The 111,606-nt window shown below is 38.7% G+C and overlaps 6 protein-coding genes and 2 long non-coding RNA genes across 8 annotated transcripts; 2 read left to right on the forward strand and 6 right to left on the reverse strand.

Annotated features, from left to right (window-relative positions):
- Positions 1-17,378: 17,378 nt before the first annotated feature.
- Positions 17,379-33,081, forward strand: LOC141773525 (uncharacterized). The gene is made up of 5 exons (XR_012595148.1): positions 17,379-17,547; positions 18,462-18,502; positions 31,658-31,904; positions 32,249-32,323; positions 32,428-33,081. It is a non-coding gene; the product is annotated as an uncharacterized LOC141773525 (long non-coding RNA).
- A 1,278-nt stretch (positions 33,082-34,359) lies between these two features.
- Positions 34,360-43,789, forward strand: LOC141774413 (uncharacterized). Its single transcript, XR_012595340.1, has 5 exons — positions 34,360-34,613; positions 37,040-37,115; positions 39,520-39,649; positions 42,861-43,170; positions 43,771-43,789. It is a non-coding gene; the product is annotated as an uncharacterized LOC141774413 (long non-coding RNA).
- Positions 42,295-65,901, reverse strand: LOC141774412 (TBC1 domain family member 12-like). The gene is made up of 14 exons (XM_074647075.1): positions 64,468-65,901; positions 63,891-64,090; positions 54,375-54,510; positions 49,585-49,721; positions 48,796-48,878; positions 47,955-48,072; positions 47,751-47,857; positions 46,598-46,681; positions 45,744-45,838; positions 44,993-45,064; positions 44,017-44,145; positions 43,807-43,916; positions 42,887-43,145; positions 42,295-42,761 (listed from the first exon to the last, which is right to left on the reverse strand). The coding sequence occupies exons 1-14, from the start codon at positions 65,566-65,568 to the stop codon at positions 42,690-42,692; spliced, it is 2,703 nt and encodes a 900-aa protein (XP_074503176.1). The 5' UTR covers positions 65,569-65,901; the 3' UTR covers positions 42,295-42,689.
- A 2,290-nt stretch (positions 65,902-68,191) lies between these two features.
- Positions 68,192-79,336, reverse strand: slc22a15 (solute carrier family 22 member 15). Its single transcript, XM_074647076.1, has 14 exons — positions 79,178-79,336; positions 77,809-77,961; positions 77,562-77,694; positions 77,285-77,449; positions 76,869-76,998; positions 76,513-76,573; positions 76,110-76,267; positions 75,257-75,397; positions 74,130-74,215; positions 73,425-73,533; positions 73,245-73,317; positions 71,392-71,550; positions 69,869-70,008; positions 68,192-69,302 (listed from the first exon to the last, which is right to left on the reverse strand). The coding sequence occupies exons 1-13, from the start codon at positions 79,259-79,261 to the stop codon at positions 69,964-69,966; spliced, it is 1,497 nt and encodes a 498-aa protein (XP_074503177.1). The 5' UTR covers positions 79,262-79,336; the 3' UTR covers positions 68,192-69,302; positions 69,869-69,963.
- Positions 79,337-82,976: 3,640 nt separating this feature from the next.
- On the reverse strand, positions 82,977-84,142 carry LOC141774416 (SLAM family member 9-like). The gene has a single exon (XM_074647077.1). It carries the CDS (start codon positions 83,995-83,997, stop codon positions 83,104-83,106), a length of 894 nt encoding a protein of 297 aa, XP_074503178.1. The 5' UTR covers positions 83,998-84,142; the 3' UTR covers positions 82,977-83,103.
- A 2,303-nt stretch (positions 84,143-86,445) lies between these two features.
- Positions 86,446-87,997, reverse strand: LOC141774417 (CD48 antigen-like). The gene has a single exon (XM_074647078.1). It carries the CDS (start codon positions 87,856-87,858, stop codon positions 87,139-87,141), a length of 720 nt encoding a protein of 239 aa, XP_074503179.1. The 5' UTR covers positions 87,859-87,997; the 3' UTR covers positions 86,446-87,138.
- Positions 87,998-92,242: 4,245 nt separating this feature from the next.
- Positions 92,243-94,289, reverse strand: LOC141774418 (uncharacterized). Its single transcript, XM_074647080.1, has one exon. It carries the CDS (start codon positions 93,921-93,923, stop codon positions 93,069-93,071), a length of 855 nt encoding a protein of 284 aa, XP_074503181.1. The 5' UTR covers positions 93,924-94,289; the 3' UTR covers positions 92,243-93,068.
- A 2,077-nt stretch (positions 94,290-96,366) lies between these two features.
- On the reverse strand, positions 96,367-110,755 carry kif11 (kinesin family member 11). Its single transcript, XM_074647082.1, has 27 exons — positions 110,549-110,755; positions 108,809-108,896; positions 108,110-108,239; positions 107,797-107,894; positions 106,889-106,967; positions 106,582-106,767; positions 106,074-106,198; positions 105,873-105,963; positions 105,614-105,759; positions 105,009-105,105; positions 104,780-104,875; positions 104,559-104,647; positions 103,722-103,809; positions 103,315-103,388; positions 103,092-103,206; positions 102,607-102,678; positions 101,304-101,439; positions 100,671-100,843; positions 100,402-100,527; positions 100,009-100,164; positions 99,083-99,222; positions 98,805-98,965; positions 98,598-98,716; positions 97,635-97,857; positions 97,367-97,527; positions 97,087-97,197; positions 96,367-96,655 (listed from the first exon to the last, which is right to left on the reverse strand). The coding sequence occupies exons 2-27, from the start codon at positions 108,883-108,885 to the stop codon at positions 96,545-96,547; spliced, it is 3,180 nt and encodes a 1,059-aa protein (XP_074503183.1). The 5' UTR covers positions 108,886-108,896; positions 110,549-110,755; the 3' UTR covers positions 96,367-96,544.
- Between the last annotated feature and the right edge of the window lie 851 nt (positions 110,756-111,606).

A 111,606-nucleotide genomic window follows, 5' to 3' on the forward strand; every position in this document is an offset into this window, starting at 1 on the left:
TGTGCTGCTGCCCTCCGGCTCCGTTTAAAGCGTGTTGACTCGGAGGAAGGTACGTTGACCTGAGCTGAAGGTACAGCTGAAGGCCTCACACTGAGTCTGTGTACTTTGTGGCTTAAAGGACCGTACCGCTGTTTTGTGTTGTTCATAAACATGATGAAAACAGCCTTTGGCTTCAGTTAAATTTATTTGTTTATAATTAAATTAAATTAAAATCAGCTTACAGACACATCATACTTTGTTGATGCGTTCAAGGATGCTGCGACATCTGATATTTAAGAAATAGCTGCTGAAAAGTAACATTTCATGCAAGGAACAACAAAATTCACATTATTCTTACAACGTCCACCCATCCAAAATATAGAAAATAAATAAATAAAATATATAGATAACATTTGACAGATAAAATTATATTAAAATACTTTGAATTTCATGTTTAAATATGGAAGAAATTTTGAACTTATGGAAAGTGAGGGCATTTATCAGGGTAAACCCTAGGGCTAATAAAACAAAGAATATGAACTATGTGCTTAAAATGTGCAACATAAAATATATTAAATTCAATGTAAAAGTTAGTTTTTAAATTTTGAAAACATTTGGTAGTATGCCTTTTTAATTTAGCTTTTCTAATTTCAATTTCAATATTTACAAACAATATGACTACATGGATCAGCACTTCCACGCCTGATAGATTAATGAACGGTTGGCTGATTTATGTTTGGGGAGTTTTAATATCTGAACCAACATCTGAATAATGTGACGTGTTCACAGAGTTCACAGTGGGACACACATTACAGAAGCATAATTACAGTGTGTGAGGTGTGAGTGGCAGCTTTAACCCCAGCAGCCATCTAAAGACTTTAAACGTATCTTATCTGTCTCAACAAGCTCAGATCCATTTCAGTCCAGTATGCAAATCCCCCTGGTGTGACTCTGCTACTGTAAATGTTTGACTGAGTCATTGTGGGGGAGCTGAAACCCAGACCTGACACAAACATCTGTGGCAAGAAGATAATCTGGGTGTGAGACTCAAATAATTACATTTACTCCAGTTACTGAGAATGACACTGTTGGGGGTTTTTTTTCTTCTGAAGGCTGTGTTTGTCTTTGTTGGCAGCCGATTAGACTGTTGTCAGGCTATTAAACAGGCATTATCAGTCGCTATAAGCCCCATAGATGTGGGTCAGTAGGGGCCTACTACACTCGCTAGTCGGTTTTATCATCTATTCACATGGTAGATCACCGAATGAAGGTAAAAAACAACACAACAGCAAACTCTGGCGACCGTAGTAATAATGACAGGAGCACCCAGGAGACCAGAGTTCACATCCCGTGCAAAACCGATAATGTGTAGTTGTCTTTGTGTTCGTAGTTATTTTAACTTGAAACACAGCGTTTTTCCCGAAATTTTACTGCACCTAAACCTAAAGAAGTTGTATTTTGTTGCCTAAATCTAAAGAAGTTGTAGTTTTATTGCCTAAATCTAAAGAAGTTGTAGTCTTGTTGCCTAAACCTAAAGAAGTAAAGTTGTAATTTTGTTAGCGACCGTAGTAATGACAGGAACACCCAGGAGACCGGCGTTTGCAACCTGTGTGAAACCAACAATGTTTAGTTGTCTTTGTGTTCATAGTTAATGTTTTTCCCTAAACTTGAGTTGTAGTTTTGTTGCCTAAACCTAAAGAAGTTGTAGTTTTGTTGCTGAAACCTAAAGAACTTGTAGTTGTTTTGCCTAAACCTAAAGAAGTTGTAGTTTTGTTGCCTAAACCTGAAGAAGCCTTTGTGTTTGTGTTCAAAAGGTGACATTTCATTCAGTTTTACAACATGTTATAACGTGTTGCTTTTGAGTTTCACTTTAACTTTTACAGCGTAGTAGGCGTAGTAGGCCCCTAATGAGCCACATCTATGGTGCTTATAGCGACTGATAACACCTATTTAATGGCCTGATAACAGTCTAATCGGGTGTTGTTGGGTGGTTCACAGTAACCATGCATGTACATGAAACTGTTTTAGACTTATTTTTGTGTAGTAAAAGTTTGAATCACGAGCATCAGTACTGAATCAGTGCATCCCGGTTCCTATGGTTCCCTTATAAAAATGATAATTTAAATATCTGTTAATTAAGTGTCTCTCACACTCTAAATAAACCACCAACAGATTAACAGAAGTCACCAAAAATCCTCTTCTGTAATGATTGTGTTTAGGTTATCATGTGTGTGTTTGTTGTGTTATCAGCGGCAGAGCAGTTAGCGAGCTGATAGCGCTGATGATCGCCTGCTGTCTGTGTTTACTCTCCATCCTCCTCCAGATAACAGCAGATCAAGTTATCTGCTGGTAAACTTCAATATAAAGGTTAAGCTGCTCAGATATTTTTGCTCCGTTTGCATCTGCATCCGACTATTTGGAAACTGTACTGTCTGTGCCAGCCAAAATTGAAACTCTGATATATTTGCTGTCCTCACTGAAACACCACACTTTGGCAAACAACAAGCGCCACCATCTGGTAAAGAATCTGTCTGGATGGTTAGAGCTTTTGGACAAACTTGGCCGGTTCCTCTCTTCTGTCTCTCCCGACTCTTTGTGAAATCTTTAGAGTTGCAGCACATCTAGCTGTTGCCAACCAAGTCTGTAAAACGAAGCTAACAGTAAGGAAGGAAGGAAGGAGAGGGGAGGTGGGAAGGTAGGAGAAGAACGAGCGGGGGAAGGAAGAATGGAGATATTGGCTAAATTAGGCCGGTTGTGCTGAAGTGTTTACACAACAAACCTTTCAATTAGCAACAGGCGACAGCAGGCTAACTGGGCTGATTAGCTGTGTGTAAGTGTGTGTGTGTGTGTGTGTGTGTGTGTGTGTGTGTGTGTGTGTGTGTGTGTGTTTGCTGTTGGAAGGGGGGAGGGGGTTACCTGCGTCCGTCCTGATAAAATCATGAATGAAATGAGTACCAATTACAACACATCAGGCCGCTGTACATATATACAGAGCCACAGTGTAGGTAAATTCATTGATAAAATGTTCCAATGTCTTGGACATCTTGTCCGACTAACTGTCTGAAACCCAAAGATATTTAATTTACAATACTTTATTTACAGAGAAATGCACTAAATCCTCACATTCCTGCTTTCGTGATTAATCGATTATCAGAATTGCTGTTGACTCATTTTCTTGTGTTCTACTACCTCTTACTGTGCAAGTAAATGGCAGTATTTAATTGATGAACCCGAGCCACAACTGCAACTCTGTCTGTTGGCTTGAGAAGTGGCTTTTCTTATATAGTTTCCACTTGGAGAAACTGCAAAATAGCACTGATGATCGCCTGCTGTCTGTGTCTACTCTCCATCCTGAGGCTCCAGATAACAGCCGACCAGATTATCTGCTGGTAAACTTCAATCTAAAGGTTAAACTGCTCAGATATATTTTGCTCCACGTGCATCTGCAATCATCTACATAGACTATTTGTAAATTTTACTATCTGTGCAAGCCGTGTGTTACGTTTCACTTACATGTTACAATCAGCTGTTCGTTTGTGTTCACTACATTGAGTTAAATTTTTACTTTGCAAACATAGTTTTAAGCCCAACCATGTTGTTTTTATCCTAAACCTAACTAAGTGGTTTTGGTGCTTAAACCTAAAGTGACACCAAGGGGCGTGACAAAGCGTCCGTATGTGACGAGTTGGGTGGGTTTTAGGACACAACTAAAAATATATATTTTTTATTTCCTTAATGATTCCTCTACTGCTTAATAGGAGGAGGAAGAAGAAGAAAGTGATTACAGACCAAAAGCAAAGTATTGGGATGAGATTTGTTCAATCGGAGGATGATTGTCCGCATCAAATATGGGGAGAGTTTGTTCCGTATGTTTTATTTTGTAAATTGACATGACGTTTTTGCTACAACAAATGAATTACTCCAAAGTTCAAACAGCTCCCGAGGCTCCTTCGTTCATCTCATGTCTGGTATTTAACGGATGGGAGCGTGACATCTGGCTCACTCAACGCACAACAAATTAAAATGAATAAAACTATTATGCTCTTATCTAAAGTTCTTCTGTAATATTTGTGGCCAAACAAAAGCCGAAGCTCGTTCCAGCAGCATCTGCGGAGACATGAAGGTGATTTAAAGCGTGTTTCTGTGTCTCAGTCACAACAAAGGAAAGAATGTGAAGGATTCCTCGGCAGAGGCAGCGCATCTCCTCTGAACGCTGCAGATTTGTTCTTACCTGTTTGCCGTTGCAGAAGACGCATACCTGCTCTGTGAGGCGTGTTTTGCAAACAGCGGTTTGCAGGATGCTACACACCAACATGACACACACACACACACACACATTGAGACTCCTGCACAGGACATCATACACAAACACAGAGCTTTGACATACTTGCAGCATACTGTCATACAATTATGTTAAACACACACACTTAGATACATGCACACATGACCTTCACCTTCACATACAAACACACAAATGCACGTTCACACATGTACACCGACATGTGAGGTTGGTCCAAGTCTTTTTGGGAGTTTAATCCTGTTTTGACCTCCACAGTTTAACAGTTACAGTTTGATTTCCTCACTAAAATCTCTCTATACAGTGCAGTGTTCCTGCACAATCCAGAGAAGACAGGAGATGAGGTTTCAACCTTTCAGACTACATACAGGTTGTCCTAATCAACTGATCACTACTCAAGATAAAAAAGAAATACTGTGACCTTCTCAGCACATTCTCCTTTTAATTTGTTTGTTTTGATTTACAGTTAATTTTCCATCGATCAAAGATAAAGCAGTAAAGGCAACCCGGTCTCAGAGGAAGGTGTACAAAATGGCACAACATTACGAGGACAGCACGTATGTCATTTGTACGCCACACAACAAAACTACGGTAACGTCCGCAGTTAGGTTTAGGCAACAAAACCACTTAGTTAGGTTTAGGAAAAACATCATGGTTGGGCTTAAAATAAGTATGTAGACTAAGTAAAATACGTACGGAAACAACGTAACATCAGTACAGCAAACACGTCACAAATGAATTTACAAAACAAAACACCGGTCTCGAACATCCTGGTTAAAAGTCCTGTGTTTGTTGGACCCATCTACCTCCCCTCCTGCCCACCACAAGCAGTCTTTCTCACTTTTTATTCTACATCACTAACTCTGATGACATGACACGGCAAACTTAAGAAAGGCGTTCATATTGCACGCTAAATGTTTTGCACATTATCGTATCACTCACACAGCTTTTCGTGCGAACGGGCCGGTAGAGGACAATGCTGTTCTTTATAGTAAGGATGCAGTTCTCTATTAGTGAAACTTAAAGTGATCTTAAGTATGGTTATTATTAATGATACAGCAATTCATTTTTGTTAGACTACTATCCAATATGGAAACCACAATATCCAGTTTTATTATAATTCCTTATTTGCTAGATTAGCCGAATAGAAATGCAAAAATTATCATTCACATAGTTTAGTAAAACAATCCCAACTCATGGTCCGCTTACTAGCTTTTTCCAGCACTTTCAACAGTATCACACTGTCTTCATCAGCGGAAGGAAGTTTGCTCATTTGTCATGGAGATGAGGCTTGTTGAAATACGAACAGCTCGGTACCTGTTCGTAAGAATGAAATTTAATTCTCGACATTGGAAATAGTACAAAACAATCCCAACTTTAGGTTCATTTATTAGCTTTTTCAGGAGCTTTCAATCATATCACAAAGTCTTAATCAGTGGAATTTGCAGTTTTCAAGGTTGGTGGTTTTTTTGTTTTTAAAGATAATTAGGTTAAAAGTGCAAATTGTACAATATTCTTAAATCTACTGCCACTATTTGCATCAAGATATCACTGTAGTTGGAGTAGAAATGAGGTGACTGCACAATTTAAAAGTCAAATGTTCTTATACATAATGTCAAAATGCCTGTGGGGTCAAATTGATGAATTCATTCCTGGGCAGGGTGGATTCTCGCCCACACAGGGGCTCAATCATAATTTTTGAAAATGACTGCATGATGAAATGCTGGTTTGAGTCAACAAACACTTTAATAATGACTCACAGATTCAACAGGTGAAGACGTAAAAGCGTGGTTGTATTGCGGTGAGGTCATGACCTTTATTGCAGGTCGTCCCGCCCGTCTTTTCCTCTGCGATTCACGCCGTCTGTCATCACGGAGAATTTTTGGCTTACAGCTTCCCCTTCATCCACCCTCACCTTCAATCTGTCCTTCATCTCAGGTTTATCTCCTCCTCGTTATTTCCCAACAGTCGTCCTTTCTCTTGCAGGCTGTCTGTGTTGATTTTGGACCACAAGTTTCATTCCCTCAGTGCTAATGTAATCTGAAAGCTTTTATCACTGTGAAAACACAGACACCTACAGCTGGGATTGTTTCCTAATGAGCTATTGTTAAAACTTGTTAGTGTGTTACGGCCTTCAGGGGCTCGAATTCTAGACATATGTGTGATTACAACTCAGTTTATGTATTTGAGTTGAATTAATCTCAAAGACAGAAAAATATTCAACAGTGCATAAAACCGCCATATAAATAAACATAAAAAGAGAAGACAATTAATTAAAAACACTATTAAACTAAAACATAAAGTACCTTAAAGTGTCATTCAAGAGATTGATGCTCATATTTAAAACAAAGGGGCCTATTGTTATGTTTCCATTTAAAATGTTGCACAAGCTTTCTGTGAATTTCTGCAAATCAAATTGTGCATGAACGCAAGCTTCAGTCAACTATCGCTATGGGCATAGTGTATATTAAAGAGGATGTGGTATATGATATCATTAATGGAGTGTCAGTAGCACTCATAAATCATGTTTTCTTTTGCTTGTCTTTTTTTTTCAATGAATGAATTTGTGTTTTCTGATCCTCGTGGACTCTGTGGTGTTTTTGTCAGTTGCCATTGTGGGAAGACAACCAATAAAAAAACATGTGGAAACTGGTGATTGCAGCTTTTTCACGTTTTTGGTCTTCCTGGTGGAGTGGAGGCCTGTGACAGTGAGTGGCAGCTGGTCAAGACAAGACACATCAGGTCTTGTAGTAAAAGAAGAAGCAGGTACCTCCACAAAAAACTTGAAAAATCTGTTTCCATCAGCCTTTTTTTCCCCAAAACTTTTCCATCTACGTCAGGCCTAAAAACTTCCATCTAATTTCTTGCGTCTCAGGTTATAACACAAATTGAAAGTGTGCATAAAAACAGTTGGAAACACACCTAATATCTCCTTCCATAGGGGCTTTTTCGTTATTTTTGTGGGGTGAGAATCATCTCTAACAATACTCAGAGCCTTTTTTCTATTCAAGCCAAACTTTTAGTAATCTTTGCTCATAGTTCCAGTTACTAAAAATTCTTCCCAGAAAAGGTCAGAACCTCATCATGTACAAATGTCATCCTATAACCTACCCCTACGTCTATCAAATAAAATCAACAAAACACATTTCCATATTATTTCAACAATATTTATTGTCAATTTTCAAAGTAGGATACTGTTAACATGCACACTGAACTTGTGTGGAAAACAACATCTATCTTTACCATAAATACAAGTAGTCCTAGCACAATGAATTTAGGTCTACATTTCAAGTAAAAGAAACCAAGACAGAATCCTCTGGATCAAATAAATAAAATGTGCAAACAGAGTTTATGTGGCAGCTTTGTGTGTCTTGACATGAGTGTCAGCATGGTATATTTATTTATTAAAACCTTAAGTCAGCATCACCTTTGTATGAATCTCTACTTGCATGTGGATTTGATCTAACTGGGTGAAGTTTTTTGCATGAAGGTATTTTCTAATTGAGGCCCCAGAATCTCACCACGACCCCCCTGATCCTGAACAATCATGACCCGCTTTCCGTAACGCCACCTTATTACTGACATCATATTATTTGTCTGTGGGATTATAGCAGAACAAAGGTCATGTTAATGCTTTGGGAAACGCCTCCGTCCCTCCAGTGATCCCCCAGTTCTCCTCACAGTCGTGGGTCTCAGGCCGGGCTTAAAGGTTCAAGGCGTCTTCGGCTCCGCAGCTTCCGTGTCTTTTGTAGACAACCTTGGGAGGCTTTCTATTCATCCCGGGGTGTATTATAGCCGTCAGCACTCGGGCTATATGTAATTAGTGCTGGGGTCAAAGGTCAAGGCGGGATTTAAGCTTGAGACCTACTGGTCAGTCAACAAACCTGGGGACCAAATCCCCTTGGACTCGGGGACGGAAACCCCGCTGCTGACAGATCTGATCCACACAAACACACACATAAGCTTGTTAGATCTAATACACACACACACAAAGTAAGGCAAGCACAAACACAAACATGCAGGTTTAACATTGATTCAACAACAAATACAAGAACTGGGTACCTGCCTCTTACTAACTGTGTTTATAGAGATAAACCTTCTCAAAACCACGCTGGGAAATCAGAGGAGTGGTCTGGGAGTCGTCCGTGTTGTCGTCATAGAACTTTAACCCTTTCACAATGTGTTTTTAGTTCATGAAAGTTCATTCTAACATTTTGGTCGCCTACAAATGTCTTATTCAGCATTCGATTGCACTTAGCTCCGCCCTCTCGTGTCACATCTGGTTTGCAAAAAACAACTGTAGTCCACAAGCCAATGGGTGACGTCAAGGTGACTACGTCCACTTCTTATGTACGGTCTATGTGCCGGTCGTGTTAAATACATATTGTCATGTAAAATGAAGGCATTTTAATTCTGCACAAACCCTACAATTGTGTGAATTGGATTTTTTTTTTTTAAAGAGACTTTCATTTTATACTTTTTTGAGCCCATATTTCATGCATGCACTTCACAAGATTGGATAAAGGAAAAGTATTGTTTTGATACTTACAGTTGCACTAATCAAATATTCATAGTGACAAACCTACAGAGAATTATTAACAACACTTCAGCTTTATAGAGCCTTTTAGATTCTTTTAGCTGATTGTGTTTTACTGTATTTGCTGTTTCCTTCACAAATTCAAATGATTGCAAGTCAAATTTCCGATGCAGGGACTTTACTGGAGTATGGAACAAAGGAATATATATACATTGTGTTTTTATTTAAGCAGATCGAAAGTCAGATTTTCATTTAGTAATTTGGATTATTGTTTTCAGAGCAGTCTGTCTGCTCACCACTCTATAGTTACTTTAAATTATTGCACAAGATTTACTTCCGATTCTTGTTTACTTTTACTTGCATTGAACTTTAAATGTAGGATTCTCACTTGCAGTATAATGACGTGTTTTGCGGTATCACCACTGTTAATTAAAGGATTTCACTGCACGCACACAGTCATTCATGCAGGTACACACTGTTCCTCTTCCTCTTTTCCATTCAGTTGTATTACACAACAGTGGGGGCACAGCAGGTTACACCTGCAGCCGGGAGGCAAATAACAAACAGCAACACATAATAATACAACGATACATAACCGGCAATCAAAACACAAAAATGCATGAGAGAATAAATGCTGGGGAAAATAGGTTACATAAACGTTAACCCAAACAGGATCCACCTGCTTGTGTCAGCTTTCACACCAACACGGAAGCCTGTAACTCATCGTCGATCAATCGTGCCCGAGAGCGCGGAAAGTTCAGCAGCTCCTCCGGGCTTCTTCCTGCTGACGTCAGCGCGTAGCAGCAGCCCCCCAGCGGCGGTGAGTGTAACCCCGCCATTCTGTTAGCGAATCAGAAGAGAGGACTTCTCAAATCCTTTTAAATAGAGGTAGCAAAGGTAGCAAAATAAATAAATTGTGTCTGTCAATTAAAGAAATGTAGGGTTGCAAACCATCCAACAAAAATCTGCAACCCAAAATGATTGTCATTCCAAACTATGAAAAGGAGCGACGTGAAATGCAGTGGAATGTATTGCCTCTTTTTGTTTGCATTTCTTATTTTGGCTTGTGATTCTTAGCTTTTCTTTGCGTTTCTGATCTTGGCCTTCAAAATAATGGGACAAAATGTTCAATTGTTGTTGTGATGGCACACAACTAAAAGTAAACTAAAGTGAACAGAACAGGAAATGCGAGCTTGAGTTCGTCAGTCGTACAGACGTCAGTTGAAGTGAGATGGAGATGGAGGACGGGAGTGTAATGTGACCAAACCGTAATAGGTTTTTGAGGCACTTCCATGTCGCACTACTTCCTCCTTTGCTTCTGAAAAACAGGACAATCATTATTCACGTTTTTAAGTCTTTGCATGTTTGAAAAACAACAAGTTAATGGAGCGTAATTCAAATTGTGACAGTAACCCACTCAGGAGGGACACAATGATAGGCATTTTAATAGACATCTGTATTTCTTAATTAATATTTATGGCAATTTCACAGACATGTTTTGCCTCATTTTTCTTTTATCTGATTTCATTTATCTATTTTCTATCATCATAAATTTTCTCTTGACTGTGCTTAATGTTTTTATCTCACTCCATATTTCATTTTTGGTTTCTCTGCTATTCTGTAAACAGTTTTGTAAAAGTCTGCTTCCAAGTTCTATAAATCAAGTTTTATTGTTATCATTATAGATACTGTTGAATATTTCAAGATTCTAATCATCCGGTTGTGACAGTTTACTCTTCTCTTGATCTGTACTCAAATATTCGGTTGTGCAACTGATTTTTTTATTAGCAGTAATGTGCAGCAGTTATCACCCCTGGAGCAAATTAAATTAGAGTTGGCTTGGGTAGAACATTCCAGTCATGACATGACACTCTTCATTTCACTGATTAACCCTTTAATCAGACCTGCACTTCTAACCTGACAGTGGATGACTTCTATCATTAAAATAATAAATTTAGGAGGTTGATCTGCCAACTCTCTGAGTGCTCTCTGGTTTATATAGCATTAAAAGACATATATGAATATATAAAATAGAAAAAAAAATACTTATAAATCCCTATTTTATTCCCTGTGATTGTTAGATACACTATTGACTATTGTTAAATACTTTGAGTTTATCACCACAAATCTGTCATGTCCATAATTTAGTAAAAATTTCACAGCACATTTCCAACCAGGTCACCAAATAGAGACATCATCCTTCAACATTAGCTCTGCGTCAATCAACACTATACAGTAGTAATTATGTTACTTGTAGTAATTGTGCCATTTGTTCCTCATTTCTCATTTGTTGATGCAGTCATTTTTTAAATTGCTGCATCAAGAATTTTTTTTTATAAATATATTTCATAATTGTATAAGAAAAAAATCAGGATGCTTGTATGTATTTTTATTTTATTTGTATTTATTTTATTTATTTTATTTATTTTATTTATTTTATTTATTTTATTTTATTTATTTTATTTATTTTATTTATTTTATTTATTTTATTTATTTTATTTATTTTTATTTGTATTGTATTGTATTCTATGCAACGTGGAGACAGTCAATGTAGTTAGATAAGTGAACTCAAAATCAGAAGAAAAAGTTGTAAATATATGTAAGGTAAATTAATGCTCCAAGGTAAAAGTTGTCCAGTGCAAATATGGCTTAAAATGTGAAATATCCAGTCTGGTGGTGCAATTTCTGATCACCTGCACACATTTGACTACTTCGTCCCAGTTTGCAAGGCAGTCATTGGGGGTTGGTGTCCATGGCTCTAGACTGAAGGACCTGGCATGCTGCTAAGTCCTTTTTAATACACGACATAGCTAACTTCATGCTAAGCTGACGTAACCTGGCTGACGCAGAGGGGGTCAAGAGATATAGCGGTATGACGGTAAAATACAAAACACTGAAGTAAAACAGTAAAACACTGAAGATGTTCAAAGGGTTCAAATCACACATTTTCCATGACAGAAGTTGGCTGTGTCACTTTAGTCAGTCTCTGTGAGTCTTTAGTTCTCGTCAGGATGTCAGAAGTCCTCAGTTGAAGCGTTAATTTCAAAGAAATCGTTGAGTGAAAATTGACAAAAACCTTCCTTGACCGTTTGAGGTGAAGGAAGATCTTATAGAGAAGAGATAGAGATTACGTAGTAAGTTATGGTAAAAGTAGAACATTGTACACATCTTACGACAGCTTGCATTCAATTAGTAGGGAGACGTCATCGCAGTAATGGCTACTTGGTTACTTACATGCAGTTATACATTTTCCTTCTTGAAGTTTAAGATCAGTTCTTGTGTGTGTGTTTTCTTTGACACCAGTTTGACACCAGCATCATCATACACAACTAAACCGTGGACAACTGTGGCCTCTTCAAAATAAAACCCTCAGCCGGTGTCCCAACTCTTTGTGACAGAGGGCTCAGAGGAATCACCACAGACTGCTGATTGTCGCGACTGTATGTGAGGCTGGAGGGAGCGGAGAGGGGCGCTGAGGCTCAGGGCTTCATTAAGTGAACTCATGAAGTGTGTGAGAGGTCAAAGCCCACGCAGCGCTGCCTAATAAGAACACCACCACCCCTCCACACCCCTCCACACCCCTCTCAGGCCCCTCCGCCCCATCAGACACTGGGCCTGTCAGTTAGTATCTCAGACCTCCTAACTGGTCCTCTGTTCCGCACCAGTAAGCCTGCCTGGTAACCACTAACCACTGGGTGGTGTGTGTGTGTGTGTGTGTGTGCGTGTTCGTGTGTACGTTCACACAGATTCTGCAAATCCAATTATTTGGCATATCTGGTGTTTTTTAAAAGGAAGTTTAATCTGATTGAATCTAATCTCAAAATTAGACCCAATTTTTGGTTGAATGAAGGAGTTTGACCGCTGTGGAATCAGAGCTCTGTCATCTTTTGTCATGATGCGTAATTTAGTCTCATATGCGGGCCATGTGCGCATGGGAGGAGCAACCGATCTCATGGGAAGGCATATATAAATAGCACAACATCAAAAGGACAAAAAGAAGTACGTAAACTAAGTCAAATAGGTACGCAAACAACGTAACACCAGTACAGAAAACACGTCGCTAATGTCACTTACCTAACTTCAAAATAACTCAACAACACTTTGGGACACAAACATCGGTCTCCTGGTTGAAAGTCACATCCACCTCCTCTCCCTCCCACCATAAGCAGCCTCTCTCACTTTTTATTCTACGTCACTAGCTCTGAGCATTGCATACTCATGCGGATGTGTTTACATTGCAGTCAATGGAGTCTACATGGCGCATAAATAACACGTAAAAATCAAGAACGGTGCTCTTATTGCTCGGGAAATGACTTGCGATTTACCGTGCCATTCATACTCCATTTAGTGTGACCGGGCTGGAAGGAGGCAAACCCAGCTGTATACCGTTAACTTATACAGTAGCTATCCTTATTAGCTCAGCTCCTTACATTCTTGCTAATAACCTATTTGGAGTTTGGACTCCGAGAATGACAGCATTGTGGTAAAATCATAGATAGACTAACTTATCAGAGTTAACTTGAATGCATCAGTTTTGGACAAATTTGTGCAGAGGTGCTCATGATACTGTAAGATTAGATTTATTTTTGTAAAGACTTATTTTATACAGTATACATATTTTATTCTGCTCTTTAAGTTAGATATGGAACTATATAATATGGCGCACCTTACTTGCTTGTAAGGTGAGTGATGATTAAGATTGGCGGAGTGATATGATGTAAGAAGTGATGTGCCACCTTTAGGTTATCGGTGTTCAATTGTCCTATGCTTGAGTTGAGACATTAAAGTGGATCCTGTTGCACAGACGAAGCTCTCCCCGTGCTCTTGCTTTACCCACAGCCCCACAGTCGTTTAATTAAGTAACAAGTTTATAGTTAAGGTAGCGAGAAGCCTGCCTTACAGTACTTACCATCCGTGAACTGCGGATTGATTCTATTCAGGAATTCGACCAGCAGTCTTCTTCTTGTCTGTGTTTCTCTACAGAGCATGTCAAATTTACAATAAACCCTTCTCGTGATAGAAGAACAAACAGGTACAGGAAGGATAGAGCGAGGAGCCAATGGCAGATTAAAAAAATGCTAAAATATGTCGCCAAATATACTTTGGCGCCAGAGGAAAGTCAGTGTGTTGGGGAAAAATACTGCTGTATCACCAAATGGAAAGTTTGAATGTGCTTGTGCATCATTTCATATACACATTTTCCAGTCATTCATCCAGACATGTGAACAATGTGCTCCAACAAAGTGCTGCAGCGTCTGTTTTATTGTTTTGACCAAAGTCTGACAGCAGAGATGTTGGCAGGCTGATCACTGATCTGTGTTTGTCTTGTTAAAACATCAACACTTAAAGTACTGCGGGCTGTTTCCGGACTCTGTGTGTGTGTGTGTGTGTGTGTGTGTCAGAGTGTGTAAATCACTGAGACTGGAGGCAGCAGCTCTGTGATCGGCTCTGTCCACTGACCACACACATAAACCTAACTAACCTGACTACATGCCTAACATGCCCCCCCCACACACACACACAAACACACACACACACACTAGAGGCTGTCCCTGCTCTGTCAGTAGCTGGCAGCCCCTCTTCTCTTTCCGACTGGAAGCTGATGAAAGCAGCGAGGCGGTTGCCGTGACTGCAGCGGTGGCAGCGAGCGAGGAAAGCCATCATTAAGTGCTACAGCTTGTTTCCACAACAACATATCAGTGATTATTATAAGGTGTCACTTCCTGGTTTGGCATCCCCACGGCGACCGGCAACCGACAAACTATTAAAGAGGAGGGGCCGGTCGGGCGCCAGTCACCTCCGAGGTGTGTTGAGTTGACAAGGTTAGAACAACAAATAAACAGCGGCTGCAGGAAGTCTCGTCGGCCTCGTCTGGAGTCGGAACCTCCTGTTGCACAACCCATCACTTCTCATCATGTTTGACTTCATCTGATCCTCCGAGCACTTTCACTGGCAGATGTTTCATGGTTGTCTTCATCAGCAGATGGACTTGGGTGGCTTTGTTGATATGCCATTTCAGTAGCTGTTATAATTTTGTTAGGTGTTATTCAGAGCATGAATAATCATTATTCCCTTTCTGCAAGAAGCTGAATCTAAAACCAAACTTAAAGTGCGGGTCCATTATTATTATTCTTTTTTTTTTTAGGTTTTTATATCATTCTAGCTTGCCAGTAATGTTCCTTATGTATTTAAATCCGAACATTTAAATTTTGGTCTATGTATGTTTAGTGTCAAAATGCTTTTTCCAAGCCCTTCTGAAAACTCTTTCCCAAGGAACCTGAGGTAGGTTTCTGCATGATGACGCTGCTATATGTACAGTATATATACATCCTTACAGTCAGTGTAGTAACGTTACATACGGTAACTTAGATGGCGGTCAGCGTGCTCCCAGTTTGGAGAAGCAGACCGGACTACCGGCACGGAAGCTAAGCAACGCACTGCTGTGGACGCCACGTTAGTTCAGATCCGAAAGTCACACAATAACAGAAACAAACTAACCGATCGATGCAGCGATAGACCAGCAAGTCCTGTGTTCTGAGAGGAAAAATGCATGTTTTTGTGAATTGAGTCTGAGTCTGGACCGCAATATAACGGCTTCAGTCTCCGTCGTAAAGGGCTGTCTGATGGCGAGGTAAAGCCGTGAAAACATTCTAGCGTACTTTTAAACTGATATAAAAAAAATTTTTAGGTGGCTAAAGTAAGTTTTCCTGCCACAGCCGCTTTACCTCGCCGTCAGACAGCCCGCTCCGACAGCAACTGAAGACGTTATATTGCGGTCTTCGAGACCAGACCAGACTCCACTCACAAAACAGTCATTTTACCTCACAGAACGCAGGAGTATACATACAACCCCACTTCAAAAAATCTGTACCAACCCTTTCAGTTATTTCCAAACTTAGCACAGCTGACTTTGACTCATCTATCGTTCACATTATTCATAACCTTATTGATCAGCCTACTGTGGTAACCCACGTCAATGCTTTTTACAACGGATGAGTGGGCGTTTCCATTTGGAAAAAAAAAAGGAACAGAACACAGACGGACCCGCCCCGTAACATCAGCACCACTTGTCCTGGCGTGTGGAAGAAAGAAAGAAAAGGTTGAACTTACTCGTTGAGTAAGCAACTCGCTGAGAAATCCCTTGAGATGTGGTTGAAAGCTTATAGGTACAACATTTAGCTGGACCTTGTGTTGAGTATTTTCTCGTCAAACTAATGTTTCAAAGGTCAAGAATGAACCTTCAAGCTCAATATGAAAGCAGCCTCACTTCGTCCCCAGATACCAGCGATTAACTTACAACAATGTCATCATCTCTAATGGACTAAACTATGAAAATAAGACACAAGTTGTAAATAAACCAGAATTATGTTTAACACCATCTGAACTCTGAAGCATCTGATTTAATCATTATTAACTAAAGTTAATGCTGTTTCAGACTTTGTGTAATTTTTAGTAAATGTAAGCTTTGTGATAGATGTTATAATAATGATAAAAAATTAAATAAACAAATATAATAACCTAATTTAACTGCTAATGTACTGCCATTTTATATTGTTAGTGTTTATTTGTTACAAATGTGCTCTACAAACTGCACAGCATACAGTATCCTCTGTCCTAAGACCCCCAAATGGACATGCATCATGATATAACAAGGCAGCTAAAATAAATATATATATTTGAATATGTATACTATGAAACTGTAAAATGAGCAACAGTTTAAGTGTCATTAGACTCTTCATTCTCCTTCAAACAGGAACACGTGCAGACATTTCCTCTGCCTCTGTCTCCTCTCTCCACTCCACTCCTCTCTGTTCTCATCAGCAGCTCTATTGACTGGAGCCTCCCAGCCATCCCTCTCTCCATCCCTCCATCTCTCCCTCCATTCTTCAGAGGGGCACAACTAAACTAATCTGCCACCCGGCGCTGATTCGTTCCCTCGTTCACCCTTCTCGTTCGTGCACAAGAAGAATACCGGCTCCTCTTCCCTCTGTTTTTCTTTCTCATTCTGTCTCTGCTGCTCCGGGGTGAGCGGCAGGTCAGCCCTATTAGCCTTTTTCACTGTTAGCGGCCCACTAAACAAGACAAGCTTTTATTTCACTCACAGAAACAAACACACACACACACACACAAATCAGGCAGGCACGAACGCTGTTACACCAACAAGCTCTGTAACTCACTTTGCTCTCTTGTCAGTCATCTTTTTTTATTTATTTCATGATCATTTTTTAATCTGTTCTTATACTTACCTTTCTCTTTTCTTCTCTTTCTTCCTTAACCCTAACAATAATTGCTGGAACTTCCACTTTAGTTGGATAGTAACGGAGTTAAAATGCCCCAGTGATTGCAAAGGATCATGGGTACTACAATTTGCTTAATATATTTATGCTAAAAGGAGATATCCTAGAGGTGTCATATATTAAAGTAAATGGTGTGATTCATGCTTTCAGATGATATAAAATACAATTTTAATTAAAAAGTAAAACCTCTAAAACCATGAGTGATGTGGCTGTTTTGTAGGAGGGGCTCGCTGTACTGTCAATCATTATCCATGAATTGCCTGCTTCATCAAGCTAATTGCAATCAGCTTGGTGTCTCATTGGATGGTTGGAGTTCCCTTGTTACATGCCATGTTGTCGTAGACTAGTTTACAAGAAATGAAATGTGTTTACCCATCATGTTTATTGTAGGGATCTTTACCTGAGCACAGTTCTTCATTCCTGGAATGCATGAGTGGGTAAGTCTTTATCTTCCACCTTAACATTATATATTTGTGTGGTTTTTTTTGTTCACTCCGTGTAGCTTAACAAGCTGTAAGCGTAGGAGTAGCTACTGGCTAACCAAGGGTGAAGCACCACCAGGAAAGCTTTTCACTTCCATGGGTTTAAATAACTACAAAATGGCCCATTACCAATGTCTCAAGGACTTTGAAATCCGAAGCGTGTAGGTTATATTACACACCTGGTTTATTCATGAACCATTATTTTACTTAATGATGCTGTTTTGACAAAAATGAGTGAATTGATTATTTGACAATAACTTTTCGTCACATAAGGCAAGAGCCTGGAACACATTACAATCAGGCATTAAATAAAACCCACAATTTAATGTGATATGTCCCCACAAAGAGCTATCCCATTTCAAGCCCTTGCAGCCTCTCACACTCAAGCATTTACCAAGTGATATCAATTAAGTCCGTGAGGGTTCAGGGCTTAAGGCCTAAAGGGGGGACATTGGGATTGGGCCTATTGCTTTTGCATTGGGCTTTAAACACCAGTGACCTGGAAGAGAAAAGTTGTTGCCGGGTCAGGATCGTCCTGCATGTGGTGAGGCCTGGGAAGATTAGCTAGAAATGGCATCTAGCAATACTGACCGTGTCATTTTGCCTTCACCTTGGCCTTTATCTGACCCGCTGTTGGCAGCTAATGTCAGTGGCACTTCAGCATAAACAGTCTCACGCTTGCACAGGCGTGCTACTAGTCCGGATGAGTCCAGAGTGTTTTAAATAGTTTTAGTGAAGATGCATGTGTTTGGGAAGTATACTGAGCATAAGATTGGTTAAATGAGGCTTTGCTGTTGTTTTAACGTGGACCCTATTTACTTCAGATAACCAAGACTTTTCTTCTTTTTCTGATTCTTCATTCATTCTAGAGGCATGAGAGAAAAGCAAGAAGAAGTCAGGGTAATACGGGGTGAGTAATTGATAAACAAATGCTCATTTTGTGGGTGAAGTATTCCTTTAACATTGACCTTGATGTGACAAAATTTAGCAGCTAATAATAATGTGGTACATTTGATTAGCATAGACCTCGTTAAGGCTCAAATTAGCAGCTAATTCTACATTTAATAAACCTTGTTATGGCCAAAGTTAATAGCAGCTAATATTAACGTTGTATATTTGGTTAAAGATTATAATCATAGGGTTTAAGTTAGCAGCTAATGTCACCAAAGTGTATTGGGTTTATATTGCCCTTGTGATCTGAAGTTAGCTGCTAATGTTACTGACCCTGTGTATTCTTTTGGTGGGTTTGAAATAAGAACATTTGACATCTAAATGTGGCCACAGCTACATCCTATACCAACCTCCTATTCTAACGTAATTCTATGTGAGATGTTGGATGCATGGTGAGCTAAATGGAGTGAAGACATGGATTTCTATTTAGATTTGTTTTATTCGAATTCCAATGTTTTTAGCATAAATGCAAAATATCTATGGTTTGTTTGAGATTCCTCTCCTGTATGAGATGTCTTTTAATGTATTTAATGCTCATTCTGTGTAGGACAGCCATCCTAGGATTGATGTTCCTCTATGGAGCATGTGATGGTAATTCTAAAGTAACTAATATTATTGACATTGTTTAATTTGAACTAAACATTACTACTGTGACAGACAAATTAGCAGCTCAAATGTCTTACCTTTCTTCATGACGACCTTACTTAGCAGCTGATGGTACTGACTTTGGACTTTGCGGATGACATAGTGCTACTCTCTTCTACCAAATGGGAAATTCAAGAAAAAATGACAAGACTGGAGAAAAAAGCCAGAGGAGTGTGACTCAAGATCAACATAGTCAGTCCCTTTTTAAGAAATCATTCTCTCTGTGTAGCATGTGGTAGGCTAACAAGCAGAACTAGTTATGGCCAACCATTACCATAGCCTTATGGTGGCCAAAGTTAATGTAATGCTAATGTTAACATTGACCTTATTACAGCCAAATTTAGCAGCTAATATTGACATTGTACATTTGGTTAACATAGACCTTGTAATGGCCAAATTTAGCAGCTAATACTCGTGGTATACATCTTGTAAACGTTGATCTTATTATGGCAAAATTTAGCAGCTAATATTAACATTGTCTATTTGCTAAACATACACCTTGTTATGGTCAAATTTAGCAGCTTATATTAACAGTATACATGTGGTTAACATAGACCTTGTTATGGCCAAATTTAGCAGCTGATATTAACATTGTACACGTGAAAAACGTAAACTTTATTAGATTCATCATATGCAAACAGATACATACATGAAATTTGACCTCTGCATTTAACCCATCAATGACACTTTGACATGCAGACAGTAGGAGCCGGGGATCGAACCACCAACCTTGCAGTTAAAGGATGACCCATTCAACCCACTGAGATATAGCTGCCTCCTGCAGTACAGTACATTCTACATTTGATTAACCTTGTTATGGCCAAAGTTTGCAGCTAATATTAACATTGTACATATGGTTAACATAGACCTCCCTAATGGCCAAATTTAGCAGCTAATATTAGTATTATAAACATAAGAAATGTAAAATGTATTAGATTCATCATATACTTACAAATACATACATGAAATATGACCTCTGCATTTAACCCATCCCAAGTATTTTAGGAGCATTGAGCTGCTGTAAAGGGCCCGGGAGCAACTTGGTCTTGCTCAAGGACACTTCGACATGCAGACAGTAGGAGCCGGGGATTGAACCTTGATACCGTCAAATTTAGCAGCTAATATGAATGTTGTATATAACAGATCAGTTAGTATTTATGTTGGCTGTGTTCTGATACCTTTTCTCATCCTAACTTTAAATGAGATTAATGTTAATATTGAATCCGCTGCCACGCAGTGAAGAGTCTGTGCGTGTAAATTCAGTCCAGAGGGATTACATAACCCAACAACCTCGGACCATGTGAGGTCAGGGTTTATTATGGGATGTTTCTACTGAACAAGGACAAGGGGAGGTCAACTGGACAGGAATCTCTTCAGTGCGGATCCCATTTAGGCACAAAAGTAGGTTTGTGACTGGAAGGTTGCCAGTTCAGATCCCCCAATTGGTAGAAAGAATCAGCATTTCTGCCTTCTATGAGGTGCCTGCCTTATCTTCTTCGACCGGGGGCTGGTGTCTCTGGAGGCTGAGGCAGGAAAAGCCAACACTAGGATCAGCATTGATTCATGGAGAGACCTTCGTCTGGTCAGCTAACATTACTGCCAAGCAGGTGAAATATTGAGTGATATTGTGGTTTTAGCTGACGTGTGTCGCCTCACTGTTTTGACGGATGCTCGCTCACATCCAGTTAGCGCGTGCACACAGGCGAGCGCGAGCAACAGGACGCTGACTTCCGTTGACTTAACGGACACAGGTGTCGCTGTTACAATCAATTTCTGATTCTTATAAACAGTCCCTTTTTAAATAGGTAATTATTTACATCGTCATGAAAATTAGACTTATAACAAGCCGTGTGTTGTGAGGGCGTAGAGGGACCACTGGCTTAGCAGCTCCCAAATTACATTGTAAGAGAACTTGATGGGTCTTTGCTTTTGTGTGAGTGCTTTTATTGCATGACTAAAATCAAGTGATACAGACTTTGACAGAACCACTGAAAAGTTAACCTTACACCCATTGGACTACTAACTTCACTGCCGCTGTTTGTCTGAACCTTTGCCCTCATGCTGCCTGGTTGCACATGGTTTTTGGCCGGGACCCCCAGTCCTTGTTCTCCCTGGGTGTGCCAGCTAGGAGTGGATGTGAACTCTAGGGAGACGCTGCTGCTGATTAGGCCATGTCCTGCTGCTGTCATTAGGACACAGTGGAGACACTCAGCTTAATGGGGGAGACACTTCGCAGCTAATTGCCTCAATTTGGATGAAGCCCTGTGACAGCTCGCTGGTGAGGAAGGGCACACACAAGGTCAATTGTCCGCGCCTGAATGCTAAACTCATTTCTGATGTGTTATGATTGACCGCGTAGACACTAATGAACAAGGAAGGGTCATTATTTCAGGGTTCAGAGAGTACAGAAACCGCGGCCGAGCACAAGGAGGCCGTTTTCCGCATCGGCGCACCGAGCTCGGCGGGCAAAATCATATCATTTCAACTTTCGTCATTACAACGTCAGCCCTTGTCATTTGGAAAATGACCTGCTATAAAATGATTCCCAGGGCTTTCGGTATTCCTCTCTTGTGAAACATTAACAAAGCAAACAACGTCATCAAAGGTACAAACAGACTGCCGGCTCCAACAGATGGAAATTGTGACGATGAAAGGTAGATTCAAAGACGCAATCGCGCACGTCATTTTTTATACAAAGTGCAATTTGATTATCAAAATCAAGAGAAAACCATCATGGAAAGTACAAGAGAAACAGTGGACCGAAATCGTATGAATACAACAGCAGACTGCCAGCTCTAACAGAAGGCAAGTTGTGACGATGACAAGATGTAAATCTGTGCTTCATCATTTTTTGTGTTTTTTTTTCGTTTCATTATCCCCATGAAAACCTGGAGACAATCATAGTTATAATTATCATAAATTAACATTTTATCCCATGCATGTACTACTTTAAATAGCACCAGAAACAGTTGAATCTCTCCAAAAAAGAAAGATAAGGGAGTTGCTGATTGAGGAGTGGCCGTACGGAAAAACATGTGGAGGAACAAGTGGAGAAGTTAAAATTAGTTGAAACAGATGAACGAGGAAGGACAGTAGGAGTTGGGGTAAATAAAAGGAGAATAGAAGAGAGAATCACAGCGTGATGATGAACAGAAGCAGAAAGTGAAGTAATCGTGGAAAGATAAGATGGAGGATTAGTAGGTGGAAGAGATGAAGAAAAGGGGATGGTTGTAAATGAAAGGATGTGGACAAGAAGGAGAAGGGAGAGGGTCGGGTAATGCTCGAACACAACTAGTTCGGTACGACATCAGAAATCAAAAGTGTTTAGTTGTTCCAAATGGCTGTCATAGAGAGGGATATTGTTTAAATACATGGATAACCGTGCACCTTTTCAGACACTCTCCTGAAAAGAATGAAAACCTCCAACGCCGGCAACTCTTTGCGTGATGTGAGTGTGAATGTCGGATCGTCGGTTTTGGGAAAGTAACAGAAAAGGAAGTGGTAAAATAGGACTGCAGAAAGAAGGCGGACGCAAGACCTAATGTCACAATACTGGAATTTCTAACTTTGATACAATACTTTAAAAAATATCGATATTTGATACCACAAAGGACAAATTGACATAATATTGAGGGCATAAGATTTTAGATTTTTATTAAAGGTTAAATAACGGTGTGTGTGTATCAACACGCTGTTGGAGAGAAAAGAAGAGAAAGCAGAAAGCCGTTTATGAATACTGTGGAAAATGAGTGAGCGTTTCAAATATTCAGTATTGAAACTTCAATATTTTTGACATCACTAGCAAGACTTCTGATCACACATATATACTGTATACAGTATATGCTTTTTCCCCAGTTGTAAAAAAAATTTTACCAGAGCTTGGAGTCATCTTCCGGTGCTGTAGAGGTGGCTGTAAATTGAATTAAGTCAATGCATTTTTTCTATTCAGTTGAAAAACATTACGCAGCTTCTTTGTGGACTGAAAACTGTCACTTCTGATTGGTTAGAGCTAAAAAAAAAAAAAAAACCTTTCAAAATGGAAAACAGTTCAAATAAACAAACTGAATAATTAAAATCTGGTTATCAGACCAGATGGAGAACAAAGAGGAGGTGGAAAACGAAAAATTGGACGAGAAGGATGACAAGGATGCGGTTATGAAGGGAAACCAGAAAGAAGAGGAATAGGAAGTGAATTTGGAAATGAAGAGGAAAAGGGCGAGGAGAGAAGTCTGATGAGGATAAAGAGGAGGTGGTTTTTCTGGAGGCGGGTGGAGGTAAAGAGACATGTGGGAGCAGGACAGGGTGCGTGCCTCCATCCCAGACACACTGGAGACACTTTAACAAAGACAGGAGAGGAGACGACATGCAAACACAACACACTAATGACCTCCATCACACAAAAAACAGGCCTGACAATTACAGAAGTTTGTACCAACGCATGAATCCTTCAGATCACATCAGATCACATTTTACTGATTCAGAACATTGAAAACGGTGTATTTACACGAAACCTCACAGCATAGAAAATGTTGGGCCTTGTGAAAATTAAAAGCAGAAACTAAAAAAGATGTCGGACTTTAGTGAAAAGAAAAATGTAGAAATAAAATAGAAGTCAATAAAATGTGAAACATTTTAGAGAATAATTAAATGGAACTTAATAAAAAAAAAAAAGATAAATGCTAGTAAAGATATAAAAAGATAATAAAGAGCAATCCACTAAACCAATCATGATTCACAAAATTAATCAAGACCAGGTTTATTTATTATTGTTGTATTGTAAAAGTGCCCATGCCTTAATGTATTTTAAATGTCATATAATAATAATAATAACAATAATAATAATGATAATAAAAATAATAATGTAAAAATATCCATACCTAAATGTATTTTAAATTTAATAATAACCAAATTTATTTTGATTATTAATTTCGTTTTAATTAAATTGATATTATTTATGTAATTTAAATACAAATTATGATGATGAAAATAATATTGATGTTAACAATAAGACATTCATTTTTTACATTCTTTGAAACAAAGACAATTCCCATTTATATTTCTGATTAAATTACAAATTATTAAATCATCCAAATCTTTGAGTATTAATACATTAGGGGCTGTGGGAAAAAAACAGGACACATAAATTTAAAAGTGTAATTTTACTTTTAATTTGTTTTAGATATAATTTAGAAACACCTGGACACAGCCAAATGTTCAGCTATCTATTTTTTGTTGCAGTTTAGAAGTGTTAAAAAAAAAACATTTATTTATTTGACCTTTATTTAAGTAGGATGCTCACTTTACAACTACTTTATATTACAAAAACAATTGTTAATATTTACAAATTGAGAAAAAGGTGAAACTTAATAATTACTGACAATAATTATATGTGAAAAAACAGTTTCAAGTCTTTATTTGTCATATGCACGACAATTACAGTGAAGCAGTCGTAAGCAATGATATTCTTGTTCTCAGGCAACAACGCTACAGAACTACAAAATATATAAAAAGAAATTCACGCAAGTAAAAATTAATGGAAGTTATAATTTCAAAATAGAATACAATTAAATATAATTTTGTGGTAGACTGGTGCACAGTAGTGATAACATGAGTAAACTAATATAAACATAATAAAGTAAATATATGTGTACACTGTGGGAGCAGGTATAAACAGGTAGTAGAACTTTTTACAACCTACAACTAACGTTTTGTTGATATTCACCTTTTTTTTATAACAGTGAACAAAACAACTGATTGCATTACAGGAGGATTACACAAGTAAAGATTTATAGTGCTTTTCAAAACAAAAATTACAAAATGCTTCACAATAAAAGCGTTAAATATGTCAAACAGGTTTTATGACACATTTCAGATGATTCATATTTTTGTTGTTTAATTATGGTAGTAAAATGTATCACTTTTTTTCCAGGTAAAATGATATGGTACAGTAAGGTAATTGAAAAAAAAAATAGATCCATTAAATGTAAAAGCACATTTGTATTATGAAAGCCAGCGTTATTATCAGTTATCAGATAATATAATCTATAATAGAAAATCTATAAAGATAATATAACATCTATAATGTCAATAGATCTGCTCACCATATTGCTTGTTTAATGAAATTATGTTTCCTTTTATAATCAGCATTGAGCTTAAATCTAATAACTCATGTCAAGTCAGTTTTATCCATGTAGCCAAAAATGACAAATTTAATAAATACATTTAAAAATGTAATATAATAAAGATTTCTTCTTTGAATAAGATTAAACCTCCACAAATTATTTTTTTTTAAATTCAACAGAAAAAGGGAGACATTTCTGTAATGAATCCGTCTACCAGGACGGACGGACATGCAATAGGTGTCATCCATACAGAACAGAACAGAAGAATTACAATTGTACGTTTAAAAAAGAAATAAAAAACGTAATTTTGTTTCCAACATTTGTGAAAGATGGGAGTAAATAGAGGGGAAACGAGGGGAGAGAGAAAACAGGGGAAAAAAACAGGAAAGAAGAACAAAAGAAAAAGGAAGAGAGCAATGTTTTGTTCCTCGCTGCCCTTTTCCACTCTGGAACACCACTGGTGGCACATTCAACCGCTGAAGCTGCTAGCCAATCGCCTCTTCTCATTTGCCCTGTCACCCTGCATCATTGGGGTCAAAGGGCGCTGTGCCTCCCAATTAATGAGCCAGCGAGCGCCTCAGTCCCCCCCTCTCCACTCCCCAAACTCCCACAATTCAGTGGGAGACAGAAATTAAGCAGGAGAAAAGGGAAATCTTTCCAACAGCACCTTAACTTGAGCGTCCCTCCAGCTGTTTTGTTAATCCTCCGGCTCGCTGCGGAGACCCGGCGAGGCCGAGCTTGTTTTCATTTTTAAAAAACGATCAGTTTTATTAGACAAATAAGCGCAGTTGCACATTGCGAGCTCCCCTTTTCCCCTGGTGGTAACTGTTCACCCTTGTAATCAGATCATGCCTGCTGAAGGGTCAGGAACAAAGACATGCAAATTCTAATTAAATGTGCAGCGTTGGGACAGGCCCCGTTTGATCGCTGAGCCCTTTCATGCCCCCTAATCGCTCCTGACAGCCCCTTCCAACAGATTCTGTGACAAACTTCTCGATTCAACTGAGGGGGATTTTTGAACTTTGCTTGCTCCTGCGGCCTTGGCTCCAGGTCTGTCAAACAATCCAAATCAATGACCCAATTGACCAGTGGTCCCCTTGTTGATAACCTCAATGAGCTCTATGTTGCCATTCATATTGTCACAGGGCTAAATGCCGATAGCATTTTATGGTAATTAAACACTCCTTTGGTTCCTAGCTTTGAATACAAACACTGGACGGGGGGGCCGGAAAGCACGGGGCAGCACTGGCGGCGATGCAGGTGCAGGGAAACGAAGGAGGGATGAAGCAGAGGCGGGAGGGGGGCCACCGAGAGACTGGTACGACCGCAGCACTTTCCCACCGACATGTCCCGGCGCCACCAACACACTCATTAGGTCATTACAATAAGGAAGGGGGCATTTTTTTGTTTTATTAAAAATCTCATTAATCCCACAACAAAAGGCATGTACTGACCTCATTGGTGCCCCTGTTATCTGAATATGCCTTTATATAATGGAGCGTCTAATTGCAACTTGGCGCCTAGCGGCTTTCCCTCCATCTGACCTGGCAGTATTTGGTGTGTGAGGAGTGAAAAGGGAGCTAAAGAGAATTGGCCTCCCGGGGCGACCACTGACCTAATGGGAAACTGGTTTCTGCCACTGTTGGAGAGCTGAGGCTTTCCACAGGTGGGATGCCCCCGGTTACAACTCCTGTAGTTTAAAAACCCTGTGAGTTTAGGTCATATTATCTTGTTAAAGTTACTACAAGGAACTTTTAACTCGTTATGAAACAGTTTCATTTTAATACAGAGAGAAGATTGGCTATTTCTAGATAGTTATTCCTAATGCTTGTAATCGGTGCCACCGGGTCAGACTCTGGCGAAATCAGACGAAATCATCACTAGAAACTTCTGCAGCAACCAGCCCACCATGGACAGACCCAGATCTGGCTTTGACCTGCCACTGGCAGAAGGTGGAGAGCTCTGTGCCCGACAGCAGCGCCTCCTCCTCAAGCAGTCAATGCTGGGAGCCAACACCGACACCACGCTGTATTGCTGGGCCCGCTGGAGGGAAGGAAGGCAGTGGGGGAACCAGAACCAGGACTGAGCAGGGCAGACTGTCAGACCCATCTGCAGTAAAATTAAGTTTTCTAAAGGGACTCTGGTGCTCGTAAACACTACCGCTTTTGTCCACAGGGACCGCCAAAATCATCACAAAATGAAAGTTCCTCGTAGTAACTCTAATGCCACTTTCTAATTTTTTTTTACTTCTGAAAACACTCAAAAGACCAATTCATTTGGAGGTCTCAAACAAGCTTCTCAGGGATAATGATAATAATCCAATCGTGATAAGTCTCCAAAAACACAAAAGTGAATCTAAAAAAAAGTCAGGTGTGTCGTCTCGGGAAGGTGAGGTGATTCATCCTAATATTTTTAAAAGGTTCAAGGTTTTTGCACACCTAAAATTTCATTGACAGGTGAGTAGGATCTAACATGCTGATGCATGTGTAATGTTAAACCATGTGTTCACCATCATAGTTTAGCATGCTAAAAAAAACTCTTAACTGAGAACAAATCGAGGAATCAAGATCCGAAGGTTTAAGAACGAAAACGTTCCGGATTATTTGGTTCCTTTTCTGTTAAACTTCAGGCTAGATTTTTCTTTTTCTCAACAAATGTCGTAAAAAACACCAAAACCAGCAAAGAATAAATTGACCAACAAGTATTTACTATTTTGTGTATCAAAGCCTGATATACAGTATCTTCTTCCTCTGTGCCATAGAGCTAAAACACTAAAACAGCTAAAAACACATCAATAAGCCACATTGTTGTACTGGATGACATGTTTCTTCATTACCATTAACACACACACTAGTTGATTTTGCCACATACACCGTCCTGCTGCCCCAAATACTCACTAGAGCACCAAATGTGCATTAATCCGCCGCTTAAAATAATAACTATTTACTCTTTAAGTGACCAGCTGTTTTAGGAAATTACTCAGATGTTTTTTTTAATGAAAATATATATTCTAAGCTGTTTTTTAAATATTTAAGTCTTCATAAGGAACCAGTGGGCTCGGAGCTGAGAGCCACAAATCAGAAAGTTTTGAAAAATGGACGAACATATTGTTGGTGTTTTTATGGGATTTGTTGACAGTAAGAAAAATGTAGCTATCAGGATTTGTCCCTCTTAGTTTTACATCATGATCCACAAAAAATTATCTTGTTTGTCAGTATGATAAGACCATCAGTTAAGAACCTTGAATGTAAATGAAAGATTTAACCTTTATATTGTTTCCTGCCTGCTGTGCATCACTCTGTGTCTACATGTCAGTCACAAAGGATTTTCAATTAATCCTCTGCGTGTTTGTGCTGGAGGACATTGACATGTATGACGCTGGGAAAACGGGGAAGACGACGCACACATGAATGAGCCGCCGATCAGACTGTGTTGCTCACGCAAAACTCTTCTTTTCATGATAAAAGCCTCAGTAAAGTGCTGCGTGTGTGGATGATTGTTTGTGTTCTGTTCTTGTGATGAGAGTGAGAGGTCGTATAGAAAGACATTTAGACGGGGATTTGATTATCAGATCATATGTTTGTGTTAAAAATAATAGATCAGATGAAAAACAAAAAGCAACAGGAAATTCATCAACAAGTCTTCAAATTCAAATCTGTCATCACTGCCCCATCACATCTCATGTCAGCGCCGGCGTCCATAAAGGTAAGGCAATTGCCAAAGGGCAGCACTTTGGCAAGGGCGGTGAAATGTGGGCCAACTATTCATTGTGCCAATCACCTGATGTACGATATGCCATATGATGTGCCATATTGTACGATAATTTGACCATTTTGTGATGCTTACAATTTTAGTCTGTGCTGTCTCATTGTTTTTAATTTCCAGATAGCGAAATTTGGATCACCTCTGTGTTTATGCATCTTTTCTCACGTGACCTCTTTCAGGCTAGGTGTAGGCTATGATGTAGATTAACGTGACACACAAGCACGGCTGTCGTTCTCTCTCCTTCCTGTCTTGTAATTTCATTTTTTAATATAGGCTATTACAAAAATTGTTAGACTGATGGACTTATGGACACACACCCCTTCCACGTATCATAGCTACATCAGATTTGTAGGCCTGTCAAAAAGTCGTTAAAATGTGTTTTGTAAAATTATCACATTTGTTCTTGTGTTTATGACTTGCTAGTGAAAATTGGAGAGATTTGCACTGGTATTATTTTGTTTGAGGAGCTGAAATTGGATTGTTTAGCTATACATGATGCTGGCATGACTCTGCTGTAAGGAATTTGGAACCAGGTTATTGGGAGTTATTATGCAGACATGTTTGACACGTTATTTGCATGGATCTGCAACGTACTTGTTGACGATGTGAGCACATTAGCGTTTCTGATATACGTTGCAAATAAAGGGACAGCATTATTGTTTTTCGTATAGAGCGACAGAAGTGCAAAAGCATATATCTTTTACTTAAGTCCTACATTCAAGAGTTTACTTAAGTAAAAGTACAAAAGTATTAACAGCAAAATGTACTTAAAGTATTAAAGTAAAAGTACTTGTTGAACAGAATGGTCCCCTTTCAAGGAGTTTTATTATTTTATCATATTATTGGAATATTATAACTGATGCTTTAAGGTGTAAGCAGCATTTTAATGTTACAGCTGGTGGAGGTGGAGCACATTTTAACTATTTTATATATTGTTGAATAGTTTCATCTGCAGCAGTGTCATTATTTTATAAACCGTTAATGTGTTTTGTTTGTAAAATCTTAATCTGTAAAGTAACTAGTAACTCCAGCTGTCAGATAAATGTAGTGAAAGTACAATAAAGTAAAAGTAGTCGTAGAATATAAAGTAGCATAGTAGTAAAATTTAAGTATTCAAAGTAAAAGTTCCTCAAAGTTGTAGCCTACTTAAGTACAGTACTTGAGTAAATGTACTTAGTTACTTTACACCACTGTATATATGATATGATGGGCTTTAGAAGAACTGGAGTTTAAGGCTCCTCTTCAGTGTTAGCCGACAGGTGACTTCCCAGTTTTTAACCTGTCAATCAAATGGTGTGGTAGTCATGGTAACGGTGGCTGGACAGCCCTCTGCAGAGGTTAACGTGGACTTAAACTAAACAGCCTGTGGTGACGGAGTGATGAGTGGAGGAAGAGGGAGAGAGCGAAGGGAGAGATGAAAGAGTGCAGGAGGAGAGATGAGTGATCCAGTCATCCAGAGCTACCAGACATCCCAGAGGACAGGAAACACCGTGTTGACCCATAGTCTGCACCCCGCAACCCCCCTTCCTCCCATTTCTTCCTTTTCACCTCCTCCTACTCCATATAAAAAATGCCTTTTTTTTTTTTTTTCTACTTATTTGTCATTCCCAGTTCCATACTTATCAATGAGTATGTGTTTAGTATGTGTCAGAAGTTTACTGTTAAAGGGACAATAACAAAAATAATTGAAATAATTGTCTTCTATTTATGTTTGATTACTCACAATAATTAACGCAGTTTATTCTTTCAAATCTTTTTTATTGTTTTTTTTTATAGACCAAGCAAAAGTCATCTTAACAAATGTAGAACATGACACATTGTCCTTAACATGAAATAAAAAACAAAAGGGACCATCCCTATCCCCCCTCCCCATGTTGGTCTTGGTCACATAAAAGGGCCAAAAAAAAAATTAAATAAAAAAAATAATGAAATAGTAAATTAAACTAATCAAGAAAAGTAAATTTAAATAAGAGAGAAAAAGTATGTGAAATCAGATAATGGATTTAGCAAGAAATAAAAAAATAAAAACAAGAATTGAATAAGTACAAAAAATAATGCAGTTTTTTTAGGTCAACGGTTCGCTTGATGTCTTACGAATAAAAAGTTATTCCTCCTTTTTCGTTCATTTTCCTACGAATGTCCAGCAACGCTCAATTCTTAGGTTTAGGCAACAAAGTTACTTAGTTAGGTTTAGGAAAAGATCGTGGTTTGGCTTAAAATAACACCGGAAGTGGCGTTACTTAAGTGTGTAAGTTACGTGACAAATAAATAAAAATTGACTTCTGGTTTCACACGGGACACGAACGCCAGTCACCTATCCACCCCGACCTCCTCCCTACACAGCATTTACATTTCCTGGTTCACGATTACGTTAATTACACACAAATTGATTTTGTGGGATATACACGAATTACAGTGCATTACTTTTAGTATAGGTATAGCTACGAACGTTGTATGAGACCAGCCTGTTTAGGTATACTGTGGTAGGAATTACTGTGAAACTGCACACATCAATGTCTGTAATTGATCAAGTGTTTCAGTTAAGTGCTTTTGGGTGTTTTTTAATTTGATGTTTTTGTCAGTTTTAGAACCGAAAACCACGGAGCTCTGTTAAACTGGCATGCAACGATGAGACCTTCAGACAGCCAAGAGGAAAAATAGTTTTATCCTGTTTTTTGGATGAGCTAACTATATTTTTAAAGGTCCCATACCTGCCTGTTTAAAGAGTAATATCTGTGACCACAACCAGCAGTGATGTCACATTGCACTGAGCACCCTTGAGTACACTTCTACATCACTGCAGCAAAGTGAGAGGTTAAACCACTGGAGGTCAGCAATATTATTTTATTTTTTTTGCTGCTGCTGTTTACTTGCTCTTTAAATTAATTGTTATGTTATTTACAGTTTGCATTTTTAAAACACATTTTAACTGCAGGAGATGCACCACAACTGGTCAGTTTGCAGCTTTTAAAAAGACACAGTGCCACTATATATTAATACTAAAAAATACACACTGTGCACTATTATAATGTTCATAATATAATAGTGCACAGTGTATTTTATAGGCCTAATATTAATATAAAATACACACTGTGTACTATTAGAATATTCATAATATACCCTTTTTTAAAGTTGGTGTACGAGAAATTAATGTTAATGTTTTGTACTAACAGATACTATATGATACTTCCATGGGCAACTGGATGTCAAGTAAACAAACCATTGACATTATACAAAATGTTTATAAGGTAAACTGGAAGTTCCTTTTCCTTGCTGCTGTCCATTTCTATTGCGTGTCCATCAGTGTCCATCAACGTCGCAGCTGATTGATTTGTCATTTGATTTATTTCAGATTTAAACTCAGTTGCTGCCAGTGTTTTTCCTGCTCTTTAAAGTCTCATCCATTCCCCTCCATGCAGCCTCCTCTGCCCTGACCTCGGCCTCCCCGCCTCCCGCTGTGGTATCCCAGAGGCCCCCGGGGCACCAGGCTCCTTCTTCCCCTCCAGCCCCACCTCCACAGGAAAGCCCCCAGACTGCTGCCAAATACCTCCACAGATTCTTCCTGTGGCTCAGATGCGGCGGGAGGCCCCTCGCGGCTTCGCCTCACTTCCACCGCAGGGCCTCGGAAATACCTGAGATCCCTGAATGTGGTCGCCGTTTATCTGCACCGCTTTGACCGATATTCACTGCCAAGAGGTTCAAACCACAGATGTTCACACTCATCTAAAAAAATCTGATTTGAATCTATCTGTTCTAGGATGTAACCTGCACACAAAACCACTTTCGGACCCCATGAAGATTAACAATTAACAATCACACTGGTGTGTTTGCTTATAGGGATCCTAAATACACAAACAAATGAACTAATGGTGAAAAGACACATGAAGGGATTATAACTGTAGCAAAAGGTGCTATGTCCATATTTATAATTACTCTGATAGCTGAAATGGAAGGGTTGCTATGCTTCAATTAATTAATTAAACAAAATAAATTATTTCTACTAAGATTTCTTTTCATCAGTCTTTCTGGACAGCTGAAGCATGATATTGGTGTTTTTTGTTCATATTCTAAACCAAGCATCTACTGCTAGATTGGAAGGATAAATATATATATACAGTATATATATATTTAATATATATACTGTGTATATATATATATATACTGTATATATATTTAATATATACAGTGTATATATATATATATATATATAGTATATATTATGCAACTATATATTAGTCAGCTACAGCTCTCATAAGTGTAGGCTGAGAAAAAATTTAAAAATAATATACTAATAATAATAATAAGATATGGGTCAAAAGTTAATTACAAATTAATGAGGAATTAATTATCAGATTTTAAATCAAGCAGAAAACCGTTTCCCAAAGTTCTGAACTGCATTTTTATAGCTTTATAAATGCTTTTCCTTTGTGATACTTCATGAAAATTCAAATATAAACTGGGCTTCACAGTAACCTGATGTGTCCACTGACAGCCCCCAGCTGGTCATCAGACTCCATCTAGTGGTCTGAAGTGTACACAGCACAACTTCCTATAAAACTATGCATTAAAATAACTTTAGTTCCCCCATAAATCAGATGAAATTGTCTCCATTTGCAACTAAATTGATATTTTTACCTGCTGATCAGTGTTGGGTTGTACATATAGGCTGCTTACGTACTTTTGTCACTTTCTAGTCTCTTTGTTGTTATTCCTGTTCTTATCTGGATTTTATGAAGTTTCATGTATGTGTAAATGAATAAACATAAACATATGGTCTTACCACTTCTCCATAACTGAAACAATTAACTCAATATTTATCATATAAACTTTTGTGATAGTAAGCTATCCTTTTTTTTATTATTTAAATTACAGCCTTGGTAATGAAGTAATATTTATCACAGGGTTGTCCACCTTTAAGGTAAAATAATTCTTTATTGGTCCCGCAGCGGGGAAAGTTGCAATGTTTAAGGCAGCAAACGGGACAGTGAAATAACAAGAAAAGAAAAAGCAAGATAGGCCTATAATAAAAACGTAAACAGTAAAAAAAAAAAAAAAGTTCACGTTATAACACCAAGGAAATATTGATATTGAACAGTTTAATTAATATTGCACATGAGGAACTCTTATAGCCTGCATGAAACAACATGGTAAGAACTCGGGAAGATGCGCTTTTTGTAGTCCATTTCCGGAATATTGTAGTTTCATCACCACGGCAGATATACGTCATTACGTCCGACGTCGCATCTTAATTGACCTGTCGCTAAGCAACGCCCCCTCCGCTGCTACTTACGTCAAACCGTCAAAAACCGTCAGATTAATGTTGGAAACAGCGATTTCAGAGAGAAGCAGACAGAAAGGTTTACAATATGTGTTTAAAGAATGTATCCAGGATGTCAAAGTGACAAACTCAGCAGTGAAAACAGGTTAAAAAGATAAAAGATCAAAGCTAAAGCCTGTGCCTGAGTGTTAACCACCATCATCACCTGGAGAGACATTACACAGTCAAGTGAAGGAGCAACACTGAACCTGTTAAACCAGGTAGGTCTTTATATTCACTGTTAACTTACAACGATCAAAAAGCAAAAGCAACATGTGTATGAATTCAGTAGTAACGTTAAACCTTCAGTAGCATAGTGTAACACTAATGAGCTAACGCACTCTGCTAACGTTAGCGCCACAGGTTTTTACGTAGAAACGTCAGAAACGTAAACAAAGAGTATAGAAGCCACGAGATGAACTCCGGTGTTTGTTTTGTTTTTTTACAATAGCCGCTGCCGCCCTTTTGGACCGAAAAATTTCAAGTATTGTGTGTCGAAACATTTCACGAAAAAAAACTCATAGTTTAGTATGTCAAAATATTTCATGAAAATAAGTCATAGTAGGCTATTTTATGTTGAATAATTTCATGAAAAAAGTCATAGTATTGTGCGACAAAATATTTCATGAAAATAAGTCATAGTATTGTATGTTGAATTATTTCATGAAAAAAAGTCATAGTATAGTATGTTAGAAAATTTCATAAAAAAGTCATATAGTATGTCGAAAAATTTCACGAAGAAAATACATAGTGTAGTGTGTCGAAAAATTTCACGAAAAAAAAGTCATAGTATAGTTTGTCGAAAAATTTCATGAAAAAAAGTCATAGTATGGTGTGTCAAAAAATTTCATGAAAATAACTCATAGTATAGTATGTCAAAATATTTCATGAAATAAAGTCATAGTATAGTATGTCGAAAAATTTCATGAAAAAAAAGTCATAGTATAGTATGTTGAAAAATGTCATGAAAAAAAGTCATAGTATAGTATGTTAAAAAAATGTCATAACAAAGTTATAGTATAGTATGTCGAAAAATGTCATGAAAAAAAAGTCATAGTATAGTTTGTCGAAAAATGTCATGAGAAAAAGTCATAGTTTAGTAATCTTAAAAAATTTCATAACAAAGTTATAGTATAGTATGTCGAAAAATGTCATGAAAAAAAGTCAGTTTAGTAATCTTAAAAAAATTCATAACAAAGTTATAGTATAGTATGTCGAAAGATTTCATGAAAAAAAAGTCATAGTATAATATGTCGAAAACATTTCACGAAAAAAAGTCATATTATAGTATGTCGAAAAAATATAAAAAAGTCATAGTATAGTATGTTGAAAAATTTCATAAAAAGTCATAGTATAGTATGTCGAAACATTTCATGAAATAGTCATTGTATAGTATTTCGAAAAATTTCATAAAAAAGTCATAGTATAGTATGTCGAAATATTTCATGAAAAAAGTTATATAGTATGTTAAAACATTTCATAAAAAAAGTCATAGTATAGTATGTCGAAAAATTTCATAAAAAAGTCATACTTTATAATGTTAAAAAATTTCATAAAAAAAGTCAGTATAGTATGTCGAAATATTTCATGAAAAAAAGTCATAGTATAGTATGTCGAAAAATTTCATAAAAAAATTATAGTATAGTATGTCGAAAAATTTCACGAAGTCATAGTATAGTATGTTGAAAAATTTCACGATAAAAAGGTCATAGTATATGTCGAAAAAATGTTACGAAAAAAAAGTCATATTATAGTATGTCGAAAAATTTCACGAAAAAAAGTCAGTATATTATGTCAAAAAATTTCATGAAAAAAAGTCATAGTATTGTATCTTTTTGCGACACACTATACTATGACTATTTTCAACATACATATGATTTTTTTTCTACATGCTCGACTATTACTTTTTTTCCACATACTATATATACTATGACTATGATTTTCTGGATACTGTCCAATGACTTTTTTCATCATACTACACTGACTTTTTTCAGACATACTGTACTTACTCTACTCTTTTTTTGACTTATTAAATCATGACTTGTGAAATAGCTCAGTGTGGTAGATATGTGGTTGGAATACTGGAGGTTGTGAATTCGATCCTTATGTAACACAGTCCGTTTTCAGGTCTAACGTCTAATGACAAAGTCAAATATACAAAGAGAACACCAATGCATGTGGCATTGGTAGCTTGGTTGCTGAGTTCACAGTTCTTTTTGTAGCATCCTCACATCAATGTCCGGTGCCCGACAGTGGAGTAAGACGAGCGTCTCCTCCTAGGGTTTACCAGAGATACAGCTGGGGGGTTATGCAACAGAAAACCTTATGAAGTTAAAGCTGAGATTTAAAGATCAGACAGATGTTAGTTTACTGAGATATTTATTTACACATTCAACTAGTGGCCATTATATGAAAAGAAAGAAAATTTTTACAGTTTATTTACATCACCTGTAAGGCATTATGAAAAAAAAAAAAACTGTACACTGAAATTTGACAAGAAAATAATAAAACGCATAAAATAAAAAGCTAAATGAATCCACATGAAAGTATAAAATACAACTGAGAATGCTGATGAAACTTAAATAAAAATGAATACATGGAACATATGAGGGGGGAATATCACATTAATCTCATCTTCCCTCTGCAGCTGTCTGAATATTTCATCAATGATCTGGAGTGAGGTGAGACGAGGGAACGTTAAGCCAACCTGCTGAGGATTCTGGGTAAGTACGCTGAATTACTGTTATGTATCTCTTGCCTAAAAACAAGACCGTATTGCACTTTTATCTTCCAAATTGAGGAGTCTAAAAGAGTGAAGATGAGTACAAACACAAACAGAGAGTAGCCTCTTTCATCATCAACACATCTGTGTGTCTAGTTTGGGATATCGTGTTACTTCTCAACACTAAATATATGCCGACAACAGCGGATATTTTATTTCAGTTTGTGATCATTACTGAGCATGAATACTGAGAAAGTCTGAAAACATTTTTAATTTATAGTTTGCTCAGTCGTATAACACTAATAATTTAATCCGTCTCATTTTTTAGTTTTTAGTTGACGGTTCTGTATACGGAATTCAGAGCATTTCTGTTGCCTCCACACGGCTCTCAACAAGGCGACGGCTGAGCTAGCGGTTAACGGTGCTGAAAGCGCAAATAACGGCAACAGTGCTCACAGAGCTAACAGTGTTTACCTGAGGGGGAACCGAAGACAAGATAGCAAGTAGGGCACAACGGAGAGACTCACATGCACTAAAATGCTCTTGCGGCCAGCCCTGCTATGTAAACAAAGCACAGAGAAGCTTGGATTACAACACACATAGAGGAAGAGTGTCTTCATCCTCTGCTCAGGTAGACATTACTTCACTATATCTGTACATAGCAAATAGTTGTTTGCTGCTATATTAATGCTCTGAATCCCGTATATAGAACTTTTAACCATTATGGTGTAAACACTGTTTCGACACTGACAATAAATGCTCAAAGAAACTGAATATTTGTAATTAAATGACATGACAACAAACAATTCAGATAGCGTATAATACATATTAATACTGGAACAAAACCTTAACGGTCGACAGGATCAATCTAAACATATCTGGATCAGCCTTAAAAAAAGACCTTAAAATAAATTAAAGGTGTTTAAACCTACAATTTTTTTTTCCATTTGGGGATCTTAAGCTTGATTTTTGGTCTTTATTTAATATGAAAAATAATGTTTTTGATGCAGATTGAGGATTTCTGGGTTTCAAATGGATATCATTGTGGTTTAAGAACCATGTAACTCCAATTTTGGCTATTTTAAAGTCCAATTTTAAGGGTTGAGATTATTTTTAGGATTAGAAAACCTTCTCGGGAATCCATGAGACAAACTGAAAATTGGGAATAGCTTTAATAAACCAGGCTGTTGACACACAATGTTAAAAGACGCGTTGCACCCAAACTCACAGATGTGTTGAAAATAAGAATTTAAAAGTGTTTTCATACAAAAATCAACCACAGGAGTCACATTGGTCACATCTGGTTTGTGTTAGGAGACCAGATTTAAGGTGGATTAATGGAAACCTGTTCATTAATTCATTATCTTAATGGGAAATGACTTCATTAACAGTTAACAAGTCTGTTTCTTTGCATTTTACTGCAAGTTCATTATTGAGCGTCATTGCGCTCAGTGTAATTAGTGTACCTGTTAAAGAAAACAGCTCATGTTCACAAAGTGCTAATTATTTTATATTGCCTTCTCTGATTCATTATTATTCACTGAAACAGAAGTGTGTAGATCCACTGGAGGTGTTTTGAGATTAAATGAGAAAGTGCCAATTGTAAACTGAGGAACCAATGCGATGTGAGTGAAAACTGCACATTTTTATCTTTAAATTTGTGGGCATACATCTGTTTATTATGCATTTATTATGTTTACTGACTTGAAATAATCTGATTTAATTCTCAGTCTCTATTATTGATTAACACTTTGGTCAAGTTTTACTTTGAAAACACACACACACACAACTTCCTTAGTTAACTTCCTAAAAAGCTGAAGGAGCTTAAAGCAATCTGTGTTTTTTACCTCAAAGCAAAAACATATCTAAATCACCTCCACTGAATCTAGACCATGTGATTCAATGAACACAGCGTTTGGCAGTTCATACAAACATCAACACAAACAATACAGCTCGATGGTGAGTTTTTCCCCCCCCCAAAAAACAACACTGATACCAACTTGGACACATGCACACTGGCTTCTGATTGGTTGATGTAGAACAAACCCTTATTTATGGAGTCATTTTGGTGTAACACGGGTACGACGCAGAAAAACTCACCAGAAAAGAGGCAACCTGGAGGTCCGGCAGAGGTTGGCTGAGAGACGTTCTGACCCTCAACACCTCTCACTGTCTTTACTCAAACTTTTGTCGTTTTATTGTCTTCTAAAAGTATTAATATGTGATACTCTCCAATCAGTTAATTTACAATTTGCTGCAGCAATCGCTCGCTGTCTGTTATTTTTCTTTCTGGTTTGTTTGAAATAAATAATGAAGAAGACCTGGGTAGTTATCATGAAGAGGAAAGAAAAATAGCTTGATAATAACAATGACTATTTCTCTCCCTCCCTCTCCTCTTCCTCCAGGGTTGCTATTCGTCTCCAGAGAGTTTTCTGCTTTACCAACCGGAAAAAAGCTGCAGCCGTAGTTCACACGGAAAACACTACAAAGTGGCTGCTTGGTCCAAGCTTTTAAGGCCTGCTCATTTGCTGGTGGGTAAGTGGAAAGTATTCGTCATTAGTAATGTGTGTGTGTGTGTTATCGAGAGGTAGGGATGAAATGGAGATGAAGGTTACATTTATAGTGTGTGTATAAATCAAAGGAGTGTTGAACATAAAGTGACAGAAGCGGGAAACGGAGGTGATGTAAAGCACTTCAACAGGCAGCAGGACCTGACGAGGCGACGTACTGCCTCTTTAAGATTATAATCCAGATTTAACACATGGAATCACTCGGGGCTTCTAGCACAGAGAGATTAACTCCGTTGTTGTTGTCATTATTTTAGAGCACTTAAGTATATACTTGCTTTTAACGACACATGATGGATAGCACACGTATGTGCCTCCTTTAGAAGTTAACGCGTCGTACAGGGTTGTGACTAATGATTATTTTTATTATCAATTAATCTGTATACTATTTTCTCAATTAATGGATTCATTTTCTGTTAATTGACTAATTGTTTCAGCTCTAAAAGGAATTGATCTGCAGCTATTCGGACAACTAATTCATCGTTTTTAAGCAAAAATGTCAATTTAGCTGGTTCGAACTTCTCAAATGTGAATATTTGCTGTTTTTTTTAGACTTTTATGATATTAAACTGAATATATTGTTGGGTTTTAGACTACAAAACAAGCATTTCTTTGTGCTCTATGAAATTGTAATCCACTATTTTCTGACATTTTTCTAGGAGCAAACGATTAATGAAGAAAATAATCATCGATAATAACAATAATCGTTAGTTGCAGCCATAATTATATCATCTATAAAATGTAAGAAAATATTTTTAAAAGTCTAATTTCACAGAGAGATGTCTTGTTTTGTCCGACCAACAGTCCAAATTAAATTTACAATTATATCATGTAAAGAAAAGTAAAAAAACGTCACATATAAGAAGCTGGATTCAGACACTGTTACTATGAATCAATTATCAAAATAGCTGTTGATCAACTAATTGATTAATTGGCTTATTGTTCCAGTTTGAGTTATTATATGTGTCTGCAATTTGCAGTTAAGCCAATAAACAGTGAGGGGGTAGTATTTTAGCATGTGAAGAGTTATGTCGAGGCAAAATCTGAAGTTCTAGAGGAAGATATTCTGATGTTAAAATGAAGTATCTCTCAGGCAAGTTTGTAAAAATACGTAATGCTGTAACGTGTGCAGGCAGTTTTTAAGTTCATCGATATAAACTTCCAGTCTCCTGCTGAAATTTCTTTTGGAACAAGTGAGAAAAAGTTCTGCTGCAAAGACTAAAAAGCTCCATTCTCAAGCTGAAACTAGTAAAAGCTAAAAGCCAAGCCAGTATTGTTGCTCCGGTATCTGCGTGATGTTTTGCCTACATGTTTCTATCTAATCTAGCAATCTTGGTCGTCTTGTTTAATTCCCTCAAACCACTGAGAGAGGAAACAGTGAGGCACTTAATGCCCCGTTCATTTAGTTTGAGCTCGCTCTGTGTAGTTTTGTGTTCGTGATGTAGCTTCAGTGCTGCATCTATAAAGTGCTCGGATAAATCTGGATCCTTGAAACACTGATTGAAAACTGTGATGGCCCCCGCGCTCCTACATTTACTGTCAGCTCACTGTGGTTCTTCCACAAGATTTTCATGGATAACTTCAGCTTGTTCTCATTCCCAGGAAATCAAATACTGACGCTTTGTCACGGCCGTCGGCGCTTTAGCCCCCGTATGAGACGCACCAGCGTAGTCATTTTATGCCCAACCATGTGGTATTTTCCTAAACCTAACTAAGTGATTTTGTTGCCTAAACCTAAGCAAGTGTTTGTTTAATTCACGACATTAAGCGCGTGTTTACTGAAAAGTGACGTCGAGGGGTCCGACAAAGCGTCAGTATGTGACGAGTTGGGATGAGAGCGTGTTGATAATTTTGACCGAAACAACACTAAAGCTGACACATGTGTCTTTTTAGCTCCGATCCACATTTCATGAATTCATGTCGATTAATTACCAGAACAATCTAGAGATTTTTTACTGTGAAACATCTAAAAATCTGTCCGATTGAACACCAACAGTGATAGTGAATTTCTACATCCACGATCAATAATTAATTTCCGCCCATTTACAGTTTGATTTTGATATTAACGATAATATTTTAAAGTATTTAACACATGTAGAAAGAGACTTCTTGAGCCCAGTGGACCATGGAATAATTCATTTCCTGTAAAAACATCAAAATCACAAAATATTTAGTCTGCTTCTACTTGATTAGGATCACTGATGAGATGTGTATTATTTGATTCCTTAGTAATTATTAGGAAGACTACATTGTACAAAATGATTCCTTTTATTTTGCCTACAGATGAATATTTCAAAAAGCTAGTGGGAGGTTAATTTATCCGCTACAACCAGTATATCAGCATCAGCCATGCTACTGCAGCTTCCCATCGTTTTTAGATCCAGAGTTCAAGCTTAAAATGCGGCAAAGTAATAATAGTGTGAAATCAAAACCTACAAGGACCTACATTTAATTATTAAACCACAGACGTAATTTTTGAAGCCTTTAGAAAAATCGTTAGCACCGAAAATTTTAATTTGAGCCTTTTAGGAGAATTACACGGGGCGCAATGCTCGCTGTTAGTGGTGTCCCAGCCGGCGGGGGAAATAACACAGAATATTATCTGACAGTCAGTTTGAATTATCCAGCTTTAATAGGCTGGTAGAGTAGCGACACTGCTGCTAAAACAACCAGTCGCTTCTCCGAAATCTGTCTGTTGAAATACTGACAACGGCTACTGAAGTTAAGAATTAACTACCCACTTTGGTTTCCCGCTCTGGCTCCATCACAGATCGTCTCTTGCCCAAAAGTCTGACGTCAGCTTCAACGGCTGGCTCGTGTTCACTTCAAGCTTCGTAGCGACGCCTCTGAGAGGGTGAGAGTTTAGCTTCAGGCTACGTAGCTTCAAGCTTCACAGCTAGCCTCCGATGTTGCTGACATAGCGAGCTAGCATGAGATTCAAGCCTTCACAGCTCGCGTTTCACAATTAGTTTGAAGAAAGGTGGCGTTAGCGTCAAGGCTGGCTAGTGTTAGCTTCTCAAAGCCGGGCTGGTGTTTTTGTCCATCTCTTTATTTCCCTCCTTCATCAATGCAGTAAACACCTGAGAGAAAATAGAGAAAATTAATAAGTACTTTTCATTTTAAACTAATTTGAGACTCAAAAACACATTCACAAAATGTTCTATGTTTTTTTTTCAAAGCCGTGAACTCTGAGCGTGATGCTGACCTGAGCCCAGCGGCGGTTCCTGCTGATCATGTGTGTGTTGGCCATGGCGGTGAAGAGGTTGTGTGCCTGCAGGTCCTCCGGCAGGCGGGTGAGGAACTGGGCGATGTGGATGAAGTCCATCTGGAGCAGGACGTCCTCGAACAGTCGCAGGATACCGAGCCCCGTTCGAAACAAACTCTCCTCCCCGTCCCGGCAGAAGACGTCCCACACCCGACACGCCACGTCCAGAGGGAGAGACTTACTGTACAAAGTGAAGATCCTGGACAGAGACACACAAAAACAAAGTAAGTAACTTTATATTCGTAGTGTAAACTCAAATGTTCAAAAAGCAAATGTGATTTTTTTTTTGTATTGCTTATTTACAGGAAGCTGTAAATAAGGAACAAAAATTAGAAAAGGGTGGTAATTAGACATTACTAGCTGCTCTCTGGGTTTTCGCTTTACTGCTTCATATGAGTTTTTACTAATATCGCAATTGCAATATCAGTCATAATAATCGCAATTAGACATTTTTTTCAAAATCGTGCAGCCCTATTTAAAACTTTAATGAGAAGTTCCTTTTTCAAACTCCATGGCGCCAATTAGGCTTGGGCGGTATCTATTTTTCATACCTTCCTGACAATTCACCGGGCTATACGGCATGAGGCACTTGTACTTTACTTATTGCTATTACTCATTGTCCGTGTACGCGTCTGTCTGGGAGTATATTTTAGGCTTAAGCCCTGCACTCTGTGAACCACGAGAGCAGAGGATATTAATAATGCTCGTGTGAAATTCTAGCAGCGGCGCTCATAATTCTGCAGCATAATATGGAGGAAACACTTAAGTAAAAATATCTGAATACTTCTTCCTCCACTGTTGATTTCCCATCTAAACCTCAACAGTGTGCTGAAAAGACAACAGAGTCTTTAATAACTCACCAGTCGATCAGATAGAGGTCAGGGGTCAGGTTGTTGTTTTGGAAGTGGCTGAAGAGACGAGGCAGATTCTCGTCAAAGAAAACCTCAAAGGCTGCAAAATACTTCAACATCTGACACAGACAGAGAGAGTAGAGAGCAGATGAAGGACGAGGTCATAAGTAAACAAAACGAGTAACCTGAATAACAGTTATTTTGTCTGTGTGTGTGTACCAGTTCGTGGTCGACTCTGAAGAAGGCCATCTGACAGGGTTTATTGAGCAGGTTGGCGAAGGTGATGAAGGCTTCGGCCTCCTCCAGGTTGAGGATCAGCACAGCAGCGATGAATGACATGCCCTGGACCTGAAACACCACAACAACAACAACACAGACTCCAGATCAGCATGAAAGATGGACTGAGTTTTTGTACCAAGAATTATCTCTTTAATTTAACAGTCGATATTCAGTTTTTAAATGCTGACATGATTCTGTTTTGGTCCTGTGTCTAGTTGTTTGTTTTCTTGTTTTATAGGTAGGTTCAGCTTGGGGAGTGTCTTCACAACATCTAGGGTGTGCCAGCACGTTTGAAGAGATGGACGCTTTCGTTTGTTGTTTTGGCCTCAGTTTACTGTCACAACTTCACCTTGTGTAGTAATAAATTATTTTGCTTTAACTCCAATTCAGTGTTGAAACTTTGGTTTGGGGACCGGAGAGGGAACGAACGCAGCTGATGGAAAAACCCAAATACTGCGTTTATTAAGGATGACATACAACTGTCACATTCTGAATTAGTCCTCTTTCTTTTCTACGTGTTTTACACCTTTTTTTTAGGATTTAACAAAACACATAGTATATCTTTTCAAGTAAGCAATTTCAAAGTCCCCTTTTAAAAAAAAAACATATGTTCATTTGCCGATAACACTTCATAATGTTTAGACAGCATTTAACTTTTGTTAATTAAAAAATATGTTTATATCTCTCAAGGTAAGGTTTTGAAAACAGTATCATTGTGGGATCAGCACCAAAGCACAGGTACTGTATCGCCACGAGTATCAAAACAAAAAACAGCTCTAAATATTAAGACACCAGATGTGTAGAATGAGAAGAGACAAATATAAAGAAAACTAAAATCTAATGTAGTTCAATTCTGTCTATAAACAACTTAATATCAACTATTGTCATTTTGAGGGCGGAAAAAAATCAAACTCACGTAGCCAATGTCAGGTCGGTAACAGGTGTAAGCCCCCAGTACACTGTGGAGGAGGTCGTGGTAGGGACCACCCTGAAGACAGAAAAGAGAGAGTGTTAAGATTAATAGATGGAGGAGGAGGAAGAGAGGGGAAGATAGGGATGAATGGAGGGCAGATTTATGCAAAGTAAGAAGGAAAAATAGAGTGAAGAGACAAAACTCAACATGAAAGAACAATCAGGAATATTACTGATGATTAGCTGCTTAGCCTTTCAGTTCCTGACCCCAACCCTTAGTATCCTAATCCTAATTCCAACAATGAGTCTTGCATGTTTAAGCCAAATAACTATCTGCTTACACTTTCTGTTACTGCCAGTCATTTCCCAAAACATGCAGCTTTATCTTAGCTTTTGCAATATTTTGCATAATTGTTTAAATTTGTATTGATTAAAATACAACCTGAATAGAGTCAAAGATCACTGCATGATTTCAGAACAATTCAAACTCTAAAATTAAGTATCTTTAACGATTTTGATAGCATACTAAAATGAAATGGAATCAATGGGATGCTGAGAGGTAGAACTGTAAGTTGTAAGCACGCCGTACAATATGGTCCTTTTAACCCTCAGACGATGCAACCAGACAAAACGTTGTCACTCTGAAGTTCTAAAACTAACTTACTCTCACAATGATAGATAAATACAAGAGCACACACACACACACCTTGCAGACACAGCAGCAGTTACAGATTACATATATACATATATAATACCTTCTGGAAGATGAAGAGAGAGGGGAAGGTTCTGGAAATGTCCAGTTTGATGAGGTCCAGACTGGACTCTCGGTCAGCCAGAGACGCCCCTCCGTCTAACAGGAACACACACCAGAGAAAAGTTTCAATGTCTTATTTCACTTTAGATGGTTGTTTATGTTTTTAACTTTTATTATATAACAAATATTAATATGAATAATTAATAGTACATCTTCTGTTTTGAATGTAACAATGTCTATGTTTACATGCACACTAATGTTGTGAATTAGGCCTTATTCCGAATGGAGCATTTTCTGAATAAGACGTGTGATGTGCTGATATTATTCAGGTTTTAGGAGCATTCTTTGGACGTGTATACAGCGCATTCGGAATATGTGTCTCAACTGGGGTTTTTATGGCAGTTTGCAATAGACTGACCCGCGGCCTCTTGCCTGTTTACGGCCAGCTCTGTGTGTCGCACGCAAACCAACTAGCTGACAGTTTGCAGAGATGCAAGCCCAAAAGAAAAGCCCACATTTTGATCGGAAGGAGAAACACACCTACTTTTAAACATTATGAAAGACTTGGATAACAACAGGTTTTTGGATATGTGCAAATATCGCTACGCCGAACTTTTCAAGAAGGTGGTTGAAGGAATGAAAGAGGGAGGCTGTGTTTATGCGTTAATGAGAGTATGCACGGCTGGATGTAAACGGAAATATTAGTGGAATGAATATTTTCATTAGCCATGTAAACAGCTCAGTAGGAAGATTGTCTTTTTAGGCATAAGGGCAAAAAACAGAATATTTTGTGCATGTAAATGTAGTCCGTGGCTTGTTCTGGTTTTTAGAGTTCAGACTGGTGCCGTGTCGTACCACTCTCACTGTCGTTGACTGAACTGGTTTCACTGTAACTCCTCCACTTCTCTTTGGCTCTGGACAGGAAGATCTCATACAGCTCTGCACAAACAGAAAAAACACAAACTATGAATCAGGTTTTAACTTTGACATGTGACACAGAAAAGATCAGAAAATCCAGTAATTGCGGCAGGATGTCACACAGCTCTGAGACAGACAAACATTAAAAGACTTTACTCAAACACTTCACGAATATATATAGTTTCATTTTATTTTTTAAAAGACTCAGTAATTTCCTACAACAGCTGCTCACTGTAGTTTTTAATCAAATAAACGGAGAAATAGTGCATTTGTTGGGGACTATTTTAAGCGGTGGATTAATCCACATTTGGTGCTCTAGTGAGTATTTTCGGCAGCAGGACGGTGTCTGTGGGATTGAATCAAAATAAACTAGTGTGTGTGTTCATGGTAATGAAGGAACATGTCACTGGACCTGTACCAAATGTCTTTTTTTTTTTTACATTTGAAGCTTCTATTGAGGTTTTTGAGTGAAGCTTTGATTGTCTGTTGTCATATTTTATAACGTCATCACCCTAAAAAAAATGTAAAAACAGATTTGCCTTGGTGTTATTATATAAATGTTATTTATTGTGCTGTTAGATTGCTGTTAGACCGCCCCGTTAATACAGGTGTGTGCCTCCCTTTGTGTGCAGCAAGCGGGAGAGAAAACTGTTTTTTTGACCGCAGTAAAAATTTTGTTTTTGAAACAAATATTGGATAAAGCAAAATATTTTGTTAGATAAAAACATGTTGTGAATTTTGGAAATTATTACGTCTATCTTTTTTCAATAGGAGAGTTATTGGAAATGTTTGGATCACACAAGTCAGAAACAATCCTACGCAGCCACCACTGAAATAGTATAATACTAATAATATTAGAGTAGCCAAAAAAACAAGATATGTGAATGTTGATTTAGAATTTGAATGTCAACATTAGGAATGAAGCTTCGAAGCTTCTAACTAGTCAGTATAGCCCTACGTGTCAGCAAGTGCATCAGCGTGGCTCATTGATGTGTTTTTAATCGTTTTTGGACAACAATGGAGCTCTATGGCACAGAGGAAGACGATATATCAGGCTTTGATACACACACACACAATGATCAATGTGTACCTGGTGTGATGTTGAGCTCGTTACCGATGGCGAGGCTCCACACTCCTCCTCTGACACTGGGAGGAAGTCCCTGCCACCAGAGATCCCTGACCCGCCTCGTTGCCTTCCTGCACACACACAGACAATGACAGAAATAAACACACTGCACAACACAACACACACACTATGTACATGACACACACACACAGAGCTGTGGAGACGTACATGGTGTCCCAGTGTGGCAGGATCTCGGTGTTCCAGACGACCATGGCGTTGGAGATGATGTCCTCCTGTCTGTGCCTCTCCTTCATCTGACGCTTCTTCCTCTGGGCTTCCTTCATCTCTGAGTGTGAGAGAGAGAGAGAGAGAGAGAGAGAGAGAGAGAGAGAGACATTGAGTGAGACGGTACCACGTTTTGCTTACATTTAGTCTTCCTGTTGACTAACTTTGTCCCTGCTGGCTACTCTATATCTGTCTGAGCCAGTCACATCCAAGCAGAACAATGGCTCTGCATCATATACAGTGGGGAAAACTGGTCTTGCCAACAAACTCTTTGCTGTTTATTTTTGGTGTGGCGACCCCTGCTATCGCTTATATAGTAGGATTTCTGTTAACCTGCCATCAGGGCCTTCTGGGAAAACCTAGGCTCAGTGTTCCCAGCTTATAAAACCGAGGCTGATGACTCATTCTCTCTCTCTCTCTCTCTCTCTCTCTCTCTATCTTTCCCCGATGACACCATCGCTGTGCATGTGGCAGCCTTAGGTTCTCCTTGGTTAATCCTCTGCTTGTTTTATACATTTTTCAACACGCACACACCATTTACACCCTGCATGCACACCTTACACTACTGATTTTCACACTCCATACCTTTTGATCCTTTGTTTTGTATATTTTACCCTCTTCTTGTTAAATAAATGAATTGATTTAAATGTTATCACGGTGTGTCTCCCTATTTGTCATGGCCCTGAGAGCCAGGTTGTGACATTGGCAAGTGAGATAAAGAGGTCATTTCAGACACTGGTTGCAATTGGCTCTTGACATTTGCTCTGCGTGTGTGTGTGTTTACCTCTCCTCTTGGCTCCCGCGACCATCTCATCGTACTCCATTTTGTGTCTCTGAGTCTCCTCCAGAGATTTAGCAGGTAGGTTCCTGAAAGACAGAGAATCAGTCAGACAGACGGTCAATCAGCCACTTTTTACTTTAAAAAGTAGCTTAATGTGTATATATATATATATATATATATATTTTTTTTTTAATTGATTATTAAAATGTTGCCAATCAATTGATGGACAAACTGATTAATGGACTAATCATTTCAGATCCATAGTGTTTACGTCAAGCTCAGTCTGACAAAGTCCAACTTGAACTGAAAAATGTTGAGACAAGCTAATTCTGAGATGTCTTAAAAATGGTCCCTATATGATTTAGGTAAAAAATATGGCCTCTCTAGCCACATTCAGGATAAACTTTACATTTTTACTCTTGTAGAGGTAAGAGTGTAAAAATAGCAACGTTTTTATTTACAAAATATTTTTTTCAGGGTCGTGGTGTAAAAGTATATCAAAAATCTTAAAGAGTAGATCATCATCTACAATAAAACTTAGTCGAATACTGACATGACGCGATGTGACATAAACACTAAAAACTATGACTAATAACAATAGCAAGATCTATATTTGTTTATATTTGTTTGCATCCCAATTACAGACATCTCATCAGCTCAGGTTCCCGCAGCAGTTAGTAAGAATCAATCAAATATATACTCGATATGAAACCACGATACACTAAATTGTTCCAGACTGAACCAGTGACAGATGATATTTTTGCTCCACGTGTGTCTCTGACTGGTACTCACGATGGCCGGTCCTCCAGGATGAGAGCTGTGGTGGAAAGAGGTTCAAACTCCAGGTTCTTCCTCCTCCCTGCAGCCGGGGGAAGCTGAGGACACGAGGACACACCCGAGTCCTGATCCTGCTGCTCCTCCTCCTCCTCCTGTGGACACGAAAACAAACAAACCGGCCGTCACAGAGAGCTGAAATCCTCTCTGATGTTCCCCTAGCTTCTGTTAGGGTTTCTTTAATCAGCTCCTGCATGTTCCTGAAATGTTCTGTCCATAGTCTAAGATAAATTAGTATCTATTCTACTGCTGTACTGGACAGTAAAAAGACATTATTTTAACAAAGATTAACAGCTAACAGACCCCATGAGCTAAGCTCTCTTAGCCATTGACAACCTGCCAACCTCTGAACTAGCAGTTTATAAAGTAATCATTTTATCTTCTTCATTCACTACGAGGGGAGCATTAAGTGGAGACTGTAAACCGTCAAAACGCTGAACAACATTTCCATCGTTTCCAGATAAAGGCCCACAGATTTAGAATACCCTAGCATCAGAAATAAAAACAATAACTGGTTTTAAAGCTTTCATCACAAAGGCAAAACTATGTCTTAAAAAAGAGCAAATCTGTGGACACTGAGACACATCGGTTTACACAGCAGACATACAGATATACAGTCATTGTTCTTATTGTTGGTTTTAGTCGTTGTTTCAATTATCTGGTTGTTTCTATATGATTTATTATTTGTCTCTATGTTTATATTGTATTATGTGTTTTAGAGTGTATATGTGTTTTAGCCTAACCAGGGACAGGGACTGCAAATTAGCAACAGCTAGAAGTCTTATATAAAAGCATTGGTTTCATTTTATCTAAATGTAACAATGCTTACATGTATCATCCCTGTCAAAGGAACTATACATTTTGAAAATAAAATAAATCAAAAATTTAAATTGTAATTAAAATGTCTCATTCAGGGACCACCGTCATCTGCAGTGGAAGATCGAGTGATGCGAAGCTACTAATGGACATTGTGATTTTGTCAAGTGGAGTAGCTATTTCAAATAATTTCAATGTCGATTGCTTTAATTTTCAAAATATTCTGTTATCTTATACTGTATTTATTATACTGTCATCTTTGTTAATCAAGTTTTACTATAAAATATGTTTACTCAGGCATCTCTTTGTCACAAAATGTTATGTTGTGATGTAAATATTAACAATAGAGATGTTATACCAAACCACATTCTGCAAACAGCTATACAATAGGCCCACACACACACACACACAGAGCAATTGTTCATCAGCTTCGGCCAAGGGGAAAATGTTGGTTTGTTGGAGGAAAATCTCTGCAGAAGTCTGAATAAATCTCCATCTGTGGGTGACTGTGTGACATGCAGCATCAAAGCTACTATATTCATGTATGAGTTGTGAACGTTTCCGAGTGTGTGAGCGTGTACATGTGGCCTATCCAGGCTGCTTGATGAATGTCAATGTTTGTGCCCATGTGTGAGTGTGTACTCGTATATTTGAGGTCTAACGGTCGAAGCGAAGCACAATAAACAGTTCATTCACAGGAGCAGGACAGCTGCAGGCCGACGAGACAACAAGCCTTTCATACGCTGATTTCTGAGCACCGCCAGCAGAGGGAGGCAGACTTCACTCTCTGACTCTGAGGATGGAAAGTTCAACTGGTGCTGCTTTGTCATCAGTTTCACTGTGAAGTGAAAGTCATATGGATAAAAATCATGTGACTGAGTGGTTTAAGTGGGTTAACTGCACCGTGAAAGCTGCTGTTTCATTTACAGAGTTTTGACAATTGAATCTGCAGCATTTGAACAGTTGAACATCTCATTTTAAAACTATGGACATTAATGTGTTGCTCCAACAGCCTCCACTGTGAACCTGCTTCAGGGATTTACTCCCATTCAGCCGCAAGAGCAGTAGTTCATCCCAAAGGTGTTGGATGGGGTCGAGGTCAGAGGTATGTGCAGACCAGTCAAGTTCTTCTACACCAAACTGGGGAAACCATTTCTTTATGGAGTTGGCTTTGTCATGTTGAAACAGTTGTCATTTTCCTTCATAGGAACTACAGCTGCAATCTTAAGACCGTCACGTGTCCTCACGGTTTCTAGTGACCAAGAATGGTCATGTAGCGTACTATTGAATTGTCGTGGGTCTCTGGTCCATATACTTTTAGCTAGAGGCTCAACACAACGCAGTGCCTGCTTGCCCGGGGCAAGTAAAATGCCACGTCGGGCTAGTAAATCTCTCACTTGCCCGAGCATAAAAAAGTATTAAACACACGTTTTCTTCTGGAGCTAATCATATCTAACAACCAAAATATTTTCAGATGGAGGTCCCTGAAGCCAAATCTTATCAATTTAGGGGTCCTTGACATGAAAAAGGTTGAGAACCACTGTGTAAGAGGATGTGGGCGAAACTCCAGATTCATTTACTTAAATAAAATAAATACATACTTTGTTGTTATTTGATTATCACTATAAATAAATAAATACAAATTGAATAGGGGGAAGTAAAAATTGACTTCGGGCAAGTAGATTTCTGACCCACTTGCCTGGAAAAACATTAACGTTGAACCGTGGGCTCTAGAGTGAATTACACAGATGTTAGCAGAGGAGTCACATTAAGATGCAAAAAGTGTCCAAACTGCAGAAATGAGTATCATGATAAATCATGGAGGCTGATAACGAGGAGTACTACACATGATCACAATCACAGTTGGGCTTATTATTGTGGCTGTATGCCCTGGTTGTCCCTCAGAGCCTCTGAGCTAATTCCTGCATTGCTGAACAAACTGAATTCAAAGGAAACAGTTTGAATGAAGTAAGCCCTCCTCCTCTGCCTCCTCCTCCTCCTCCTCCTCCTCCTCTTTCTTCTCCTCCACAGTTTTGTCCGACGTGTCAACCGACTGAAGCCAAACCACATCTGGCCAGCTCCTTTTCTGATGAATCATCTGACTCTGGCTGCCATCATGTGAGCAGAGCAAGCGCAAAGGCCAGCCAACGGCTGTCAGACGGTTTGCTGTTAGCACTATCGGCCCTATCTCCTCTGCCTTCATATACACAGTAAGGTCAGACATCCACCCTGGAGCTAGAATAAGTAGGGAAATAGCATGGATTTGCTGTCTTTATCGAGCGTACTTCAGCAAGATGGGATTGTACCGATGCCTCCAGCTGACGGACACAGCTGTGTCACACACTGAACAGTTTTCAGTGTTTGTCTGATATGAAAATCAAACCTCATCTAATTAAATTCAAATGAAGAGAACGAAGCTGCTGCTGCTGTTGCAGTGTGTGTGTGTATGTGTGTGTATGTGTGTCCAGGATGCCACCTGCTCTAGATGACAGGAGAGGAACAGCTGTGTGTGGTTGAATGTGCATGTGTGTCATTACTGGCAGAGCCTTATACAACGCAGCAAGAGGGGGGATAGAGGGTTGAATTGTGCAGGGGTGGGGTCGGAGGGGGGTAATAGTCTGCATCCTCAGCTGCAGGCAGTGTGTGGAAGTTGCCTAGCGACCACATACACACGCACACAAACACAGTAAATCCATTTTACTCTCATTCCAGCCACCATGTTGTACGTAAACAGACGCAGGCTAACAGCATTAGCCTCTGCAGCAGAACACACACACACACACACACACACATCATCAGGCCAACCAATATAACATCTCACACAGAGCTTCAACTTCTTTGGTCACACGGAAATACAATGCAGCATTTGGACTTTGCCTTCAACTATGTATAAAAACCTTACTCAAACGTAAACGCTTCCAAGAGAGAGAGCTGACGTCTTGAAATGACATCTTGTTTTGTCTGACCAACAGAATAAAAACACAAACTTATTCAGTTTACAGTTATAAAACTAGAGAAAAGATGCAAATTCCTCACATTAGAGAAGCTGTAATTCGAGAATATTTTACATTGTTGCTTGATGGATGTCTTAAGCAATTAATCCATTATCAAAATAGTTTGATCCAGCATTTATTTGCTCACTATGTTTACATGTATACAGGAAACCAGGCTGAGAGAAATCAAGCTAACACGGGGAATGTGCACTGCAGTAACTTGGTTACTATGCGAGCAGACTGATTCGTATCTGACCTGTATTCCATTATTAGAAAATAAAAGAAGCCTCCTCCCTGATTTGGCAAACACTGCTCGGCTCTACATCTGCTGCACTATATTATTTCTAATCATACGCATGCTTTATCTTATTAACATTATCATGTTGCTATTCTTCCCCACAGTATATTTCCATTTAAAAGTGTTCTTTTAATAATCTCATCAATGTTCCTCAACATAGAAAGTTACCTAACAATACTACAGATTTTAAATATGACCATCAATTTGTATGTATTCAACTTTGTTTCTGAGACACCATATTTACCCATCAGTTTGATACGGCTGCTGCTATATAGCTTAATACTACGATTACCCATGAGCCTCAGCCGCCATTACTGAGGAGAAGAAGCCAAGCAAATCTGACAACTTTGAAAGTCGTGTAGTGTAAACTTGGCTTTACTGAAATGCACCCTGGGAGTTGTAATTAACTTCAATCCTTCAGTTTTTAGGTTCACAGTCTTGCACCTTTGATTTACTACCAAAGAACCACATATTATCTAACACAGTTCATCTTCTGTACTGATGATTCAACCAGGAGAGTTTCAACTCCATCTAAGAGCTCCAACTCTCAGTGACCTCACAACATCTACAGTATGCACAACATGAACCAGAAAGAATGGTGATGATGGTGATGAAGATGTGAGTGTGTTTAAAGGGCCAACCTGCTGTGTGGACGATGTGGAGTCGGGGTCTGCAGTTGGATCGTCCTCTCTGGATGCCGGCTTGCCAAACAGTCGCCACCCTGTTGCATTATGGGACGTTGCCTTGGGCTCTTTGGATTTCCTAGAAAACAGGCTCCTGAAAGAGACACAGAAACGATGGGTTTTATTATTATTATCCTGATTCATAACTATAACATATCTTTCCTGGAACTTGTGCTGAAAAACATTTATTTAACTTTTCACTGGATCAAATGTTTGTATAAAAAAACCTGACTGCGTAATCGGGCTTAAATCACAAAGCGTGTGTGCAGCAGGGTGAGATGTCGCAAATTCTCCCTTTTTGTTCAAAGTTAATTCTGGTGTGGATGATATGATCGCTGCAGGAAACCGTCTTCACACAGGAAGCCACAAATCAAAACATAAAAGCAAAAATCCCAAACGCGTCTTTTCAACAGCAACAAGCGGAAAACCTTTCATCCAGAAATCTTCCCACACGCTGCAGGTCGGACCGAAACTCAAAACTGTCCAACCTCACCCGGCTGCACCTTTTCACCATTGCTCAACAGAGCAATGACAATATGTTGCACAACACTGACAGAGAGGCTGACTGACATATTATTTATATGTAAGATAATCTGGTTTTCTATACTTAAGTTAAATCAATAAAGTTCAGTTAACATTCACCAGTGTTCCTATTCTTCTTATAAATTAACTTAATATTTATGTTGATGCATTGAAAGCCTGTTGGTAACCCATTATTTCACAGGTCACATGGTCTCCTAGAAAGGAACTGATACATCATTTTAAGGGGATTCCTTGAATGCAACATGTAATTTGGTATTACTATAGGGTAAATGGATATAGTGTTCAATTGGCATACTTCTAAGTAGGACAACGATTATCATTATTATCATTATTATGATATCATTATATTAATCATCGTTGATTAATCTGTTGATTATTTTCTTGATTAATCAATTAGTTGTTTGATCTATAAAATGTCAGAAAATGGAGAAAAATGTCTTTCAGTGTTTGATGACGTCCTCAAATGTCTTGTTTTGTCCACAACTCAAAGATATTCAGTTTACTGTAATAGAGGAATAAAGAAACCAGAAAATATTCACATTAAAGAAGCTGGAATCAGAATTTTTTTTAACTTTTTTTCCCTTAAAAATATTACTAAAACCGATTAATTGATTTGCAAAAAAAGCTGGCGATTAATTCAACAGTTGACAACTAACAATTAATTGTTGCAGCTCTACTTCTACGTGGACCTTTGTTTCCAACGTCAGGAACAAGGTTTCAAATAAATAAATGAACATTTCAATTTTATATTTCTATATTCTTCTTTCAAGAAGGTTCCTCTGCAATCAACATCTATTCATAAAGTCTACCCAACTACATACTGTACTTTGTTGTAAAGGAGTGGGTACTAAAATGACGTCCAAATTGCATATATTCCGTCCACATAACTTCCTAGGCAATAATTAAGAAATTAGAGACCTGTAAAATAAAGCATTACTCGCCTGTTTTACAGAAACAAGAACTTTAGAATAAGACTGATAATGTGTTTTCCTCTTATAATTAACTTCTGTAAGCTAAATGTTCTTATTGCTCAGTCAGACTTACAGACTTACTTACAGTATCCCATTCTGTGATTAATTTTCAGAGAATATTGTTATTATCAGAGTATTTCAATACTATCCCAGTGGCCTCTGAAATGTAAAGGTCTTGATGTCAGACTCAAAAGTTGCAGAAAAATAATTTAGTTCCTCAAAAACAAATAGGCTAAAAGAAGAAATGCTGGAGTGAAGACGTAATGTGGTGAATTTATCATCATCATCATCATCATCATTCTAACCACAGTCGTGCTGCTGCAGCGTTTTCTGAAGTGATGCTGAAGGAAAAAAAGCTGCCAGATCAACACTTTTATATTAGTTTCAGTGGAAGAGGAGTTTGCTGGTCAGCTAGTGAGAGGAGAAAGAGGGAAGGAGGGAGGAGGAACTGGAGGAATTATGAAAAGGAAGTAGACACACACACTCTCACACACACACGCGACGCTGTGGCAGAGGCAGACAGCCAAGTAAATATTATTCCTCCTCTCTCTGCAGGCTCAACTTTCTTCACTCAGAAGTGTTTGTGTGTGAGAGAATCCAGTCAAGTGTTAGAAACAAGCGCTTCGTTTAAAGACCACAAACACTTTGACGCCGTGATAGCACAAGAAGTGTTTAGGAAATTTATGTGCCATACAATTCCAAAACAATCTTTGTTTTGTCGAACCAACAGTCCAAACCTCAACATTATTACTAACACATTACAATTATGAACACTGTGAAAAGGAAAAGCAGCAAATAATATAAACCTTTAAATGTTTTTGTAACAAAGTATCATATTTTATTAGTCCTTTATCTGTTTTGTATACAAAAATATTATTTTTTAAAGTAACTAAAGCTGTCAGATAAACGTAGTGAAGTAAAAAGTACAATATTTCCCTCGGAGATGTAATGAAGTAGAAGCAAAACGTGTCTTCTTTCTTGTTCTTGTTGTAGTTGTTGTGCAACAAGTGAAACAACACCTCAGAAATAAAAAAGAGGAAGTGATTTGTCCGAGAAAACTGTCAAAAAATTGAGTTGTTATCTACGTTTAAATATCTTGGGTTTTTAATTGATGACCACGTCTTTTAAGACACATATCCAGTACGTTGCAAAAAAAGCTGAGTTTAACTTGGATTTTACTTTAGAGCAAGTCTTGTTTTTTTTGTGTGAAACAGAAATTAGTGTCAACCTTTTTACCTGTTAATGATTATGGTGATGTGAATGCCTCTGCTCACGGTCATCACATGCTGGATAGTGTGGATCATGGGGCTCTGAGATTTATTACAAACTGTGGATTTCTTACCCACCATTGTGTTTTATACTCAAACGTGAATTGGCCTGCTTTATGTACACGCCGCCTCAGTCACTGGTATGTTTTGATTTACAAAGCTATTCTTGGTAAAATTCCTAAACTAAGGATCAAACACTGAACCTGTGACAGCATCAGCTTCTACAAAATCACTCCAGACGAATGTGGAAGCAGCTGAAATGCTTGAACGCAGTAAATAAGATGCACCAGCCTTTTGGAAAGATGAAAAATGAGCTGCTTAGCTGTGTTAGTAGGTCAGACACAACAGGTTAGGCTGTCACTATTCATACTCCAGCATGTGAAATATAAAACACGGTTCCCTTTGTGTTGGTTACATCAAGCTGTTCCTCAGATGATAGGCTGCCTTGTTCTCAGATACCTGAACAGCACACCTGTAGCTGCCAAATTTTTATAAAGGCATTGCGTCTCTTGTTCTGTTAAGCAGAGCAAGAATGAATGCAATGCGACAGACCCAGTGTGAGCATGTGTGCGATAGGATCTAACCTAATTCTCCTAAGTGGAGTGCACAGGATGCGTGACTGTAAATAATTAACCATGGAGGTGATTAGAGCTGACTTAATTCCCAAGCATGAAGTGTGTGTAAATTAATGGAAATGAACAAAGGGTATTGGGGGGGGACGAAGCAGAACAGGTTGCTGTCATAAAATTTGCGTTGCTGATGAAGTGTATTTTTTGGCCCATCGACCACAAACCAAACACCACCAAGTGACAGCTGATAGCGCCAATGGAGCTAGAGCTTTCTTTATAGTGAAAAAACTAATTTAATTGTATTTTCTGGGGCGAACTGTTCCAGTAATAGTTTATTTATTGGCCAATTCTTTGGAAAATAAACATTGTACTGGAGCCAAAATTCTGATTTCATAACAAAACATTGCCGTTATGTAATGCTGTAGGCAATGTGATGCAACAAAAGTATTCCAAATTGGAAACAATATGGATATGGTTTTGAGAGCAATTGCAAACACCCCTTTGGATAACACTTGATACAAGTATGCATTTTGAATCTCATTACAGATGCAACCAATCTTGGAACCCATCGGCTATCGTTCTGACGACCATTTTTTAGCCTCTAATATTTCTGTGGTTCTGGTGTAGCCAGCGGATATCCGGATAATGGATATCTGGGCCAAGACGTTGTTTACAGTACGATCCGCAACTTGAGACGCGAGAATGGAGTCGTCATCGGATGATAGCCGATGAGTTCCGAGATTGCATTCTAGCCATTGCGTTCGGCCTCTTTTGCTCTCCACACGGACTATTTACCAGCATTCAACCAAAGCTCGCTCAAACGTTATTGGTCAATACTACTCAAACTACAAACCTTGTCCAAAATCTTGTCCCGTTGCCTACAGATTCTGCATTCATATGCAAATATGTGTTTATAGAGATTAACAGGCTGCTGAAACTGTTGAAAACTCTGGAAAATTAAGTGTTTCTTATACACAAGAACAGTTCAGTGTTATTCTGTTGCTAATTTAACAGTCCTACTCAACTTTTGGGTGATTAGAAATAGGATGGGAGCACTGTAATTATTAATAATTTCCATGATTTTATGGTTTAATTGAAACCTTGAGTCATTAACTCTAACAACAAAGCTCACAAAATGTTAATATAACAAGCTGGAAGTGAAAAGTTAAAGATTTGTTTTGTAAAACTGCTTTAGGCTGATAGTTGTAGTTTAAATAAAGTAGCATTCCTGACTGTATTTGTTATGAGTGGAGTTCATTTTTTTCTGATCCTCCCTGACCTGCCCTCAGCACTGTGAAACAAACAGCCAGCGTGGAGGTTTTCCAGCCGGGTTGTTTTCTCCTCCGTCTGTCTGGATTGCCTCTGAGACGCCGTGACATTCAAGCCAGCTGCTGAGGTCCGCGTCCAAACCAAAAAACACAGACGGAGATTTCACAAACAGAAATTTTCCTACACCTGCCAGTCGCACAGGATTTTACTGCATCAGTGATCAAAAAGAAAGAATTAACCCTCTGGCTCTAAAACTCCACTTAGCCCTCTCTCACCTCCTCGTATGTCGTTTACAGGAATGCTGTCTGGGTGCAATTCCACTCACTTTGCTAACTATTACTTGTAATGTTAGAGGTGAAATATTTAAATTGTTTTCCAACGTTGGAACTGATATCAACTGACGTAAAAGGCATTTAGTGCAGTTAGTTATTTAATAAGAAGCTGAACAATCCAATGCAAAACTGAAGCCTTCCCTAGTGCACAATACAAAACACAATATGAGACAACATATCATAGGAAACCACTAAAGGATCTCAATTGGTTTTGTAATTACTGTAAGCCTATTTTTGGCTGTTATGAGCTGTATTGTGGTAGCCTTACATTAAGACAAATACTTCAATATTCAGACATTACATCATGTTCAGGTTGGCGGTGTTTTGGAGGCGGTAGGTGTTATTGTTGTGATTTATAATGCCATTTTCGATCGACACAAAAGCTGTGACAATTAACTCAACGTTTGTCATGTCGCTTGAGTCGATATGTCGATTTAAGAGTTGTTATTTCTGTAAGTCGACTTAGAACAACCTGTGCAGCTGAATCCATCTCATCCACACTAGCTGACATTTTCCTGGCAGAAGATGACGTGGCCATTTTTAATCCCAACAGTCAACAACAGTCATCAACGAGCACAACACCGGATCTATTTGAATCACCAGTCATCAGTATAGTATTGCGGTAAAAAAAAAACATAAATGTATTAAAATAAGTACTGCATCAGATTCTGTTTCAAAAGGCTTGTGGCAAAATCAGGACCAAATTAACCTGATCTGTGGTTTCAGCAGGCACAAAAAAAACAGTTTCATGCTGGATTTCCCAAATCCACATCGCATTAGCAGTAGGTCAAGAGTGAGAACTGCCCACAACATCTCAGACTTCTACATATAGCCTTTTTTAAACTTTTATTAACTTTGTATAATGTCCTTGTTTGAGGCAAAGCCTAACATGCAAATGTTCTTTTTTTATCTTCTTGTTGTCATGTTTGTTAGACAGTGTGTTAGTGTTTGGCCTGCATGTACAGTAGAAGAGCTGTAAAAGCAGCCTGAACTCTCCCTCCTACAGTTTTCTAATAATTAAAACACAAACAGCCCTTCAGCTATCAGCCGACCTGTCTGCTTCCAGGCTGCTGATTTAATCTACTCAACCAACCTGCTCAACTCTCCTCTGATTCCTGAACATGCTCCATGTGTTTTCCTGGTGTCAGTCTGAGGCACCAGAGACAGTCTACCACACCTAAACCTTGTTTCTGGTCCGCTATGAGCCACAAGTCTTACACCATTATCTTAACAGTGCTGTTAACGGGATAGCTCTGGTGTCGATCTGTTCATGTTGATTGTGACAGAAATCTACATTTTACAGGAACTGAGAAAATGCTTTTTCACGCCTGACACAAACAGACACAACATCGCTGCAGCATCATGGCAGCAGTGCGGAGGTTAAATGGTGTGATGAATCAGCCTGATGGTTGAATCGGCCTCAGAAATAGAAAGCAGAGGGCGCAATGAATGTGGGCTAAGCCCCGAGGAAAGAGGCTGCACTGAGTCAATGCTCACTGAGCTCTGCTCTATCACTTACTGCACATACACAGAACTGGGGCATGATTAACATGCAAGCTATTACACAGCTATAGGCCACAGACTGCAGCTCGGAGAGTCTATGAAAAGAAGCCGATATATGTCAAATGGTCAAGTCGCCCGGCTAACACCCTCCTTAATCCCTCTATATAACAGAAACTGATATCAAATATGGAATTAACCCGCAGTATCTCTGCCCCTCTTGTTGGAGACTTAGAAACCAAGAAGTATTCAGTGCACGTAGTTATCTGACTATTCCCAATTTTGGATATGAGAAACTTGTTTCTATTTCCAGTTGTGAGGGATTAGGAATGACAAAATGAACACAGTTAGATTTCTGCAGGAGAAATCTGATTAGCTGCTAAATGTCACACAACATATTAAACACTTGGAAGTAGCCATGCTCGCAAAAAGCTTCTGATGATCCAGCCCGGTCGTACAGCAGTTTGTGAAATAGTGTACATTTTTTAATGTATTGATTCCTGTACATAGACACGAATTTCACATTTTTTTCCTTTTCATTCACATATCTTGAGGTCAGAGTTCAAGGTACCCCTTTGAAAATAGCCATGCCAGTTTTTCCTCGCCAAAATTTAGCGCAAGTTTGGAGTGTTATTTAACCTCCTTCGTGACAAGCTAGTATGACATGGTTGGTACCAATGGATTCTTTAGGTTTTTTCTAGTTTCATGCAAGCCCGCTACAACCTAAAAAAATCGCAAGTTGCGTTAATGCGTTAAAGAAATTAGTGGCATTAAAACAAATTTGCTTTAACATGTTATTATCGCGTTGACAGCCCTACTTTTTTCTCATATTTATAAATGATTAAAAGGGCCAATTTGAGGTTGTTAATTGGCTTGATTGAAGGGCCGCCAATTGAATAGGCCTGTTCTTCACTAATATCTTTCGAAACAAAGTTTGGAAGCCCAGAAAATTTCTGCATTTTTGACGAAAAGTTAAATGGTTTTGAAATTCGATAATTTCCACCGCTGCTTCTGCCTCCCTGTAGTGACTGAGTTTTTGTCACCATGTCTGGTTTACTCTTTAAACTTCATGTATCTATACTGTCATGGAGGTAATATATCAAATAACATACAAACACACTCATTCTACACTTGTTTACGTGCAAAAATGTGTCCGCCCGGGTTTCTATATCCAGAAGTCTCTCCTCCTTTTTTAAAAGTATACAGCTGCCTTTAACTGGAACAGGAAATCCTCTCCCTTCTTCCAAACCAGCTAAAATTACTCTCTCTCTCTCCGTCTTTTCTCTACATATCACAAAAAGAGACAGTTTAGTGAGAAAAACAGGTGTATGCTACAGTCACAGAGATCACCCATTAACCAGGTCACAGGTTGAAATTGTACTATAATGCTGAAACGATCGATTAATCAATTAGTCATTTATCGTGCAAATATATCAAACATTCTCTGGTGTCAGCTTCTCCAATGTGTGGTTTATATGGATATGATTGTAAATTAAATGTTTGGGTTTTGGACTTTCGGACAAAACAAGACATTTGAAGACATCGCTGTGGACCCACTGTTTCAAAATATCCCCTAACCACTCTGAATAAACATTTGTGATTACACTGGGATATGTGGAATATCGCCATCTATTCCCCCTCATCATGACCTCTCTCTCATTGGACAGACCTCAACACTGTCCAAACAAAGGAGCTCATTCGAGAGCAAAGACTTAAACCACAAATATCTCCAATTAAAATCAATTTGTCACGTTCCCAAAATCTGTCCAGTTGTTGAACAAATGCCAGATCCACGTTACGAGTTAAGATCTGTTTATTTAATGACATCCGGACCAGATGGATGAGTTTACGAGTTGAGGTGGGAGTCGGAAATACGAGGTCAAAAGGACTTAACAAAGTCAACCAATCCTGCAACACTGCAGACTAACTGAAGGTGAGGGTATATTGTAGGGCAAAGAACAAGACTGTGCGCACAATTCTACCAGTTTAAGCTTGAAGTAACTCTGCCCGAGGCAGAATATGAGGAATGCTGCAGTGATTGCGAGGAAGGAGTCACACAAATATTTGATATAAAAGGTGTATAGGTTTTCTACTTGTGGAATGCTGCTGTTAGCCTGCTAGCCAAGTTAGCTTCAGACGCTTAGGTCTGTGACCTTGCTGATATTATTTCCCTCTCCTGTCTGCTTTCCACCACAGCATCCCAGCACATTTCTCCACACCAGCTCTTCATTTCAATTGCAAACAATTCAACCTTCCAAAAAACATCTATTATTTGATAAAGCTTACTGGGATCTCACCACTCAAGCATTGGTATTTTGATGAAAGACGGTGACTTGCAGCTCTGGTGTGTGGTGTGCAGGAATTTTGTATTTTCAGACAGATGGTGTACAAGTCCTGCATTTCCTGAAATCTACAATTAAAGGGGATGGATGCACAAAGGAGTGGGACTTCTGCCTCTCAGCTGAGTTTCTTTCCTAAAAAAGAAAACCAGGTATATATGTGTATATGTGTGTATATATATATTATATTTTAGGTTAGGGTTAGGGTTATATATACTTCTTCTTCTCATATTTCATGACTTATTTGCGGATACTCTCCCTGTGTTGTATTCTCTACTGTTTGAATTTTATGTATCCATGATTGAGAATCAGTTAGGTCTTTTGTGGCCAGCTGTGGCTATTTGTCTGTGTGTATGTTGTTGTCAGGTATGATTGATTGATGTGTTGTGTCAAGGGTGAGTGTTGTTCAGAAAAACAAAAATAACTTTCCCTGTATAGTGACTGTTCTATTGATTATTGACAATTAATAAAAAAGACCTTTGAAAGAAAAAAGAAAATCAGGAATGTTGGGAAAGTAGGGATTTGAGAGGTACTCAGGTACTGAGAGTATGTTTGGGTTAAAGTCGTGGTTGTTTGGTTCGCTGACAGTCATAGCTTTAGGGATTTCATTTTTAACCACATCACTGGACATGACATGTTGTATTAGTGTAACTCAGAGACAGAGAGAAGGCACTTCAATTTACCTGGTGAAGAAATCAGCGATGCCGAACCTCTTTGGCATCAGCTTGGGGTCTGAGCTGTCTGTCTGCTCGGCCAGGTTGTCCGGGGCGCTCTGCCTGCGACCAGCCTCCAACACGTTCCTGAAGTCCTCCTCGTCTCCAAAATAAAACCCTCCATCATCCTCGTCGTGGGACAACGGGGTGGCATCACAGCTGAGGGACACCTGTAATGGAAAATGACATTGTATGTAGTGATGTCTCTTTATGCAACAGTAGAAAGTTACTGTCTGTGTGCTCTTCGTCTCATGTAGTAAGATAAGTACTGAGTGTTGACTTTTACTGGGACACTGTCTGACTAAAACAGACAGTAACTTTCTACTCCTTATCTGTGTAAAACAACTCCTTATCTCACAGCCCCTGTTGTAGATTTCTATATAATCACATTGTAATAATCTTCTGCAGACTTTGTGTGACTCTGTATAACCCAGTGCCTCTTCTTGCAAGAATAAAATACAACAAAGACATTTCATCTGTTTGAGATCCTTATTTCAACGTTCATTAGGACTCATCTTGGAATATTGACAGAACTTCCATTACACACCACAATGTTGGGGTTAGTCCTCAAACTCTGCGGCCTGACGGGCAAACTGAGGTCACTGAAGTCCTCCTCATCATCCTCCCTGATGATGATGATGGGTTCAGAGAGAGGGCTGTCATCACCGTTGGAGGAAGGTGAAGGTGAGGGGGGTTTGGCACTTGATCCTAGGGTGGAGGAGTCCTTGGAGGGGGCGAGGAAGTCAGGGAGCTCTGCCGCAGCAGGAGCTTCCTCCTCCGGGCACTGAGACACCAATGTCCCAGCTCTATTTTCTTGCTTTGACCCAAAGTCAAAGTTAATGTCTGTGTTTGTTTCTGCAGGATAGTCCGAGTCGTGCCAGTCACATGTTGCTCTGGCGGTGGTCACGATGTGCAAACCACCGTTGGCGACTTTCACTTCCTCCACGTCTACGTTGCATAAACACAGCCTCTGTCCCAGGAGCACCGGGCTGGAAAGCACCCCTTTCTGTCCGAAATACCCCGCAGAGCTGGGGCTGTCAACATCCCCGTTGGGCATGTTTACAGCTGGATGCTGGAGGGCCTTGGCAGTGGTAGTTGTGGTAGTTGTGGTGGTGCAGGCGCAGTTCCTCTGGTGTTTCCCCGTGCATGGCAGTCGATCAAGCGGGAGAAAAGTCCTGATGCAGCCGCCGCTAGTGGCCTCTTCTCCAGGCGGGGTAACGTCGTCTGAATCCGGGGTTTCCCCTTCACCTTCGCTCTCTCCCACCGGGTTTTGCCTCATCTCCACTGAAACCGGACCACCGAGGAGCACAGCTGGACAAGAAGCACCTCCTCCTTCTTCTCCTCCTCCGACCTCCTCCCGGTTGAATGACTCAGTGAATCCGTTCAGGCCGCCGTGGTCGCCGGGGAGATACTTCTTCTTCTCCTCCGCCGCCGCCACTAGATCCAACATGATGTCCCTCTGGCTCTGCTGTGTGGGCGGTTGTACCGGGGCGTTCCTCCGGTTACCGGTCACATAAACACCGCTGACACCGGCTAGCTGCTCTTTGAGTGAAGATTTATAACCTCCTCTCGTTCCTCCTCCTTCCTCTTCTTCGTTCTCGTTCAAATCAACAACAAACGACCCTCCGTTCTCCCCCATCGTCTCCATGAGCTCAGGCCGTCGAGCGAGCCTCCTCCTCGGGCGTGATTTCCTCCTCCTGCCCGGTCGAACCGCCGGCGGCTCCGCAGCAGCAGGTTGTGTTGTTCTTGGAGGAAGGGGCTACCACTACCATTTTAGCCATCAAAAACGTTCACCAGACACGCATAGGTTGGAACATAATCATATCTGGTGTTCTTAAAACAACTATTTTAATCCGTTTTAGCGAGTTTTTAACGTCGCCAGCCGGCTGGAAGATTACTGAAATCCCCTGAACGGTTTATCTGTCTGCTGCAGCACAGCGGCTCTCCGGCCACGGTCCAGCGCCATCTTGAAAAATACCCCAACACTGACGTCATGACCCCCTCCAAACCAGCGAGCTCGCTTATTGGCTGGAAGGTTACAGTGACGCCTGCTGGTCGCTGCGTGTCACTGCACCACCAGGGATTCCTGAATACAAAGAAATTAGGCTTTTATAAATACAAATAAATAAATAATCACCAGGGATTCCTGACCCCAGGTGGTTATTTTTTTTTTTTATTTATTTATTTGCACATATATAAAACTGCACAAAATCCATTCAATGAAAAAAAAAAAAAAAGAAATGTGTTCCTGACCCCAGTTATTATTTTATTTATTTGCATATATATAAAACTGCACTAAATCCAGTCAATGAAAAAAAAAAAGAAATGTGTTCCTGACCCCAGTGATTATTTGTTTTTATTTATTTATTTGCACATATATTATAAAACTGCACAAAATCCAGTCAATGAAAAAAAAACAAGAAATGTGTTTCTGACCCCAGTTATTATTTTTATTTATTTATTTATTTGCATATATATAAAACTGCATTAAATCCATTCAATGAAAGAAAAAAAAGAAATGTGTTCCTGACCCAAGTGATAATTTTTTTTAATTTATTTATTTATTTGCATATATATAAAACTGCACTAAATCCATTCAATGAAAAAAAAAAAAAGAAATGTGTTCCTGACCCGTGATTTTTTTTTTTTATTTATTTATTTGCACATATATAAAACTGCACAAAATCCATTCAATGAAAAAAAAAAAAAAGAAATGTGTTCCTGACCCCAGTTATTATTTTATTTATTTGCATATATATAAAACTGCACTAAATCCATTCAATGAAAAAAAAAAAAAAGAAATGTGTTCCTGACCCCAGTGATTATTTTTTTTTATTTAGTTATTTGCACATATATAATAAAACTGAACAAAATCCAGTCAATGAAAAAAAAAAAATGTGTTTCTGACCCCAGTGATTATTTTTATTTATTTATTTATTTGCACATATATAAAACCGCATTAAATCCATTCAATGAAAGAAAAAAAAAGAAATGTGTTCCTGACCCAAGTGATTATTTTTATTTATTTATTTATTTGCACATATATAAAACTGCACTAAATCCAGTCAATGAAAAAAACAAACAAGAAATGTGTTCCTGACCCCAGTGATTATTTACTAGTGGTGGAAGAAGTATTTTTAGAGCCTTTACTTAGGTTAAAGTACTAATACCACACTGTAAAAATACTCCACTACAAGAAAAGGTAAAAAAACTTACTTAAGTAAAAGTATGTAAGTAGTCTTATGGAGGACGGAACTTGCCAAAATCCAAAACTAAATGAATAAGTGAATAAATAAATGAGTTGATAAATAAATAAATATGCAATTAAAAGTAGCAAAACTAATATTAAAAATAAATGTTTTAATTAATTGATAAAATCTGACATAAATTTGTATTTCTGCTTTAATTTGCTTTTTTTAATTTATTTACCTTTGTATTAATTCCCTTATTAATTTACATTTCTGTTTAATTTCCACTTTTATTTCTTTATGTATTTATTTTTATGAATCTTTAAATTTATTTATTTATTTTTGCATTTATTTTGTATCTATTTTATATTTATTTTTAAATGTATGTATTTATTTATGTGTTAAAGCATTTCATTATTTATTTATTCCGGCATGATTTTCCCTTAGCATTTCACCCCTTATTTATTTGCCCAAAGGTATTTGCTCTGTATTCTTTGCTTTATACATTTGTTTCGTCATTCATTTGTTTTTACATTTCTTCATACATTTCTGCTTCATTATGCAAACGGAGGGGCGTTGCTTTCATGTTGTGTCATGCTTTCAGTTTTAGCAATCCCACTCAGAAAGGGCTAAATGTACTTAGAGTATCACAAGTAAAAGTATTAATTGCACAATAAAATGTTCTTGGTAATAATGGTAATAATAATGATGATAACAGAAAAAAACAAAGATATAAAAAATATAAAATTAAAATAATAAATTACAATATTTAATTTATGAATACAAATAAAGAAATAATACTGATAAAGAAATATACATATAAAAAATAAATAAATGAATAAATAAATCCACACACCAGATTCCCAGCACCTACTTACAGTATATCCCTGTGGGCCCACCACATACGGCTACATATCTAGACTATCAGACTATGCATGAGAAGTGCATTATTTTCACTGTCTGTATTGGTGTTTTGGTTCCGGGGCTCTGCACAGAGCTGACACCCACCCCGCCCGCTCTCATCCTCGGCTCTCTGAAGTGGCAGGAATGAACAGACACAATATAAAAGAAAGAGATATACAATTTTCTTCTTCATTGCCTTTAATATAAATAGATCATTGAACATTATAAGGACCCCAGAGACATTGTATGTACGCATACTGTATCTACATAGCACACACTGTAAAAAACCTTCTCATTGCCGTTCTGTTGCTACGGCAACAGCTTTGGTCCAAGTTTACTTCCTGTCAGCTATTGCGTTAACAAACATTGCAACAGGAAATACAAAGAGCCCATGTTTATGTTGTCAAGTTTGAAAAGGTCTATAGTATGATTGTATACACGTTCAATACAAAATGATGGCATATAAAAAATATCAGGAAACTAATATCTTAATATCTCTATTTACATCTCAATATTATCTTATATAATGTTTTTTTATTAACATTTCAGAGTTCAAGGCTACATAAGAAGGCACAGGAGGCGGTGATGAAATGGTTTGATGCACAGAGACTAAAGTTTTTGTTCCAGAGTTGTGGTTTGATTGATTATCGATTTATTATTATTTTTGTTTGTTTAAAGTCAAGCCTGTTTTACCAACACACATTGGTACCAAATAAGTGTCACAAACAGTTGTGGTATACAGTATTTGAACAGACTATACATTTATCGTACAGTCACCAGTACCTCTTGCTTTGTGGTAAACAAAATAAATATGTCCAACACTGTGTGCAAAGCTTCTTTCCTCTTCTACATACATGTGTGTCCCGAGTATTTTTTTTTTTATAGATTACAGATTTGTTGGAAGATACAAAGTTTGCATAAAAAACACAAAAACAGACACCAATCTTGATGATAGAGCAAATAAACAAGTATAAATCATCCCGCAGCTAGGGGTGAAATGACTGAATTGTATTGGTCCACCTTAGTTTTAGCTGCGTTCCCTTTTGCAATGATGCTCTCGTTTTGTCTTATAAATCCAGCGCACCCCTTTCCTTTACAGCGCTGTGCTTTCGCCCTGCTCGGTGGGTCAGGGACGGCCGTTCGATGTGGGAGAATCCACTCGTGGGAACTCTTCCCGACACTGGCTGGCCCTTGCTGGGCGTAATTCCTCTGCAGTGGTGCACCACGACCGGCGCTTTACAACACCCCTTGCCCGGACCTCGCCGCTTAGTGCTCACTGTGCCCTCTCTCCCTGCAGAGAGAGACGGAGAGCGTCAGGGGTCTGCAGCGATGTCGGCAACCCACCTGACCCGTCTTGGAACACGGACCCCGTCTCGTTTACCATGCTTTGTAGGTGTGACTTTTTTGCTCTGTCATCACCAATCATATATTTACAACCAATTTGTTTATGATTAAATTGTTTATCAAAGGACAAAAATGTTCATAGATCTAACCTCTTAATTTTGCTCTCAAAGTGCAACAGATTGATCCATTTAACTTTAAAATGTACAATTTTGTTTTAGCAGCCCTACTTCTGGAATGTAATGTAAGTCACATATGTCTCTCTCAGCTGTCGACCTCCAAATAAGGCACAAAACACCACCATGACAATATTCAGGAAATTACATAAAAAGGCAGGGGACCGACCGTTGGGCTTTTCTGTAAAACCACATAAAAGAGGAACCGTCGAGTCAGTCGGTAACGCCCTCTTCCTGAAGGCAGAGCGTTCTATATCCCTGCCCACGTTTGAAATGTTATAGTTCACAGACATAAACATGGTGATCAATCCTTCAAGTTAATTAAAAAGGGAAGGTTCACCGTTTTTCTGAGGCAGAAGTTTCATAAGGAATGAGGTGTGGACAATCTTTATCGCTGCTCTGAGCTGCTCCAGTGAAGACTGGAGACTGCTGGCTTCATTTTTGGTTTGATTTCCATTTGTTATCTTCATACAAAAGAGCCTGGGGGAACAAAGAAGAAAGGGAAGACATGATGAGTGAAAGAAACGACAAAGTGATGCAATAGACAGATATTTATGTTATCGACTTATCGTACGATATATCGACATGACCTCAATCATTTTTGCTCACCTCGATATTGCCTGTTGTGTTTACATAAGAACGTCATCAATATGATGCCAGAATAAACAAGCAGGGTTTCCCTTATAGGATTATAGGCTCAGTTTTTACACAGTGCCTAAGCCAAATGAATGGAAAAAGCTATGTGGAGACATGTTTTGCTGTCATTTCTAGTAGCGCTGCTTCTGTCCCCTCCTTTGTTCCCTGTGTCGGAGTTTCACACACACACACAGCGACAGTGAACCAGGTGAAGTGAAGATAACGTCGCTAAAAAGTGTTTCTCCCGATGGCTTACTGACCAGAAAGTTTGGATGGACTTGGTTTCAAAGCCGCACTCCACAGCTACAGTGTGGCAATACAAATTGTGCCAAATGTTTATTATTTATTCACGTGAAATTTGTATTAACAAGAGTCAATTTTTTTTTATTGTTTTGATTGAGTGGTTTTATTTTATTTATGTTTTATTAATTTAGAACAGTTTAATATTTCCAATGTCTGAATATTCTAAGGAATTAAAAGTTCATTGCTCTTTGAAAGGGTGTACTTGCATCAGTGCCATAAAATGGTCTTAAAATGACAATAATATCGTTTATCGCATCCAACAAAAGTAGTTACTCGTAGTAGTAGTTATCGTGACGGACCTAGTGGTGATCCTTTTCTGTGATTTTAAGATTAAATTAGCTTGATTTTGAAGTGGCTTTTCAGTGATTCAGAGACGTTATTTTACCTGTCACAAACTGTAGGATCAGTCAAATGATGAACTGGTGAGGACCTCACAACCCAACAAGCCACACATGTTCCTGTCCACATGTTTGTATTGTAGTCTGTGAGATCAGTGTCCAGCTGATGGCTTTGTGTCTCCAGGGGTTAGTAGGAGTTGGCTGCCAGGTTTGTTTATCTTGTTTTCTCCTGTTTATTTAAGTTATGGAGGCAAACTATTGTATTTTTGTTTTGTTAGGTTACACTCTAGTTACCTTCCTAGTTAGATTTGCTTTGTTTGTTATGTTGGCCTTTGCCTACACTGACATAAATCTATTCTAAAACACATTATAAATAAACACCTCAGTTGTTAAATCTAAGTTAAATGTCTCTGTGGCTGCTTGGGACTTTTTCATGTTGTGTCTCGGCCACACCCTTGGACAAGGCGTAACAATAGTCTTGCTTAATTAAGCATCTATTTAACTGCTGTGGGCGAGACAGTCGACCTGACATTACAGCGTTGTGTTATAGACGTGTGCCTGTCTATCAGTATCAGTGTTGCGTCACCTTGCTCTCCAGCACTCGGCTGTGGTTGGAGCTGCTGAGCTCCTCCAGAGTTTCTGCTGAAGGTCCGTTGAGGGTTTCAGGAAGCAGGAGGCCCAGGCAGCCTGCAGACAGACCGCTCAGACAGAACACAGTGAAAGGCATGGAGGTGTGGAAAGCCCGCTGTAACACACACACAGAAACAATGACATCAGAAATACAAAGTCTGTCTGTGTTTCCTGAGGAAAGAGTAAACACAAATGTTCTGTACAATAAACTATATTGTAAGATTTTTTTTGTAAATCCAAGATTCATAGAACATAACCTAAAAGTTCTAAAATAAGTGATTACTGTTTATAAATTTCAATTGTACCCTACCTGGAAATGACCTACAGTAGAGGGGTTGAAGTCACCTAAACCACCACTAGGTGTCACTATAGCTAAACGTTTGAGTTACACCAGCTTCCCACATGGGTTACCTGAGGTGAAAGGTCACAGAGTTCAGTTTAACTCTGCTCGAGGGGAGATTTCTGCTGTTATGATGGTAACATATTTCACCACGTGTGCTAAAAAGTGTCATATATGTCAGAGACGCAGGGTTCCTGACCAATCCACAGCAATCATGTATTAACTAATTAGACCTCTACATTAATAAGTCATGAAGTAGGCAGGTCCATGGTGCACATGTAAATTATACTTCAACAAAAAAAGCACAAACACAAGTTATGAATGTATTTTAAAGACTTATTTCCTCTCTAGTTTTATGTAGGTTAATACTTTTTTTTTTTTGTCATGTCGAGCGAGTTACAACATGAATGGTGGAGTAGTATTTCCACTTTATATAATGAAGTGAATTGTGCCGTTAATGTTTCAGCGTCCTGAAATTATTCATGTGTAAACACTGGTCAAAGTCTGAGGGACTCGGTTTGTTTTCCCTGACTGAAGTCTCACTTTTTGTTTTTACTTTTGTCTGCAGGTAACCTGATCAGTTCTTCTAGGTTTCAGTTCTCCTAATACACAACACAGCAGTGTCTTACTGTCCCATTTACTATTTGGGTGTAACAGTACACAACAATCACGGTTTGGTACGTTTTTGGTACAGCAAAGAAAATGTGGAGAATACATTTTTTTTTTTTATTTATTGTGAAAATGATAAACATTCAACAGTTGCTCATTTGCCATAATTCAATTGTTGCCAATTGAGCTTGATTAACCCTGCGAACAGGGTTAAACCAACAAGCATGCTAGAGCTGACAACAACTGGTGTGCTGCCAAAACTTTCCGGTAAAACTTGCACTCAAGAGTTTCTCTTCCGTGTGTGAGAGTAGTAGACATAAATAGATGTTTGTGTCACAGGGCACACCAAACTGAACGCCCTGTACCGAGCAGTTTGATACGAATACACGTACCGTTACACCCTTACTACCTATATACTCAACTTGCTGGCTCGCTGCTATTAACCAAACCATTGTCACTTTACCTCATAACTTCGTCTTTAATTGCTCCTCTATAGTTCCTATTTTTACTCCTATTATTATATACCTCATATTTTTATTTATTAATTTAATTGTTTTACTTCCCTATTTATCTGTACTTATTTCTGTCTTAAAAAATGAGCCATCATATGCTAAAGCAATCAGTATCCCCTGAGCTATAACAAATAGTCTTCCAGTGTTTTCTCTTCTTTGGAACAAAAAAAAAATCACTACTCATTCCTTCTGGCTCCTAATAAAAAGTCAATGAAAGTCACTGATTCCTGAATGCCCCTTTAAATTCACTTCTATAGAGAATGGGAGGAAGTGCTTGCTGGTGTTGGCTCATGTTTTGCGTATTATGTGTAAACAATATGTAAAACAAACAAACAAACACACCCTTACCATGGAAGGAACAAACGGGGCAAGGATCCCTCCAACTCTGCACGACATGGAACAAACTCCCAGACCAGCGTTCCTGAAACACACATGCGAAAAGAAATCATTAAAAACAAGCATACTAATTCAACTTCAGGCAGTGTGATGACGTGTGTGAATAATTCTAACTGTGTGTGGTTAGTTCACCTGATAACTGTTGGGTAGAGTTCAGAGGTGTAGACGTAGGCGATGTTGAACGCTGCACTGACCATCAGTTTTCCCAGAAGCGCCAACGACGTAACGCTCAGCAACGTCCCTGCAAACACAAATGAGAGAGTTAGAAGCTACAAAAGTACTGAAAGCTGAACACACAATCGTCTTTCTCTCTGGTATCCTGTACAGACACGAGTTGAGTCTCACAACACATGCTTGTTTGAGAGGGAGAAGGGGAGTCGGGCGCACTTTGGCCCGACTCCAGAGATGGTCCATCTCGGGTGCAGCACGGTACAACTCAGCGTGTTAAAACTGGTAATGGAAATGCAAATCAGCGCGGTATGGTTTGGCTTGACGCAGCCAAAAGTGCCACTAGACATGCCCTAAAAGATTTGGATGGTTCAAGAGGATCATCAGTTCCCTGTCAAAGACTTGTTGCTTTAAAATGCCTGAGGAAATAACAAGCCACATAATCTCACAGTAATACTGTCACATTGTGATGAGACTGCAGGTTTGAAGACGGCAAGCTGACAGAGCTGGTTGTGCAATGTGAGACCAGCTTCAGAGAACAGCTAGTTTGAGTCATTAGACATTTGAACTGTTCAGGATCCGTTGGATTTGTTTCCACCCACATTTATGACCACTACAATTGTGTTCAGACGTGTATTTTTTCTGTATAAGTGTGTGTCACTGTCTGACCTGTGTTTTCCGGAATGAACATGGTGCAGAAGCAGGCGCAGCCAGCCAGACACAGGAAACTGGCCATGCTTTTCCTCCTCCCAGCCCTGTGAATTTCAAGACACACAACAAGTCATCAGTAGAGGCTTCAACCAGGAAACCTCACTGCATTATCTGCCTCAAGATTTTAACACTTTCTTAAGCCAAACAAGGAAACACAGCTGATGGAAATATCTACAAGTACAAATCTGCAGATTAAGAAGAAGAACTGCAGAAAGTTAATAATTAAGGGACATAAAGTCCAATGCTGGTTAGGTAAAGCAGGAAACAGACTGTTATTATAGCAATGCTTCATGTTAAAACAGTGACCGTGTGGTGGTAGCTTGTCGCTAAAGAGGCTAAATAATGCTATTTTTTGTCAAAGAAAAACTGTCATGGCCATTTTCAAAGGGGTCTCTTGACCTCTGACCTCAAGATATGTGAATGAAAACGGATTCTATGGGTACCCACGAGTCTCCCCTTTACAGACATGCCCACTTTATGATAATCACATGCAGTTTGGGGGAAGTCATAGTCAAGTCAGCAAACTGACAGCTGTTGTTGCCTGTTGGGCTGCAGTTTGACATGTTATGATTTGAGCATATTTTTTTTATGCTAAATGCAGTACCTGTGAGGGTTTCTGGACAATATCTGTCATTGTTTTGTGTTGTTAATTGATTTTTAATAATAAATATATACATATAGCAGCATATTTGCCCACTCCCATGTGGATAAGAGTATTAAATACTTGACAAATCTCCCTTTAAGGTACATTTTGAACAGATAAAAAAATGTGTGATTCATTTGCGATTAATCACAATTAACTATGGACAATCATACGATTAATTGCGATTCAATATTTTAATCGATTGACAGCCCTACTTTCAATACTTAAGTATCTAAATTAATTTTCTGATACTAAATGTACTTAAATACAGTAAATATCAAACACTTTAAGACTTTTTCTCAAGTAATATTCTAATAGGTGACTTTAACTTCTACTAAAGTTATTTTCTGGTTAGATATCTGTACTTCTACTCAAGTGTGGCTTTCAGGTACTTCATCCACCACTGCTAAATAGTGTGTATTATTGCGCATGTGCGTCTCACCAGTGTTTGTTTATGAAGTATATGCAGAGCGGGTAGGCGGGCAGCTCCACCAGGCCATACATGGCTACGTTAACAAAACGGTTTCCAGACGTCTCGCTGGCCCCCAGAGTCAGACCGTAGTACAGCAGACTGCATGCATACCTGCAAAACACACACAGCAGGTAAATGGCTCGGATAATGAACACAGAAACAGGTTTAAAAAGTGACTGAAAGTTGCATCTGCAGGGGTTTTGTTTTTTGTAATATCCTATTCGTTTATGGTAATAACTTAGATCTGCAGCATACTTTGCTGCTCCTTGACATTTCCTGCAGTGGAACTCGTTTACTGTAAACTGTGCAGCAGAAAACACTCCAACTATTCTAAGTGTAGGAATATCTAGAGTACAATCACACTAACCTGACCTACTCTTCTAATGTAGTGTTAAGTCTAAGTCTGTAATGCTTACTGAACAGAAAACCAAACCAAACTGTTCAATAGATAAATGTTGAGGTCCAAAGTCTGCTTTTGATCTGTAGCAGCTGTGATGATGAAATTAAGTGTAAAAACAGGCCAGAGGGCCAAAAAGAAATACTAATTGGGTTACCTGACAGCGATCTTTATGATATCTGATCACTGCGGCATGGTGCCGACAACAAACCACAGCGGTTTGAAACAAATCATCATCTGTCCGCTTAAACTTTTTTTTATTAGCATTTATTACAATATATAGAAGCAAACATTCTGATAATTCCTACAGTTGATTTCAACAGTGTGTAACCTCAGACAGGCTTGGAGGATGGAATATGCTAGGGCAGCTTTGGGCAACAGCAGCTTGTGCATTTTGTTCTTCTTCTGTGGTGGTGGTACACTCACCAGACATACATGAGCACCATAGTCCTCAGACGGAGGACTGGATGGATCACCAGCTGCAGGATACCCGCACCCCGGTTACCGGCTTTAGCAGCACGGACACGTTTCAACCTCAGGTTGTTGGCCGCGTTGCCGTTCCTCACCGCCATGTAGCGCAGAACCTATAAAGACGAGACGAGCGGTAGTGAACGTCGTTTTAAAAACGATACACAAGTCAGGAGTTTCAGATTAACGTTGCATGATACTGTAAACTGCTGGAGAGTAAAAAAAGTGACTCCAATATGCGTTGCTCTCTCCTACTGATCCAAGCTAAATATGCAGTATTTTTGGGATTACATTTGTGACAAGCCTCAGCACTGTACACTGCAACGCACCCAGGCATCGCATTGGTGTTAGTATATTTTACCTCTTCAGCTTGCTCCGTATGACCCTGAGAATACAGCCAACGAGGAGACTCTGGAAGAGTTCTAGAGGAAAGAAGACCAGTGGAGAGATTATTATTGGCACAAATGTTTTTCTGGATATTGATTTTGAAAAAGTGGGGGCTTTATCAGATTCAAGGAATATACTTTAACGTCAGCATAGTTGCATTTTATTTACATTCTTTAAACTCCTGCATTGCCTTGAAACGGGTGCTGATCAAACATTACACGATATTTAATCCATTTCATTTGTGTGTTTTAGGAGTCATACCCTGCTTCTATTTGTTTTGGTTTTATGTGGATGTGGGCGGTGAGTCATCTCTCTGAGGTTTGTACTCACAAAGACAACAGGAACATCAGGATACCGGACGAGTTGGCCACCGTGGCCAGGCTCCTCCACGGCCGGATAAAGTAGCCCAGAGCTCCAAACAGAGCGATGCCGATCGCAAAAGCCATGCTGGTCAACGTCCCTGAAGTAGGAAGTAAAATAAAAACTCAATCCAACAGTGAAGGAACAGCAGGGTCATTTAGTGGTAAGAGTGACCAACCTGTAATGGAAAAATCACAGGTTTGAACCCTGAAAGAGCCACATGGCCTGTTCAAGCTTTAAATCGTCCCATTTCAAAAGCTATAACCAGAAAACATTCAGTATGTTACCTGATATATATCGAAAACAAATGATCAGCTAAATTGGCAGCAGGTAAAAACCAAGATATCATATAGAGTGATGATAGGATTGTTTTGGTGTTTTCGTACCAGTCATGGCCCAGTAGGGCTTGCCCACATACTCCTGAGTGAGAACGAAGCAGACGAGGCCGATGCCGCCGTTCATTATCCCCACCAGGAGACGAGACACGGCGAAGACCTCATAGCTGGGTGCAAAGGCGGTCACATAACCGAAGATAATCTCAAAAAACAGACCTGGAAGAAAGAGAAAGAGACGAGGAGAATGAGGAGGGGCAGAGTGCAGCATGTAGCATGAATGCACTTATTCAAAGGGTTCTGTCTAGTCGTGGTTTGCGGTTTTCCTCACCTGTCAAGTAAACAGGTCTCCTGCCAATCCTGTCGGAGAGCGGCCCAAGGACGATGTTCCCGATAAGAAGCCCGGCGAAGAACAGAGATCCAGCGAGACTGACCTTATAGGCCTGCTGCTTGATAAGAAACCACTGCGGGAACACAGAGACAGTCATTCTAAACTTTATTTCTGGACTTCACTGACACAAACTCAGAGGCCTTGGCTGGGTAAAAGTGATAATGCATATGAACTCTGGCTTCCTCACCTCCGTCACTATGGAGTCGATGTCCTCTGTAAAGGTGACGTGTTGCTGGAGGAGCTCCTGCGTGCTTGATGGGACACCGTCCTGCTGCTCGATGCGGTACTCTGGCGTAGATCCAACCAGAACGATCAGCATGGCCTGACAGGCCATATACACCTGAAACACACAGATCACAACAGTACCAACCTGCTGAGAGACAGCTCTACTAGAAGTTTTCCAACCCCACAATAAATAATAAAAAATAAATAATAAAAAAATATGCATTCTGTGATTCCTCTCAAATATGTGAAAATGCTTTTAACGGTTGGTTTTAATAACAGCTCAAAGTAGAGCTTTTTTCCATTGTTTTTTTTTTCTTAGTGGGAACATTAAAGTGTTAAGTAAGGTTTATTATGCAGGACTTTTACTCAGAGTGTAGTATGCTACTACTGCTATTGCTTAACTTCAGTTAAGGATCTGAATTCTTCTTCCATAACTGGACTTTAATCAGGATTTAGACCAACTAAGGACAACAAAAAACACCTATGCAGCAGTTTAAGGCGAGTTGGCAGCTCCTCAATGCAGGCTGAGACGGACTTCACTTGCTTATTTATTTATAGATAGATAGATAGATAGATAGATAGATAGTAACTTTATTGATCACGAGGGAAATTCAAGTTTCCAGCATCACAGTTCCATAGTGCAAAACATGTTAGTAAAAAGGCAGTAAAAAAAGTTAGTAGTGCAAAGTACAAAAAAATATACCAGATATAAAAATTACAAGGAGATGAAGAAAACTGTTAAAACTGAATCAGGACTATTAAAAAGTGAATATCGTGCAGAAGAGACTGTTAAAAGTGAGTATAGTGCAGGGTAACTCCAGTAGCTTAGTCTATGAAAGTGCACTGTGTGCATTATTATCTGTATATTTACTCTCTATTTATCTATCTATCTATACCAGACTCACATCATGTGTTCAGGGTAACATCGTGGAAACCTTTCGTTATTTAGTTAAGGTGAGGTTTAACAACTATTAGCTCAGGAGCTTAGGAGGGTTAGCTCAACCATAAGGGAAGCTTAGACAAACTCCATTTGAATATGTCAATATTTAAGATTAAATAAGATATATGGTGACAATACATCCCAAGTGGGAAATAACTTATATTAGTTTATGAACACTTGGGTTGTTGCGATAAATTCGGCACACTTTTAACGTGCCTATCTGACTTATTTCCTTTCAATAAATGTAAACAATGTTGACATGTTTCGCAGAGCCTGAGAGCCACGTAGCGATGACGTCACGTTACGTTAGATATAACTGTTATTGCAGACAACTTCCCGCGGTTCTTGCTTGTTTCTCATTTATAAAACATATATTTTCAAGTTCACTAACCTGTGTCAGAGCAAGAGCAGCCACCGCCCGCTTCTGGTAGGGTCCAAACTCTCCGACAACTTGAAAAGCTTCTTCTAAATCCATTCCCGGTAGAGCGACCAGGCGACGGCGGCTCTGTGGTTTACTGGCGTCATAGCGTCATCACCAGAGAGGAAGGACATGTGAGAGAGAGTGATCCGCGCTCACTTCCGGCTTCGCTTCACTAACGGGCGTCCATTTGTTACTAACGTGAAAGGTGAAATCACAAGTGTCGCGGAGTCACAAGAGATGTGAGAGTGTAATCCGCGTTCACTTCCGGCTTCGCTTCACTCCGGGCGTCCATTTGTTACTCGTGTGAAACGTGAAAATCACAAGTGTCGCGGAAAAATAAAATAAAATGAGATATGGATAAAACAACATGGAGAGAAAAATAAATAAGAAAGAAAGAAAAATAAATAAATAAGCAAATAAATAAAATATGTCGCAAAGTCACAAGAGATGTGAGAGTGTTAGGGTCAGTGTTTACTCCTCTACTTCATGTTTTTTTTTTTTTTTTTTTACATTTATCCTTTGATATTGCAATATATTGCAATATATTGTTTTTTATTTGTTTGTTTGTTTTATTGACACAACAAACATTAATTACTTCTTTATTGTTTTCTTCCATTTACATGCATGTTCCTTTTTAAATATCTATATATTGTAATTTGCTTAATGAATTGTATATGTGTATATATGGTTTTTTTTATTTATGTTTTTTTTATTTGTATTTATTATTGAATTGACGCTTTGGCAATATTGTTCATCTGACAGTCATGCCAATAAAGCAAATTGAATTGAATTGGATTGAGTGTAATCCGCGTTCATTTCCGGCTTCGCTTCACTCCGGGTGTCCATTTGTTAAGAGCGAGAGAAATAAGATATTCCTTTATTAGTCCCACAGTGGGGAAATGTGCAGTGTACAGCAGTAAAGGGGATATAGTGCAAAAACAAGATGCATCAGCTAACACAGTAAAAAAAAGAGCTAAACAAAGTGTAACAAAATATGAACCATTTAAATAGAAGGAAGTATGAAATTAGGAGCAGTATATACAGTATTTACAATAAATAAAAAAACAGACTATTAACAAAATTGCACATGTGGAAAATGATATTGCACAGTGAGAATGAAATGAATGAATGAAATTACACCTGAAAATATCAGGTTATTGTCAACCTGCGATAGCGCTCCTTCACACACTTTTGGGTGGAGCAGCCTGTCGCTGAAGGAGCTCTCTAGTGCTGAGATGGTGTCCTGCATGGGGGTGGGAGTCATTCTCCATCATGGAAGACAGCTTAGCCATCATCCTCCTCTCTCCCACCACCTCCACTGTGTCGAGGGGGCATTCCCTTCCCGATCACTCCGTCTAGTGTCTTCCTCTCCGCAGCCGAGACGCTGCTGCCCCAGCAGACCACTCCGTCAAAAATGTCTGATGCCATCATCATCGTCATAAAAGGTCTTCAGGAGTGCCCCCTGCACTCCAGAAGACTTCAGTCTCCTTAGCTCATGTGAAATGACAAGTACAGTCTGTATAGCGGCATCACAGATTCATTTATTAGGCACTTTATAAAGACAAATCCAAACTTTCAAATGCTAACTAAAATAAATAAAAATCAGTGGCATCAAAAGTTGATTTTCCCTTATCTTTACCTTATCCACACAATAGGGAACGTAAGTAAATGAGGACAAAAAAACAAAAACATGAATGAAGACAGTGCATAACAAATACGATAACTTCAAGCAGATTGGTCCAGGTGATTTATGCTATACATAAATGGCTTTGACATTAAACCCTGAACATACACTTAAAGTCATCTGTCATCTTTTAACATTCTTTACTTATCATAAAAACATGTGTATGTGATATGTGTACACAAAGTGCATTCAATTGATTTCAAACTTCTTCAGCTATTGATTGAAGCTAGATAAAAACATAGACAGCTTTCCAGAGATGAATTATTATAAGCAATTCTGCTTCCGAGTCCATCAACACTTAAGAGTCATACAGTGCCTCATAGCAGTCTGGCAAGTGCACGAAACTATTCAGAGTCACTGACAAGCAATTATCAGCACTGTGTTTTCAAAAAAAAAAAAAAAAGCCATTCATTTAGCTGAAATAAAAACTGAAGCCGTATTGCTGTTTCACAGCTGGGTGGTAATTTAAAATTTCATACTTTTAGTATATTGTTTGGATGTGGGATTGTCATAATACTATGAATTGCATGCTGAAATGTTACTGATTTGATACTGAATGGTAGTTATTGTGTTGTTGAATCCATTCATCTTCCCTTCTTACCAAACTCGTATTTAGATTTGTTCCATAAGCGCCCAGCTCCCACTAGCAACACATATATATACACATGGGTTTTTCTGCAACTACAACTTATTTGTTTACAAATAATTTTCATGAACCACATTTCTGAGTCCTTCCTGCGACACTGAACAAATGAGTTAAAGTTGTATTCAAAGCTAAACACACAGGTGAGCACATGGACGACAGGTTGGTGACCCTCAAGATCAAGAAAAACAAGGTGAAGATCACCTTTTCTTCTGAAGTATTTATTTTGTGTCATTACCATACAGCTTAGTAATTGTATATTTTGAACTACATTTAAAAAATTACTTAATATTACGGTTGAATTCATGTATATTAGATGCTAAGAGTCAAAGCTAACATAGAAGACCTGCAATATTAGCACAAATGTCATTTACATTAGACATTAGAATGGCAATATATGTCATAAAAAAATTTAAAAAAAAATTGTGTATGAAGATTGAAATCTATGGTTACTGTCGAAATTGTTCAGGTTGTTATTTAAAAAAAAATGTTTTTGTATCAATATTTACAATGATGAACAAAGCTTGATGAAAATTAATTTTAAAAATATTTATTGATTAATATATCCGAATGTTATTGTAAAGTTGCGGTAAGGACATTTAGTATAAGAACAAAGTGATAAAAACTATTAAAAAAAAACATGTTACAGATTAAAATCTTAACAACTATATGCAATTGTGTGTACGTCTTTACGTGTAGACCTTTTGGAAACTGGCCAGAAATGTTGGTAATTTGATTAAATTCACTTCTGGTGATTAAATAAGGCTTTTTTTTGGTATGGTTTCTTATCACACATATTCAAAGCTGCTTCACTCGCATCATCAATCTGAGAATCATATTAACTTATTTACACTGCAAAAGACTCACTGAGAATATCATATATCTGTTAATATAAGTTTAATTTTCTCTGATGGTTAAAATTCAGAGATTTTTTTTTTTTTAAATTTAGGAGAGTCAAAAGTGATTTTAAGTTGCAGAAACACCCACAAACATACATACATACATACATACATACATACACACACACACACACACACACACACACACACACACACACACACAGGTGGCTGTTTGAAAAAAAAAAAAAAAAAGAATACAATCATATTTTCATGCTGTTCTAAAAAAACAACTTTGTTGTTTTTTTAGAACAGCATGAAATGCATTCTGCTGCAAGTAACAGACGGTGATGCACAAAGCTGAATGCTAAAAAAATACACAAAAAATGTACATGTTTGCAGAAATAGTCGTCTGAGGACTATTTGAGCTCCTCAACTTCATGCTGACTTTGGGTCTTGTAGGTTAGCCTGAAGTGGTACGGTCTCAGATGGATTAATTGCACTGCCACTAAGAGGAGCAGTTGTCTCTCCATTTCCATGTGCAAGATCAGTGATGTTGATGCCTCGATTCTTGAAGGTGCCTTTCTTCTTTTTCCATGCCACACCCACACACAGCCCCAGCCCCAGTCTGAGTCACTGATGCACACAGCTAAATGCTAAAAAAAATACACAAAAAATGTGCATGTCATGTATGCAGAGATAGAAGTCTGAGGCCTGTTTGAGCTCTTCAACTTCATGCAGTTTCTTTTTCGTCTGACTTTGGGTCTTGTGGGGTATCCTTAAGTGGTACGGTCTCAGATGGATTAGTTGCAATGCCCGTAGTAGGAGAAGTTTGCTGTCCATTTCCATGTGTAGAATCAGTGATGTTGGTTCCTCGATTCTTGAAGGGGCCTTTCTTCTTTATCCATGCCACACCAGCACCCACAACCCCAGCTAAGAAGAGTAAACCAACAAAAACACCTCCCCCAATTGCACCACTGTTGTCTGTCTTAATAGGCTCCTTGTAGAGCGGGTTGGGTTCTGGGTCACTTTCTTCCTCGCTGACTGGGTTCTTCATCCTGCAGGTGAAGGTCTTCACACCTGAGTCATCCTTCCTGGTGATGTTGATGTCCTTCCCAGACACCTTCCACTCTCCATCTCCCTTCTTCCAGCTGTAGGTGATGGGTTCAGCATCGGTGGTGTCTGAGTCACAGGTTAAACTACAATTCTTAGAATCAGCTGTGCAAGTCAATGGTCTCACCACTACTTTGAGCTTCTGGACCTTCTTGATAAATTTAGCGTGATAGCTCTCACTCTGGACTCTGTCGTTGATCCCCACTGAATACACACCATCGTCGTTTTTGCTCATGTTGTTGATGATCAGCTGTCCAGTCTCTGTGGTGAGGTTTGCTCGTCCTTGAATTCTGGGGTAATAACCCAGAGGAACCACATCTTTTACCCACTCGGCCAGCAGATTACCGTTGAACTTCCACAAGATGTTAATGATGGGAGTCGTATAAGCAGGCCTCACTTCTAACGTTAGACTGTCGCCATCCTCGAAGTACATCTTAGTTACGGTATCCTCGGTTACAGCGACGTTCAGCACCGCCATCAACAACACACACAACCCGGTCAGTTTACCCATCATGTCCACGGATCAATTCACCACGAGAAAAGGGAGGATATCAACCTTCATGAAAGTAAGAAATGGACGGTTCTTCGGCAGTGCGTCCACACCCTTCCTGCCTTCTGCTTCTGCTCTGGCGGTTGAAAGCAATGGAACAAAATGTCACCGTGCAAGACTCAAACCGAGTTATTGCGCATGCGCTGTAAGAATCTGGCTGCACTCCGTGGAAATTGAGCCAATCACAACGCACGACCGCAGCTTGAGTTACACTGCGCATGTGCATTATCTCACAAACCTCTAGCCCCGTGTTGTCCCTACCTCCTCACATAGGCCTTGACGAGGACCCGCGAGGACCCCGGAAGAGGTTTTTTTTAGGTGCAGTAAAGAAAAAGCACAAAAAATTCCCATTGCATCATGTACTCATTATTATTACTCATTATTATTACTCATTATTATTACTCATTATGCAGAATGATTACAGGGAAACCTGCTTTATATATATATATATATATATATATATATATATAATATATATTTAATATATATATTATATCATATATACAGTATATATATATATAATATATAATAGATAATAATTAATAATAATTATGCACCTTAAACTCAATTATATATATAATATAATATATATGATATACATATATCATATATATATTATATATATAATATATATATGTAATACATAATATATATATATTATATATGATATATATATGTAATATATATATATATTATATATATGTAATATATATAAATATTATATATGATATAATATATATAAATATTATATATTATATGATATATATATTATATATATATATTACATATATATAATATATATGTAATATATATATAATATATAATACATATATAATATATATAGGAAGAGGATATATATATAATATATATATATTATGTATAATATATATATATTATATACTATATATATATATATAATTTTAAGCCATATATAAAGTAGGTTTAAGCCCTATATAAAGTAGGTTTCCCTATATAATATATATAATATAATATTTAATATATATATATATATTGTATTATATATATTATTTATATATATATATAATATATAAATAATTTTAAGCCATATATAAAGTAGGTCTAGTTAAAATGAGCTCCACCTTAACCAGCTGCAATATGAACACATTAATGCATCAATAATTATAATCCAATAATATAATAAACATTATTTTGAAATGGGCAATTCTGCATAAAGCGTACTTTTACTTTTGGTAAAAAAATAAAAAAACTTTACACTGCAGTATTACTTAAGTAAAATATTTGAATACTTCTTCCACGACTGACTACCATTTATTCAACGATCATACATTATTTATAATCCACTAGTTACACGTGTGTATTGCATACAGGCAATAACGTTAGACAGCTACATAACGTCACATCCTGAATGACTTCCCTCAGGAAGTCACTCGCTTTGAGAAGCTTGGAAACGAAAATATATATATAGAATATATAGAACATAAATAAAAAACAGAAACAACAGAAAGGATACTTACTTTTCTTGATAAAATTATACAGCTGGATATTAATTGGGATATGAAAGTCATTTCTTTTGACAGGCAGATTTTCGGACACAGTTTTCTGGACCGTATTTGATTGGGGAGACATTATTCACCGTTACACCTAGAAACCGAAAGTAAAGAGGGTATTTTCCCTATTGCGCTTGCGCTCAGAGTTTAACATATTTTTAAACTAATGTGATACAGGGTGTACCCTAGTAACACCCATATGACGGTCAGTGTTGGTTTAATTATTTAACTGCATATATATTTAAAAAAAAAAAATAAAGTTTAGAGGGCTGATTTCTTAGCCTAAAAAAATTGAAAAGGAGGCGTTGGTTTAATTATTTAACTGCATATATATATATATATATATATACATATATATATATATATATATATATATATATATATATATATATATATAAAAAAGTTTTAGATCATGGGAGAGAAAAAGTGGCCAAACATACGTGGAGTTGGCAAGAGACCTGTCAACTCACTTTAAGCGGTGGTTACCCGCCGTTGACGTCACTACTTTTGATGGTCTGTGTGACTTAATGATTTTGGAGCAGTTTAAAAATTATCTTCCGGATCGTATTGCAACATACATTACAGAACGGAAAAGCACTACTGCGGCTGAGGCTGCTGTGTCCGCTGATGAGTATGTGTTGCTTCATAAGAGCAGTTTCAAAGAACGCTCTGTGGCAAATTTAAGATTCAAGATTCAAGATGTTTATTGTCACGCCGGTTATACAAGTACAATCGTGTGAAATGCTTTTTGCTGGGAAGCTCCATTAAAAATAATGTTATATTACAATTATAAAAGGAAATACATTGTACAAGGCTTATTAAGAACATATACATATCAGGAAGTATGAATGTACATATACAGTATATACATATATGTAGACGATGCTGAAATGTTGGTAATTTGATTACATTCACTTCTGGTGATTAAATCAACCTTTTCTTTGGTATGGTTTCTTATCAGATATATTCAAAGCTGCTTCACTCACATTATCAATATGTCTGATTGACTTATTTACATTCTCAGGCACACTGCAAAGACTCACTGAGAATATCATATATCTGTTAATATAAGTTTAGTTTTCTCTGATGGGTAAAATTCATAGATTTTTTTTTTTTCATTTAGGAGAGTCAAAAGTGATTTTAGTTGCAGAAACACCCAAATACATACATACATATATACATATACACACAGGTGGCTGTTTTTAAAAAAAAGAAATAAAATACAATCATGTTTTCATGCTGTTCTAAAAAATAACTTTGTTGTTATGAAAATCCCTCTGCTGCAAGTAACAGTCGATGATGCACACAGCTGACTGCTAAAAAATGCACAAAAAAATTAACATGTTTGTACATGTCATGTATGCAGAAATAGAAGTCTGAGGCCCTTTTGAGCTCCTCAACTTCATGCAGTTTCTATGGCGTCTGACTTTGTGTCTTGAGGGTTATCCTGAAGTGGTACATGTAACGTTCTCATATATTGCACTGTCACTAGGATGAGCAGTAGGCTGTACATCTCCATTTCCATGTGCAGGATCAGGGATGTTGGTGCCTTGATTCTTGAAGGGGCCTATCTTCTTTACCACACCCAAACCACAGCCACAGCCCCAGCTAAGACGACCAAAACACCAAAAGCTCCCCCAACTACAGCACCACTGTTGTCTGGCTTAACTTCCTTGTAGAGCGGGTTGGGTTCTGGGTCACTTTCTTCCTGGCTGACTGGGTTCTCCATCCTGCAGGTGAAGTTCTTCACACCTGAGTCATCGATGCTGGTGATGTTGATGTCCTTCCCCGACACCTTCCACTCTCCATCTCCCTTCTTCCAGCTGTAGGTGATGGGTTCAGCCTCGGTGGTTTTTGCTTCACAGGAGAAATTACAACTCTCAGACTCAGCTCCACAAGTCCATGTCCTTAGAGCTACTTTGGGCTTCTGGACCTTGTTGATCATTTTAGCTTGATAGCTCTCACTCTGGACTCTGTCGTTGATCCCCACTGAATACACGCCCTCGTCGTCTTTCTTCATCTTGTTGATGATCAGCTGTCCAGTCTCTATGGTGAGGTTTGCTCGTCCTTCAATTCTGGGGTAATAACCCAGAGGAACCACATCTTTTACCCACTCGGCCTGCAGATTACCGTTGAACTTCCACAAGATGTTAATGATGGGAGTCGTATAAGCAGGCCTCACTTCTAACGTTAGACTGTCGCCATCCTCGAAGTACATCGTAGTTACGGTATCCTCGGTTACAGCGACGTTCAGCACTGCCAACAACACACACAACCCGGTCAGTTTACCCATCATGTCCCCGGATTAATACACCACGGGAAGGATATCGAGCTTCATTGTCAGCAAAAACAACTTTTTCTAGCTCGCCACCCTTCAGCAGTGCGTACACACCTTGCCTTCCTTCCTTCCTGCCTTCTGCTCTGGCTGTTGAAGCAACGGAAATAAATGTCACCGTGCAAGACCAGGACCAAGTCTTTGTTCATACAGCCCTAAATCTCATCAAGTATATAAAACCAACATATTTTTTTATTTTAGCACTGTGAACCTTTATACATCCATCATTCTTGCCTCGCTTTTTCTTTTTTTGTCACATTTTACATATTTTTAAATAGTATTTTTAAAATATTTTTATTGCCATTTTTTCTATTCTATATTTTATGTCTATACACCAAAGCAAATTCCTTGTATGTGAAAACCTACTTGGCAGATCTGAAGAATGCTCCCCACAGTCTAAGCTCAACTTAATCAGTTAGAAATTACTGTAAATGCGTCACTTGACCACGTGTGAATAATGACGCTGTGAGTGCTTCTCTTTAAAAAAAAAAAAATGTTTCACCAAATCTTTAGTTCCTTATTTTGGACATGATTTTGGACATGATTAAATCCTATTCCATCTCTTAGAATAAAGGAAGTGTATATCACTGTACACATTTTATCTACTGGAATTAATAATTGACGGAAAGTATACAACAAGTATAAATGTCGAGACCATTATGGCAATAAAACACAGTTTCGTTACACAGTATCTTAACATTTAGAAGACAAAAAAGATTAAAAACATAAGACAGAGTTGGACAGTAAAGATATTGTTTAAGAAGAATACATTAAAAACTGTTCTTTAGTTCTGAGAGCGGAGTGGTAGTCTGGATTTATGAGGTGTTGAGGCTTCGCTTTCTGATGCTTTCTGCCTGGCGTGGTTCTTTGTGTCTTTCTTACCGCCCTTCTTTTGCTGGAAAAGGGAAATAATCAGAATATAGAATCATTGTTATCAATACACAGTAAAATGTGCTGAAAGTTGGGTGAGCGTTCATTGCTGTTAATTTACAGCAGGATTTCAACAGTATTAACCTGTTATTGCTTAAACCAGTGCTTTACTGTTAATACAAAAGAAAACCTGTTAAATTACGCTCATAGGCCGTTTTTTAACTGAACTATAATGCATTCTTAAAAAACATCACTTTACTGCTGATCAACTGTCTAAAGTATCATCAGTAACAGTTTCATGCAGTATTGTTTTAATTCTGGGACCTGATCTGCACATGTGAGGCTTGTACATTGTACATGATTGTAAAATCAGTGAATTAGCTTTATTGTTCTTCACTCACATGTTGTTCTGGTTTACATTCTGTGCTTGTAGCAGCTAGAGACAGACATTTTGGGAAAAGTGTCAACAAGTCTATTATAGCCTTTTTCCTAACAAGTGCCTTTAATTGTATTTAGTGTGAGTATTCCTGTCTGTAACCTGCTAAGTCTATTCATCTAGGCAAAAAATAATGTTTATTAAAATGTATGTAAAAAATACAACCTAAATAGTGCGTTAAAACAAATCAGTAAGATAATGTAAAAGAAAGGTGAAAAACAGCTATATAATGTATCTTTAAACAGTAAATTAACTGTAAAATACTGTGAAATTAATTAAAAAAAAACAGTATTTTTCATTGACAGTACAAAGCTGTAAATTTCAGCGACAGTATAATAATGTTAATTTTACAGTAACATAAAGGCAACCTGCTGCCAGCTCTTTACTGTTATTTTACTGGGAAATTCTTAACAGTGTAGGGATGAGCTTAGTTAGCTGGGTTTGTCTTTAGATAGCGGGGAAAGTCTAAACCAGGGGTGCACACACTTTTTCAGCATGCGAGCTACTTATAAAATGACCAAGTCAAAATGATCTACCTACTATAAAAATGCAAAACATATATTTATTTATAAATATATTGAGTATTCTTTATATGTACAATATATGTTGGTGTACCTTGCATAACTGCATGAACCCATATTGTACAATATAACTCTGTACATTTTTTGTCATTACCTTACTCTGATGACTTGCACTGAATGGAATCAGCCAGGGATGCATAGTCCGGACAGTAGCTGCTGATAGCCAGCCTCAAGCACACTTCCAAATGATCATCAGTCAAGGTGGAACGGTATTTGGACTTAATAATCTTCATGTGGGAAAAGGCTGACTCGCATAAATAAGTGGAGCCGAATAATGCAGTCAAGGAGGTAGCACATTTCCTCATGTTGGGGTACTTTTCCTCTGTGAGTAAGTTCCAGAACTGTCCATGAGCCCTGGACTTAAGCTGAATGTCAGCTTGTAGTGTCAAAATCTCATCCTCCACTCCAGATGAGTTCAGGTGAAACAGTGTTGCAATTTTTGATGCAAGTGAATCAACCTCAGCATCTTCCCGAAAAGGGTAGCACATGAATGTAGCGACTGGCTCCAGTAAAACAACGTCTTGAAAGCGTCTGTCAAACTCTGACAGACAGTTCTCAATCTGCTCTGATAGGCTGACGTCTATTTTTTAATTTTTAATTTTTTTTTTTTTTTTTTTTTTTTTTTTTTTAATGCCATGCAATCTACCCACACTACCTTTGCGATCGACCGGTAGATCGCGATCGACGTATTGGGCACCCCAGGTCTAAACCGTGTTGAGGAGTATTCCTCTTTGAGCGCGTAAAGAGTAAACATCGTGGTGTCTGCCTGGTGCGGTTGTGTGCGTAACGGTGGAGAGCTAAAACCTCATTTTAATCAACACAACAAAATTATATTGGTCTCTATGTGCAGCTGGCTGAGAGACCAGAGGTCAGGGACCGTCAACAAAGTGCAACGCCGAAAAGAGAAAAATATTCATTAGCTTCAGTATAATACAGTGTAGTACCACCAACATCACTTCACACATCAATGATCTCCTCATAGTTGTACTACAACACTTAGTTTGGAAAAATATGCTTTTGCATAATTTTTGTGAATTTTTAATGGGAAAAATATTCAATAACTTCACTTTTATAAAGTGTAGTGCCACCAACATGTCTTAATTAGTTTAATAAGTATAATCAGGAAGAGACCATCGATGTGTGAAGTGATTTTGGTGGTACTACACTGTATAATACTGAAGTTATTGAATATTTTTCTCTTTTCGGCTTTGCACTTTGTAGACGGTCCCTGACGGTCTCTCAGCCGGCTGCACATAGAGACCAATGTTATGTGTTATGTGTTGATTAAAATGAGGTTGTAGCTCGTTGTCTACCTCACTACGGATAGAAAGAGCCGTTGTTTGTGTTTAACAATGTTTTGGTTATGAGTTATTGATCCAGGAAGTTTGAATCTGTCAATATCTTTCCAACTTTATCGAAGTACATCATCTAGGGGTACTCCGTACATCAGCAATGTGTGGAAAGTCAGGAATGATTGGAAGAAGTGCTCTATGAACTAACTCGAGGGAACGAGATGCCTAACTCGAGGCGAGGGAACGAGATAATTAACTCGAGGGAACGAGTTACTAACTCGAGGGAACGAGATAACCTGCTCGAGGGAACGAGATAATTAACTCGAGGGAACGAGTTACTAACTCGAGGGAACGAGATAATTAACTCGAGGGAACGAGATAACTAACTCGAGGGAACGAGTTACTAACTCGAGGGAACGAGATGCCTAACTCGAGGCGAGGGAACGAGTTACTAACTCGAGGGAACGAGATAACCTGCTCGAGGGAACGAGATAATTAACTCGAGGGAACGAGTTACTAACTCGAGGGAACGAGATAATAAAAATGTTCTCCTAGGGGTCTAGGGCGGCTCCGTACGTCAGCAATCAGAGGCAGAAAAATGAAATATGGAGGGATATCGTTTGTCTATGATCAAAGATGGCGTGTTGTCTGGTGAGAGTGAGGGCGGACAGGTGCCCAGGTCTTTTGTGAATCGTTTTGATGTGAATAACTTGCGCTCGTTACCAAGGTTTAATGAGAAAGATCCAGACACCTTTTTCTTGCTGTTTGAGCGTGTAGCTAAGGCTAGAAACTGGCCTGATGCAGACTGTGCACTTCTGCTTCAGTGTGTCCTCTCAGGGAAAGCGCAGGAGGCTTATTCATCCTGGAGCCTTAAGGATAGCTCTAGCTATGATACAATAAAATCTGCTGTTCTTAAGGTGTATGAGCTTGTGCCAGAGGCTTATCGCCAGCGTTTTAGATCATGGGAGAGAAAAAGTGGCCAAACATACGTGGAGTTGGTAAGAGACCTGTCAACTCACTTTAAGCGGTGCTTAACTGCCCTTGATCGTATTGCGACATACATTACAGAACGGAAAAGTACCACTGCGGCTGAGGCTGCTGTGTCCGCTGATGAGTTGATGTGTTGCTTCATAAGAGCAGTTTCAAAGAACACTCTGTGGCAAATTCAAGATTCAAGATTCAAGATGTTTATTGTCACGCCGGTTATACAAGTACAATCGTGTGAAATGCTTTCTGCTGGGAAGCTCCATTAAAAATAATGTTATATTACAATTATAAAAGGAAATACATTGTACAAGGCTTATTAAGAACATATACATATCAGGAAGTATGAATGTACATATATCAGAGATACGTTGTACAAGGCATATTAAGAACATAAACAGTAGATACATATATGTAGACCTTTTGGAAACTGGTCAGAAGATGCTGAAATGTTGGTAATTTAATTACATTCACTTCTGATGATTAAATCAGCCTTTTCTTTGGTATGGTTTCTTATCAGATATATTCAAAGCTGCTTCACTCGCATCATCAATCTAAGAATCATATTGACTTATTTACATCCTCAGGCACACTGCAAAGACTCACTGAGAATATCATATATCTGTTAATATAAGTTTAGTTTTCTCTGATGGTTAAAATTGATAGATTGTTTTTTTTAATTTAGGAGAGTCAAAAATGATTTTAGTTGCAGAAACACCCTCATACATACATACATACATACATACATACATATATATATAAACACACAGGTGGCTATTTAAAAAAACAATAAAATACAATCATGTTTTCATGCTGTTCTAAAAAACAACTTTGTTGTTATGAAAATCCCTCTGCTGCAAGTAACAGTCGATGATGCACACAGCTGACTGCTAAAAAATACACAAAAAATGAACATGTTTGTACATGTCATGTATGCAGAAATAGAAGTCTGAGGACTATTTGAGCTCCTCAACTTCATGCAGTTTCTTTGGCGTCTGACTTTGTGTCTTAGGGGTTATCCTGAAGTGGTACGTTCTCATATGGCCCAGTTGCACTGTCACTAGGAGGAGAAGTAGGCCGTTCATTTCCATTTTCAGAAGCAGTGATGTTGATGCCTCGATTCTTGAAGGGGCCTTTCTTCATTATCCATGCCACAACCAAACCAACCACACACACACCTACCAAAGCACACAAAAAAAAACGAACTGCAGGACCAACGATGCTGGGCTCTTCCTCCTTGTAGAGCAGGTTGGGTTCTGGGTCACTTTCTTCCTCGCTGACTGGGTTCTCCATCCTGCAGGTGAAGGTCTTCCCACCTGAGTCATCCTTCCTGGTGATGTTGATGTCCTTCCCAGACACCTCCCACTCTCCATCTCCCTTCTTCCAGCTGTAGGTGATGGGTTCAGCATCGGTGGTGTCTGAGTCACAGGTTAAACTACAATTCTTAGAATCAGCTGTGCAAGTCAATGGTCTCACCACTACTTTGAGCTTCTGGACCTTCTTGATCAATTTAGCGTGATAGCTCTCACTCTGGACTCTGTCGTTGATGCCCACTGAATACACACCATCGTCGTTTTTCTTCATGTTGTTGATGATCAGCTGTCCAGTCTCTATGGTGAGGTTTGCTCGTCCTTTAATTCTGGGGTAATAACCCAGAGGAACCACATCTTTTACCCACTCAGCCTGCAGATTACCGTTGAACTTCCACAAGATGTTAATGATGGGAGTCGTATAAGCAGGCCTCACTTCTAACGTTAGACTGTCGCCATCCTCGAAGTACATCGTAGTTACAGTATCCTCGGTTACAGCGACGTTCAGCACCGCCATCAACAACACACACAATCCGGTCAGTTTACCCATCATGTCCACGGATCAATACACGACGGGGAGAATATCAATCTTAATAGTCAGTAAGAAACGACGGTTCTTGTTTAACTCGCCGCCCTTCAGCAGTGCGTTCACGTCCTTCCTTCTGCCTTCTGCTGGCTTTTGAGGAAACGAAAGCAGAAGTCACCATGAAGTTCTGTTAAAAGGAGGCTGGGTCACGCGCCATCAACGCGTCATATCTCCGGGTGTATAGTGTGACAGCCTCACTACTGAGATGTCAGTGTGGATTTGCCATGTATTCCTTCCCTGTGTCCTTGAAGGTATCAAGGGAGAAGATGCGTGATGCAGAGCACCTGATGCTGGTGCGCCCTGAGCATAAGAGCCCCAATCAAGCGTTGCTCTGGTCTCTCTCTCTCCTTCACCTGGACTCATCCCTGCCAGAACCTGCCGGGCTGACTTTGTTTGGCTGTTCTTTAGTTTTCACTCACAACACATCACACTTCATCATGCTCACACATCCACATCTACATTACTGATGTTACTGACTGACACGCTCCACATTTGTAGTTATTTCTGTACTATAAATAGATAATGAATATCTTTGGTTTACAATCATTCACTGCGTCCTTCCCGGAGATAAAGAGAAGTCTCCTCCAAGTCCTACTGCTGTGTCCTTTCAGACTCAGGGACTAACTTTTGAGCAACAGAAGGAGATTCTGATGTTGCAGCTTGAACATGACAAAATGAAACATGAATTGGAAGTTAAAAAGCAAATTGAAGTAGAGCGAATCCGTCAGTACGGAGACCCCCTAGACCCCTAGACCCTTAGACCCCCTAGGAGAAAAGGTTTTAGTAACTCGTTCCCTCGAGTTACTTCCTAGAGCACTTCTTCCAATCATTCCTGACTGTCCACACGTTGCTGATGTACAGAGACCCCTAGATGATGTACTTCGGTAAAGTTGGAAAGATATTGACAGATTCAAACTTCCTGGATCAATAACTCATAACCAAAACGTTGTTAAAACACAAACAACGGCTCTTTCTATCCGTAGTGAGGTAGACAACGAGCTACAACCTCATTCTAATCAACACATAACACATAATATTGGTCTCTATGTGCAGCCGGCTGAGAGACCAGAGGTCAGGGACCGTCTACAAAGTGCAACGCCGAGAAGAGAAAAATATTCATTAGCTTCAGTATTATACAGTGTAGTACTACCAAAATCACTTCACACATCAATGGTCTCTTCCTGATTAAACTTATTAAACTAATTAAGACATTTTGATAGCACTACACTTTATAAAAATAAAGTTATTGAATATTTTTCCCATTAAAAAGTCACCAAAATTATGCAAAAGCATATTTTTCCAAACTAAGTGTTGTAGTAAAACTATGAGATCATCTATGTAGCTAAGTTGTTAGTGATATTAACTGGAAGAAAGTTTGGTCCTTACCACGAAAGTTCCTTTTAACAAATCAGGTAAAAGAGGTGTCATTTAAGTCGATCCACAGATTCTATCCAGTGAAACATTTCAGAGTGACATAGATGTAGATTGTTCCTTCTGTGAATCACATCCTGAAACTTTCTCATTTATTGTGGTCTTGTAAATTTACATGTGAATTGTGGAAAGATGTCAATAATTTTATACTTGTTAACATTTTCTCAGATTTTGCACTGTACTATAGAAATATTATATTTGGTTGCTATGGTTACAGTGACAGACAGTAATGCATTTTGTCTTATTAATTTAATTTTAATTCTGGCGAAGTTCCACATTCACAAGTGTAAATTTACCAAAGAAAAAAGCCTAATTTCTTTGTATTTATGAAAGAAATGGAATTATATCTGTCAAATTATATATAATGAAATTATATATATAAAATCACACTTTAGAAGGATAATTTCTTAGTCTAATAAAATTGAAAAGGAGGCTTATAAACTATGAGTTTAAGGTGCATACAGTAATTACCCATATAATGACTTCTAAGCGGTTAATCAAAGAAAGTCTTTGTTCATACAGCCCTAAATCTCATCAAGTATATAAAACCAAGATATTTTTTTATTTTAGCACTGTGAACCTTTATACATCCATCATTCTTGCCTCGCTTTTTCTTTTTTTGTTACATTTTACATATTTTTAAATAGTATTTTTAAAATATTTTTATTGCCATTTTTTCTATTCTATATTTTATGTCTATACACCAAAGCAAATTCCTTGTATGTGAAAACCTACTTGGCAGATCTGAAAAATGCTCCCCACAGTCTAAGCTCAACTTAATCAGTTAGAAATTACTGGAAATGCGTCACTTGACGTCTTGTAAATACTGCCGCTGTGAGTGCTTCTCTTCAAAAAAAAAGATGTTTCACCAAATCTTTAGTTCCTCATTTTGGACATGATTAAATCCTATTCCATCTCTTAGAATAAAGGAAGAGCATATCACTGTATACATTTTATCTACTGGAATTAATAATTGACGGAAAGTATAAATCTCTTTAATTTTACAAGCAACTTGAAAATGTCGAGACCATTATGGCAATAAAACACAGTTTCGTTACACAGTATCTTAACATTGAGAAGACAAAAAAGATTAAAAACACAAGACAGAGTTGGACAGTAAAGACATTGTTTAAGAAGAATACATTAAAAACTGTTCTTTAGTTCTGAGAGCGGAGTGGTAGTCTGGATTTATGAGGTGTTGAGGCTTCGTTTTCTGAGGTTTTCTGCCTGGCGTTGTTCTTTGTGTCTTTCTTACCGCCCTTCTTTTGCTGGAAAAGGGAAATAAATCAGATTATAGAATCATCGTTATCAATACACAGTAAAATGTGCTGAAAGTTGGGTGAGCGTTCGTGCTAAATGTAGTGATGCACTGTATACTGATACTACAAAAGGTATCGTGATACCCTGCAGTTAAAAACGCTACGATACCCCGTTTTATTTCTATCGATACTTTAAGAATGAGGGGAAAAGCACATTTTAACATTTTTATTTAATAAAAAATTCCATGTTCTGTCATCTATTATTCCATTATTTTCCAGATGTTTTAGATCGTTGCCGTGGTATCGTTTCAGTATCGTATCAAGATATTTAGGCAGGGTATAGTATCAAAGTCTGAACTTTGGCATCGTGACAACACAAGCTAAATGGCGAGGCATCCCTATGTAAAACTTCCAGACATTTTTCAACCTTTACTGCTCACCTTGAAGAAGGGAACGCGTTTGCTCTCGTTGAAGACGAGGTTCTCGTCGACGAAGGACGGCTCTGTGGCCAAGCTTTCATTACAGGTACTCAGCTCGTCCTCCAGAGAGTCCTGGACACAATAAAGAGGAACAAGACGTGAAAATGGAGCAGAAATTAAAAAGGTGCTATTGATCACATTCAGCCACTAGATGTCGCATTCTCATTAACCTATTAAATTAGGTTAACCTGATTACTGGAAGAACCATCCTACGTAGGAGAATACAAAACAGTAAACGTACGTGATCAACCTGGCTGTTTTTGTCCTCCTCTTCCTCCTCCTCATCTATGGCGGCCTGCAGCTCCTCCTGCTGCCTCCTCAGGGTCTCCAGCAGCTCGCCGCGGCTCCACGACTTTTCCAGCCGCCTGGGATACACAAACTCCCGACGCTGAGGGGTCGCACCTGAGGGCAACAGCAGAACTGGTTTATAACTGGGACAGGTTCAAGGACTTGAAAACACCAGACACTTTGTACCTTCTCTCCAAAAGGACACATTTCGGATAACTTACCTGTGGGAATGTCCTGCTGCAGTTCCTCCTGCAGGAAGCCGTGGACCAGCTGTTGGCTCGTCTCTAAGCGGTCCCGGAGCTCGGCCTGCTGTTGGTCCAGGACAGTCCGGTCCAGGGAGGTCTGGTTCTGCACGGCCAACAGAGACCGCTTCACCTCCTCCTGCCGACCGGACAGCTCCTCTTCGACTGTCCGGAGCTGTTCAGAGCAGCGCGTCTCGACGCTCTGGAGAGAAGATGAAGGATTAGAGTACGGGCACGTTTGGGCAAGTTTTATCTCCCAGGTGAAGCGTTTGTTCTGATACAGTGAAACCTCAAACTTCAGTATAATCAAGCGTCCGCAGGTACAGTATTACCTGCAGAAATTAAGTTCAGTAGGTTTTCAACAACAGGACGTTTTGTGGAACAAATTACACACTTCTCAGAGCACTTTTATAGACTCTAAGGTAGATTTTCAAGATTCATGATTCACTTTATTGTCCCTCATTGTAGGAAATTTGGATCAGGCTTCCACCCATAAAAAACATTCCACATACATAAAAAGACGAGGGAAGAGGAACAGCTACAGGAAAAAAAGAATCCTACAAAGCACCAGTGAAAAGTGGGACTATATGAAATATTAATTATGCTCTACCTGTCTTCAGTTTCTAAATGTATCAGTAAAAAAATCTCCCTTTAAGCTACATATGAACAGATAAAAAATGTGCGATTAATCGAGATTAACTATGGACAATCATGCGATTAAATATTGTAATCGATTGACAGCCCTACTAAGAACATAATAAAACATACACTGATGCTAAATACATAAAAAAAACTACTTGCAACTGAAAAATAGTCAGTCAATAAGATAAGATTTGAGTGTATTCACTTAAAGCAATACTCCACGGAAAATCTTATGTTGATTATTATTAATAAATCAAACTAATAAGACATAAACGTGCAGCGATCAGAGGCCGTTTTTACCTGATGGAGGCTCTGGGCTTCAGAGGAAATCTTCCCCATCAGGGAAAGGTGTTCCTGGGCTTGAGTCTCTGCATGATCCCGAACTCTGGAGCTCCACTGGAGGTCACGTTGGACCAGACCTGCAGTCACAGATCGACAGCATCAGCAACAATGTACACTGAATGTACTGTAGATGTGGGTTTAAGGTTTAAATGATGAATTACGTACCGGACACGGAGCTGTGGAGGTGTGAGCAGCAGCCCGTCAACTCTTCCAGCGCTTGCTGGCTTTCGTCGGCGTTCAGGCGCAGAGAGGAGGCGAGCGCGGAGGAGGTGGAGGAGAGGAGGTCAGCCTGGGCCGAGGCCTGGCGCTCTACTGTGCTGCAACCGCTGCACACAGCGTGAAAGAAATGGATATAAACACAATTTTAGTGGCTGATAATTGACCCTAAATTTGACTTTGACAAGCCTTCCTGGTGTTTGTCCTTCAGTCTGTCTGTGACTCACCTGCTGATGTTCTCCTGGAGGGTCTTGAGAGGTTTCTGCAGAGCTTTGGAGGCCGAGCGCAGATCAGTGTAGTCCTTCTGGGTCTCAATTGTCAGCAGGTTGAGCTGGTCCTGCAGGATCTGCATGGCCTGCTTCATACCCTGACAGCAGGAAGCACAGTAATAATGTTAGTTTCATTTTACATTTACAAAAATATCTGTGACTGATTTAACTAGACTTTTACAAAACAGTTGGGTGACAATACCAGCATTTAAAGACGTAGAAATGTATCAATATGTATAATAGAAACTAAAAAATGGATCACATTATCAACAAAATCTTTTAGTTTGCATACATTAAACGACAGGAGAGTTAAATATCATCCTTTAAGATTTAAAAATATTTTAAAGTATTAAAGAAATGTCTAACGGCAGAAACCTAAACTCAGCTTGTGGACAATGTTTAAATTAAAAGATTATGATCTTAATTAATTAATCTTCAGGTTCCCAGCTTTCAGATGATGTACACCACTTCTGTGTGACATACATTGTTGACCTCCTATGTCCACCTAAAGAACCCCTCTACCCCCCTAAAAGAGACAAAAACGGGTCTACGGTAAAGAGGGTGGAATGGAAGAGGTTCAAGTAGAAAAAGACCCGGTTTATGTGACTTTGTTGTTTCCATTTTGCACTAAAACTCATAAGATTATTTACTTTTGTGGAAGCTGTTTTGGAAAAGCTACATTTTTTGGTGAGAAAAGTCTGGACGGGGGGGGAGGGGGGGGGGCTGAAACGGAGAGGAAAAAGATGTATTTACTAATTTAACCAGCTTAGTGTGGACGTCGTCAAATCAAATTTGTCATCTCAGACAAAATCAATTTCATTTCTCCTTTTAAATTCAAACTAAAATGGAATAAAAGCTGCTGGGTCCTACAGACCAGCTATTACCGTCTGCTGTCTGTCCTGCGCCTGTCGGATCTCGTCCTCCAGCTTGTCATGGTCGGCCTGCAGTGAGCTCAGGCCCTGCACGGCTTCCTCCCGCAACCCGGCCAGCTCCCGAACCAGGCCGCTGAAGAACACCCCCACCTCCTTCATCTCCTCCACCTGAGAGGGGGGAGACAATGAAAATGACGAGGAGGTTTAGCACAGAGATACTTTGTGAAAAAAGGTTAACATGTTTAGAAAAAGGTCTTAAAAACAGTCACACATCAAACATCCATTTTTCCAAATGAAAACACTATCAAATACCGTATGAATATAATTTCAACTGATTCCTTTTATTGTATTTTTTTAATATTTTATTGGTATAAAAAAGAAGACCGAACACCGATATGGACTCACCTTGTTGGTCAGAGCTCGCTGCGTCTCCACGGTGACTCTCAGAGTGTCGTTGAGCTCCTTCACAGCCGACAGACCCATCAGAGTCCGAGCCACCAGCACGTCCTCCATGTCCTGTCGATGCTCTTCCTACACACATAAAAAGAAAGAAAGCACTCAAATATGTTTTTGTTGTGCTGTTTAATTTGGCCATTATAATCCCAATTTCAAACCAAATACATTAGCCTTCATCGTGTCTATTAAACTGTGTGGGTTGCCCTTGTTGTCCTCACCAGCAGCTGCAGCAGGCTCTCCTTGTCCTGCAGACACAGCGCCTCCTGTTGCTGCACTCTGTCCCGACAGCGAGTCACGCCCTCGTTCACCAGCTGCCCGACTCCACCCACGAAGGACTCCACGGTGGTCAGGGCTCCTTTCAGCGCCGCCTCGTTCATCACAAGCACACCGTCTGCACGGAAAAGCAGAGACGGACAGAATTAGGAAGTTAGACACCTTTATCAATCCATAAATATAATCAAAAACTAATTTGACAGGTTCTCTGATTTCCTAAGTATCAGACTTTACTGTTCTTCCTGACAGTATCTCTGGTCACAAATCTTAACATTTTGAGAGGATGGCAACAACAATTTGGCCACCACCGTCTCCCTCTTCTCTCTGTCTCCACCATAGACTGTATATAAAGATGGACAACATGACAGAGTATACCACCTCCTATTCCTTCATTTGAGACACTGAATATGCAAGGTTGCAATGACATTTCTTGAGCACATTACTGCTCCTCATAGGATGAACCCTTTAATAGATTTGAATGACCCTTTAGTAACTGTTCTTCTATCGCCACCCTGAGGATAACTTTACATGTTTATATCTCCACTACAGGTTAGATCTCTTCAGATCTCTGTTCTCACCGACGGCCCGCGAGTAGCTGCTCAGCATGTCGTGGTGTTTGGCTCCTTGCTGCTGAACGCAGCGCTGCATGTTGCCGAGCGCTCCCTCCATCCGCTGAGAAAAGCTCTGCTGGATCTCACTGTTGTGCTGCTCCACCTGCAATTACAATCAAGTGTGTGTTTGTTAGTCCTGATAATGGAAAGTCAAAAAGGTGCACAGATGGTGTTGCTGATAATGTCCAGCAACTAAAGGTCATATTTGTGTTCTTTATATGTATTCATTTATAATATTTAACATAATTATGTCACAGGGAAACATCAAATAGCAACATCATAGACTGATACAACGCTTTAGTATTACTCTTGTTGTTTTGTCAGATACATTGATGTCCATGCAGGTCTACAATTATACACTCAAACATCTTACAAAACCCAATCAAACAAACTAAATGTTCATCAAATTGTAAAGACTTTCCGTTTGACATCATTTATAATTCAATAACTTTGGGTTTTGGACTGTTGGTCAAAGAAAACGAGACATTTGGACTCTTTGAATTCACAATTTTCGGACATTTTTTAATACTAAAAGATGAATCAATTAGTTGTAGAAATAATCAACAGATAAATTAACCCAAGCCTTTGTTTCACCCAGGGCTCAACAATAAGGATTGCCCACTTGGGCAAGTAAAATGCCACGTCGGGCTAGTAAATCTAGCAGCTCAAAAAATAGTTTAACACATTGTTTTTTTTCCAGAGCTGTTGATGGAAGTAGCTCAGGAGTGAGCCATCTTATATATTGTATTGTTGTTCTACCACAGTACAGCACGTTGATCACATTTTGTTGTTTTTAAATGTGCTCTACATATAAACTTTACTTGAAGCCACCTTGAGCTTCCTTCTCATCTCTGTTGAGAGTTGCACATGTGCAGTACCGATCAGCCACTCGTGATAAAATGGCGGCGGGTAAAGACAAAAATTTATGAGATGATGAGCAAGCGAGAATTTCAATTATCCTTGAAACAGGAGTTTAGTTGGGTGGCATTAGAGAAGATGTGGGCGAAACTCTAACTAACTATGTATTGAGCAGTTTGCCGCAAGTTTGACAGCAAGGCGGATAAAACGTGACAATTAACTTTAGTCTTTTTTGTTATTTGATAACCACTAATAAATAAAACAATTTGTATCAGTGGCAAGTAATAAAATAAATGGTTTTATTTAGATTAGGACGCGGGGGGATTTTCTTCAGTTGATCTGAAAAATAACATTTGGGAGATGCATCGTTTTCACTTGACAGAGAACGTGTGCCGTTTGAAAAGAGCGTGACCTTTTTCTTCCTGTCCAGCTTGTCCTGGAGACCCGACACGTCACTGGTGCTGGCATCCACTGTACTCAGCAGCTGAAGGACGACACACAAAGCACAAATATGTTAAACAAGATTTGAAGCGTGCTGCTGAGAAATTCTCACCAAAAGGAAATGAATGTATTCAGATTGATAGATAATGATCACACCGACTGATAAATGTTTTACACAGCTGAGTGCAAACAAGATAAAAAATACTTTCTGAAAAAAGGAAGTTGTGTGAAAAACAGCTAAAAGACAGGAAGTTACACACAGGATAGAGCATTACAAGAATGAGACATTATTAATAGGATGGAAAGTACATGAAGAGAAAAAAGGAACAGAAAAAGAGAAGGGGTGAAAAAAAGCTAAATTAAACTAACCAACATCTAAATCTAGCTGATAAAACATCAGAGCATTAACACACAGTGTCATGTATATTAAAGCATATCAATTAAACTCGTCCGTACCTGTCCTGCCGTGTTATACAGAGATTCCTGCACTGAGGTGAGCTCCAAGCAGACGAACTCCTCCTGACTCAGCTTCTCTTTGGTCAGATGCAGGTCTCGATTCGTCTCCTCCAGCCTGAAACCAATGCAGAAAAACACACTCTTTAAAATGCAGAATTTGACTGTGGTTTAAACTCCTGCAGTCTCATTTCAAATGTTGAAGGATTTTTGTATAATGCATCACCTCTGCTGCTTCTCATCCAGGTCTACGGCGCACTGCTCCAGTCTGGTTTTACTGTCCGCAAACAGCTCAGTCACCTGCAGAGAGAAACAAACTGTGAGTGACAGCTGATGCAGAAAGAAACGACAACAGCAGCGAAGATAAAATACTAATGAATATCAACAAAAACATCAAAATGTACTTTCTAGTGACAGAAAGTAATATGTGAGTGCAAACGTGTGAACTGGCTAGCATATAGGCATTTATCGTCGGCTGTATCACACATAATAAAGCTGCAACGACTATAACTCATGAAAAATTTAAGAGGCCAGGGGATGTAAAATTAAAAAATATATATATACACATCACACTTGATATTCAATTTACTGTCATATATAACTAAGAAAAACAGCAAACTGAGACTCGCGTACCTTCTTGATCTCCTCCTCCATGGCAGCGATCTTGTCGGTGTTCTCGACCGTGTGCTCCTCGTGAGAGCTGATCTGACCCAACATGGTCCTGAAACACACACAGGACTGTCAGTTTGTTTCTGTTACAGCAGAACAGAAGACACAAGCTGCAATCAAGCATCTCTAAATTATTAAAAGTACGAGTCTGTAAAAAAATACTTTTCTGTATTCCACTTCCTTGTTGAATTTATTAAGTGAAATAAAATGTTAAATATAAAAACAGATCCAAAATGATATATATATATATATATCCTGATGTCTTCTCTACAAAAGAACTTAAAGAGCTCAACTTTTTTCCCCTTTTTTTAGGACTGTATTATCATTTCTGTAGAGTTTAATAACCCTTTTAATAATAACGTCAATTTCGATAATTGATTGATTGTCTTAAGTAATTTATCAAGCAAAAATGACCAAATATCTGGCTGCCTCTTCACAAACATGGAGATTTTACTACTTCTCGAACTCTGTAAATTGAATAAGTTTTAGTTTTTGACTGCTGGTTGTATAAAACAAGAGACAGTTGAAGGCGTCACCTTCGACTTTGATTCTTGGAAACTGTGATGGGCCTTTTTTAAAATACTTTCTGGATATGTCATAGAAGCGTGCAGGGCGGTGCAGTCCCGTGGGTCTGATGCATGTTCATTATGTCGAGGAAAATAACTCTGGATTCATCAGCATTACCGCAACGCCATCTAGTGGCTGTTTTCCAAAAAGCACCAGTTTCATCTCTTTGCTTCTAAACTCTTTGGCTAAAGGATGGTGAAGTAAAACAAATAAAACTGTTTTTATGCGACTTACTCGTAGTTCTCTGCAGAAAGATAAACTCCGTTCTTGTCTCGAGTGGCGGCCAGGTCGCGCTTCAGACGCTCGATCTCCTCCGTGTATTCCTGAGAGGACAGAAACACAAGTCAGTATTTTCCTTAAAGACGATGAAATGATATCAAAGACATTTCCTGACAAGCAGCAAGTAATTTGGATGTGTTTGCATCCCTTTAAATTGTGATATCAATCTCATCCACCTTAATGAGTGTCCTCTTGGTGAGTTTCTGGTTGACCTCGGGTTTGTTCATGATGTTCTTGGCTCTGCTGGCGTACTCCAGCGTGCTCAGAGTCTCCTGCAGGGACAGAGAAGAAAATCACATCATCGTGAGTGTCCATGGAGTCGGAGGAGCAAAGTGTATGCTGGAGCAATGAGAAGTAGAAATGTCAGCAACATAAGCACGTATTCACAGAGAGGACAGAACGTACCTCCATGTTGCTGGAGGAAGGCGACACGGTGGCGATGATGGAGGTTTTGGTTCGTCCTCCCAGAGAGTCCTGCAGGATTCTGGTCAGCTTAGACTCTCTGTGAGAAGAGTACACATCATTTATCTAACTAGTAATTACAACTAAACCCATAAGTCATCCAGAACAAGAGCAACAAGTAATTGCAGTACAGAAATGCCAAACTAGGTCTGAGGTCATTTAGAAACAGTGTCACCATTAAAAAAGATCTGCTCAATGCACTCAGTTGCCAGTTTATTAGGTACAACTAGCTAAAAGTAATGCAGTTTAACAATAATAATACAACAGTCCTGCAATAAAATCTTCTTCTTGAACATTATAATGTTCAGATGTTTTAGAGAGGTGTTGATTCAACTTTATGGTCTTATTGGAGGATGTAGTTTGTGGTTCTTTTGATTTGCGTTATACTGATAGGTGTCCCTATTATTTTGTCCACCCAATTCATTTCAAGTAGGGTAGGATAAATACCCGAAAGTTAGATTTTTAGTACATATCTACAACTCTTCTCCGGTTAAGTACATTAAAGAGAAGAGCTACAGAGAATAAAAGGAAGGACTTGATTTCTCTACCTGTACGGGATGTGAGGCCTTTTCTCCACCAGAGCGGTGATCACTCGGCCCAGCGTCAGCAGAGACTGGTTGATGTTTCCCGCCTCGCGAGCTCGCTTGTCCACCGCACCTGATCGCCCGATGTTCTCACTGCCAGCGAGATCCACCTGAAGAAGGAGGAGAGGGGAAGTTAGTGTTCTGCAATTTTCTACTTTGTGAATGGAAAATAAAGAGACTTTTCACAGGACACATACCAAATCTGTATGAAATGTATTATTACCAGATTGAGTTTGCCGATCTTCACCAGCTCCTCTCCATCCATAGTGATCTCCTTCATGTGAATGGTGACCGAGAACACCGAGTGGGAGCGACTACGCAGAGATACGGTAAACAAAATCAGCCAAGGTGGTAAATATTGGACTCAGCTGGTTGTACAGGAATCATCTGGAGATGTGCTATATAGTTTACTCTCGGTGAGTACCTGGAGTAGGCGTTCATGAGCGTGGAGGCCGTCCTCCTCTTGGCTGATCCTCTCTCCAGAATCTGATAAACTTCATATTTGTTGTGAACCGTCACCTCCTCCAAACCCTTCACCACCACGCCGCGCTGCAACACACAACACGGCCGTCAGAACGGAGCTCAGTACGTCACAGAAGACAGAAAAACGTCAACAAAATGTATCATTTATTCTGCATTTTAACTGATCTGTATGAGCTGTCATAAACACTGTGCTCCATTAAAGGAATAGTTTAACATTTTGGGAAAATGTTTTTATTAATTTTGTTGCGAGGGAAAGCATAATAAGCAAATTCAAGAAAAGCAAACTGTGCATTTCCCAACATGTTTCCCTTTTTTAAAAGGGCAGAAGTAATACAACAAGCTTACACAGAGTCAATGAGGCAAGCGCTACACCAAGGCTGCAAGAACTGCAGGATACTTTCAAAAGACATACCCCTGAATCATAACAGCAGATATTTAACACAAGTTACCTTGTTCCGCGGGTCGTCGAAGAGCTGCAGCCGCTCGTTGACGTCATCGCTGGGGCTGAGCAGGTCGAACAGCTCCTCGTTGTAGATCTCCAGCAGGGAGACTTTGACGGAGAACTCGGTGCCGTTCTCAGAAAGCTTCTCAAAGATCTGGTGCAGCGTTCTGGGGATGATGCCGGCCAAAGGGTCCTAAAAACCAAAAGAGTTTATCAGCTCGGTTTCTGCTCTATACAGCTCTGTCACTGTGGATTTGATTATGCAAACAAGTAGCAGAAATTTAAAGTGATTTATGGCTCCTCTCTTCTCTTACCTCCTCCCAGGTGAACTCCTCGTCTGGACTCCTCTCTCCCTCCATGGTGAACGTCTTTCCTGTTCCAGTCTGACCGTAGCTGAACAACACAGCGACACGTTTTTATCTCATGTCCATAAAAAAATTCCAGTACAATTCACAACAGAAATGAATTGATATTAATTTACTGAAGTATTAAAATTAGGGCTCTCAAAGTTAACGCGATAACGCAAATCCCTTTTAATGCCACTAATTTCTTTAACGCAGTTTTAAAACTAGAGAGACGATATATATGAAACTAGAAAACCTAATGAATCCATTGTTACCAACCATGTCAACTATGCTTGTCGCAAAGGAGACTAAATAACGCTCCAAATTTATGCTAAAGTATGGCGAGGAAAAACTGCCATGGTCATTTTCAAACGGATCCCATGACCTCTGACCTCAAGATATGTGAATGAAAATGCGTTCTCTGGGTACCCACGAGTCTCCCCTTTACAGACATGTCCACTTTATGATAATCACATGCAGTTTGGGGCAAGTCATAGTCAAGTCAGCACACTGACACACTGACAGCTGTTGTTGCCTGTTGGGCTGCAGTTTGCCATGTTATGATTTGAGCATATTTGTTATGCTAAATGCAGTACCTGTGAGGGTTTCTGGACAATATTTGTCATGTTTTGTGTTGTTAATTGATTTCCAATAATAAATATAAACATACATTTGCATAAAGCAGCATATTTGCCCACTCCCATGTTGATAAGAGTATTAAATACTTGACAAATCTCCCTTTAAGATACATTTTGAACAGATAAAAATGAGCGAGTAATTTGCGATTAACTATGGACAATCATGCGATTAATTGCGATTCAATATTTTAATCGATTGACAGCCCTAATTAAAATCATTCTGAGCAAAAGATCACTCACGCAAAAACAGTGCAGTTGTATCCCATAATGACTTCATCCAGAATGGGGCAAACAACGCTCCTGTACACATCAATCTGCTTGGCAGCTTGACCAAATACCTGTGAAAGAAATATTATATTTAAAAGATAAAAATGAACAGAGGGAATTAACCTCCAGTGGACCTCTGATATAAGTTCTTTAACATTAATCATCTGGAGTGACATATGACATACAGATCCATTCAAATCTGCCCCGATACCGATCATTAGGATCAGACCTGGACGTCTTTAGGATTCTCCTCCTCAGGGGCGAAAAAGTGTCTGCATCCACTCACCATGTCAAACGTGTAGGTCTTTCGTGACGCCTTGTCGTTGACCCCTCCGGTCTTCACGATCACCTCCTTCCTGCTTGGATCGCAGTCCATGACCCCGTAGGACGACTTGCGCTCCATCGTGTTAAAAGGCCTGAAAATAGCAGAGACAGATGTGACTTCTCTGAATAACATCATCTGCAGATCAATGGATTCACCAATGACAACAGTGGAGATAAAACAGTGGAAATAAAAGTTGGTTTTCTGCAGTAACCAAGTACTGTACTGAAGTAAAATGTCGAGGTACTTGTCCTATACTTTACTTGTCCATTTTATGCTCCTCCACCACACGTTACTACTCCACTACGTTATGGTAAATATAGTATTTTTTACTTCACTAACGTTACATTTATTTGATACCTTTAGTAACTTTGCAGATTTGGATTATTAACACAAAATAAAATCAACAAATAAAATCTATTATTATAGATTGAGCTCCCCAGCAGCAGAATATAAAGCTCATGTAATATGTCGAGAACACATTAATGCATCAATAAATACAATATATTATTCTGAAATTCTGTTTAATAAGTACTTTAAGTATATTTAGATACTGATATGAATGCAGGACTTTTAGCCTACTTTCTACACTGTGTTATTGCTACTTTTACTTCAGTAAAAAGGTCTGAATATTTCTTCCACCTCTAGTGTTTCTGCTCATACCTGCATCTGACAACGACCTGGATGTTTCTCCCCTTCTCCTCCCGCTTGACTCCACTCAGGTTGTGTGAAGAAGACATGGCTGCAGAGTCTGAAAGTACAATTACACACTTTAAATAAGATAAGATAAGATATTCCTTTATTAGTCCCACAGTGGGGAAATTGTCAGTGTACAACAGTAAAGGGGATAGTGCAAAAAAACAAGATGCATCAGCTAACACAGTAAAAAGAGCTAAACAAAGTGTATCAAAATATGAACCATTTAAATAGAAGTATAAAAAATAGGAGCAGTATATACAGTATTGACAATAAACAGACTATAAACAAAATTGCACAAGTGGAAAAATGAAATTGCAAAGTGAGAATGAAATGAAATTCCACCTGAAAATATTGCACAGTAATTAACACAGTAGTTTAACAACTATTGAAAAGTATTTACCATCATTATAAAATTACAAAAATACAAAATAAGGGGTTAGATGCATTATCTAATGCAATTTCAAGCCAAAACAATATACAAAATATTCAGAAACTCTGCATTTGAAACAAGCTGTCAGGATTTCTGTCCATTACTGATGTCACGAATATATAATATTTAGACAATTTTATAGATAGATAGATAGTAACTTTATTGATCCCGAGGGAAATTCAAGTTTCCAGCATCACAGTTCCACAGTGCAAAACATGTTAGTAAAAAGGCAATAAAAAAGTTAGTAGTGCAAAGTACAAAGAAATATACCAGATATAAAAATACAAGGAGATGAAGAAAAGAGTTAAAACTGAATATAGTGCAGGGTAACAGCTGTGATACAGGACTTTTAAAAAAAGTGAATATAGTGCAGAAGAGACTGTTAAAAGGTGAATATAGTGCAGTAGAGACTTAAAAGGTGAATATAGTGCAGTAGAGACTGTTAAAAGTGAATATAGTGCAGAAGAGACTGTTAAAAGTGAATATAGTGCAGAAGACACTGTTAAAAGGTGAATATAGTGCAGTAGAGACTTAAAAGGTGAATATAGTGCAGAAGAGACTGTTAAAAGTGAATATAGTGCAGAAGAGACTGTTAAAAGTGAATATAGTGCAGAAGACACTGTTAAAAGGTGAATATAGTGCAGAAGACTGTTAAAAGGTGAATATAGTGCAGTAGACTTAAAAGGTGAATATAGTGCAGAAGAGACTGTTAAAAGGTGAATATAGTGCAGTAGAGACTGTTAAAAGGTGAATATTGTGCAGAAGAGACTGTTAAAAAGTGAATATAGAGCAGAAGAGACTGTTAAAAGTGAATATTGTGCAGAAGAGACTGTTAAAAAGTGAATATTGTGCAGAAGAGACTGTTAAAAAGTGAATATTGTGCAGAAGAGACTGTTAAAAAGTGAATATAGAGCAGAAGAGACTGTTAAAAGTGAATATTGTGCAGAAGAGACTGTTAAAAAGTGAATATTGTGCAGAAGAGACTGTTAAAAAGTGAATATTGTGCAGAAGAGACTGTTAAAAAGTGAATATAGAGCAGAAGAGACTGTTAAAAGTGAATATTGTGCAGAAGAGACTGTTAAAAAGTGAATATAGAGCAGAAGAGACTGTTAAAAGTGAATATTGTGCAGAAGAGACTGTTAAAAAGTGAATATAGAGCAGAAGAGACTGTTAAAAGTGAATATTGACTGAGAGAAATGCTGTTAGATAACGACAAGTGGACATTAGCTTGTTAGCATGTTAGCTTGGATTTAAACGGACGTTACTCGACTCACCGAATGACGTCGTTCACGTGTCGTCCTCCTCCTCTTCTCTTTACCAATTATCCGCGTATTGTTTCCACCAGTAGTATGATTTGTAAGTTATATATTTATCGTGTTTCTGGCTCCTCCGATAACCCGAGTGTCCGTCCGAGTGTCCGTCCTCAGACAGCTTCTGTACCGCTCTAAAACCTCCGGCTGGAAACAGTTCAAACGGAACATTTAAATTTCCCGCTCAGCCAATGAGAGGAGAGTAACGGTCCAAACAAACGCTGTGATTGGTTAGAAGGATTCGAGGCGCGGTGCATCACGGGAGGTTAGTGTAGTATTGTAAAAAAAAAAAAAAATTCAATAAACTTTATTTTAAATGTGTAAACAATACAAAAAACAGTTAAATCAACACATAGGTAAAAAGAATTCATGTAAAGGAAATAAAGGGATGAATAATAATAATTAAAAAAAAAACATAAAATAAAAAAAGTATCATAAAATACAAAACATACCAGAGGTTAAAATAAATTAATTAATTAATAAATTAATAAATAAATAAATAAATAAATAAAAGTAAAACTTAAGTAAAAGCATCAAAATGGGAGCACAAACTCACCGTTTTACTAGCCTTTTTGTTTTTTACAGAAGATATTTACGACCACAGTGAGGGAAAAAAAAGAAATCAGAGATTTCGAGAATAAAGTCATAGATTTATGAGAAAAAAAAGTTGCATTATGAGAATAAAGTCATAAATATAGGAGAAAAAAAGTCTTATTATTATGAGAATAAAGTCATAAGTTTAAGAGAAAAAAGTCATAGTATTATGCGAATAAAGTCATAATATTGTAAAGTAGTAATTTTACCGCCTGTGTGAAAATGAGGAACATGGAGCATCTTGTGAAGTTATACTTTAGTATAGGTTTCACAAATACTTAATCTTTTGGCACATCAGCACCGCATTATCAGAAGTATCAGGACCTTGAAAAGATTGTGCAAGAAATTGCGTTTATTCAGAAGAAAGAACCACACGGACCTGGGGGATGGTGGCCCTAATACTCCGTCGTAGATATTGTCTTAATATT

Source organism: Sebastes fasciatus, chromosome 9 (assembly GCF_043250625.1).
Source record: "Sebastes fasciatus isolate fSebFas1 chromosome 9, fSebFas1.pri, whole genome shotgun sequence".
NCBI lineage: Eukaryota > Metazoa > Chordata > Actinopteri > Perciformes > Sebastidae > Sebastes > Sebastes fasciatus.

Coding starts and splice junctions, on each gene's coding strand:
- LOC141774412 (XM_074647075.1), bottom strand. CDS start 65,568: ATGGAGACGATGGGGGAGAACGGAGGGTCGTTTGTTGTTGATTTGAAC. Junction 54,511..63,890: donor ATCGCTGATTTCTTCACCAG/GTAAATTGAAGT, acceptor TGTCTCTTTCAG/GAGCCTGTTTTCTAGGAAAT. Junction 43,146..43,806: donor GACCTCTATCTGATCGACTG/GTGAGTTATTAA, acceptor GTCTCTGTCCAG/GATCTTCACTTTGTACAGTA.
- slc22a15 (XM_074647076.1), bottom strand. CDS start 79,261: ATGGATTTAGAAGAAGCTTTTCAAGTTGTCGGAGAGTTTGGACCCTAC. Junction 77,695..77,808: donor TCGACTCCATAGTGACGGAG/GTGAGGAAGCCA, acceptor GTGTTCCCGCAG/TGGTTTCTTATCAAGCAGCA. Junction 76,268..76,512: donor ATACGGAGCAAGCTGAAGAG/GTAAAATATACT, acceptor TCGTCTTTATAG/GTTCTGCGCTACATGGCGGT.
- LOC141774416 (XM_074647077.1), bottom strand. CDS start 83,997: ATGATGGGTAAACTGACCGGGTTGTGTGTGTTGTTGATGGCGGTGCTG.
- LOC141774417 (XM_074647078.1), bottom strand. CDS start 87,858: ATGATGGGTAAACTGACCGGGTTGTGTGTGTTGTTGGCAGTGCTGAAC.
- LOC141774418 (XM_074647080.1), bottom strand. CDS start 93,923: ATGATGGGTAAACTGACCGGATTGTGTGTGTTGTTGATGGCGGTGCTG.
- kif11 (XM_074647082.1), bottom strand. CDS start 108,885: ATGTCTTCTTCACACAACCTGAGTGGAGTCAAGCGGGAGGAGAAGGGG. Junction 108,240..108,808: donor CAGGTCGTTGTCAGATGCAG/GTATGAGCAGAA, acceptor TGCTATTTTCAG/GCCTTTTAACACGATGGAGC. Junction 98,966..99,082: donor CTCCAGGAGAACATCAGCAG/GTGAGTCACAGA, acceptor CGCTGTGTGCAG/CGGTTGCAGCACAGTAGAGC.